Here is a 103123-nt window from a genome sequence, read left to right as displayed (position 1 = left end):
CACCGGCGTAACGGTTGCAGTACAACATAGGGGGGGGCGTTCTTGAAGCTGTCTCGTCGTGTTCTCTCAAAAGATCGCAGTGTAAACGTGGTTTTCTTGCGTCTGCAACTACATTCCTTCCTGTCGCTTCGCTCTGTTGGCAAAACTCGTCTGCTTTTTTTGTTACGGGAAACGGGAATCCTCAACGATCTGCTCCGACCCAGGACGTCCACTTTTCTCGCAGTCTTCCCAGAGACAACGCCGCCAGAATCCCCCAAGATGTTGAACAGGAGCTGAGAAAAAGAACCTCGACGTGCAGATGGAGAACGGATCGCGCTGCCGCCGTCTGCTTCTGTAGACTGAGACAGGAAAAAAGAGACAGAGTGCTTGGTTTTTCGTGGTGGCTCGGAAGGAGCCGCCTCGTTTTAAACACTAGCCCGTCGTCCGGTGCCTCTCGTGTGTATTGACGCGTTTCAGCATGTCCACAAAAGAAAAGCAGGCATCGTGTGTCCTGTCTTAATCCAGAAGCAGGCTGAAGAGGCTTTGGAGCTCGTTCGCCTCAGTTTCTTCTCTTTTGCGGAAAGCCTTTAGGACGGTCTATACTGTAAAGGTCGTATAGGGATCGTCATCTTTTCTAGTCGAAAGGCTTGCCCCCTGTGATCTGGCAGTTTGCTTCTCTTGCCCTTCACCCCTCGATCGAGGCTATTAGACGATCTGCAACCTTGGAATCCACATGGGACTTCTGGACAACCTGTACAGCTCACTTTTGTTTCCTCTTCTTCAGTTTTCAGTAAGACCCGCCCCTCACACCTGATTCCTCATCTGTCAATCGTTTGAAGGTCAGAGTCTGCTTCTCTCCGTCATGTTTGAGTTCCGGTCCATCTCGATTTCTTGACCTCGCCGTTTTTCCCTGTCTCCCCCCCCCCCCGTCGCGAAGGCTCCCGCTGCCAGACTGTCTAGCACTTTCCCCTGCGACTTTGCCCAAGCCTGCCTTTCGTGGCCAAGCGAACGAGAGAGCTGAGTTGCCAGAAGAGACGAGTCTTCTCTGGCTCATGTACAGTTCACTTTTTTCTCCTTTCTTCTGTGGTTTCCACCTCGTTTTTTCCGTCCTTGTCCGCTTTCTCTCTGCTGCGAAGATCTCACCGTAGGTTGATCGTTTCCTTTGTTAGCAAAGTCATTGTTATTTCACGTAGATGGACCTAAGTCGTCTGTACAGACGAGACAACCAGTTCATGAAGAATCCATATAGTGGCCTCCCGCTTTCGTACGAGTTTTTCGTCCGCATGCAATCTGCCTTCATTCTTCTCATCCTCAAAGATGCACGGGAAGGGTACAGCGTGACGTTTTCTCTCCGCTGAGAGGCTCCTCAGGGAGCCGCGTTTTAAGGCGGACTCGCGTTTCGAAAGTGAGACACGAGCAGTGCATCCTATTGGGTCTGGTTCTCGACAGCGGCGTGGTGAACATCCGTTCTGCCGTTTTCTCTTCTTTGACTTATTTTTTTGACAAACTGTGTGTTCCGCCGTCAGAGGTCACCTCGTTCTTCTCTCTTTTGTCCTGTTCGCCCCCGGTTTTCTTGTCTCTGGACTGTCTGGGGACCTTCTTCCCTCCCCGCCACGTGTCAGAACATTTCTGGCGCGAGCTTCCAGTTCTTCATCGTCTCTTGGCCTGCGGGTTTCTCTTTGCCTCTGCTTCTTCCTGTTGTCGCAACTTTTCTCTCTCATCGGAGCTCAACATCTCTTCCGCTCTCAACTTTTTCCTCGCTTTTTGTTGTCGCAACTTTTCTCTCTCATCGGAGCTCAACATCTCTTCCGCTCTCAACTTTTTCCTCGCTTTCTACGTTTCGTTGCGTTTTCGTCTTCAACGGTCAAGGATCCCTCGACCGTCACTGGTCTTTATCCCGGCCGTTCTACCCCATTCCGTCTCGTCTGGAAAGGGAGGGCAAATGGAAGGCAACAAAGACGAGGCTCTGCGTTGCCTCCAGCTGGCCAGACGCGCCCTCGAGTCCCAGGACTTCGCAAAGGTATGCAGGCAGAAGGCAGAAAAAGGAAGTTAGAACGCACGCGTCGTAAAAAGATCTATTCTCCTCAAAGAAATAAAGATGTCGCGGAGAGACTTGTGCCCTCGAGCTCGGACTCCAGTTTCGTCTTTTTTAAGTCTCTGAGGAGAAAAGATCTCCATATCCCCCGGCTTCGTGATGTTCTATTCTCTGCCTCTCCTCTACAGAGAAGTAATGCCTTCGCCGTTGTCTACTCTGTGCTGCATCCAGCGGCATCTTGTCGCGCGTGTCTGCCGCGGTTTCTCTCATATTTCGATCCACCGAGCACTATATATATATATATATATATAAATTATATGTATCTTGTATACATATACATGTATTCGCACGCGTTTAAGTTTGTAAGACTGTATTTGGCGGTTGAGGTCTTTGTTTTCCATCTCCATTTGTCTGTGTCACCGTCTGTATGTACAGGAGACCTTGATCCGCGTTTCCACATTTTCAGGCGTTTGTGTGCTGCATCTTCCTCCTTTTTCCAGGCCCTGCGAATGGCAGAGCGTGCGCAGCGGATGTTTCCGACGTCAGAGGGGGGGACGTATGTATCGATTTGCTCCTCGAAATTGAAGGAGTCTTCCCAGTCGTCGGAGCCTCGCTTTCGCTCGGGCTCATCAAGCCAAGGCGCGCGGGAGGCTGCGCGTGCTGCGCCACCGGAAGTTCCCTCCACGTCTGCTGGGAAGGCCAACGAGAACGGCAGCGAAGGGGCGAGCAGCCGCCTCCACAGAGAAGGCACTTCTCCTGCGCGAAGACGAACCAGTTACAGCAGCGCCTACTCCAGCAGCCACGTTAAGCCGGAGTCTGCGGACCCCGACAACTCCAGCTCTCCTGGCGCACGCATGCATGCAACGCATGCGACGCACGCACAGCCCAAAGTCGCCGCGAGTTTCAGCTCTAGGTCGCAGTCCTCGTCTTCGTTCTCGTCTTCAGAGAGAGCGGAGTCGACCCTTCCGAGAAGCAGCAGCACTCCTGCTGCTGCTTCCAGTCGGGGCAACTACACCGCAGAACAAGTCGCTCTTTGCACGCGAGTCCTGACCACGAAGTGCTACTACCAGACTCTGGGGGTCGACAGAGGCGCCACAGACGAGGTGATCAAAAAGGCCTACAAAAAGGTAAGGTCCTTCAAAAGTCATACACACATCTACACATTCATATACACATTCATGTACACATTCATGTACACATTCATATATATATATATATATATATATGTTTATGCATAGCGATGTAGACACACAACACACATATATCCATATACATACACGTGTGGATGCAGAAGATCGTACGGGATGTACACATCTGTCTCGCAAAATTCAAGTAGATGGAAGAGTAGGCTATGGTGACGGAGTGGAACAAGGGGAGTGACGGGTATTCTGTGTCTCTGGCTGCCGTTAATTGTTTTACGTGAAGATATGGCGTAGAATCAGGTGCACGACCATGTGACCAGCGACTCTATCGTGCCGACAATCTTACATTCGCCGTTATGGATCAGCGAGGCCACCGGAGGTGTTGAGTTTCATCAGGCGCCGGTGGATTGCGGGCATTTGTATCAGCTGTGTAAATCTGGGTTTCCTGTGTGATTCGAGCTGTGAAGCCCCGAAGGTCGCAGGAGGTGACTCTCGCGGTCAAGCGATCGAGACAACATTTTTTCGAGCTGCACTGCCAACAAAGAATTTGAAGATTTAAACATACTGCTCGCGCTCCACTTTTGTTCGTCGGAGCTTTTGGTTGAAGTCGCGAAATCGTGGCGAAAACGTTTTCTCTGTTTTATCCTCAGCTGGCACTTCAACTTCACCCCGACAAAAACCGTGCTCCTCACGCGGAAGAGGCGTTCAAGAAGGTAGGAAAAAACCTCAGAAAGGAGACCGAAACCCTGCATATCGGGGGAGAAAACGAACTGCAGGCTTTGCCCTTCCCCTCGTCGAACTCGCTGCTTCTTCGGAACACCACATTCTGCTGCATGCAAGCACTGAGCCGTCTTCATCTCTGCAGCCGCGCTGCACGGTGTGCGTTTTCTTTGTTATAATGACAAGCTAGTCAGTGCCTGGAGCGTCGTGGTTCGCTAAAACCTGAATCCCTCTTTGTCCTGGGTCGGGCAATCGCGTCGTCTCTAAAACGTAATTCGTGAGGTGAAATCAGAGACACCGAGTGAAGTCAGTTTCTGCTTCTTGTTCCCGATCACAAGGAGTCAACGAACGACCCGAGGATTTTCATTCTTCAGTGAAGCTCGAACTGCTTCTGCGGCGTGGAGACGGATTGCTTTGAAGGCGTCTCCGTCACTGTAACACTGCATGCGACGAAATGTCTTTTCTCAGGTCTCAAAGGTCTCCCAGTGCCTCCTCGACCCCGAGAAGAGAAGCCGCTACGACCAACACGGGGAGGAAGAGGCGGCGAATGGAGGAACGCGGGTGCGCTATCGTCAGGAGGAAGGAATCACTCCTGAGGTGAGAGAATGTTTCGAGAGTCCAGAGTCGACCATTCGTTTCGCTTTGTGTCAAAGCTGGCGATCCCAGCCCCAGCTGACGTTCATCATTTGAATTCGCAACGTTTACTGTCAAGCAGCGAGCAGTGAGGCGACACCCAGGTGACGATTGACCTCCAGGAGACAGGAAGAACTCTTTCTCGTGCTGCTTCAACTGCGTTTCGTGCATGCGACCGTGAGGATGACGTCCACGCTTTCGCGAGCTTGTTTTCGCTTTGGCCTTCGTTGCTTGTTCAGCTGCGTGGAAAGCTTTGGTCCGTAGAGTTGGCACGGTGCTCACGACAGGGGGGAAGTCGAACTGTCAAGAATTGCAGCCGGAACAGAGAGCTTCAAGATCTAAACCAGTGGTCCACCTCGTAGTAAAGACTCCCGCTGTACGGGCCTTGCGTCTCTGTACAAAAACGCTGGAGCCCCCCGTATTCGTTGTGCTGTTAAAGAGAAGAGAAAAGCGTTCACAGATAAGTCCGCCTTTGGGGCAGACGTTCGAAGCGAAAGAGAGCCGCGGAAAAACGTGGAAAGTTCCATTGTGTCTGGCACATCCGCGGCAATGATACACGTGATAAGACTGGAGTGAATGCCCATGCCTTGTAGGATGGGATGCCTTGATTTTCTTGCTGTAACAACCGAGTTAGTGGAGCTGCGTCTTTGCGTTCGTGAAGTCGGCGTCTTTACACTGATTTACGCGCTTTTCCCGCAGAGGTATCTGCAGGAGTCGTGAGATACTTCGTCCTCAGACTTCCCGCTGAGAGCACATGAGGTGTCAAGAGCCTCTTTTCAAACTGGTTCATGTGTATTGGGGCCAGAGACGCTTTGTTCTTCGTTCCTGTTTGACAACAGCGTCTCCGGTAGTAAAGGAGCCTTCAGGTCTGCAGGGAGTGCGGTTCGCAGAATAAAGAGTACTGTCTCTCAGACAGACACACTTCGAAGCGAAGCGCCAGCTTTTCCGTCTCGCGTTCGTTTCTTCGTTTCCGCCTCTTCACCCTGCGTTTTGATGCATGCACCGACAACTTGTTCTGCGTTGCACTCTACTACCTCGAGGGCTGCAGCGGTGACACGTGAGGAACGTTTCTGGGCATCCAGTCCAGAGTGCTGCTGGGTGCATTGAAAGTCATTTCTCTTCTTTTTCTGTTTCGGCTGAACGCTGCATGCAGGAGTTATTTCAAGCCTTCTTTGGCTTTACCATGGGCGACCCAGGTCGAGGACGCGGGCAGACGCGCTACTACTACCAGAGGCGGCCTCAAAGAGGGAACGGAGAGTAGGTCGTTGTCTCCACATTCTTTTACTTTTCTCATGTTCACGTCTTAGATATTCTACAGAGTAGTGCGACCTCTTTCTTCGCTCTCTGCCCTCCTTGTCGTCGTTCATTAAATTGCAGTTTCTGTTCTTTGTATCCCTGTGGCACTACAGCACTCCGCAGTTCAATTTTTCTTCACAGTTGCTCTCTCTCTGTTGCGTCTCGTTCCTCCTCTACTCTTACATTTGCTGGAGATGCACACAAACAGCAACCATGCCTTTAAACAAGCCGCAGTGTTGACGTGCAGATACAGATGTTCGCTTACATACATGTACATATATATATATATATATATATATGGATATGTTTGTGTCGCTATCGAAATAACAGAACCTTCCTTGTTAACACAGACATGTTCGATGGAGCGGTGCGCACGACTTTGCCTTTTCGTGCATCTGGTGGTGGCGTAAAAAGGGTTGTCTGGGAGTAGACAAGGAATTTGAGGAACTTGCAGGCGCGTTGCATGCGATTGGTAACAGCCGAATCAGATGACGCCACTGAAAAGTTCTGTGTCTCAGATGTCTGCGTTCTCTCTCTCTGTTCCTTTCCGCTTTTCGCATGGCTTTGCACTTGGTGCCTATTTCTTTGTCTTTTTTACAGGGAACATGGTGGAGGCCTTTATTACCTTCTACAAGTGAGGCGCGTCGTGTTGCTCGTGATGCACGAGTCTCTTTTATAGTTGCTTAACTTGTCCTCGTTTCTTTTTCTACTGTGTTCTCTCGCGGTCCTGGCTGTCGCTTCCGATTGGGTTTGTGCCGTCTGTGGGTGCGTCCACGTTTTCTGTTTCGAATTCGTTTTTTCGTCACTGTTTTGCGTCCGTCTGCGAGATGTCCGTGAATGGTGTTGGCCTCTTCGGTGACTCAAGTTTAACTCGCGTTGCTGTACTTCTCTAGTATCTCGGAGATTCGAAACTGCTGGACTGTTAATATGCAGCAGTTCGTGGCTCAAACGATAATCCGCTTTTCATGCTTTTCCTCACTGGAAACGTGTCTCTCTGGTATCTTATCCCTTGGTTTCTCTTGTTTCTTCCTCTCTGCATGCGGTAGACTTCCGGATTTTTTGCGAAATCCACACTGATGATTCCTGTCCACTGTACTCCAGTTCGGGTAGAGTTGTTGCGCAAATTATTTCAAAAATTTAACTTCATTTTTTTCGATTTTAATTCGGTTCGCTGACAGTTTTTTGAGTGAGCAAAGCATCGTTCTTTCACGAATTTCTGCAGTGCGAACGGCTCGTGTTTACGTTGCTTTGAAGGGCCTGGCGCCTGCCCCCGTGGCTCCTCGATCGAGAATGAACTTGCCTCCACGTTTCAGTGAAACATGCGAACACCGAGTAGTCTGCGATCCTTCTTCACATATAGCACTATGCATCTGAACGAGGACCTTGCTGCAGATCTGGAGGCCGTCAGTCCATGCTTTTCGGGTGCCGTGTTGGCCTTGTGTTCGCGGTGTATAGAGTGGCGTTTATGTGTGTGTATGTGGGTTTCCTTCAATTCCAGATTCTCCCGATGGCCATCATGTTCCTCATCATGTTCGTCGGCAACTTTTTCCCGCATTCTGGCACGCAGGTAATTTGTTTCGCTTCTTCGTGTCTTCCTAAGTCGCGCACCAGTGGATCTTTGCGTCTTCTTTTTCTCTCGTCTCCACATCGCGGAATTTGCAGCTCACCTTTTCTCTTGTGGTTGCGTCTTTTTCTTGTATTGTATGCCTGAGTGAGTAGCGGTCTTTCTCTCCCAGTACAAGACGCATATATTTACATGTATACATGTGAAGCATTTCAATGCGTGAATGTGCGGCAGGGCGTCTAAACGTTCGTGATCTTCTGCCAGCAGTGCTTGTCTCCTTTGCTGTGCTGTGTGCAGCCGACAGCGCCGTACTCGTTTCTGCAAACGTCCGACTATCCCGTGCATCGTCTGACACGCTACCACAGCGTGCGGTTCTACGTCTCTCCGTATTTTCGGCGAGATTACCCCGACGAATCCGAAAAGCTGAGAGATGTGAGACACCGATCGCGCGCGACAGAGCGAGATGCTTTCCCGAGCTCCACCGGACTTGTCTCTTCTCAGGGCCATGAAATCTGAAGTGTCTGTTGTGCTTCCTCATGTACATCGACATGTATCTGTCGGTCAACAGATATGGTTATGTCCAGATACAAATATGTATTCAGGTGCCGATTCATCGTGTTTCTCTCTGTTACACGTACTGGCTCACCTGTTTCTCTATCAGTATGTAAAAAGATATATATATATATATATATATATATTTAGGACTTTGGATTGAGAAAGGACCGATTGAAAGACGGACACAGAGCACGGGCAAACAGTTGGAACACAGAAATAGCTTGAATCCGTGTATATATATATATATATGATTATAGTTAAATATTTATCTGTATACATCTATTTATTTGTGTAAGCTTCTCTTCAGGTATGGTTTTATGTTTCGTATATGAAGGGAGATATGTATTCGCGAGGACCAGCGCTTGTATGTATGTGCGTTCGAGTGTCGGGTTGCATGCATGTGTGGATAATGAGGGCTCGTTCTCTTTTTGGGTGACCTTTTGTACGTGTATGTTTCTTTTTCTGTTGCCTTTACGCAGCTGGAGATGGCAATCGAGCTGAAGTTTTACCACAGCAAATGCCAAAAAGAGAAAGAAGATCTGTCCAGACAGTTGAACGTCGCACACTACTATCGCGCCTCCGGTCGGTGTCTGTTTTCAGTGTGTCTCAGTTGCTCAAGCGTTCTTTACATTTCTCGATCGCTCTGCGATTCTGCACACACATATTCATATGTCCGTATATAAGCAAAAGTAGCATATTTAGCTTCTAATGTGGTTTCGAGTGATTCCCGCCGTGTTCCGGGTGTTCAACGTAAACGTTTGCACTGGTTCCTCAGAGTTCGCCCTGTTCCTGAAGAGACCTGGAGACATCGTCTCCATTTTCTCTCCCTTTTCCTCGGTTTCTTTACTTTCCTGGTGCGTCTGGTTCCGCTCGCTGGGGGGTGTCCTCGGTTCCCTTTCTACGAAGGTGGAAGCACTCGAGCCAGTTTCTGTGTATTGCTTTTCCCCGTGTTCACCGTTTCTCGGCAGTCCACTTTGTTGGTGTAGTTTCTCGTTGCCCCCAATTACAAAAAACAGCTTCTTGCACGACTGTGTCTGAAGTTTTTATCGGAACTCTGTTCACTACATTCAATTTCACACATTCAGTGGCTGACTGTCGCTTCCGCGGATTTCCACTCAGGTCTGAGTATACCGATCCAAGTTATGTTGCGTCTTTCACGATCTTGCCCCTGTTCCGTGGAGCTTCATGCGTCTCGTATCCTTCCAATGCTTTTTCCAGAGATCTTGTGGGGTGCCTGATTTTTCTCAGAAGCGAAAGTTCGGGAAATCCTTGACAGGCCTCGTCCGCACTGTCAAATCTACGACTCCTTGTGGGTAGGTTGAAACTCTTGTTTTCAAACATTAAGAAACAGGAAAGCTCGACGGACACAACGTTAGACATGAACGACAGAGGTGGAAAGGTGAAGTCAGAATTCTGGTTGCGTTTCGGCTGTCCTGGAGGTGAATCTTTGCTGCGGGTGTTATGTATTCTTTGGACGATCTAGATCATTGAGAGGAGCTGAGATATAAACGTCTTACAAATGAGTCGTAAAATCGGTTGATACGAAAAACTGGAGAAAAGACTCACAATTTGCAGAAGAAGAACCTGAAATTTTTTCTGAGATTGCCTTTGCTCCCTCCACCTCGGGCGCTGCAAGAAAGAAAACGTCATGGAGACTGGGAAAAATGTTAGTGTGTTCTGCCTGCCTCAAAACGCATGCAGTATTGTTTTATTTCTAGATGCGTAAAAGAACGAGATCGTTTTTTCTGATCTTTATGTTTCGTCTGCTTTGAGTGGTGGCTTAAGCGCGCGTCCGGCCGTGTGCCTTCTCTTCGCCGAGATATTTTTTTTCTTCTGGGGTTCTGTGTTTTTCTCGCTGTTTTGGAACGTACAACGAATCACTTTTTTATCAAATGGATTCGACTTGTTTGTGGCTTTGCTTTACAGAGTCAACGGACGCGGCGGAGCTAGGTGCTCTTTTCAGAACACACTGCGTGTCCGCGTATTCCCGAGGTTTCCTTCGAGCGCAGCTGAGTGCAGACGGCGCTGGGGAAACATGGGCGAACATGGGAGGAAAGGAGGAGAAGAAAGCCTGGGGGAAAGAGGAGAAATGTAATGGAAACTGGGAGGAATTTGACGGGAAAACAGAAGAAAGTCGGGGTGGAAAATAGAAATTTGGGGAGGAAGGGCTGGTGGAGGTGAAGAGCGGGACGCCGTTACAGCCGGGGGCCGCTGGGGTTCGTTTTTTTTTCTTTCATTTCGTCGCGCACGGCCCCGAATAGCAAAGAAAACAAACCGCAAGGATGCTAACGTTTGTGGCAGTGAGCACGGCTTGCAGTTTAGTGCGTCTCTGTGTTTTTTAGAAGCAGAGCGTCGCACAGAGAGCGCGAAACAGAGGCTCGAAGTGACGCTACAATTTGGGGTTGACCTCGCGAGTCTACGAACGGTTTATCTTCTTGATTCCTAGCGTTCCTTGAGCGAAAGGAAGAGTAGAGTGGTCGACGTCGTCTCCGCATCTTTTTTGCGACACAACCAGGGGCTGCGCTGCACAATTGCGCTTTCCCCGCAATTGCACGCGACTGGATCAATGGTTTCTGTGCCTGAACTGAAAGAAGGACCCACGTTGGTTCTGTATAACCTTCTGTAACCGGAAAGAGTTTCTCAGTCGCGGTATCGGAGACGCGCTGCGTTTTCTAGGCAGCTCTGTGTACCTCACTTCGACACGCATTTCACTTGAAGAGTCGTTTCTAACGCATCTCCGCGCGGGCGTTGCCTGTTCGGCTAGTGTTTGGGAAGGCGACGATCCTCCGACAGTGAAGCGTTCCCGGTGTTTTCTCCGCGGACTAGCGGCAGCGGACCAGAGTGAAAGCTCGCAGGCAAAGAAAAAGCGGAGAGCACCGACCACAGGCGTCAGAAGCAAATCAAAGAGTTGAAACGCAGAGCGACACATGAGATCAAGGCGCGCTCGCGAGGGATGCCGTGTAAGTCCCGAGTGCTGGAAAATACGAACGAATCTCAAACCCCCGCTTCGATTTCTTGCCGATAGCTTCTGTCCTCTTCTCAGTGCACATGAAGCAAAGTGGTGCAGCTCCAGAAACCGAGGAACATCGGCAAAAAGTGGAGCCGCCGCTTTCCATGTCCCCAGGTCGAATAGCAGAAGCCGGTTCCAGTTTTTTCAAAAGTTCGCGGTCCTTTCCGCCGGACTTCCCATGCGTTTTCTCTGCTGGGAACTGGAGTCAGGCTTCCACACCAGAGGGACAGCGGCCAAATGGTTTTCACTTTACCGCAGGTGTCTCGGCGAACTTCCGCGAGATCTCTGAAGTCCACCTGGGGGTGTATATACTGCGCGTTGGACTCACTCTAGTCTCGGAAATCTGTTTACCCGGTGCACGCTCGTCGATGAGCACTCTAAAGTGGAAACAGAAAGGCCTCGAGAGACGAGTTGGAGGAATGGCGTGGAGGAGAGGGGATGATGCACTCTAAGGAGGACCTGGGGATGAAGAGCCTCAGAGTAGGTAGCAGCCACGAAGAAACGCTACGCTCAGGTGTTGATGACCGTCACCGCTAGTATGAACAGCAAGAGCAAACGACTGCTCGGACGCGACTACGTTCAGGCCAATCTTCCTGGGAGCAGGCGTCTCTGAAGCCTGAGTATTTATACGTTCCTGCTGAGGAGTCTGTACCACGAGGTGGAGGACTCCTGGAGTGACCAAGTGGAAGCACTGCTTCTGAAGGTGGACTGTGAATCGCACGTATCTGAGCAGTGCACTCTCTGCAGCGCTTGAATACAAAAATGCTGAGCAATGAACGTTTAGGATGTTTCGCGAATCCTCACGACCCCTCTCACGAAAAGAGACAAAGGTCGCCTTAGCAACGCGATACATCCAAATGTGGATGAGTTCCCCCCTTTCCTCTGCTGCTGTGCTCTCTGCGAGTTCCTCCCAGTCTGACAAAGAGATAGTAAGACCACAGACTGAAGGAACAAACTAGGCGGCATTTACTTTTGTGCTCCGCCATCACGCGTTCTTTTGTGTCTGAGAGGGCTGTGAAGTCGTAAAAGTCCTGCCCATACGAGGTGTTTCTCTAGCCTCGTCTTGGCCGAGGTTGAAGATGGGAGAGGCAACCGTTCTCATTCCTCGACTCTTGAGCGTGTGGGGCAAAACGCTGTTGAAAAGCCTCATCCCATCGCCTTGACTTTCTTCGACAAAAGAGAGGATTTCTCGAAATTCAGCAGACTCCGTTTGCTGTCGACCTTCCCGTCTGGGTTGAAGACTGCCCCCTCGCGAGTGAGGAAATCCATCGTTTCCTGCAGATCGCAGAAGTTCAGTTCCGCTTGCAGCTGCTTCGGCTGCAGCACGAGAGACGCTCTGAAAAAAAAAGAAAACCACAGTCCAACAGAAACACGCCTTTAAAACGCTGCGAAGGAAAAAGCATCGGACATCGACCCTACAGAAATCACCCAGAACGCAGAAAACAACCCAGTTCAGACCTGGGTGCGATGAGGAGGAAAGGAACAGCATACGTCAGGCGTCGTCTTCCCCTTACACTGATCCCGCAGCCTCTCTCCCTGTATGAGGACACAGCGTGAGATGGAAAACTGAAATAGCAACACGACTTCACCCGATGATCTCGGTTACATTAAAACGCAGATCCTGTTTCAGTAGAAATTTCAGCGAGTTCGGAAACCTTCAATTAATTCAGTTTCCGCTCCCGATTGAGTCCCGTTCGGTTGAGCCCATCGGGGACAGTCTCAACTGTGTCGCTTTTTCCTCTCTTGATGATTTCCAGATGCTCGGTTGAAAGCAAGGATGTGTTTAGAAATCCACCATCAGCAGAAACACAAACACGATCGTTGATCTCACAGCTGTTTTACCATATCCCCGCAGTCAACAAGCGTTTCTTGAAACAGCGAATCTTCTAATTTCTAATTTTCGAACGAAAGCATGCATTCCTAAAAACTGTGCAGTTCCTAGAGAGATGCGAGTCTGCCTCTCCAAGTTCATCGAAAAAGGAAACTCCAACAGGTACTCTCAGGATTCAAGTAGGCACATGCCGGCCAAGCACCATGTCTATCCTCACGGTGCTCTGCGAACACAGTGAAGGAATGCCGGAAACAACGACGGCCAAGATCTACACACCACGGGTCTAACGCGTTGTCTGTAAAACTCCCCGCAGAAGAGCTTATTCACAAACACACGGTTCGCTTCAATCCAGAGTTGGTCCTCGGAAGCCTCCGCATATCCTGGGAGGTACATACTCCCCGGGGAAAGCTGACTCATAAACAATTCGTTTCTATCAAGCGTTAATCCTCAGCTTTTTCCCCACTCACTTGGCTAGCGTAACGAGGGCAAGCATGCGCACGCGAGGCTCAAAGATTTCACAGAGATGCTTGGTCTGGTGAGGGCCGATTGAAGCGAGGTAAAAATACCGACGGAAATTCCCGTCTGCAAGTGCTCGACGAACTTTCATCGCATACACCACGCTCGAGTTTCCTCGTTCCGCAGCTGTCATTTCCGCTGAACGAAATAAAAAAAACGATGAAAAAGAAAAAATAGACAAAGAAAAGAGAAGCAAAGTGTGCTTCCGAAAAAACGGATGCTTGGCCACGGATGCCCTTTGCTTTCGCCCCGTCTTTTTTTCACTTCAAAAGGTGCGATACGTTCGTCGGCAACACCGGCGGAGACCGGCCGCTGCATAATATAAGGCGCATGCAGGGCATCAATGAAGACCCGAGTTCGGCTTCGGTGAGAGGAAATCTACGAGAAAAGAAAGCTCCATACTTCCCTGCTGCCACGGATGCATGCTCGACTCTGGAGATGTTCCACGAACACAAAGTGCAGAATGTGGTACCTAATCGTCGCCTTCTTGCCAGCCCGCAGTTACTGTTATATTCACATGGATACACAAAGATTTACAGATATACGATGTAAATTCATATCTCCCCTTACTTATACTTCTGTGGGTTTGTACCTCACTCTATATATCCATACATATATATATATATATATATGTATATGTATATACATGCATCTGTACATAAATCTGTACACACTGACGGTTTTAGCAGCACGCACACAGACGTCTGTGAATGCAGACCGCTTCTATCCATCGCGTTCTCAGGCTGTACGTGGTGTCCATCTACCAAGCCAAGAGCCAACAAAGTTAATCCTTGAGTGCGGCGAAAAATATGCATTCTCACGCCATAGATTGAGAATGACTTACACATCACGCGCAAAACGTCCAGACGCATTCCCTGGAGCGCCATGTAGACCAAGCGGTAGCAGAGGTATTCGAGCTGCGGATCAAGGGCAGAAACTTTCAAAGGAAGAAGTGGAAAACAACGCGTCGCACACAGCGGAGAAACACCAAAGACTGATACGAAAAAGCCAAAAGGCGACCCGGTCATGCGTTGGTTACGCTCCTGATGAAGTGTCTGTCCGTCCCACGACTCCGTGCTCTCCCGTCTTCTGGGCGTTCTTTTACAGAAATAAAAAGACAGCCTCTTCTTTGGATAACGATGCATCCGACCCCTTCTTTTCTGAAAAAGAGTCTGAACCGAAGATTTGCATCATGGGTCCGACAAATGCCAAGCTCAACTGTTATTTGCCGAGAACGGTTTCTGAATGCGGTTGCTACATTTTGGCGACGGATCCAAGGTCGAGGAGACTATCAACGTGGAAATCAGCATCTCGGCTCGTCTTGTGAACACAGGTTGGGGTTTGAGAACTATTCACCCGAGTCTCTTTTTCCCTCCGAACAATTCCCGGTGGGTGTCTCTTGACTCTCTGTTTCTCCTGACCGCTATCACGTTTCGTTCTTTCTCCCTCTTAAATATAAAATGAGCCGTTCTTTTACTGAACCACACAAGCATGTCAACGCATCTGACCAGTTCTCGACTGTATATATACACGCAAGAGGGAACAGCAAGCCTGCTAAGCCAATAAAAAGGAACCGCAACGCCCTGGGCGACACTGAGGAGTTTTCATTCGAGCGTTTCCCTCTTCGTCTCTGCGTGGAAGTTCGTTCTTTACCGAAGAAATTCGTCTAACGCACAGCGTCCACTCATCCTCAACTGAAAAACGGAGATTTACGCGTGTTAAGCCTGCTGGAGGGTCAGCCCCGAATCTGGTCCGGCAATTTAAGGAAACAAACGTCGCAATTCCCACCACTCCGACTCGGCCCCCGTTGGCCTTTGTTTGCCTCCCCTTGCGTGGAAAGGATTGCTTGTATCTTTAACCATACACACAGACCTGCGTTTGACACCAAAATAATGGAAAACGTTCCAGCTTCCTCTCACTCGCTCTGGGTCGTCCTCTGGAACTTGGAGGCGCTTGTACAGGTCCCGAAGTTGCGTCTGGCACTGGTTGAACTGGCCTAAGTCGTGGTAGCTGAGCGCAAGTCTCCCGTTAGTCTCGTACACTTTTCTCGAGAACTCGTCCTTCACTCCCTGCACTGTCAGGTCTTGTCGCATGCTGCGAAACTGCTCCTCCACATATCGCCACGACGCGCCTTCGCGGTGCTTCCGCAAAATCAACTCGAAGGATCGCCGAAGAACCTCCGGAGGCCGAACCTGAAGAAAAACAGAGAACGTCAAAGTCGCCCCGCCCAGAGCTCACTTGACCCTTTATTTTCTCCTTTAAGCCGTGACGCGCATATCGAACACAAAAATGAGTCTCTGCACCTTTGCACAACGGTGTGAACACAAAACTGATACACATGTTTATTCATATATATATATATATATATATGGATAGAAAAGACGTACTTCTTTAGATATAAGACAAATTGAATAGCGATATATGTACATTTATATAGCTAGATGGATGAATATGGAGGCTGATATATATATATATATATATATATGTCCATGTATGGGTGTAGGACCTGCGAACACTGTGAACATAGATACAGGTTTGTATGTGGTTTACAAGACAAGCGTGTTTTGTGTACGGCTGCATGTGTGCCGTGTGGCGTTTTCTTTGGATACCGTGGCAGGATCCGGGGCGTTGGTGAGGCGCAGGTAATTCTTTTCGAGAGCCGTGCTGGTTCCAACGATCTTTTCTGTGCTCTTGGCGATTGCGAGTTTTTCTTGCCACGACAAGCCGCCGGCGGACGCAGAGGGCGAGGCCCCGCCCTCGGGAGTCCACGAGACTTTCCAGAGAGGGTTCTCCTGCGGCAGGAACAGAAGCAAACCGAGCTCACTTTCCGGAACGCGCGGGAACCTCTTTTTTTCCACCGGTAATAACACGGCGACGGCAGGGATCCGAATGATGGCGAAGAGAAGCAAAGACGCAAGCGTCTTGAGTCCGAAGACCAGTTTTTTTTCTGAAAAAAGGAAGACGAAAGACTTGAACGACACGCACGGGACACCTACACACCTACTTACCTTCAAACGTATCTCTCAAGATCCAATTTATGCACTTCCCCTCTGTCTACCAGTCTCTACCTACCCACCGATTTACATCTACCTCTCGTGTCTATGTCGCTCTGTCTGCCTGTCCGTCAACCTACCTGTTCATCCACTCGCATCGACCTATCTCTCGATCAGCTGATCCATCCCCCTATACATAGCTGTCTCGGTCTCTCCACATGCACAGATATGTTCATGCCAACGTCTACTTGCGCGTGTGTGTCCGTTCCAATGATTCCTGTTTGCATCCGTCTGCTTGTCTTACCTTCGCCGACGGGGCAGTGGAGCCCGACGATGAACCTGCACCGAATCTGTTCATTCGCTGAAGACGCTTCTGTTCCTCTTGAGGGGTGCATTTAATCAGCATCATGGGGACATCTTTTCGGACTGCTTCGGCACCTCCCAATCTCTCTCCCTTTCCTTCGCGCCGCAGATGCACTTGTCGCGCCCTCGATTTGGACCTCCTGCGCACAGAGACATCAGCGACAGAAAGGCCCGTTTCAAAGTTGCTCGAGTCTTTGCCAAAGAAACGCAGGTAGTGGCGCAGGCACCTTCGAGAGTCTGTCTTCCCTGACAGGTTGCTGAAAGCGAAAACGACGACACGCGAGAACAGAGGCACAGGAATTAGACCTGCGGCTTCACACACGGACACCCGGATGCGACAAGTGAGCAGAAACCGACGCTTTCGTCCCTGCACAGAACTTCGAGGAAAGCAGTCCGAAAGACCACGGATGACCACAGGGACGAGGAAGAGAAGATCGCGCCAAAAGAAATTCTCCACTCCGTCATCACAGCCGGGATGTGTGCCAAAATCTCCGCCAATCGCTATTCCGACACACAAAAAAGAGCCTTGCTTTCGTCGCTCCGTTCTCGTAGACTCTCTCTTCCCTGTGAACCCGTCCCTGTCTTCGAGACGGATCCCTTCGCTTACGCTAATCCTCTCTCCCTCTTGTCTGTGAGAGAAATGAAGTCGTCCTCGCCTGTTCTCCCTCGGCTGTCTGCTGAGACACTGCGTGCGTCGTCTGGCGTGTCTTCTCGATCTCTCCAGCTGTCTGCAGGACTTTGCTGGCAGTGGCGTCGGCTGCGATACGAGGCACTTCGCTCGTTTCTTCCGCGTCGAAAACCGGAGTGTCCGTACACCGGGCTTCGGCTGCGACTTCGGCTCTCACGGCTTCGCTCCGAATCTCGTCTGTTCTGCCTCCCTGAACTAGGGCCGCGAAGAGAGGCATACGGATCTGCAGGCGACAACGTGTGGCAAGAAAAAAACGAAGAAACTCACAAAGGAGACGAACGCGTGGACAGAGAGAAAGAGACGCCAGGAGCAGAAGGAATACAGGAAAGCTTGCTCCAGCGCGCGCGCGTTGCCAACGGAGAAAACGGATACTGAAGATGTAAAGCAGACAAATTCGGAAACACATGATCCCAGAGACGCATGCAACCTCCGGTTCCGCACAACTAGCGATACAGTCGACGACGTCACTCTGGGTCGATCCGCCACCAGACACTCGAAGAAAGTGCAGTGACCTGAGATAAAACAAATCTGATCATGAACTGCTCTCCGAAAAACCACAGTGTTATGTCAGTGCCTGGACACACGCACTGTTTTCCCTCTGCAGATTCGCCGTCGCGTGCTGTCTACAGGTTGAAGGAAACAATAAACAATTCAACAGTCTGAGAAAACGCTTGCCTTCACTACAAAGTAGTACTCTCGGGGTATCAACAGAATAATGAAACCGCTATGCTCCAAACAAGCAATGCGTGCATTCGAGAAAAAACCTTCAGTACGACTTTCAGGGACACTCTAGAAGTCAAAAAGAGAAAGGAGGGACGCCTACCAGCACTCGCCGTGTTTCGGTTGGTGGCCTTTCCGGAGGTCGCCATGTTGTCCACCTGGAAACTCATTTTCGTCACTTCGCTCTGAATTTGCTCCTCCGACGGAACCGGGTAAGTCGCCCAGTCTCGATCTCCATGAAACCCGAGTCTGTTCAAAAAACAAAAACACGAACTTCTCTGTGGAGGCGCCTAGAGGAGAAGTGAGCAGCCGCGGAACCTGCGACTCGCGGAACCTCCGTCTTCTCAGGTGTACAGACAGCTCGACCCGAAACTGCAGGAGCTCTCACCTGTATTCGTTTGTCACTTTTTGGCTGAAGAGATTGACTGTTCGTCGCCACTGGAGCGCCTTGTCTCCCTGCGAACAGTGTGGCACGGCGCAAACAGAACTTTCTCTGAGTCTGCTCGAAGCCCCCGTGGAAGGCCTCCTCATGAGAATCAAGGAATCGAGATAAAAAACATGGTGGGGGGCGACACATTCTGTGAAATGCATGGGATTTCGAATTAGGAACAATTGTGGCGATGCCATGAATGCCGACCTGAGACCTGTGGCTCTTTGACCCCTCAATTTGAGTCGGGGCCTTTCTTGTTGACAGTGTGTTGTCCGGTGATCTTCAGGACCAGTCCGTTAACATCGGTGGTCTTGCGAGTTCACGTCATTGTAAAAAGACTCAAAAACAACAGACAATCCAGTACCTAAAGGTCTGAACGGGACTCTAGTTATGAGATACAGACAGCCAACGGCGACAGCTGTGAAGGAGTCTCCAGACGCCCAGATTCACCCTCTAGTTCGTCCACGAAAGAAAGACCTTTCGAACTGCAGAGACATACACGGTCTAGCCTTGAAACATACACTCATATACATAAAAATATATAAAAATATATATACGTACGTGCACGCCTTGGAACCCACTCACCGCACACAGGAAACGCTGACTATATATCGTATTCCTCTCCAAACGGAGGAAAGCCACTATGGTAATACTCTCCTCCGAAGACGCGTTCACTCTACATTTTCGTGCCCTCGAACGTTCTTTAGGCGAAGTGCGGCGTTCGAAATGGAAAGTCCAATCTCTCTCGATCCAGCCGGTTCCTAAGCTGTCTTCTAGACACCTGCCTTTGTTTACCGCCATCCGACCGGCACCACCTCGATCCGTCGGAAGAAGTCGTGATCCTTCGTCCGGTTCAGGATCGACGCTAAATGGCCGTTTCTTTCGCTCCTTTCCCACCTACCGTTTGACTCCCGCTACTTACCGTCAAATGCGTGGAGTGGACTTTTTGCAGCCAGAGGGCGAAAGCTTGGGTGGAAGCGAGTTGCTGTTTCCGTCGTTGCTCGATGTCTTTCGTGACTTCCGCAGCGCGTTTCAGGGCCTGGTCTCGCGCGCTCGCGATGTCGAAGCCTGTCCCTGCGCCGCTTCCCTGAGTCATCTGGCCACTGCGGTGTTTCGCCTCAACCGCAGCCGCTGCCGCCTTCGCAGCAGCTTCGACTGCGCTTTCGATCCTCGCTGCATGCGCTCCCCCGGGGCTCGGACCGGTTCCCTTCGCAGACATCGCGGGGCCAGAGCTCCCCGGCAACGGCGGGGGCGGGGGCGGCGGGGTCCCGGCCGCGGACCCCGAAAACATCGGCGGCGCGTACACATTCGGAGTCGCAGGGTACGGCGAGGAGTTGGAAAACTGGGGACCCGCCGGCGCTGAGACCATCGGCTGGGGCTGGGCTTGCTGATACAGCATCTGCTGGGCATACACCTGCTGCTGCGTCTGCATCATCTGCTGGTAATACGCCGCATAACTCGGCAGCGAAGAACTCGGAATCGCTCCGGATCCACCTCCCCAACTTGGCGCCCCACAAACAGTGGCTGCTGTCGCACCAGCGGAGGCGTCCGTGGGGGCTGCGAGTCCCGGCGGGCCTGGAGGAGCAGGGGTAGCGGGGCTGGCGGGACCAGGAGGCCCAGCGGGGAAACTTGGAGCTGCAGAGACACTCGAAGTCGCGGGGGCCGCGGCCGGCTGAGACGCGGAAGACGCTTCCTGCTGGCCACTTCGAGGCGCCTTCAACTTGAAGGAAAAAGAGACGCGCCCCTGCTGCGAAGCCCGCTGCGCCTCCTGCGTGGACGGACTCACGGCCTGAAGAGGCACGGGCGTGTTGGGCGCGGCCGTCGAGCCGGGCGTCGGCGCCTGGACCTCGGGTGTACTTACACTGGACCCAGCGGCCGCGAGAGTCGCTTGGTACCGCGTTTTGACCATTTCGAAGAAGCCACTCGCCTTCAACTTCTCCACGCACTCTCGCGCCTGCTGCATGGCGACTTCATGAGGAGCTGTCTGCCTCGCGATCCCGTAGTAGTGATTTGTGTACTGCTGGTAGGCATACGCGAGGTAAGCTTCCATGGTCATGTACGCGCCTGCTGCAGGGTTGAACAGCGCGCCGGCTGCGCCCCCAGCCTGGAGGTCGGTCCCCACTGCGCCTCCCAAAGTGTGTGGGGGACTTCCCGGGGCGGCCACCCCCTCATGCGGGGTCCAGAGGCCCGGCAGTCCCAGCGTCACTCCAGGCCCTGCACCCGCCATCGAGACGCCTGCAGACACAACCTGGAGAGAGACGCGGAAGCGGTTAGACGCACCTCAACAGGCGGAAACCGCAAAAGGCACTCTTTTACTCTGGAAGAAAGCAGAAGAAGCTCCTTTCCTTGCAAGGAAAAGGCTTTCCTGAACTTCGGAAGAACAAGTGTCTCTGAACTTGTCGAGCTGAGGCGGCTGCCAGACCCTTCAGCTGTAGGGTGGTTACGTGACGATCTTGGCAGTGCGCCCTTGCCTGGCTACAGCCAAGGAACAAGATCCAGAACGCTGGGCCTCGGTGTGAACTACAATCTCGCCCACCACCACAAAGCTGAGATGCAAAGTTGAGAAACGGCAAGAAAAACAGCAGTCGGAAGGGGCGATTTGAAAGCCCCAGGGTAGTCCAGCACGGCGATTCACGTTTGGGAGGGTGAGGTGAGGAAGACGCTTGAGGCGCGCCTCGCCGCCCCCCAAGAGCGAGTAAGGCGCTGCAGGCCAGCGGGTGCAGGAAGGCGGTGCCAAGAAGAGGATGAAACGCCACCGCGATCTGACGAACTTTCATACGCCCAAGAGGCCGAGAGTGCCTAGAAGTTTCTGCAGTCGCCGTTTATTCGACGACATGCACGCTGTATCATCTGCAGTTTCAATGCCAATGTGTTCGTGTGGATGCAGCTGAAGATATTCTAAAGCAGACGGAGAATCGCCCTCTTCCTGTTGCTTCCTTCTCCTCTGTCTCTTCGCTCGAACTCAGTCGCCTCAAACTCTGTTTCCTCACCCTTTGTTCCCTCGATCCCTGCTGTCTCAAGCTTCGTTTTGTGAACAAATTGAGCGCTTCCGCCTACCGCAGAAGCGAACGCGAGGCTGGTACGAATGCAAGTCAGGAGGCACAACAGAGAGTGCACACCGCCTGGACGCGCGAGGTCCCCCGCACACGAAGGACTCGACGGAAACGCGAAAACGGTTTCTGCGTCTCCTGTCGGGTCTCTTTTCTGCGCGCTCTCGTCCCTCGCACTCCAGACACTGCGGGGAAGACAGCGGGGTGAGAGGGCGTGAGACAGGGCTCTGAGACGGTGCGGATGTGCAGCGCAGTAGAAGTCGTTCGACTCGGTGACCCAAGACCTTCACGTGGTGAAGCAGGAGTCGAATTCGCAGTGTAGATACTCCCCAGAGAGAACTTACGAATGCGCCTGTCTCAGAGGTGACGCCTCCTAGTGACAGAGCGACAGAGTCACTGCTGCTGGAGGTGAGTGACTGTGAACTCGAGGCGAGAACACGTGCGAAACAGTGAGAAAAAATATTGTTTGGAGAGATAACTGCCCTGTCGTCGCTCTCGGCGTTTGGCGCGGCCTCGGTCTCCCGCGAGCCGCGTCGTTTGCGCTCTAACACTTCCGACGTTCCTTGTGAGAGCTCCAAGTCGGCTCTCGAAGGAGAAACCGCTCGATCAACACGAGAATCTCACCCCGTCACCTGCGTCGCTCTCCCGCCAGAGCGTTCTCTCCAGATCTTCTTGACGGAACCACTTACCTCTCATGCGTGGGGAGTTTCACAGCTCCTCGTGTCTTCGCTTCTCTGCTAGCACAACCCTTCCATCGACTCTGCGCAGCGAGGAACAGACCCAAGAAACTTCCCCGACAGAGAGCCTGAGCACGTAAATCGCGAGGGCAGTCAGGACTCTGAAGCCGGAGCCCTGAGCTCGGGCTCCAGAGACTCTCTGCAGCGGAGGACAGCGCCCTCGGTGAAGAGAAGAAGCGAGATGAAGAGAGGAAGAAAGAGAAAGAGAGAGATGGAAAGCGCACGCAACGGGAACGAGGAGCGAGAGACAGAACAACGAGTGAAGAGCAGAGCGTGAACCTCCCTCGGCACGGATAACGAACCAAGACCAGTTTGCAACGGAACGCCTTCTTAAGAAAACGTCACCGCACACGACGCGAGGAGAGACCGTGCACGAGGCAACACGGCTTAGCGACAAACAAAGTCAAGAACATGAATCGAGAGCAGGCGAAGGTGCTGTCTTTCGAAGCGCCACCCGTCTTCGGCGGAAGCAGCGCGATCGACCGACAGACGCAGGTTCCTCGAGTTTTCAGCCGAGTGCATTCAGGAGTCATACACTTCAGGATAGACCACCGAATCCACGAAAAGAGAGAACAGTCACGCACACTTTCCCACGCTTGCTAGAGTCGGGATGCAGCCACGGAAGACGGACCCCTGGCCGGCAGACCAGAGCGAGAAGTTCTGGCGAGACACTCATCACAAGCGAAACGGCGTCCCGGGGAAAGGCAGACACACGACGCTCTTTCCTGACGGTGTTGTCTGTGCAGCACAGCTTTTTCGCGTGGACGAGGAAACTGTTTGGAAACGAAAACAGGCAATTCACGGTTTCGTTTGTCGACGAGGACGGCCAAACTGCACCCTCGCTTGGTTCTGTGAACTGCACGATCCTCACGATGGAATTCGGAACGGCGCCGTTCTAGCGTCCGGTGTGGACACGAGGGACAACAGGAACCCACACAGTTTAGGGAAGGATAACGAAGACAGCCAGCAGAAAGACGTCTGTGTAACTACAAAGTACGAAGCAGGGAACGCAGCAGACAACGATCACACAGAAGACGAACGTGCATGCGTCAGCATGCACGCCTCAAGTGTGCATACACCCGAACGTGGCGCACGGAAACGACGCGTAACGCGAACAATCCGCGCGTAACACCGCACGACACTGATCCCTCACAAATGGAGAACGGATTCGCGTCCACAGACGGCGACTTGCGGAGCAGTCTCATACCCGAGCTGGCACAGAAACCCCTTCCTCGAGTGAAACGGTCACCAAAAAATCCAGTGTTTGTAGTTCACGCAAGTGGACATACGATGCGAAGACACCCCAGCTCTTAGTCTACACCCTAGTCTTCTAGCGCTGCGACGACGCAACGTCCAACGAAATCAGCACTGTTCCTCAAGAGTCAAACAGCGTCGTCAAACAGATTGAACACAGACTGGACGGTACTGATCGACGGTATTTAGGTCCTCTTCAGAACGCAGACTTTCTAGATCCGAGCGACAAACGCGGGTGCAAGGGAAGGGATTTCTCGCAACTTTCGCCGACATCCAAAACGAGTCTCGTCTCTGCGTCCTGAATCTGCGCGACCTGACAGCTCGACGATTTAACAAAAGTGGAAGGCGTAAAGCACCCTCCTCGAGAACATGCGACAATTCGCCCTCGTTACAGACACCAGTCAGCAGGGGGAAACACTGTCATGCTTCCCGAACGCGAAGACCTGGCTTCCTTGGAGATACGTGAAATTCACCTTCAGGAAATCCCTACTGGATGTGGCGGAAGTGGAAGCAAGTCGGCCCTCCTGAAGTTGTATTTCTTCCCTTGCGTACAAGTAGAACGTCTTCTTGTGATCTTCGTACGATGCTGCATTGAAAACGACAAGACGGGCTGCTACGGGGCACCGGTTGTGACGAGAATCTTCTCAGTTTGAGGGAAGTCCAGTCTCAGCAGATACGCCAGTCACTCTGTTTTACCCCGTCGACTCCATTTGTCGAGGCGCGCTCGTGCAGCGACCTTTGAAGATTTCTGCTGGAATGCTCCGCGGAAGCCAAGAGTTTCACGCGCAGAGCCTTCTCACGTGTTGCAGGAGGGGAAGTTTGTCGAGTTGTCAGCACCGTCGTTTCGCCGGTAAGCTCTTGGACGAAGACGTGCGTGGATCTCTCTGTCAAAAAATGAAATGCCCGCTGCGGGAAGCTCCCGTGCCGTAGGCCAAAGAAGAAATATGTCGGCAACACCCAGCACAGCGGACTGAGAATTCGGAAGCCGGTGCTTACAGCCCCGACGTCTTCCAAAACTGAAGCAGTGTAGCGAAACGACCAGTCGAAACGGATGAAGGAAGAGAAGTGCTTTTTCAAATGAAAGAGGGTGCGTAGCGTGCCGCAGAAATCAGGAAGGGAACAAAGCCACCGTAGAAAAGTGACGGTTCTACCCCTTGCATGCAGAACAGCGCAGCAAGACGTTGTCGCGGCGAATTGTAGAAAACAGAGAGAACCAACTCCCGGTCACGGGGAACTTGGCATTCCTTCAACGCCGGAAAAATCACCATTCGGAAAAGATCCCTAGACAAAACATAGACACACAGGTGGGGAATACTCTGGAAGCGGTACTGCGACGCAGATGGTGTCCTCTTCCGGTTCAGCGCTGTGTTGGCGGCCGTCGGTTTGGTCAAGATTGCAATCGGACAGCACAGGAACGCGAAGCAGTGGTGAGGCTTTTTGTTAAGAGACGTTATTTCCCTTCTCAGATCATGCTGAGAACACAGACACAGCAGCAGCCTTGTATTTCTGTGGTTTTGTGTGCACAGAGGCACACTAATACTGCCAGTTGGCGGGGTACGGGGACGCACTCAACCATCCTCGGGTTGTTGACAATGCCGAGTAGCTGGAGACAAGAAAAAACGACTCCAAACCCGCGTAACTTCACGATGGTGTCCACCGTGAGGCGTTGTTTATCCCGCCATTCTACCCGGGCAGACCCGGGGAGCACTCGACACGCACAAGCACGCAACGGGATGGTTGTAGGATTGATTATCAGCTGTTTTGGGGTAGGATCGTATGAGTTAAACTACTCGTTTAGATCTTGAAGGTCCGTACACTGTCGTCTTTGCTTAGTGGCTGCCGGTCACCCTCCGTGGTTGCTGCGCGGAACGAAGCACGTGGATGTGGGCGTGTTTCATGCGGGGTAGTGTTTTGGGCGCTACCAGGGTGCAAGTAGGAAAAAGTCAAGAGGAGCTCTGTCTGCAGGGAAACGCTGTGGTGTGTTGAGCATTCCCGGAGAGCAAAGAAGGAGGAAACGAATGAGTAACAGTCTTTTCGGGGACATGCTCAACACTTAGTCTCTGACTAGATCGTCCGAGGCAGCAGAGCGTATGACTGGAAGATTGTGCTGAAAGGCACTGTGCCCCGCTCTTCTCCGTCCTTACGCGACAGGTTTTTGCAGTAGCTGTCCTACTTCTCCGTCGGTTCAGAAGAGAGGGCAAAAGGGAGCATGCAGACAATGGTCGCTTCCCTTGACTTCATTTATCGTTCGCAAGAATAAACGGGGTGAATGTACATAAATGAACAAATGGAATGTTTACGTTTGCTGTGTATTGTGGAGAGGGATACAGATGAGCAGAGTGAAACAACTGTTTTTTTCACGGCCACAGGGAAGACACGCGCGCACCCAGAATGTCACATCGTAGAAACAGCAGACTAAGAAGTGCAGTAGACTAATGTCCAGCCGGTTCTTTCCATAAACGAAAGACAGCTGCGTTGCTTCTTTGCTGGCGCCTCGATTCTTCCCTTATTGTTGTCAAGACGCAGAAGAGAATCAGTCCCATACGTCCCGAAGATTTTTCTGAATGGTGGTCTGTTTAGATGTGTCTGTGGATTAAAGGAAACCACCAATTGTACAAGGCATGTACGGTAGTCACAGCCGCGGTTTCAACCACACTGAGTATCTCCTGTAAATCACAAATGCAAGACAGGCACAGTCGACTCTTTCTGCTCTAGAGTAGGCTTCAGCTGTGTGCTAGGAGTTTATGCCTCTACGGATGTCGGAATTATTTATATTGACGATGAAAACATTGAAAGCATATGCGTTATTGACAGCTTTTTGGCACATGAATCAAAGACCCAGGCGAGAAGATTGGAATTGAAGTCCGACGTTTTAAATTGCTGGAGAAAGTCTAGGTTTCGCGTTCGTAAGAAGACACAGCCATCCTGACAATAGCAAATTCCCAAATACCAATTGAAAACGTCTTCTGTGGTCAATTAGATGAGCCGAGGGAGGCAACATGGAACAGATTGTCTCCAGCGCTTATGTGGTGGTGTTAATCAGTATTCTATCGGAGACAATGTTGTTACCGGTGGTATGACTATATAAACATGGTCACAGTCTCCTCAAACGCGCTTATCGGTGGAAGCTCGCAAAGGGGTCTTTAGTTGTAAAAGAAAACGTTGACACTGGCATTTTCTCGCAATGCAAAAGATTTCGCTGAATGACGGATGGCTCTGGCGCTGCATTGGGACTGTCTGATCGACGTGAATCTTGCGTAGTCACTTTCCTCATAGCTCATTCTTCCCATGGTCAATCAGATCGTCCCTTCTGCGAGAACTTTTGCGGAAGAGTGGTGAACACATTTGTATGCAAATGTTCTAAGGTTTAATGACTAGTGCGGCTTTAGATTTCAAAGACGACCGCAAAAGCCGGTGGATTTCAGCGTAAAGTGACCTAAGGGTGCGTTCTGTATACGCGCCGTCTACAGCAGTCGTTCTGAATGTGCGCCGGGTCACACAAACCGGTGTACTGTCGGTCACGATCGCTTTCCCATACTGTCGAGAAAGCGCTCTAAAAAAGGCGTGGTCGCTGTGCACGAACTGTGGGGCTGAACGGTGGACGGGGCTCTTGTCTGGGGTAACGATTGTTCAATATCCCACCGTGAAAAGGTGCCCTATTTGGTTCTGTCTTCGTTGTCGATTGCTCGTTTGCAGGCGAAGCCGACAATCTAGAAATCCTCTTGACAACTATGGCACACCGTTTCACTGATCGCAGAGTAGTCGACAGATCCATCCAACACATTTTCCGTTCCGACACAGTGTGGCAAACTGAAACGCCACGAGCCTACCGTTCGTCCGGTGTGGCGTCTGAAGAGAAGCAGCACTCCTACCGCTTTTTTTAAAGACTGGATGGTGACCGTTATTTTTGAGAAGGGGAACCACCCTTATAGGAGAGCGAGCAATGCAGTAGCGACACGTTGTCAGCGTTAATTCACACGAACCAGTTATTTTCTGAGGACGCCGCTGCCAACCCTGGCAGCTGCTGACGATGAGAGGAACAGGAGACATTTTTCTCTGCTTGTCATTCCACCTTTTCACTCACACCATTGCATCCGCTCGCCAAACTGGTAGCCTCCCTCTGTAATGGAGGTTTCTGAACTGCCTGTTAAATCAATGCCTGGGATGGTTCGTGCATCGGAAACAAACGCGAGGAAAGATGGCTTCACACCGCAGGCTCTCCTTCCTGCATTTGAAGCTGTGAAACGTCAAGCGATAGAAAAGATACTGAGAGAGAGTGGAGATGACCTTCGCTTCCAGCTGCGTTCCTATATTGTTGAGCGGTTGTATGGAGGGGCCTGGCGTGGACGCTCTACGCAGCATGGCGGTGCTTCGCACTGTGATGGCGCGGCGACAGCAGTCCCCCCAAGTTTGCCAGATGCCGATGAACTTGTGCGGAAAGACCGAACGCAACATACATCCTCTCTTGTTTCTCCTGGTTGCCAGACCAGTCGTCCACAAAGCAGCTTGACTGCGAGACAAGGCCTACCCACTTCCTCGCCAGGGACGGGGCCCCAACATCAGCAATGCAAAGAAGGCTGGCTGCGACAAGCACGAACAGTCTTTCCACTGGAGCGACAAAGACGCTATCCCGCAGCGCCTCTTAGACAAAAAACACTCGGTTGCCTTCTCCTCGAGTTTCTGCACAAAAATGGCTTCCCGTATTCTGCGTCAGTTTTGAGGCAGGAAGCAGGCATCCCTGCGTGGGACACTCTTTCGCCACAGCATATCTGCACTGCACTGGATTTACCCTCTCAACCGCTGGTGCCTCCGCCTCGAAGGCCTGGCGAGTCTTGCGAACCACGTCCAGAGAGAAGAACCAGTTTGCTCGATCACATTCTCGAACTCGTGAGGCAGCGGAAAATAGTGGGGTCGTCCCCCCGCAGAATCGTGGCGCGTGCCACTCTGTCACCGTTGCGGCCATCGTCGACCACAGCGTGTCGACCTCAACGAAGGAAAGCGAGTTCTCCAGGCTCATCGCGAAATGCGTTCCCTCCATCCGCCGCCTCAACAGGAAGTAAATACTCGACGTCGAAACGGAGAGTTCCGAGCAACTCTGTGTCGCGCTGCAGCCGTTCCAGCTGCACTTCCCGGTGCAGCAGTTTCACGTGTTCGTGCAGAAGCACTCTACGTTTAGTCAGCGGATGTAGTCGGTCGTTCTCAGAGCCTCCACGCATATCGTTGCCTCTCGAATCGTCAAAGAGCTGCTGCTCCGTTTACTGCGATGCTTGCGACGGGGTCGCGGACCTCGCTGAGTGCGCGGCGTGCGACGCCGGAGAGCGAGAGCTGCAACGGTCTGCGTCCCTAGGGTTTCCAAATGTCTGCTCATGTGAGACTTGGGTGACTTCCCCTCGGCAAATGCGAGGAAAAACCGTGAAACGGGGTCGCGCAGACCGAAAACAATCTCATTCCGGAGATCCGATCCTAAGAAGGGCTTCCACGGGGGGTCTCGCCCGTTCGGACTCTTTTTGGGGACCAGGGAACGAGTCGCGACACCGAGGCGGCTCAGCGCACTCTGCCAGGTTCTCTTCTGGACGCAGGCATCTGCAGAACAGTGGCGATGAAATGCATGGGGGCAGGCAGAAGGAGCTCCAAAAGCAAGCGAGTGTGGCCGACAGACTTCGGGAAATCGACCGTGAATACCGAAAAAAGCTCGAGGCCATAGACGCCCGAGGGCAACTGAGTGACGATGTGAGCTGCAGCTGTTCCAGTCCATGCAGTGGCGACTGGATCAGTTGCAGCCGTGAACTCGGGCGAGACAAGTCTGGTTTGGCGGGTCCATCGAGAGACTCCTCAGCACTAAACGTGGATGCAGGCGTCCGCCTGTTGCGTTACGAGCGAGAATGTGAGGCGCGCCACCGTCGCCAGATGGAGCAGGAAGTGTGTCGCATGCGAACGGTGGAGCTGAGCGCTTTGCGGCTGGAAGAAAGCCGGAAGGCCAGACAGCACCTGCTGACCTACAAGCAGGAGCTGGACCGCCTGCACGCAGATCGCGCGACGCGGCTGAAGCACCAGGAAGAGGCTGCCGCGGAGCGTCTGCGGCGGAAAGAGAGCGAAATCGAGAAGAAGGGCTTTGCCTTGAGACAAGAAATCAGTGTTCAACTCCGAGCCACTCAGCAGCAGCAGCGGGACCAGAAACGCCAGTGGGAACTCGAGCAGCAGGCTCTGGACCTGCGCGCGAAGGCTCTGGACGCACGAGAGGCGCGACTCTCAGAAAAAGAAAACCGCAAAAGCCAAGAGGACGCACTCAGCGAGAAGCAGCTACAACTGAAGATGGAGGAACACAAACGCGCGGTCGAATTAGAACTGGGAGAAAGCCTGTCCCAGCTTCGGAATGACCGTCTGGCCCTCGAGCGCGAGAAGCAGCAAGTGCGACTCGCCCAGGAGCGCCACAGGAGCCTGGAGTCCCAGGCGAAAGCGCATGCCGCGGCGAACGAGCACATGCAGACGACGATCAGGCAACTAGAAGCGGCTGCGGCTTTGATGCAGCAAGAGAAAGTCCAGCTCCACGAGCAGCTGCGCCTCGCACACGAAGTCGCGAAGCAAATGAAGGGTCACCTGGACACTCGAGAGTCTGAGGTGCGTTGTCTAAAGCAAGAGAACGCGGCTCTGCTGGAGCAGCTGTCAACGAAAAAAGATGTTGAGCAGGGTGTCCACCGTGCCCACTCACGCACAGTCGAGGAGCTTCACGGATGCATTCGAGAAAGTCGACTCGTCTCCCAAGAACTTGAACGAAAAGCCTCCCTGCTTCAGGATGAACTCGCCCGTGTCCGGTACGAGCGAGAGCAGGCAGTGGCGAAGGCGAGAGAAGAAGTACAGAAAGAGGCGGAGAAACAGACGCAAAAGCTGCAAAACGACCTCACCCAGGAGCGACATCTTCGGGCTCAGAAGGAGCAAGAAGCGCACAGAGCGCAGGTCGAGCTGGAGAGGCTCAGCATCCGAAGACTCCAGTGGCAACAGAAGGCGCAGCGGCGACAAGGCGACGTCTCTGCAGCGTACTCGGAACAACAGAGACAGCTGATTTCGTCGCTGTCTGCCGCTCTTCACGCCACGGCTGACACTGAAGAAGAAGCCGAGGAAGAGAAGGAAAACGTGAGGCTGCCGACGCTCCTTCACCGAAATCGCGTCAGGGAGCAAAGCAATGACGAAGATCAGAAACATGCTGAGCCTATGCTTCAACCTGTGCCAGATCGAGGATCCTGGACAACCCCTCGGCCATATCCTAGCAGAGGAGGCTGTCTCCGTACCACTCCTGCTCGTCGCAGATCCAATGAAAAGCCTTGCAGGGGAATTGACCAAGAGACAAGAAGTCCTAGGAGTCGAGAGACCTTTAAACAAGGAAGAACAGCTGATCAGCCCTTCGGGTTCTGTCTAGGCGATGTGCCGCTCGGCTCTCTCGAGAAAATCTGTAGAGAAAACTGTACGTCGGGGGTGAGCTGCTTGGAGAAGAGTTACGGAAAGCTGTCTCCGAGTGACAGGGTGCAATGTCTACACACCGACGCGGACTTGGGGCAAGGAACGTTCCCCAAGAGTAGAAAAACAGGCTTTCAACGCGAGCTGACAGAGATGAAAATTGAGGATCTTGAGCGGCGCGTCAAACACTTCATTGAGTCTCTACAGTCTTCTGGCAACCAGGCTATGCGTGGAAATCCCTCAGAAACCAGGCGGCCTTCGCCTAGTTCGCGGCCCGGGCCTTTCCAGCTTATGCGAGCTGCCGACAACCCGCCTCAACTCGGTAGAGGACGCGTGTTCCCTTCTCGAGTCCTCTCTGCGTCTGCACAGTGTGCCAGGCCTCTAGAGCTCGCCGCGAGTGCTAGCGTATCTGCGCAGGCAGGCCGAAAGCATTTTCGTTTTTGCCGCAGTACCTCTGTACCTCGATTCTCCCCTGAAGAAGAGAAGCTAAGCGATACGCCTGACCTAGAAGGAAACAGGGAGAAGAAGCGCTCCGGACAGAAGCCTCTCGTTCCTGCCTCGAGGACTTCAGAGCCCCGAGGTACCCCGATGTGTGCAGAGCCCCACAAAGTTCGTGGCGAGCAGAAGGGAACCAGGAGTGACCGCGGGGTTCCGGCTGGATGCGCGGCCGACATTTCGAGTTTCCGTGATCCAGTTTCAGGGCCAGACTCGCATAAGATTCCAGTGACGAAAAGCACCCGTCAACCCTCCCCTCAGCTAGCCACGTCTTTCCGGGATCCGGGCCTTCTGCAGTCTGGAGTTCACAAACGCCACCACGAGTCGAAAGCTCTGCTCCCGCTCTCCCAGAAGTCTTCCGGGGAACTCACCGACACAGGCATCCGCGTCATGCTAGCCACGAGTTCGAACGAGACTCAAAAGGCAGTCTTCGTGCAGCTGTCTCCTCGACCTGGAGCGGTGTCTGCACCTCCTGTCCTGTCTCTGGAAGCGCGCGAGCGTTCGCCGGCGGCATGCTGTTTCTCGCCAGAAGAGACTGGTGTCTCGCCTTCTGCTTGGGTCCAGAACAGACCCTGGAGTGCGGTGGGCGTTTCAGGAACACGAGAGCGAGGTCCGGAAGTACCTACGGGAATACGGGGTGATGCCGCAACCGCGCCCGCTGGGAAGCGAGACGGAGAAGCTTTACGTGATTTGAACGAAGGGACAAGGCACGACGTTAGGTCGTGCTCTGGCTCAGATCTTCTCTGTGCGTCACCAAGAACGCTTGGAGCAGAACGAAGTGGAGCACTCGAGTTTGAGCAGGGGAATGAGGAGAACTGCGGGAAAGCACGGGGTACGGAAGTGGAGAAAACACGGAGGTTCTGTGAAGGAAATATCTTCTGCGAGTCTAGGGCGACAATCGGACCCTTCGCTAGAGGCAGAGGGCTGCTCGCTGCAGCTGCAGCAGAGGACGATGACGAAGATTTGGAAGAAGGAGAAGTTCGTGAAGGAGGCACGGGAGGTGCCACAGGCCACTGCGTCGACATTGGAGGACGTAGCAGTCGTGAGGGGACAATGCTTCGGCGGGAAGAGCTGCTCCTCCCTCAGAGAGCTTTGGAGAGAGGAGCGACGTTCTGTGTGCTTCAAGAGGTTCTCGCGATATCCCCTGACAAATCCACAGCTCGTGAGCCTTCTGGACCATCTGAACAACACACAGCAGCGGTTTGGCTGGCCACCTCCGCGCCTCAACTGGTCGCAAATGCCCAGCTAGACACCCAGGCGTCTGTCAGGCAGCTCTGCAGCGTGTCGCCTTCCTCTGGCCATTTTGACGCTCTTGGCGTGACAGACGCTCCAGGACATCGTCCACTACTCGGGGGTCTGGGAACCTTGCCGTCCACAAGCCGCGTCGCTTCTCTCCCCGAGAAGGTTAGGAGCCCGACCGCAGGCGTTGCTGGCAAGTCAACGGATCGCGAGACATCTCGAGATGCAGCACCGCACCTCGGAGGGCTACCGGCTCCAAAACGAGGCCTTGCTCACCGGGAACGTTCCCTTGCACAAGAGACACAAACCGATGAGATACGTCGTCTCAGATCATCGCCGGGTAGCTTGAATCTTGGAGACAGAGTGGCCACGCAGCCTCGACTCAGGCCTTTGCACGACGCCTACGAACTGTCTCCAGTCTCTCCGCTAGCTCCAGGGGCGTCGATGCAAGAGCCGGAAGCAGGCGACGGAGCCCTACAGACGCTAGCTGTGTCAGCGGAAGCTCTCTCTCGACCAACTTCGGAGCGCAGAGAGCACTCTCCACAGTTGTGTCGCAGCGATGCACTAGACCCGATGAACGAAAGCGCATTTGCGGGGCCTGCGTCGCCTTATTATGGAGGTAGCAACGCGCAGGAGCAGAGGCGCGAAGCAACACTCGAACCGGAAGATGCAGGCACTGATAGAGTCGCTTTCGTGAGTCAGAGAGAAGGCAAGCCCACTTGTACGGTGTCGTACGCCTGCGGCAGGGTCGACGATCTGTCCCAAGGCCGGGCAGTGAGGTCACATTTGCCTGTCGTCGACGCTCGATCGCCCTGTCACATGCCTCGGAGCCTTTCGCGTCAGCCAGACACGTTCCACGTCAAGCCCCATGTGTCTGCTTTCGTACCCATCGCTTCAAGTCCTGGTCTTCTCGCCTGTCTCCCCGTTAGACAGGATGACATGTCAAGTCACTCTGAGTTTATAGGGTACAGCCATGCAGGTTCTACCTTCAGTGTTGCTTCTCCAGAAGCAAACTGCGGCCCACGTGTGTATGCGGGTCTTCACCCCAGCGTGGAACGGAACAGTGGAAACTGTGCATCCGTGGAAGATCTTTCGTCGTCTCCATGTCACGAGTTTCTGGAGACCTCTCTCTGCGTCTCCCGAAGTCGGCAGCTGTCGTCCCTCGATCGGCGTGGCATACAGCCGGGGTCCAGTCAGAACCTGCTTCCGGATCCTCCGGAGAAAGCGCGCTCCTTGAAAAGGAGTGTTTCGCGGAGCCCAGTGCAGACGCAACATCATTTTTCTGCTGTCAGACGCAGTCTGTCGAACCTTCCAAGCAACAGTCAAACTTCACCTGGCCGCGATACTGTCAGGCGACGGCAGCGCGGGGCGCACGCAACGTCTGCAGAGGCTGAGACGACGTCAGGGCCCACCGTCGGAAATAAAGAAGGAACTTTCGCGGGAGGACAGCAGTGTCAGAGCCGCTGCGAGGCCGTGGCAATGGGAGGAGAAGTGGAGAGTTCGCAACATTTGTCTTGTTCTCGTGCAAGAGCGCCAAGTTCTTCCTTCTCGCCTCTTCCTCAGTCTCCCCGAACACGGACCCTTGCACATGTCTCTGCTGAACCTAGCCGTCTGCGCTCACCCCGTCCTCGCTCGGGTGTCACTACACCCCGCACCCGCAGGATCAGTCGCTCTGCCTCTCGACATGGCCCTCGTTCGCTCTTGCCTCGTCCGTCTTCGCGTACAGAGTCTCGTTCTGTGTCTCCCGTTCCTGCTTCTCGGTTGCTTTCTCTCCGAACCGTCTCCAGGTCCTTGTCTCCTCGTCCTCCACGTCACCCGTCAAACCTGCTCCCCCAGTCGCGGTCGCCGTCTTCTCGTCCTCTCTCTCGGAGAAGTTCCCCTACCGCTGTCGGTTTACGTGGGCAGTCGGATTTGTCGTCAGGTCCGCCCGCTGTCTCTTTGACTCCGTTGTCGGCTGCTTCTCCCTCGTTGCGTATACCCTCGCCTTCTGCGAGGAATACTGTTGGAAAGAGAAGTCGAAGCAGAAGCACGCAAAAGAGTCCAGTCCCTCCTCGGAGCCCAAGCCCGCCGGCGCATGCGCACTGGACTGAACTGAATTCGCCGCAGTGGCGACTCCCTGAACTTGCACCGGACCCCCTGCCTGCCCACTATCCAGCAGGGACAGCTGCGAGAGCCTTCGCTGCCTATAACCGGCCTGGAGCGACGTGCAGCGTATGTACACCTCTGGCGCGGTCTGCCCAGGGATCTCCGTCGAGTCGGATGTCGGCGCGGAGGAGTTCCGATCCAGGTTCTGCTTGCGATCAGAGCTTTGGTCCTTCGAAACAGAGTTTCCACAACGCTAGACACGACAGACCACCTTCTGCCGGAGGACTGTCGTCCCAACTGGACAGCGAATCGCTGGGGTCGCCAGCCGCTGGCGAGACTCGCGGGCTGGGAGACGGCGGCAGGCCAGAGCGATTGAGCACCTTTTCTACGAACTCTCCTGTGACCGCGAACGCTGGCTGGGCTCCTGGAGTGCTCGGTCCCGTCAGCGACGATCACTCCATCGACCAGCCTCTCGTGTTGGATGACACTGTGGCAGAATTAAGTGTTCCTCTCGCAGTCAGTTACACTGTAGCCGCCGAGATGGCAGATCTACACGACCGGTGATACGAGAACAGTTTGAGGAACGCAGGGTGGTGGGGGCAACACTTACCCTGTTGAGTACGACGCATTGCGCCGTTGGCGCAGAAAACAAGAGTACAGGAGCGGACGCCACCGGGTGTCTTGATGCTCGAGTTTTTTCTTGACATCTGAAAGGCATCTTCCGGCTTTCCACTGAGTTTCGCTTATCGACTTGGTATGTGAAAAGAGGCTCCAGACGAGTTGGCCCTTTTTGATGTCCAAGGTGCGATATCCGGAGTATTCGCGTCAGGGACACGGTTGTCTTCGTTTTCCTTTCAAGGAAGCTTCTGGGTTTGGGGGAGCGCATGCTCGGCTTCGCTCTCCGCTGTTCAGAAAGATTTTGAATAGAGGAACAGGGTCGCTTCCGTGTACGCGTGCTTGAGACTTGGCCAGCACACAGGTGGACTCCCAACTTCTCCGTGCGGTGCATGGGATTCGAACCTCACAGAAATGAAGTTCAGATGACATCGCGACTAGATACTGGTTTTTTCACCGAGACTTTGGAACACTGGGGATCGATAAGGGCACACCCTCGTTGAAAATTTATGTTTTTACCGGGCCTCTGTTTCATCGCCAGTCTACCTATCTGGCTGGCGAACTGGAGGCGGCCGCTTCCAAGGACAAAGCACTCTCATGTACGTGACTGCTCACGAGTCACCATGATTCGACTTGTCACCCAGAATCGGAAAAAGCGATGCAATTTAGAACAGCACAGTATCTGCAGACGCCCCGCGCAGAAACAGTCCGGCTAGTTCTTCACACAAAGTGGCGTGCTTATCGCGACACGTCCTGGCGTGGCAAACAGTTTTCAGGCAACCGTGAATAATCCATAAGTGCCGATGCACGCCACTGAAGTTCGTCCAGCTAGCATGATTCTCGATGTTCGGCGCAGAGCGTATCAGAGCGACGAAGGAAGGAACAAAGGAAGAATCAGATAAAAAGAGCCGCAGAGAAAGAACGAACGACACAGAGAGTCGCACCTGCTTCTTCCGCATCTTCACGCAGTACAAAGAAACATTAGCGTTTCTGGTCCGTTTCTACAATAAGCTGAATATGACAGTGCACGACTGTCCTAAGCTACGCAGGATTGTTGCGACGTCGGGGCATCGACAGATTACAGAGATAAGATTGTAAAGTTTCCCGACAAAATGTAGATATAAGCTTGTAAATGACCGCCCAGAAAATGTTCACATATAATTGCTAATGGCTCCGATAACATCTCACTTAAGGAACCTTGCATTAACTGGTACACTGTCTGCAAACGAGCGACGCGGCGGATGAGGAAATGCAGTGTGGTGTATTTGCAGTTGGAACCGATCCTTCCGGATAGGCTAACGACGGCCGCAAAATGTCTCACACGTGATTAAATCGGTCTCTGTCGTAAGGTACACCGGCAATAACCGGTCAGATCATCTTAGGCGTTCTGATCCTCGGACTGCCTCAGCACGTCCACCGCACCTCATTATTCGTTACCGCACAGGATTCAGCTGACAACCATAGGGGGCACCGTAGATGGGGTGCGACTTGATGAGAAAAAGGCGTCCTTGAGCAGATACGGAAACGATTACGCTGCGTATTGTTCCTCGTGAAACTCTGTATCGCGTCTATACAACACGGAGGCACTTCCGGGCATTGCTGAACTGTTCTTCTGTTCCACACACAGGATGCTTTGTCGCCGCCTGGGTTTCTTAGAAATGGGGCGATAAATGAGACGTTTCCATCTACTCCAGATCTCTTGACGAGAACGGGAGAACAAGATGCTAGAAAATTATGGACGATCCGTTCCCGAGGAGACCCCAAAGGATATCTTTACCAGCTCTATCGGCTCTTCTCAGACGCAAACGGCTATCTGTAAACCGTTTTTGAAAGCAGCTTCCTCACTCTGTGGCCACAACAGCGTGAGCATCTCCAGGGTGCAGACTCAGACTGTTTTGAGTCACTCTGTTCTGTAGTCCTCTGTTCACACTTTAGTACAGCAAGTGCTACACGCGCATCACAGCGGCCCCCTCGCTTGGTACCTACCGCGTTCTCCTGCCTTGTGTTTTCTACCAATTGTTCTCCGATCCTTTCACATCCGCACCTCTTCCGTCTCTTGTCACTGCCATCGCCCCTAAAACAGAGGAGTACCCACGTTCTGTAAATGCCCCGCTTTCCCCAAATGACGATCTCCTGTGCTAGCGAAGATCCCTTTTCCTGATTTCTCTTCGACTCGCTACTTGCTGCCAGGTGGCGAGACCGCGGCGACAAGGTTGTGCTGCGTGACGTCGTAGTCGTCGGCGTCTCTTGATGCAAGTTTAGGGTCTGCATAGACCCAAGGCAGCGGCGCTCGCAGAATGTAGGCAGACGTTGGAGTGACATCTGTGTAGTAGTTTTCCTGGATTCCTTCATTGACGAAGCCACGCTTCTCGTAGAAGGCAAGAGCATACTTGTTCTCAGTCCAGACATGCAGGTAACAGTCCTCCAACTCGACGCCTGTCTGTGGCTGAGACGCTCGCGAGAGCACGTAGGACAAAAGACCAGAGGCTGAAGGCCAAAACAGAGAGAAACAAAGCGGTTTAATTTAGATATTGATAATCCATCCATTTCCTATATTTCGGCCTCCTAAGTTAGAGAGAGCCTGAAAAAACTCAAAGTGTTCAACTGCTACCATTTTCATTCAGAAAATACTGATGCAAATGTTTACCGAATGCCAGTTGTGGCACACACACCGCGAAGCACGGACGAGGACAGAGGTGGAGGGGGCGGGGGGGAAGCCGAGAAGAACAGAGTAGTAGCAAGACCAGGTTAAACACAAAAAAGAGAAACTGTTATGCAAAAAAGTTGGGGAAGGCGAACGAGGAGATTAGCAAATGCTGAAGCCACTGGAGGGCAGCCTCAGATGTACAGACAGACAGCTGCAGCGAGACCCCTCTTTTGGTAGCCCGTTGGAGTTCGCCTTCTCTCTGTGGAAACAGGAGGTTCAGCTGTTCTTCTCTCAACGAAAAGAAACCAGAGCGAAACAAAAGGGAGCAAGATGCATGAGCTCGGCAATCGCGGAAAACTCCTGTCCCTCAAGGCCTTGCATGTAGTGCGACGAAGACCCGCTCAAGTATCGGATGCAGGCATGCTCCTTGGAAGTCACCCTGTCAAACCTTCCAACTCTACTGGAAGAAACAGAGATACGGGAGTTCTAAAGTTGCTGGTAACAGTCTCTTGCAACAGTGCCGCACATGGCGATGTCTCTGTCGCACACGAGAACAACAGAGACGACTGGAGAAAGTCTCCGGTGTCTAGACACCCGAGAGGGAACGCCAGAGAACAGAAGAACGTACCAACGCCGTATCTGCGGTAAGGCTTTAGGACTGATAGCGTCATGATGTACAGACGGTGTTTCTTCTTGGCGGCGCCTGGAGCTGGAGCTGCAGGGGCTTCTACTCGGCAGCAGATGGCACCGACCATCACTTCTCCCAAGTAGCCTGGAAGCGGAAACGAGACAAATCCTCGAAACGGACGCGAGTCCGATGAGCAGAGACGCAAGTGGGTCACCATGCTAAAACAGAGAAAAAGAGAGACTGGAACGAATGACACGGGAAGGGGACACCACTTGAAAAATCTAGTCAGGGATGGATGCTTATTTGGAAAAAGAATGTGAGCGTGATTGTCATACGCAGTACCGCTTCACACCTCTACCATGTCATTGACAGGATCTAGTGATGATGGGCAGTCGTCGTTCTCCTTGTCCGACTACCTAAGCCACGACTCTGCACCAGACATTGAGGAATCGACGCAGCACGCATCATCCAATTTGCACCATAGACTGATATTTCCACCTCACTACTCGATTGGATCTATGCTTGCTTTCGTACACCGACACTGGTAACGGCGAGGAGGGCGACTCTAGACGGTTGAAGCGTTTCTCGACCGCTGCCACAGAGCAGAGCCCATGGAATGAAAACATACGCATCCCATCAAAAGGCAGTCAGAGAAAACGAACGAGACGCCTGCTGAAGAGCGAAAGACGAAACGTGGAAAGACGCAAGCAGATTCGCCACCATACAGAACGCGAGAACCTCAAAAGGAGAGGCGACAAAGACTCATGCATCCAACTCCCCCCCCCTCCCCCCTGTGACTGTTGATCCTTAGGCTTCCATACAGGAGGGAAGAGGAGAGGAGACGATCGTGTGAATCCACGTTTCTGTGGCCTACCAAGCCGCGAGAACTCGCTATGTCGCTGGAGCTGTTCATACAGCGTGTCTCCGTAAGTGACGGGGAGAGTTGCGAGGTTGAGCTGCTTCAGCTGCATCGCATTATGTCGAGTGAGCTGCCCTAATCCGAAGCATGGTGGGGGATCTGGAAAAGGAGCCTTCGAAGCACTGTTTGCACTGGATGAATTCGCAGAGTTTTCACGAGAGGCGCTCGCTGGCGTCGCCGCCGCGTTCTGGACGTCTGGCAGCCTCCCCATAATCGATAGCGGGAAGACAAGCAGAAGGAGGGGGAGGAGAAACAGACAGCTCCGGAGACCAAGGGTCCACTTGAAGGGCAGAGAAGGGAAGGACCAAAACTAGAAGACAGAGAGACGGAGAAAGCACGGGAAGCGAAATGCAGGCGACCTTGAGGTGGCAAGATAAACGGGGAGAACTCGACGTTCCGCGGGAGAAAGAAACTGGAGAGGCGGAGAAAGGTCAAAGGACGAAATAAGTGGCAGGTCGGCAAAACAGTGTGAAACCGACAAGTTCCAAAGAGTAGATTTTGACGACGGCTAGGCGAGGAAAAGAAAGAGAACGGACGCTGTGAACTCGAGAGGTTGGAGAGTTCGAGACAGCCGGAGCAACGCTGAGACTAGAGCGGTACCCAAAAAGAACTCTGTATGCTGACAACGATCTCTCGCAATCGCGGATGGTCGAGGAGTTGGAACGAAAACGGGCTACGAAGAACAGAAAAGAACGGAACGCAAAGGAAATTCGAAACAGAGGAAATAGTGCCGGGAAAAACCCGCGCATGCACATGCAGAATTAACTGAACGAAACCATGAGAAAAGACCACACAAAAACGGCGTGGCGGCACCTCAATCCCGTGTCTAGTCAACCGTCCCCAGGCAACAATCAATCTTTCTTGTTTCTGGGAAAAGTTTTTCATGATTGCTATACTCCACCAATCTACTAGACTTCTTGAAAATGCTCAAGGCGGTGGATTTCTGTATCCTACCGGCATTCGGGTGTGCTGGGGAGCTGTCCGTCAGCAGCGTTCGTTTAGCATATGCACAGAACCAATCCAGGAGCAGAGTAAAATATTGTAGCTAAGAAACTATTCTAAAAGAGAATGCTGCCGCTGATTATTTGTTGCTGAGCAGGGCAGGGATCAAATGCTACGAGTCGGACTCCCGGTTTAGATCTTGAAGGTCTTTGTTTTACCGGATCCAAGTTCTATTATGGTTTCTACGGCCACCATGTTAAGTGCAAGACTTCCTTTATAGTGATCTACACACTGCAATTAGTGTGTTTCTTTGAGCTCTCTACAGACGCGCCAAAACCTGCCTAAGAGTGACAACAGCCATATACATCTTACGCCTAGAATACGACCAGTGTGAAGAAGGTTCTCTGTCGTAGGATATAAAATCCACGACCTTCGCTGTTTTACAGTTTCTGCGATGAACGAATCCTGGAGGCCTTAGTCTGGGATATGCAGTCTGCTCAAACGAGGGTCGAAAAACACGGCTTTCCCCGCTGTAGGAGGTGATAGGCTTTTAACTGTTGGAGACAATGCATACGGAAGATTTCGACACAGAGGAGTTTTCTCGTATATAGCCGAAACTGCTACCTTTCTACTTGTCCGGGTTCTGTAAAATGCACTATTGAAGTTCTTACTGCTGGGAGAGTCAAGGTACTGACTACGTCTGATGAAGCCTGTATGATGCCGCCAAAATGCGGCACTGGCTCAGATGTGACAATGAAACGCGAGAGGATTTGGAAAAGCAGGGAAATTATGATTCAGTCGAAGTTCCCCTCAAGCGCCGCTAGACACTTTGAGTGCGTTTGTCTGATTCGAATAGAACTCAACGTGTTAATGGTAAGCGGGTCCAGGACGGAGGAAAGTCCAAATCAGATTGCAGCTCTGGCTTCCCTAAGAAACACGATCGTCATGCGAGTTCTGCCACATTCTCATTGAGACCGAACAATTCCGACGAGAATTTAAATCTCAGGAAGCAGCTATCCATCGATTTGGCGTCACTTCCTTCCACTTCATCTCAAACACCACAATTATTACGGCTGCTTGGACTGGCCGTGACATTACCTCAAAAAAATAGCGCTCTGACACAGGGTCGACAATCGATCTTTGCTAGGATCTTACAGCAACCGATTGTGGTCTGTTCTGCAGAAAATTCTCATGCAAGACAGGCATTTTTAGTCCAAAACACCTCCTTTATAAGGTTAACTTTCGCCTCGGGATCGTTGCTGCTCTCTGGAGGTTGCGTCCTCCCGTTACGGCACTTTGTTTCCTAAACAGTTTTGACGCCGGGAATTCTACGGGGGTCTCGCTTTTTTGGTTGCATGTTTCACCATTTTCCCTACCTTATTTCCATCAATCGGAGAAATACATGTGGCGAAAAAGTTTTCCAACGGCTTTCCTTGTTGCTCTATTTCTGCCAGTGCCTGAGCTGTCGTGTACTTTGGAATACTACCCAAGTACGGATTTGCCTGAGCAGACCGAGCAAAAGAGTCAGCAGACTTTTCAAGCTCGCGGGGTTCCGCTTCTGTCGCAAGCCTCTTCTTCCCCCGTTATTACAGTCAGAAATGCTCATTTCTGTGCGAGCAAGCGAACTGTCGCTGAAAGGTTTTTGTTTCTTTTGATTTCCGTACACTAAGTTACATGTTAGATTATCGTGGCTCCCAAGGTCTACAGTAAGGTAGCACTAAAACCTATGCAGCATCCCGAGAGGGGTTAGAGAGCCGGCGCGCATGGGTACGGAGACGCGTTTAGCTCACTCAGAAAAGCTAAACTCAACTCAGATAAAAGCCACCGCGTGCACTGTCCCGTGACTTCTGCCATGCTTTCCTCCGCATTCTCAGGCAACTCTGGGGACAAAGATTTCCAGGCGCCCCTAGGCCTTCTAATCACAGTCATAATTCCAGTATATATATATATATATATATATATACATTTGTAATAAGCAGCCTTATTTTTAATCAGATGAAACGTACTGAACCCCGTTTCGCTCCCGTTCAGCACTTCAAGGCAGGTGCCGCCCTAGACTACTCCCGGCGTTTTCCGGTTGTTGAGTTTACAAAAAAAACACAGGGCTTGGCCAGTGGAAGTCGTTTCTTTAAGCATCGCGGGAATACATATCTGTATATCTGCATTTTAAAATAACTGCAGAGAGCCCAACTTCTCCACTTTTTCATAACATAGCCGTTTCTGTTTCCTCTCGCCGAACAGGCGACAGAGCATGCATCGTTTGCGGGAGGGATGCTTGGGGATAAAGTGAACCGAGCTCACCCAAAATGTAAAACAGATTTGCTCGAATGCCACCGGGCATGATGACTCAACCTCAGCGCTATAATTTATGTCGACAGTTCAAGAATGAACTCGTACCAGAATTCTGACACTACAAGCTCACTGGACTCTATAAACTCGCGCTTTCTGGGCCTCGAAGAAGTGGGGAACTGTAGACCCCTGCTTTTACCTTTCTTCGTCGTGCAAATCCTCAAACTGTAGGCTCGCTTGCTGTTGGCAAAAACACCTCTAACAAAATTCTTGTATCCCTGTAGTCCTGCGCACACCTTCTCCCTGAAAAAGGCCTTTTGTCCCTTATGCGTCCGGAATGTTTCGACGAAGAGAGCTTTCTTTGCTCTTGATCTTTTCCCGTGTCCGCGCCGCAAAACGTAAACACAAAGTCGCTCCTTCAGTTTCCTCCCTTGTCTGGATCTCCATCTTTCTTCTGTTGCATGAGTCTCTGGATGCGTGCCTCTCTCTCCTCCTCCCCCAGCACCCGCCTGTCGCGGTGCGTCGACGAAGGGCCGGGAGAACTCTGGATGCCCGGACTCGTGGCGCCTTCACCTCCGCGGCCCACAGAGGAAGACCTGTTGCCCGCCTCGTGCGCCCAAGGAGTGTAGAAAAGGTAGACGACTGCGACGAAGACGGCGCCTTGCGCTCCCAGGAGAGCGACCAGCAAGGCTGCAACTACAAGAACATACACTGGAACCTCAACTGCTGGTTTGCCAATGAACGCGAGTGCCGGCAGAGTCACCTTGTGGCCTCTTTCGCGATCGCGACTCGCCTGTCCCGCTCCAGTAACTCTGGAAAGGAAAGACGAAAGCGAACGGGCATTCAGACCTGCCCCAGAACCTGAGATGCTTGAAGGATCTGAAGAAGTTGCTGCAGGTGAGTGGCCGCGCTGTTGCCGAGAACGGACAGCTCGCGGGTCACTGTCGGGCAAAAGTTCCCCATCCACCACAACCACCATTGAGTCCAACCTGGAACGTGGAGTGGAATGAAAGAAAAGACTTGAAGAAAAAGCTACAGGGGACGACCGAGATGAAACAAAAGCAAGTGGGAATACTTGGAGAAGGGGAGATTCAGGGAACACCCGTACGAGGTCGGCTCACAAGGGGATCTCGCATGCGTGGAAGGGTCAGAGGCAGCGACAGAGTTAGAGTGAATCGATGTTTACGACATTCATGACGAAACTACACGGTATTTGAAAGACGCAAGCAAGAAAAACACGGAACACCAAAGTTGCCAGCAAGACGATCAAGAGCGTTCTGGAAGGCCGCCCGGGAGAACAGTCCGAAGACACGCGACGCAAAACGACAGTTCTTCCGAGTTCTTGTTGCACCTTCGTCCGGGCCGTACCTCTTCAAATGGTGTCAAACACAAAAAGCCGTAGCGAGCACGTGCTAGGCAAGTGTTCAACTGGTTCAGACAAAGAAGTTTATGAAGAGTTTGAGCACAGCAAATCGCGACAGCCCGAGAGTGAGGCGGCACGCGAGTGAGAAACTCCACGAGCGAGAGTGTCGTGCAACTAACTTTCTTGGAGCAACTGAGTCGCTACAGGACGAGAAGCTGTAGAGAGGACGGTTCAGCTGTATTCTCTGTAGGAAGAAACCACAAGACTTTCGGCTGTGTGCAGCGAGCTCTATCTCAGCACGAGAAAGCGTTTTTCTTCCGAGCTGCATGCAGTTGCATGCGCAGGGTGAAATGAGGATCCAGCGAGCCCCAATCAAGACGGTCGAGTTCCTAAGCGAGCATTTCATCTCTGAAAAATTCGTCTCACCGACTTCAAACCCCTCAACGCGGCTCGCACCCCCTGCTTTCGCTCACGGGCCCAAGCACGCAGACTGAGGCTGACACACAAACGCTTTGGTCCCGTCGTTTTTCACCGCATCCAATCTGCAGACCCAGTCGGTGTGTGTATCTGTCGACTCCTCACGTTTGATGGACCGCAGCCTCTTTCTAGTTCAAGTTCGACGGTGATGTATTCAGGTGAACTGTCTACTACAGGCTTCTGCGGGCTACACGCATTGCATCCACGTCAACACACACTCGGCTAGCCGACGGTGATTCTTGTCGACAGCCCGACGGAATACACACCCGATGGCGCGTGCATTACCACACTCGAGTATCCACGCTTACAATGCACAACTCTTTTGACGTGTGCACTGAAGTACTTGTTGTATATACACCTGAAAACAAGGTGTGCCACTGCATCTGGGTCTCGATTCTGTGGATACTGCCTACATTTTCTACAAAATTTTGCCCACAACTCACCGGGAGTTTTGCGGATTGATGCGCTTTCAGTGAACGAAAACCTTTTTCTGCAGGCAGACTGACGACTGTAGCGCCACTGAACCACGGAATCGGACCGGCGTCGTCCGTTCTGCATCGTTCCTACTGACCGGCTCATCCGTCACCGCTGGCGGATCCGTGCTTTTTGCTGCATGCGTGGCCTTTCACTCATTGTTTGCCATTGGATGGAACTTCTAGTGGAGATGCACCAACCAAAAGACTCTTCCAGTAAAGCCCCTGCAGGAAGGCGGTTGTGCGCGCCCATCTCAGTGGCACTAAGGTACCGATGTCTTGACGAGTTTTTGAACTAGGAGGCTGACACCCCGTGAGGATCTTACCGCTGACTTAGCTGTTGCACTGCTTACCAAAACAGGACGTCCGATTCGTTCAGCTCCTTTTTTTCTCCGACAGGAACACATTCTTCAGGTAGCGGGCTGTTGATTCATATAAACGATAAAGCCATCCCAATGTGAGAACGGCTGAATTTGCCGGAGTACGTTGAAGAGTGATCAGGCCTCGCATTGGAGACCTATCATCTCTGGAAACTCAGTGCGTTTCCATTTCAAACAAACTTGCCTCTGAAAGGAGAGAGTCGCCCTGAAATCGCGGGACGCAGACAGGCGGATAAGGAGCGAAACGGGTGTCAGGAACCCCCCAGGGGATGTGGGTGCCTTTGCCAGGATGGGAGCCGCTGCCAGGAGCCGGAGCGGCCGCCCGGCAAGCCGCTGCATGCGCTGCAACTTCAACTTTTCAAACGCGTAAGTGCTGCCGACTTGAAAATTGGGTCTCGTTTTCGAGCTAAACCCCAGTTGGCAGGTAGACGAGGTCCTGGACCCTGCTCCTCACGTATGATGCCATCTAACGTTTGCTATTTGTTTCTGAGGGACTTGACATTCAATTCGTTTTGCGCACTGCATGAGATGTTTTGTTGCCGCTGTGGCGTGTCGTCCCTTTGCAGGTGGGGCAACCACCTTGCTGCACGTGAGCCCAGCAGGAACGCGCGTCGAGCGATGGCAACTGTGTCTTCCATCCGAGTCTGGTGGAGAGCAAAAGGCTAGGCGACACGATGCATGCAGCAAATGGTTTGCCGATGAAAGAGGCCGCGACGATGAATTTGGGGAGGAACCACCGAGGGAAAGAACTGGAAAGCAGGACTCACGTGCCGCCACGCGTCGAGTGTCCCAAGAAACGGAAAGGCAGTCTCTGCGTTGTAGCAGAAGCAGAGAAAAGATGGAGCCAGAGCGCGTCAAGAGAGCCAAAACAAAGGGAGATTTCCAGACGCAGACCGCTTCTCCAGCGGCTTCGGGAGAGAACGAATCAGTCGACGGAGGACGCGACACATGCACAGACGCACCCGAAGATGACAGACAGAGAATGGGACCCGCGGACGACCTCGTAGCACGAGACTGCTCCTCTCCCCCGCCACGTAAAGGCACAGAAGAATACATAGCAAATTGTGGAGTGCCAGCCTGTCAAGAGGGTCAAGGAGCCCCGCGTTGGCCAGGCTTGTCCTCTTGCGTTGTGAAGGTACGCAGGATTCTTCTTCTTGCACCGCCAGGAACTCGAACGGTGTGGACACCTTCCTGTGAGACGTCTCGGGACATCTGCATCCGTTTTCTTTCACACAATGCCGCATCTTTAGTTCAGGGTGGCGCTCCGGATTTCCGCCTCTCACTCTGTTCCTACGGCGCGAGACTCTCCTGGGCGTGCGCATGGATCTCTGACTCGTGTTGTGTATCTCCTGGCGAGCTAGATGCGCTTTGGTCTCGATGCGAAATGGAGCATTCGACCCAGAGGCCTTTTGCATTCTGATCGAATTTCCTCACACTTGCTCCTCCCCGTGGTAACGGTGTACATCCGCTCTACATGGATTGTGAGTCGGTGTTGGTCCATTTTGACAGAGCATTCCGTCCTCTCCAATCTCGTTCGCCAGTCAACGAGAGGGATCGATGCTGCCTCTGCGCGAAGTATCGACCAAGGTTCCATCGACGATGCGCCACGTTGCTTCTTGTGTCTCTTTTTCCATGTTCTTTCTCCTGTTAGACGTACCACAAACTGGACGAGGAGATCTTCGTGCCCTTCTCCAGCTGGCCGATAAAGCGGCGGGACGTCGTGAGTATGCATCGAGGAATCTTCAAAAGCCCCGCAGGGGGCGCCCCAAAACGAGGGGGGTCTAGGGAGCCCGGTAGCGACTGTCTGGTTGTTCTCTGCTTGATAATTTCTAAACAGTACTGTCGTCTCAGCGCTTATTCGCAGTCATTATCTGTGAAGTGGTTCTTTGCTGCTATCCACTTCCAGTTTTATGAGGACTCACATGAAAAGAAGGTTCCTGAATGTACAGCGCGTTTCGCGACTGCTTTTCGCTGTTCCCGTTTGGCACTACTTTCCCTTCTCCCGTTTCTGCATTTCCTGCCAGATTCAGAGACTCCTGGAAATACACAGATGCGCTCGCCATCCGCACGTCGCCCAACTGCTCGCGGTGGTGAGAATCACAAGCAAACAATTCTTTAAGGTGCTTGTGTGGATGTGGGCAGTGCCACAGGAGTCGGATACTCTTCTCCTTCATCACGCAGACATCGCATTTCGAGTGCATTGATTTGCATGCATGTGACTGTGAGTAACGCATTATTTATCGCCACGTGACATATAACACCGTGCATGCATGCACCCAAGACGGAAAACGACAAACAGTTCACAATCGAGGGGACAGGAAGCACCCTTGGAAGTTCGGCCTTCCACACTCACCCTGGCGTCTGACATCTGCTTTCGCTTCTTGATCGGATGATCTTTAAAAGAGGAGTTCGATTTTTCTACGTACATTTGATCCCTCTCAGAGTTGGCCTTTGACTTCCCGGTTATCTTGAGTCCGGCTCTGCTTCTCTCAGGGGCTATGGCGGTCGCGTGACTCTGCTTCTTCGTCGAAGGTTGACTCAAATTTTCTGCCGCCTTCTGAGCGTTTACACGCGCCTCTAACACGCACCATCTCCTCGGACGCTTCGCCCGTTTCCTCATCATCGCTCTCGGATTGGCCTCTCGCTTCCATCGCTCTGGCGTTCGAAGACGGTGGCGTGCCTCTAGCGCAGAAAGTTCGCGATCTTCCCTCGACTTCTCCCAGAGGGTTGAAGGGACCCGACGACTCCGTTGGCATTTCCTCCGATGAAAATGGAGAGAAAGGGAGAATGCAAATGTGCGCGTCTTCCGCTTCTTTCTCTCCCCCTGCTGGTGACGATGTTTCCATGGTGTACTGCGTACCCGTCCGTGGTGTACGGACAGCGGGCGACTCGGGTATGTCCTGCGTGTGATCGAGACGACTGAGGGGTAGGGCTCGTCCTCTCTTGTGTGAAGCGTCAATGTTTTAGCGGTTTCTGGCTCCTCATCCTGACAACTCTTTCTCTGTCGCAGCGTGCTGCCCACTTCACTTCTTAGTGCTTGAAAAGATAAGGAAGTAGACCTCTCGCGTTCCTCTCCTGAGTGCATGCGTTGAATGCCAAAAATAGTGTTGTGCCTAGGCCAAGACACGGCGTGGCCATTTGAAAGATCGACTGGTACAGCATAGCAACCTACTGTGTATGCTATCGATTGCGAATTGTTAGACAGCTAGGAGACGTAGATCGGTTGGTGGGTAGATGGATATACATACCGCTGGATAGTTCAGCAGATAAATCTATGGATGCATGTGTAGAACGACAGAGTCGGCAAGCACTGCAGATAGCGTGGGATCCACTTTGTTTTTAAACATTTGCATGAAAGGGTGTTGGCGTAACGAGCGCGTTGATCCAGTTGTGAAAGCTCATTCCGCTTGCAGTGATGCCACAACTGCGTATGAGGGGCAAGACGTTTTCCGTCGCACGTCCGGGATCTTCTTTGCCAGGGAAATGTGACGCTTCCTCTTCGTAGCCTGCCTCTGTTCGCGCGATATACAAAGGCCCATCTCGTCTGTTCTTGCTTGTGGACACTCAGAAGCGGCTTCTCTCAACGCCGGATGTGAGACGCCTCCGGAGGGGACCACCTACGTTCTCTTGGAGGAGACAGGTCGCGAGGTTCTTAAGCAAGTAGGAAGCTCTTCGTGTTTTTCGTCTGTTAGTCTATAGGGCGGCGTTTGGTTCCGGAGGCTGTATCTTGATCCGTTGAAGCTCGTTTTAGAGAAGTATACACTGTGAGGCTGTCTTCAGCAGTACTGCGGCATGATGATTGACATCAGAGAAAACCGATCGTTAGATGCAGCTTTGAGGGCGGTATCTGCTCCATTAGGGGCGCTCAAAACGTCCAATCAAGTACGATAGAAAGCGATAGCTAGCGGAGTTAGATTCGATCGAACTGTCATACCCAGGTCCGTCACAATTGATCTAAATATGCAACCTCCTATCTCCTAGTACCTTGTTTGGACGGCGCCTAAGTGCACTGTGAGCGAATGTGATACCACAGACTTGAAAAGCATTTTCAGAGTTTCATAACTGACACACAAACGTCACGCGTTTCGGTCGGGTAGCCCTGCCGTTTAGATGCTCCTGCATGCCGAATTTGTGAGCACGTCTTCCGCCGGAGCAATCAGTTGTCAAATTGGAGTCCTGCCCTGAAGAAAACGTCTACGCAATTAGGTCCCCTTCCAAGAACATATGAGAATTCATTGTTTTCCGTGTATTCGAAAGACGGGCTGGTGAGAGTGTTTAAAGCAACATGTACCCTCGGCGCTCATGGGGGACAGGAAACTCGAGAGAGAAGAAACAAAGCGTGTGTGTCAGAGCACTCCAAACCTTCAGTGAGCTCTACACATTCCTCTAGATCTTTTTTTTGGGTCAGTGTCGCTCACGATAATTGTTTTGAAAATCCACCACAAAGAGACGATGCGATGCGGTGACCGCTTAGTGCTTCGGTCCTTCTCATTTCATTCCAGACCCTCTTGTTTCACTTTTTCTGTGTCTCTGTCGATTCGGCACAGTTGGTCTCCGCTCTGATGAGCTTGCATGCAAGAAACATTTTTCACTTGGACGTCAAGCCGAGCAACGTGGTCGTTGCGCCGCCGTTCTCTGCCTCGCTGGTTCGCCGGGTGTATCTCCACTCGACGGCTGACTCAGCTCCGAAGAAACGTCAGATGCGTGGGCAGCCACGGCGGCACCCGAAAAAGTCAAAGGGGGGGGAGCTGCACGCGTATGCGGAATTAATGTTGGACGACTTAGACGGGGAAGGAGAGGACGGGGCGGACATCGGGGGCCGAGGTACAGCAGAAGCAGAGAGGAGCCCGGAGGAGACAGAGAGGGCATCAGAACTGGAGGAACAAGGGAGCGACATAAAGAGGAGAGCCGGTCATTTCCGATGTCTCCTCGTTGACTTTGATAGCGCCCAAAGAGGCGTCAACGGAACGACGTGCGTCTATCCAGGAGGTACGTTCTTTGGCGCTCGACTCTTCCAATTTTCGAACAGGAATCTGAGTGCTCTGCTTGTGAAATTGCGGAATGCAGAGTCGCGTTGATGGAGAGGATTCAGATATTACGCCTGGAACATATCTAATGTGGAGTAGCCGTAATGCGTTAGAGTACTGAAGTCCAACAGTCTGGTGACTTCGGCAGCCCATTGAGATGGTGGCGGGAGTGCGCACAGTGGCTTTACTAACGGACAAAGAAGGGAAGTGGAGAAATGAGACTTGTGATTCCTGCAGCATCCCATAAATGCATCGGACCCGTCGGCCGTCGTGGGCAGACACTTCGAATATCAAATGTTCCTGGAAAAATTCGTTTCCTCGCAGAACTGTCCAGGTCGCTTGTTTCCGACTACCTCCAAGGGGTGATCCACACTTCCACTGGTGGTCGCTTTCATTTTTTGTGTCGGCGTCCGTCTGATGGTCTTTGCCAGTGCTAACTGTTCTGCTCGTTTCCGCTGCCTGCACGTCTGCGGTGCGCCCCGCCGACGTTTGCATGCGCCCGTTTTGATACGTCGGTTGTGTGGTTGCTGGAAGTGGAGGAAGAAAGGTTAACCAGCATTCACGTACAACGGTGTCAGGAGCTGTAGACGCGTGCTGACTTTACAGAATCGTGGTTGAGCGCCAGGCAGGCCCTGACACGTTCTGTATGAGGAACCACCGGCGTTCTTTTGAGATTGTTTATATGCTCATATACAACTTCAAATGGTAGCTGGGGGGAAATCAGTCTGCGGATCTTCTTACCGCAGCCCACACTTTAGATCGAACGTAAAAGAGCCATCTTCCCCGGTTAATCTTGTTCACGAACAGAGGGTTGGATCCAACAGGAAGGCGCTGGTAGAAATTGAGGAAAGCAGGTCGGTGCGACGAACCAACGAGACGATTCTGAGAAGCTGAAACGACAGGAGGCACCCCGTTAGAAGCTCAGATTTCAGTCTAGTCACGGTGTCTAGAGCGCTGAAGCTAAAAAGAGATAAACAAATACAACACGCCCAGTCATTCTGGAAAGGGCGTATATTCCCCCTCACATGGACGGTCAAGTAGCAAGCACGTTGTTTTGGTCTCGTGAAAAGGGTGCCGGAAAAAGACTCGAGCGCACATGCGGTTTTGCGTGTGAAACCGAGAACATTTTCAGCCTTTCCTGGAGCTTAAAACAGCGATGGGAACCTAGGAGGCAGGACGCGTATTGAAAAGAATCCTCTTGACGTGCTGACGTAGTGTCTGTGTTGCATCGAAGTTTTATACTTTCGCCAAAACCTCATGTTGTTGCCTTTTCGCGTCGTTTCCTGTTTGTCGTGCCTCGATGCACTGCAGGCACCTCCCGGGCGTTCATTCCCCCAGAGGAATTTTCCGCCGTTCCCAATGTGTTACCGGCAGACCCTGCCCCCATGCCGTGGCTACCGACCAAAGATTTCGACCAGACAGAAATGGAGAGAAAAAGAGTTTGTTCACAGAAGGACTCTTCCGGGATTAGTGCCCTGGACGGCCCTCTGTCGCTCTTAGATGGGGAAAAGAAAGACGTTTGGGCTCTCGGGTGTCTGCTCGCGATTCTCTTGACAGGCAGACACCCGTTTCTTCGTCCTGCCGGACGGCATGGAATCTGGAATCCGGCATCAGAACAGTTTCTGGCTTTCTGCAGCGCCCACGAAAGGTCTGAGGCAGAGGTGCAGACCGGGAACGCTTGCGAGGAGAAGCTGAACCCTGGAGAAGAGCTACAAACAAATGCGGAAACAAGCCCCGACGAACCGTCCGGACTCTCCCGACCCGCTGGCCGGGAGGACAAGGAACAAGGAGACCCGAATGTCCCGGTTTGCCAAAGTCGGAGTTCGGGAGAAGTCGAAGGAAATGTCTATTTCAGCGATATGGAGTATTGCCTCGCACTGGTCAGCGGGGCGCAACCGCAAATGGATTTTCGCGGTCTCCCACAGTTGTCACCGGAAGCGAAAGACCTGCTTCGGTAGGTCGATGGTGCCTGCAAAACTCAGGTTGTCAGGTGTGATAGAAACGAGAACCTAGAGACGTTTGCCGTATCGAACGGATCTAGTTGACAGGTAGAATGTTGCAGAATATCGCTCCCAGTGATCCGAGGGTGGCAACTGACACGTATGACGTTTACCTCGGCGAAAGAGCGTACCAAGTGTCGCATCCCGAATGCGACTTGCAACAGGTTTAATCGTTTTTAGGGTTCTGTGTGCCTTGTTGTTGGGGCTACGGAAAGGGAAGTAGACTGTTCCGTGATGACGTGTCGCTGTCGTGTGGCGTTCGAATATACACTCGTTTGCCAACTGCTTCGGCTAGCAGACCTACGCAAAGGTTTCTCGGATCCCGGCACACGTCGCACAAAACCGGGACTTGAACCTGTCATTCAGGTATTTCATAGACGGTGTTTCGAATTTTGATGCTGTTTCTGTGGTGAATTTCGGTGCGGCTTCTCCTGTTATTGTGTTGTTTGCCACAGCGGAATGCTCGCGTCCAATCCGGCGCAGCGACTTTCTCTAGAGGCTGTTCGCGGGCATCCATGGCTTACGGGGAACTCTTTGCGTTTTCGCCGGTGTTTTGACACCTCGGAAGCCTCGTGACATCCAAGGGCGGCTCGCGCTTTGAATCGTCAAATGACATTTTTGCTGTAGTGCGGACGCGGTGACGAACGCTGACACGAGCCTTCATTTGGGTGCTCCTCTGTCACAAATCGAGGCCGGAAAATAACTTTGTTCCAGGTGTAAAAGCGAGCTGAGATTCGATGCAGTCGTTTTAGACACAAAACGTACACTCTCTAGGGAAAAGGCGCATTGTTTCATGCCCTGCGGCATAGCGCTGTCTCGGACCAAATACTTGATTAACTAATAACATAGCTTGGTCAGTTTTCTCTGTTTGAAGGGGGCAAACTCTCCATTCGGGCAATCTCCAGCAATTTCCGAAACTTGGAGCTTACGAAAAAGAGTGGAGTTTCTGCAGATGCCCCTCCACTGTATTTTGCGATACGGACACAGAAGCGATTGGATTGTGAGCACCTGCCTTTGGTGTTCCTGTGAGGATATGGCTTTGTTCATGGGCGAAATACGATTTGTGTGACAAACCAACATACTGCGTTATTGATGGAATGCTGACACGATTCTTTTGACTTTACCTTGTTTTCTATAGGCTGTACGAAGTAGTTCCATACGCAGAGTCCCGATATTCTCATCGACAAGGTATTCCGCATTTGGGTGCTGCTATATTGCAAACAGTGGCGAAGATGAAAGATTTACACCGGAAATGTCGCCGAAAAAGGAAAAAGAACTTTTTCTGTCTCTGTGCACTACGCACTGGCTTCGTACCGTCCACGTTTTAGGCATTTGTGCCTGTTCGGCAAAAAGTGTGTCTTGTTCTGCGTGGAAAAAAACATAGACTGAGTAACACATTGACGTCTCGGTCTGTCTCTCGTTTTGTGCTCGGAATATAGACAAACTGGGATGGAAATTAGCTTTGCTGTCTACACCTCGTCCTACAGAGACGGACGTCGGAAAAAGTGTCGCGTTCGTTTTCCCGTGTCGCTTTAAACTCGGGTGAGGTAATCATAGCAGTTTTTGAACAGACACAGGCATCTCAGTTGTCACTAACGACGCGAAAGGCATTGTGTTTCAAGGAATAGGGGTGTTTTGACAGGAGCTAGCATCTAAAGACGTGTAACCGAGTACCACCTTTGATGTACAAATGACATCATTAGTCCGTGTGCGGTTTGCACCCACTGGACTCCTCAGTTGAAACGGAACCGGAGTCTGTCGGGACGTCAGTCAGTGCAATTAATCAAAAGGTTTGTTCAGCCCTTCTATCAAACTGTAGACCAAGTGAATCTGGAAAGAACGCGGATGCCGGAATTAGCTGGGGAAGAAGAAACTGAACTGAAGTTTGTTTTTTGGTTTTCTTGGCAGCGAAAACGGCACTCCGTTTGTCAGAGTCCGTATCGATTTGCTGCAACTCGCCAGCGTTCGGATAAGTCGAAGCTTTCGCTTTTCTCCAAAGCAGACGAACTGTCTGTTTCACATCGGGGTGATCTTTCTGAATCTACTCTCAACTGTTCTACGTCACATGCGTGACATCGCTGTTCCGCCGGATGTGCTTGGCTAGCTGCCCTCACCCGCCTCTGTTCCGACAGAGCGTGCATGCGCGTTTGCCTGCGTCAACTGGACAGACAATTTACCTGAGCCAATACAACCACTGTTTTTATATTACTCGGAAAGTGCCTGTACATAGTGGGTTCTCATGGTAGTTCGGATTTGTGCATTTCCGAAAAGGCTGGAGGAGGGATCTTCCCAGAAATGTGCAGCACGCGTCGGCGCCAGCGGAGCTGAATTTGCAGTCGTCCCCCGTCCGCTTTTTTTCCCGTGTTGCATCATCCAAAAGTGTAATTCGGACACACACGTTCCTCATACAAGCGGTCTGCAATTTCGTGTTCCGTTGGAAGTGACCTTTGGCCTCACCTCGTCGACCGCTCGGTCGCCACCTTTTCACGGATTCTGGGGAAGTGAAACTTCCCCGTAGTCACAGACAGTCAAAAACTCGGCGTTTACTGGAAAAGTTCGCATCGGACCCAGGTAGAACCGATCCCTTCCTTCGATACAAAGATCCCTTTTGGTTTTTGCGGCGCGGCTCTAAAGTTTTTGGGTCGCCGAATCCCACTTTTTCTTCCGACCACTTGAACCCTTTCTGTCGATGGTGCGGTTGTCTCTTCCACCGTGGCCGTCCGTGTTTTCCTTCGCTTCGGCAGCGTTCCTTGGGCTGGGTACTCGCGTTTTCCGGAGCTCTTCCTTTCCCCCGAATCCTGCGTTTGCCTTTTCCGCACAGCGCACCGGATCGTTCCACGCCTTCATGGTCTCTCAAGCGGCGGCGAAGATGCAGAATTCCTCCGAGTCGCGTTCCTCAAATTCCACGCGCGACTCTCCGCAGACCAGCGAGCTGCTTCGCGCGTGCTGCTACACCGCACCGATGGCAGTCCAGGTTTCCCCGTTCGTTCAGCACTACGAATGGGGCATGCCTGCTTCGGTTTCTCTAGTTGCCAAATTCGCTGCGGTTGCGCGGAGACAGGAGAAAGCTGCGGCCGCTGGCGACGCTTGGGATGCAATTTTGATGGAGAAAAACGTCCCAGAGGGTCTCCGACGTCGAGCGTCGACTCTGGAGTTTTCAGCGATTCAGAGCGACACTCGGCCTTTCGCAGAACTCTGGATGGGGGTGCACAGCAGCGGTCCGAACCGCGTAATCGCCTGCTTCAACGACCCGGTCCTGGCGCAGAAAAGCGCAGAACTGGCTGCGTGGTCCTCCTCTCTGTCACACCCCACTTCCCCTCGACAAGCGCGAGACGAAGAGGGTGGAAACATCGCAGAAGTGCCGTCGCGTCGCCCTCTGAAGAGACGCGACAGCAGCGAGTTCCGGTTATCGTGTCTAAGTAGGTGGTTGGGAAAGAGTCAAGCACGAGAGTCAGAAGCGACGAACAACAGCAGCGCCCCAGAGCCCCCCCTCAGTCGCCGCCGGAGCTTGGCCGAGGCGTTTATCGGCTGTCCGCTGCCGATCTTCATCGCGGCGAACCCCGACTTCATGGGTGGGCAAAACAAACTCCCTTTCCTCTTCAAGGTTCTCTCCGTGAAAAAGCCGCTGAGCATCCAGTCTCACCCTGACCGGCAGCTCGCTGAGATTCTCCACCGGCAACACCCGCAACACTTTCCAGACACAAACCACAAGCCAGAGCTCGCGATCGCCGTCGGACCCTTTGAGGCACTGTGTGGCTTCCGCGCCGTCGAGGAGATCGTTCTATTCATCCTGCACACTCCGGAGCTAAAGCGGGTGTTGGGCGGAGACGATTTCTTGCGCGAAGCCGGTGCGCTGGAGCTCCTCGAGAAACAAAAATTCAGTCGCCATTCTACTCTAAGGAGTGACAGCAGCGCACGCAAAGAATTGTGCGATGGGGACGTGCTAGCAGATCCCCGTGGCACGCAAACCTCCGGAGACACCGCGGCGGGTGTACCTACACCTGGAGCGCGGCAGGAGGACCGCACCGCGCTTCTTAAAACGCTGTTTTCAAAAGTGATGCATTTGCCGCGAGAAACTGCCTCGGCTGCGCTCGAAGCGCTGGTCACGCGACTGCAGACCTCGGGAGATCTTCCGTCTGGGACGTCGCTCTCAGACAGCGAACAGGAGGCTCTTCAGACAGCCAACAACGTGGCAGTTCGTCTACATGCAGCCCATGGACTTGACCCTGGAGTTTTTGCGGCGTTCTTTCTTAACTATGCGAAACTCAAGAGCGGCGATGCAATTTTCATCGGCCCAAACATTCCGCACTGCTACTTGTCCGGTAATGCTTGCAATTCGGACTTGCAGTAGAGAACTCGTCACTCCGCGTTCCATTTTGGGGGGAGAGAGAGTCACCGAGCATTCGACGCTCAGATTGCTAGATGAGAGTTTCTGGCTGGAGCAGCGGAGTTTAAATGAGGCAAATCGTGATGTCTTTTTGGCTCTGAGTTAAATGTCAATCGATCCTGCGGACTCTAGGTTTCTAAAGACTTCTAGTTCGACGATCTCCAGATTCTTAAACGCAGAGAGTCAGGAGAGAGGTATCGCACGTCTGGTCGACCCATGGGGCACTTCACTCTCTAGCCAGCGCCCTCGGTGGTTGGCGGCTTTATCACTTCGATGAACAGAACAGCGGAAGACGGCGAGTGCATAAGCGATTGAGCGTCGCTTCGTTTTTCGTTCACACCACAAGCCATTTCCTGCGCGTGCTTCGGTTTGCGTTTCAAATCGAAAAAACCTCTGCCTTCTTTTTGCGTTTCTTCTCCGCTTTTTTCAGGCCACGCGCTGGAGTGCATGGCGAACTCTGACAACGTGATTCGCGGAGGTCTCACGCCGAAACACACGGACATCGATCTGCTGTGTTCTTCCCTCCGCTTCGACCATCAAGGAAGTTACCTCCGCGTCCGTCCAGAGATTCTTCCTGCCAGCGAACCGGCGTCGGAGTCCACAGATGCTTCCAATTCGGGTGGCCAGGGAGACATCGCGGTGTACGACCCGCATGTGGACGGACTTTCCGACTTCAAGGTGTACAAACTCCGCATCAAGGCGGGTCAAAAAGTACGCGCGTTTGCTTAGTGCAGTTCCAGTCAGCTAGCGGTCGGGGGGGACAGGAGGTCATCGCCACGCATGCACTGCCAGACACCAAGTGGCAACTAAACTGGACTCCCTGTTGCGCCCCGTGCAGTGGGGGTTTCTCGGTTTCTACTCACTGGAGTCGAACGCAGTGTTTTCGGTGCTCATGTCCCCTTTCAAGGCCCTCTACATGTCGGGGCTGAGCTGGACGGATGACGTGGAGATGCGTTTTCGGCCACTGCGATGCAGAGTGGTAACTGCACGCATGCAACGGTTTTTGCTCCTGCGTCGGCGCGAAAGGTGGAGGGACGCATAAGCGTGTACAAAGGAGGTCGAAGTTTGTGGAATGCTTTTTTGGGTTCTGGAACGCTCCGGAGGCACAGTGGTTCTCGTCCCTCATGGGCAGCTTCACACTTGCGTTCCTCGTTTCTCTCCGTATGTTTGGTGCAGCAAGAACTCTACGAAGGCATTTCCCTGTCGCTCCTTCCACACACGCTCGATCGCTTGCGTCGTGTTCATCTTTCTTCGCGCGCCGCGGTCGGTTGTTCATGTGATCTTTTACATGTGCCTCCGCTCGCGAATCTCGCGGCCAAGCTCCGCCTCAGTGCTGCTTTTCGCTCGAGGTATTCTTCTTCCTTTGTGCAGCTCGACGACTGCGGCCGCCTCTTGGGCGGTGCTCCAGGCCTCGGACTCGTGCTGCACTGCCCCTTCAAGACTCTCCTAACCATTCGCAGAGGACGGGAAAGAGTGTCTGTCCCTCTCCACTTTGGAGAAGTCGTCTTCATCTCTGCCGGCTCTTCTCTCGTTCTCGAGACGGTGAGGCCTTTCTTGTCGATGGAAATCTCGATCCCCGTTGCAGTCGTACCATTTTTCGAAGCAACCCGTTCGGCAAAATTCCAACCAGCAACAAACGGGTTCGCTCTCTAAACACAAAGGCACTCTAGTCCTTAGCTCAACACGCTTGAAGAACTTATGCTGACACCGTCGCATATATATATATATATATATATATATATATATGTATTACATGAATATACGTGCATATATATATATATATATATATATATAAGTGCATGTGCGTGTTTGAGCGTGTGCTTTTTTTCTCTGCAGGCACCATCTGAGCAGTGTCTTGACAAGAACATGGAGAGTGAGTTTCCCTCTCCGGCAGCTGAATTTTCGGAGGTAGTCGATTCCCAGATTGACCAGTTATTGCTTGAAGAGGATCGAGACAGTTGTATTTTGTACCTCGTCTCCTTCTCCAATCGCACAGCAGCCGAAGCTAGGAACGATCTGTAGGGAAACAGGCAGCAGCTGTACATCAAAAAAGTGGATCGTTCACGAAGGAGATCGGCAAGTGCGGTCGTTGCTACACACAGAGAAGGTGACGGGCTTGCCGCTGGGGTGTACAGACAGGGAGTCGAGTCGACGGAAGCAGAGAGCAGGGAATGGCGATGACTTCTTAATTCTAAGGGCCTTTGTTTTTTCCGTGATGGAGTAGGTACGCCACACCAGGCGGTGGTGGGAACGCGAAGGGAAGCCTCGGCGGCGAGAAGGAGGGAAATGCCTCTTCGCTCGTCCGCAAAGCGTAATCGTAGACGCCTTTTTTTGCTTGCAAAGCTACGTGTGGGCAAGTTCTCGTGCGTTTGTTAAGATGGGAACATACCAAAAGAACCGGGAAACCGAAACGGGAGAGAGGAAGTTTCAGGGAAAAGATCTGTCAAAACGAACACAGGGAGCACTTCCCGAAGAGCCTCCTGTATACAGCGGTGAAATCCAAGGGAATGCAGGGATGAGTCTTTTGCACACAGTGGCGGGATAGCCAAATTCTGTTTTTGCGCGGGACGGGGAGTTTCGGGATATGTCAGGAGCTCTGTCTCGGAGTCTCTCTTTCGAAAAGGTTCATCCAATCCGTTTGGTCAAAGTGCCCCCTTCGTTTCCGTGTGTTGCGGTCCAGGTGGGTCTATAATTGTTAATGATTTCCAGAGATGTGGTAATTGATTTTCAAGTTAAAGAGAAGCAAAGTGGCGCATATATTACTATGGACGTGTCCTGTGAATATGCATCTTTTTTTGGCTTTCGTATAGTGCGTGTGGGACGTTTACATTTCGCTCCTCACCTCGGGAACCGTACGCTCGGGGTTTGCGAAGGAGTGCTGCGCAGAAGCGAAAAAAGAAGCCGAGAGGCTTTTTCCCGCTTTGCCGTGTGTCTGTCTTCTGTGCTTGAGGCTGGAAGTGATGCTCCAGCTACTGTCCATCTGGATGTCTCGTGCAGAGCAGGGGTGGAGGGGGGGTGCGGGGGCGAAACAGAGTGCGCCTGCGTTAGGCTGAACTGCAGCAAGGAATGGAATACCGATCGTGTCCGTTTTAGATCGTACCGAACCTAACGGGTGTTTTAATTATTCTCTGCGCAAGGAGCTGGGGAGATGCGAAGAAATCGACCAGCACTGCTAGATGCATAAAGCAGTGGCACATGTCGTAGGTCCGCCGGGACAGCCTATCAACTGACAACGCGCCGAGTCAGCCGATAAGCCGGGAAATTCAGAAGGCCTTTTCCTGGACGACCCAAAAAGCACCCCTTCGGCACCTCACCAGGCGCACACTGTTGGATACTGAAATCCAACACGTTTACTTGTCTTACCTTTTGGATGTCTCGTTTAGTTTTCTGTACCTACTTACCGTACCCACTGCCTTCCCCTCGGATATGTACCACCACGGGGACCCGCTCGCGGAGCACGAATGAAGCTTGTGGACTACTTGTTTAAAAAGAAACCAGTCCGCAATATGAGGCAAAAGTGCAGTCTTGTTGGTGTGTTTCCTCCCGACTAACTATAGTATAAAGACGAATTCACATCTTGATCACACCGACAAAATACAACGTCTGCCCAGAGTACTCTTGGCTATATTCAGTGCGGTCAGGATTGCGGTACGATGCGGCATCGTGACCACAGGAGTATCCTATCTAAATTCACCGTAATGGGTTTCGTATTTTCTGTCTGAACAGACTGTTAGCTGTGGTACGTTATGAATCGGCAGTGCTGCGTCTTTACGACAAGTGTATGTTTTTTACCATTTAATCAAAGCGTGCATAGTTCCGTTTCGTGAACCTTGAAACGGTTTCCACCAAGGAAACCTGTAAAACGCAAAAATGAAGCAGTTCTCAGGCGCTACATCCTGCTTCTAGGTGCCTGCTTTCCCCCGTTTTCCCTACACTGTCTGTCCGATGCCTAGCCCCCACGATCCGGTTATCTGGGAACAACGTCCTTATGCAAGGGTGGTACGAAGTCGAACTAAGGTAGTTGATGGGGAACTGGTTGCTCAACATACCTTCTCACTGATAATGCTGACATTAGTCCCGATGAATTACAGTTCTGTCTAAACGAAAGAGTCAAGTAGGCACAAACCGTAGAGGAATTCCTAAATATTTCAAGACCTACACACTCTAAGGAGTCGCTGTGGGTTTTTATGTACATGTAAAAATATTCATAAACGTTTGTCTTTGCACAGATGTTTATGTGTGAGTAGGCGATTCAGGGAGTGCAGCAGTCATCTGGTGGCTCTCCACCTTCCTTCCATTTTGTGTACTTTCCACGTCAAGAGTATTTTTCAACCTCCCCTTTTTGCCACTGCGGAACGCTTGGGTGAACCAGGTGTATGTACACTACGGACCGTGGGAACATATGAGTCCTTGAGTCGAGCATCATACATGAATTCCCCTTGCTGGCTTTCTTCCTTCTGAGATGGGAACCATATGACCACAACAAAACGTCAGAATGCACAGATCTGGTTTTTGTCGTGCGTGTTGTAGGGCCCTGATTAGGGTTGCAGAGAACGTGAACGTTCTGGTGTCTAGAACCAGTGTCTTGACCATTCTAGAACGATGGGCGCTGACGAGGGTTTTCAGGTGCCCCATACGTGTTGTTTTTGATTCGGATTGAGAGACTAAAGGAAATTCTCTCTTTATGTTGAAGAATTTGACAGAGATTAGAATTGTCGAGGAGCCCGCCCGAAAAACTAGCCCTTCCACAAGCTACGCCGGACTTGCACGTTCAAGATTCTGCGCGTGCAGTCAGAAAGGACTGGAACATTTTACGTATCCGGTGAGGTGAATTCATTAAAAAAAGGTCGTTTCGTTTTCCGGCGCTGGTCTTCTATAGAATACACTCTTCTATTTAACTAGTTTCGCGCGAACTTGTTGCCTCGGACGTCGATCCGCGGTTGGTGGAACCATGGCGAGCTTAATTGCATGCACACCAGCTGTTTCGTCAACGCCTCGAGCCTTTTCTGCAACATTTCTCTCGCGTGTTTCTTCTTTTCAGCTCTGCCGTGTGACGAAGAGAAACACTGCCGATCACATACCACCCGAGAAACACAGCTTTCTCTCCAGTGTCTGTCCCTCCGCGACACCCTCTCCCTGGAGTCGGAGACTTCGACACACAGAAGACACATGCACACCGGTCCCGTCAGCTCCGCCAGGTGACTCAGTTTTCTCTTCAGACCTTGTCCTCTCTGTCTTGTATTTATATCGTTTAGTTCCCCGTTTTCTCCTTTTTTTACGTCTCCATGATTTGCCGCGCGAGTCAAGACGATGGACTCCCTTGGCGCATCTGCCGAGGCCGACGGGGAGCTCCGCGACGCTAGCCACAGACCGCAGTGTGCCTTTTCTCCACACCTCGCCGCTTCTTCTGCTTCGTTTCGCATCGCTTCCACACGAAACGCCGCGAGCTCAGCAGATACCCTCCAACCCTCGCTACCTAGAACTTCCGCGTCTGACCATCCCCAGTCTGGAAACTCAGAGTATGCAACTCCCAAAGGGTCCAAGCGTGGCAAAAAGACACCCGAGACCTTCGCGCGATCTCCAAGCCAGGGAGGTAGTCGCCTTGACTCCGACGGAGGTCGGCGGACCATCCAGGGTCGACCTACCCCGTGGCGCGAGGCATCTGGTCAGGACTTTGAGCCGGAACCTTCTCGATTCCATGTGCCGAGGCCGTCGCATAGGCGCGACGACCTTCTGACGCTGCCAGGGGTCGCCGGCGCCGTCTGCGCTTGTCTGCTTGAGCTCCAAGCTGCGCATGCAGAGGGCGGATGGGAGGAGATCTACAGTCTCTCTGGAGAGCTGCGAAAGGCGCTCCTCGTGCCGACGCCGCCCGAGCAGTCCAGGAAGCCTGCCGACACCGGAGCAGGTGTCCCAGTCCGCGCAGAAGATGGAAGAAGCAACGGCAGCCAGGGCCTCGAGGATCGCAGCGGATCCCTGGAGAGAAGACGCCTGAGACCCGCAGGGGGCGCGCATCCGTCTGCGTCGTCACCGTCTCCACGGCCCTCCTCAGGCGTCACCATCGACCCCGAGACAGAGGAACCCACGGGCGGGAGCCATGAAGCAACGGGTGGACCTCACCCGGAAGAAAATTCCCCGCGCGTGTTGGTTCGCTCGAGACGCGCTGGAGACAACTGTCAGATATCGGGTGGGGGGGTGCTTTCGAGTCCGCCTATCTCTGGCGCCGGGGTCACTTCGAAAGGAAGCGCCAGCGAGAGGCTCCCGAATGGGCCGCTACCCCTCTCGCGAGGGTCCCCAGGCTTGGCGGAAGCGTCGTCGGGGGTCTCGCGGGGGTCGCGCGACTTCTTCGTGGGCTCCACTGCCTCCTTCCGGCAAAGCTCCTCTGCCGTGTTTCAACAGATTCGCTCCTCTCTGCGCAGCGCGCATGCAAGAAGAGAAAGAAGTCCCAAAGCAGACGGAGACGACGAGTCCGGCGACGACTTCGTTTGGCTCGTCACGAAGCAGAAGGACGATAACGAAAAAAAGACTCGCCGCTTCGCTCGACTTCGACACGACGCGATTCTGTGTTTTTTTCAAGCCGAGGTCGACGCCTGTCTCCACCTCGGGAAGTTCGACGAAGCCGAGGCGCTGCTGAAGGAATTCCTCGAACGAGGGGTCCAAGAAGGCATTCAGAGTTTCGCCGCAACCCGTCAGGCCCTCGCAGGCCTCGCGCCGCCGCTCAGGGCCCTCTGGACCCGCAGAAAAAAGGCCCCCGAGACAGGCGTGGAAGGTGGTGACTGTGTGGGGCGGAGGCAGACAGCGTGCGGCGGGGATGGGGCGGGGGTGGAGCCAGCAAATGCGCAACATGGAAGTGCATGCAGCAGAGATTTGACAACGCATTCTAGGTGCTTGGAAGCCGAGGCGCGAATACGCAAGGCTTCCAGGGAGACAGCCTGCGACATGCCCGCATTCTCTCTCATCCCTTTCTTTCAAACGGCGAATTCGTTGGTGGGACAACCGCGTCATCTGCGCAGTGCACCTTCCACACTGCCTGCATTGTTCTCTTCTTCGTTGTGTCCTCCCGTCCCTCATTTTCCTCCACTCGATGTCTGGCTCTTATGGGTGAAGACGCTCCTTCGGGTCGCCTCCTTCGGGGCTCTACACGAGGCTCTGCTCGCGGCGCCTTTGCCGGCGATCTGGGCCTTGCTTGGGACGTGTCTCCCTCCTTTCGGAGGCGCCGGGACACCGCGCGCGGCTCTGCTTAATCCGCTTCAGCCCGTTTTGTCTCTATTTCTCTCCGCGAGTCCTCCACCTGTGGAGATGCCAGGCGACCGTTGCGACAGCCCCCTTGCCTCTGCATGCTGTCTCCGCGGCTCGAACCCTGACGGCCCCGGACTGCAGGTGGCCGACCTCTCGGAACTTGGGCGTCGCCCGGACTGCCTTTCTGGATGCGCGACACGCGACGCGACTCCCTTCGTCTTCTTTTCCCCCTTCTTCTTCTTCAGAAACTTTGCGCGACTCTCTGCGCCTCGTCAGGTTCTGGTCCTCGAGGCCCTGGGAACGGTCGGGCTCCTCTGCAGCCTTACGCGTCTCCACGCAATAGCTAGGGGCTTCTACGAGCTTCTGCTTCTTCTCGCATGTCCCCTCCGTGTCCTGCTGGCAAAGCGGCGCTTCCCGGAACTTCCAGTCGCGGCTGGGGGCCTCCTGTTGCGGCTCCAGGCGCAGCAGTCCCGCGCGCATGCAGTTGGGCTCCAGACTCTTTGGCTCGCCGGGCTGCGGTCTCCGTCCCCGGGGGCCACAGACGGGCCGGATGTTGCTTTCGACCTTCTCGTCCGGGGTTGCTGGGACGTCCCCAGAGTTCCGCGCTCTTCCCCTCACCCCTCGTTTGAAAGTCTCTTTTTAGCCTTTCTTCCCGAGTTCTTGGAGTCTTTCTGGGACCGTCGGAGACACAGGCGCCTCTCGTCACCCTCGGGCCGCCTGGACGCTGTGCTTGATTTTGCGGATATCCAGAGCCTTGCGTGCAGTCACTCCCGGCTGTCTCGCCCCCTGGCCTCAGAGGCCTGCTGCGCCCGCGCACCCCAATGCCGCTCCAGACTGTGGCTGTCGCGCGTGGAGCCCCGCGAGTCCCAGGAGCCCGCTGTCCGCCGAGCCGGGTCTGCGGCTCTACGCAGGGGCTTCTCGTTTCGTCACGTTTTTCTTGGAGGTGAGCAAACGCAGCACGAGACTAGGAGGCACCGGCTCTCTCCTGTTCGCGTCTCCGGCACAAACGACACGCTGCACCCCGAGGGTCACCCGGGGTCGGAGGCCCGCGAGTCTGTCTGCACCGGGCCGAACCGACCCTCGGTCCCCACTTCGCAGGCTCTCTCAGTCGCGTCGTCGCTGACCCCCCGCGGGGACGGGAAGGTGCATGCCTGCGCCCCTGAGATTCGTCAGGCCCCGACGGCAGTGGCCTCGAGCCTTTGGACCGTAGCCGCGGTCGAGCGGAGTCTCCACCAGTGGCGAACAGATGCTGCAGACGGCGGCTTCCTCCGGGGCCTGCTGGCCGACCCCGTCGTCCCCTTCGACAGGGGAACCCTCAGAGGTCTCGGAGCCATCCGCCGTCGCGTGTGGCTCGCTGCCCAGGACCTGGTACTGGGCCCAGAGGCCTCGCTCAGTTCCCAAAGCCCTCTGAGTCGCCGGCTGGCCCTCTGGAGGATCCATCAAGAGGCCCAGACGGCGCGCGAGTTGCAGGGACTCGCCGCCGAGGTCCGCGGTGAAGGGTCCAGGCTCTCAAGTGCCTCGTTTTGCGGCCCAAGTGCAGGGCGCTCCCCGGAGGCCGGGGGGCCAACTGACGCGCTCGACGGTAGGTGGGTCGGGAAAGCCGTGCGCCGCGCGGCCTCGACTGCAGGCTCTGGAGGCCGTGAGTCTGTCTACGCGTCGATCCGAAGGGCCCTCACAAAGACCATCAAGACCTCATTGCTGGGATTGCCGGAAGAGACGAAAGAAGCAGACGAGAACGGAGATACCCGAAAAGCCCGCTGTGACCTGAGTCAGCACATGGGCAGACTCGCGTCGCCACCCCACGAGGGCCCTTCGCCGCGCGCGTCGCCGCAGGCCTCCTGGGAGGCGCAGGATGGGGGCACCGAGAGAGGAGGCCCCGGGACTGAGCCAGGGGGCGATGAGAGCCCAAACGTTTTGTGGGGCGCCTTGAGCCTTGCAGACGCCGGCGAAGAAATCCCGGCCCTATCCTGCATGCTTGCGGATCCCACGGCCCTGGCGGGGGATATAGGCCCTGTCGGCCGAGAGGGGACAGGCACCCACAGGGCCCAGTCTGCGGGCAAGCGGACTCTGTTTGCGGTAGGTGGAGTGTGTGAGGAGGCTGCGCGGAGGCTGCATTTCGGCGGATCTCTTCTCGCCTTTTTGCCCTCATGCGCGCTCGACGCGCGGTTCGTGTTCTCTCTCCATCTGCAGCAACTAAAGGAATTTGAAAGCTACCGCCCATGCCCCTTCAAGCGCAGCCGCCTCGCCAGTCTCCTCGCCCTCTGCTGCTGTCGCCCTGGGGACGGACTCGAAGACCCGCTGAAACTTTACGCCTCAACGGTGGTTCGCGACCTCCGCTGGCTAGAGGGAAAGGCCCCTGGGCCATACCGCGGAGCGAAGCTTCAAGCGGCGGGTCTGCGAGCTCTTGCAGACGCCTCACCAGTCCCTGAGGACCGAGGCCCCGAAACGACCGCCCCGGAGACATGCCGAGGTGGGGCGAGGGAGCGGGGCGCGGCCTGCCGTCTCCTGTCTCCGAAGCCGTCGAGCCCTCTTGCGGAGGCTTCCAGGCGGGCTGCCCGGGCACTCGAAGCCACTGCGGAATCCGCGAGAAGAGAAGGATGGGGAGGGACAGGGCGTCGCACGCCGGGCCAGCGAAGGGAAGGCGAGAACCACGGTGACAAAGAGACAGAGATCCTAGACGGAACGGAACGAACGGCTGCGCTAGCCGGGAGAGCAGTCGCCCCGGCGGACGGACAATGGGGGAACACGGGGGTCGATGGAGACGGGGACGAGGCCGACGATGAGAACGGCGAACGAGCAGAAGAGGAAAAGGCCCTCGTGTGGGGCGGAGGGACTCGTGTGGGGTCGGCAGTTATCAACAGTCTCCTGGCCTTCCTCCTGGAAACAAGTGAGCTGACTGCACTGCACCTTCTCCCCTACGCTGCTTATTCTTTCCAGAGCGGCGAGCGCGTCCTTGCGCTGCGCTGGACAGGCCCGAAGGAGGCAGTCTCCTCGAGGGGCACGCCTTCGGAGGCGACCGGCGAGCCCTGGAGCCGCGCATGCATCGTGAAATGTGGGGTGCCTGGCGGCGGCAGGGGCGCCAGGGGTGGCGACTCAGCCGGGGCCCCTGGAATCGGCGTGGCACTCCCGCAGCTAGCTTCCCTGTTAGAGCAGACAGCCTTGTTGTCGCTGTCGTCGAAATTCAACGAGAATCTGATGCAGCGGCTTCTCGAGCGTCTTGCCCTCACGCAGTTTCTCCAGGGGAACTTCCAGCTGTCTCTGGCGGCCTTCGAACAGCTACAGGAGCGAAGCAAGTCGACGTTGCGATCCTTCGAGGACGCGGACGGTGTTCGGCTTATAGACGGAGAGGCCTGTGAGGAGCTATTCGGAGCAGGCAACTCGGGATGTTTCTCCTTAGGCTTCGTTGCCTCGGTAAAAGCGACCCTGTTGCTCGCCTATCTTCAGCGACCGGTCACGGCAGGGCTTGTCTTGGCCGAGGCACTTTCAGAAGTCGCGTCGAGGCAGAGAGCTCGAGTCAAAGAGAAAGAAGCCGAAAGTCGAGGAGACGCTCTAGTTATGCCGGTTGAACAGGCGCCTCGGGCGGAGGCGAAGGAGACCCCTGGAGAGCGGTTGCTGCCTGATTTGGTGCCCGGGGCCAGCGAGCAAGTGGAAAAAGAAGAGAAAAGAAACGAATCTGAGAGAAACTCAGGGGGAGATAGACGGAATGGAGGAAGAGAGCGCACGAACTCGAAGGCTTCCGATCTTTGCGTAAGTCGACCCCAGAGAAGCCCCATTGTGAGATGTCGTCCCTTTCGATCGCTTCGTCCCCCTTCTTCGTTTGAAAGAGACGAGGCAGCAACTGTTAATCTTCTTCTTCTTTTGGGGCAAGCCGCTCTTCTGCAGGCTCGCCAGACTCGTCTCTTCGACGTGCCGCCGAGTCTGCTGCCTGCCGAGCCGCTGCCGTGCTCCTCTTCGGCGAACAGTGTCTCGCAGCTGGTGGTTGAAAAGGAGACCTCTGGGGCTCCAGAGCGCGCGCGGGGAACCGAGGCGGGCCTGACGGCCGCCCATGCGGGCCGCGCGGGCGGCGGAGACAAGGCGACCGCCACATCCCCGGCCTCTGCCGCTAACAAGAAGGAAAGCAGCGGCTTTCTTGAGTTTCGCTTCGGAGACGAGAGAAAAGCGGAGATTGCCACGTACCCCAATCTCGTCAGTCGGGCCTTCCGGTGTGGGGCCTCTGCCCTGCGGCTCTGGGGCGGAGCCGTCGACTCCCGGGTCTGGGCGCTGCTCGCCTCTACTGCAATGCATGCATTTGACCTGCCAGCATGCGCCGAATTTTCTAGAAAGGCCCTCCTTCTCGACCGCAGAGACACCCGCGCCTGGCTCATGCTCGCCTGGTGCCACTCGGGGCGCCTCCCCGTCCTGCCGCCTTCCCATGAAACTCAGAGCACAGTGAGCGCCGCGGAGACACCCTCGGAGCCCGGTTATGGGCTCGAAGGCCAGAGACAGCAAGAGACGCGCGGGAGGTCTGGGACTGTGCCGCACAGGGCGGGTGCCGCAGCCGACAGAGTTGGAGACATCAACCGCGCCTCAGGCGACAGTGTGTGCGGTATCGGGGTGGCGAGTCCTTGGTCTCGCTTTCCAGCCGCACCAGTGCTCGACGCCTGTCTCCTCAAAAACTCAGGGGCCTCAGCTGTCTCTGCCGTCACGCAGGGTCTCTCCGTCGATTCCGGAATCGTCCCGTTTCTCTCCGTCTTGAGCAGCGCCCTCGAGGAGCACCCCACAAGTCTCTCTTTAGTCATCGCCAAGACGTGGACTCAGGCACGACACTCGCCTTCGTTTCGTCTCTTCAGCTTCGGCGAGTGTCTCGGAAGCGCCCTTTGGGATGCCGATCCTCCGCCGTCTGACCCTTTCAACAGCCTCCGTCCTCCTCTCTCTCCGGGAAGAAGGCGAGCACGGGAGACAGTCAATCCATGCGTTCATAACGCCTGCGACGAGGCCGCGGGTGGAACCTCAGGTGTCTCGAGCGTCTCCGGGGGGCCCACACGACGGACTTGGGCGGTAGGATCTGAGGAGCCTCACGGGGCTTTTGATGCTGACTGCGGGTCTTGGAACAACTCCTCGTCCGTCGTGAACGGAGACAGACGAGTCGCGAGGAGTGAGGGGAAGAACGAACCTTTTGAAGGGCAGACGGTCCCAGGCGGCCGCCACACCTATGGGGCTGCTTCCCTCGCTGGCGTCTCCGATGGTGCCTACACCAGTTACGAGTTGTTCTGGCTAGCTGAGGAGCGGCGACATGCGGCCCTCAGTCTGGACACCGACGACGGGTGTGCGCGGCCTTTTCTTCCTTCTTATTCGAACAGCCTCGGTGGGCTTTTTTCGCATGCATGCGCCCCGGCCAGCACCCCCGAAAGTGGAAGCAGCGCGCTTGGAGACAGCTCTGGATTGGCGCATTCTCCGCCGTTGGCGCATGCGCGTGTGCTTCCCACCGCCGGCGCCCAGCAACGCGACAGAGGCTCTGGATTTGAGAGACTGTCAGAGCCCGGCAGGTGGAGTCACTCGCGTCTCTCATCTTCTTCTCTGTCGGCGTTCCCTGTTTCGTCGTCGCTTTTGGAAATGCAGCGTTCACATGAGAGAACGCGTCGTTCGCCGTCCTTTCAGGCCTTCTGGGGTTCGCGGCTCTTCTCTGTTGAAGCGACTGTATGCGACATGGCGGCCTTTTTCTCCGCTGTACGACGAGACATCCACAGGAGCAGCCTCACCTCCGCAGCGGGGACACCCTGCTGCTTCAGCTGCCATGCCTCTCGCCATGTCCACTTGCTTCCCTGCGCCATGCATGCACTGCAGCGCCTGAGCGCCGAACTCGCCACTGAGCACCAGCGCGCTTCCTCCTCTCCATGCCTCTCTGTCGGGCCTCGCTGCGGCGCCGGTGCCCGACCTCCAGAGATGTCGCAGATGCGCTCTGCCCTCCGTTGTTCTTCTCCTTGCTCTGGATGCGACGCGAGGCATCGGCGATTCGTTGGCCGCGACAACTCGCTTTCTTCCGTGGCTTGTGCGGCCGCTTCTGGCGACGGAGCCGCAGCAGGTCAGGGTCTGAGGGAGGTGGAGACACTGTGGGAGGCCGTCCCTCCTGCCGACTCAGGAGACATCCGAGTCGCCATCTCATCTACCTTCGGAACCGCATGTTTGCTCCACGACTGCACAGGCGAGTTCGCGTTCTACGAAGCGGCGAGGAAGCTCGAGGGGGGGACGCCAGCAACGGTGCGTCGGAAGACAGAGGCCCACCCTGGCGCCACTGCCTCACTGACTGATCAGGGCAGTCCGCTCTACTCGGGGCTCACACCGCCCGTGTCTGGCGGCCAGGGAGCTGCAACGTGGAGACACCCGGGAGGAAGGAAGAGTTCCCTTGGCCTCGGAGGCGTGATGGACGCGAAACACATCGAAAGAGAGACTGCAGGATGGATGGCCCTGGTCGAACTGCTTTGTCACCTCGGGGCAGCGTCCGCCTGCGTTCGAGCGGCTCTCCAAATTGCGGAGCTCTTTCTCCACTGTCTCCGCGGGGTCGCTGCGACGCCGGTCGTGCAGCCCAACACTGGGAGTCCCCGAGCGCGCTCCCCTGGAGGGCCGCGCCGGAGAGGAGGCGCAGAACGCAAGAGCAGCAAGAGAAGAGACGAACACTCGAGTCCGCGACGCAGACGCCACTCAAGTGTGGCGTTCTCCACGAAGCGCGCGGGGCGCCGCCGAACCGGGAGCGCCTCGAGCTGGCGAGGAGACGCTTCGCCTTATCGCCATGAAGCCGACGGCCTCGGGCAGGGACACAGTGACGTCGTGTGCCAGCGGTGTGGGGTCTTAGGCCCAGCAGCCGCAGAGGAACTCCTGGATCGCGCGTCACAGTTGCATGCCTGGTCGGCCTCGTCGGAACACTTGGCTGGGCGCGGAGACACTCCGGAGACAGGCTCGTTGGGGTCCATGGGCCCTCGCGGGACTTCGAGAGACAGTTGTCTGTCAGCAGCCCCGAAGCACGGCCTCCATGCCGCAGTGGTTTCGAACGCGAGCCCAGTGTCACGGGCCGCAGCCGAAGGATGGTCGGCAGGAGAGTTTCTTGGAGTGAAGCTCGAGTTTCTCCGGCTGTATGCGGACTATTTCTGCGCCGAAGAAGAAGAGAGTATGAGGGCGGAGGCGGAGGCTCAAGCCTGTCCTCCGCTCCAGGGTGCCTTCGCGCCTCCGGCCGCGACACGGAGTTCGCCACCTACCTCCACTCTCTCCCATCTACAAGCCGACGTCGTGGACGCCAGCGAGCGTCGGCATCACTCTGACCCTCACTCTTGCAGCTCCTCGTTCGATGGCATTTTGAGAAAAGCGTCAAAGGTTTTCACAGGTCACGAGAAACTTCCTTCGCTTCGTCTGTCGGGATTTCGCTGGACTCTCCACAAGACTCACGAGGCCGAGGGGGGCATCGTCCGGGCCACCTCGTGCTGGGACGAGGGGCTCTGGGGCTCAGGAATGCCAAGGCCCTGCACCCCACAGAGCCCAGGTGACAAAGGAGACACCTGTTGGGCGGAGCACCCCGGCGCCCCTGGCGAAAGTGTCTCCTTCGCGGGTCTCACCGCTGCAGCCGCCGCGGCGCTGGCGACCGGCGCGGGCCTGTCTCCTGCCGGGCCTTGGAGACACCCCTGTGAGGTGGGCCCCACAGGACTGCCCCCCGCCGCGAGCCCCAGGTGTTTAAACAACCTGTTGGAGAGAGTTCGCGGCTTCCGGTGCATGCACCCGCACTCGCGCCCGGCGCAGCTCCTCGAGGCTCGGCTCCTGTACAGACAGCGGGCCCTGGGGAGCTGCCTGCCCCTGTTGGAAGGCCTCGTCGACCTCGACACTCAAACCATGTATCTGGACGGAGACACGGACTTTCTCCAGGAGGCCCTCGCAGCGTATCTTTACGGGAAATGTCTGCAGGCGCTGGGCCAGTTTGACAAAGCCTCCAGAGCTTTTGAACGAGCTATGCGCCTCTACTTCAACGCCCCGATGATGAACGCCGGTTTGGTGGAAACGAGCGTCCTGACAGGGCCTTCGCTCTTGGGGTGAAGAGCGGGTCGTGGCGCCGGAACGACTCGATACAGGATGGCGAAGGAGACGCTCGAGAGGGGAAGCGAGGAGACGAAGCAGTCAGGAAACGAAGGAACAAAATCCACGGAGAACAACGGAGAGCGAACGCAACGTTAGCGGCTGTTCAGTGGATCAGGGATTATTTTAGCACTGCGAGCAAATCCGAAAGGAGGGGGATGTGGGCCCTCGAAGGGCGATTCAGACATGCGACTGTGCCGCAGCTTTTAACGGACACTGGGGTGGAAATGCGTTTGTGATGCGTTCACTGGATTGGAGTTTTTCTTCTCTCGCGCTTCTCCGTTTCTTTTCTCCTGCTGCTTTGTCGTTATCTTCTCTCTCTTCTCTTCTCTGTTTTCGCGGTATGCTTCTCTCCTGTCTTCTCATGTCTGTCTGTCCTTCTCTTTGCTTCGTCTTCTCTCTACTCTTCTCTGCGTTGGGTCTCCAGTTAAATACTGCTCCAGCGCCCACGGCCGCCGCCAACGCACTGACGGCTTGACTCATCTTTCGGTGTATAGACACCCTGCCGCTCCATAGAACCCTGGGGGTCGGTCCAGCGAAGGCCGGAGCGACTTCGCGACTTGGCGGACTTCTTCGGCATACTTAACGCAGTGCTGTGTCATCAACTGAGACATGTGAACAGTTGAAATATAAAAAACGAATTGAGATTCAGATAAAACTGGTGCATCTCTTCGCTCTTTGTGGGTCGTCCTCACATTCCGCAGAGGCACCCTCACTTGTGGAAAGCACTCGAAGTGAATTTATGACAGCTCCTGTCCGCCTCGCCTTCACTCAAGAAAACAAGAAAACCGATGCTTCAGATTCGGTTGAATTCTCCCCCGTTTTCGAACACAAGCATATATATATATAGAGAGAGAAAGAAAGAAAGCGAGAGAGAGAGAGGTAAACATCATGTTAGTGAACTGAGACAGCGAGCTGTGCTAATCTCGTATCTGGTAGCTGTGCCTTCGTACCTACAGAACAGTGGTCCAGACTACATATATATATATATATATAAATGTGAGTATTTAAAATATATATGTATATGTATCTGTGGTAGCAGTGAAACGCTGTAGGTGTACAGTGCTCTGGGTTGCGACGAGGCGAGGATTGTTTCCATGTTGCGATCTCTTAACAGCTTGGCGGGAGAGTCTTGCATTTTCTTAAAGGAACGCGTCTGTCGATCCCGTGCGTCCAACACGGTTCCTGGAGATGAGAGAGGAGACACACACCAACGAAATGGCCTTTCTCGGTCGTTTCTATCGACCTTTTTTCAATCTTGTATCTCATTCTCGTTTGCCGCGGTTCGGTTTCGCTGTCTGCCGAAGCCGAGGTTCGTTGATCTCGCTCCCCAGCCTTCCCGCGAGTCCTGGGCAATGCTTGCAGAACCAGCTGCGTTTCAAGAAGCGGTCACAGTGTGGATGTGGTTTCTGTCAGTTACCCACAGTGTCAAATTCAGGTCCTACACCTGGAACGGTACTCATTACATGCCCACGATAACTCCCTTCTTGAGTCTCTGTTTCTGAAAAGCGGCATGTGAACCTGAGGCCTTCTTCTTCCCCTTCTTCTTCTGCGTCTCCACCGCACCGGAGACAAGTGTCTCATCTGTCTCTCGCCTCTTGTATTCGGGGCTGCTGAGTCCTGTTCCGCTCCCTTCAACATTTTTCGTTCCTGCTTGTCGAAATCCGTTCGCTGCTCTTTTCTGGCTGCCTTGAATGGCTTGCCTTGGAAGCGGGTCGCCTGTCACTTTGCGTTCGAGTCTAGCAAGGAAAAATCCCCGACAGAAATGAGTCGCTGGACTCGAGCGAATGCATGCAGAGCCGAGGGACGCGAGGGCGCGTCGCCAAGCTGCGACCTCGCTTTCCCCACAGCCTTCGCCTCCACGAAGCTCAGCGTTGTCTCCGTTCCTCGACGTCTTTCCTCCCCTTTTCTTCGGAGATTGAGACGTCAAGCGGTGACCCTGCTGAACGTTCGCTTCTCCGCCTGCTTCCCGTCCTTTCACTGGCTTCTGGCCTCCGTCACCTTCTCCCTGTTCGTCAGCCAGTTTGAGGGTCATCTGCCTCAGAAGGTCCAGCGACGGATACCACCTCAGATCGACTTCTCCTCCTCGCCGCAATCTCCAGTGTCCAGAGTTCGTCTCTTCTTCTGCTGCTTCTGTTGCTTCTTCCTTTGTTCCTCGGTCGTCTGTCCCCGCTGACTCTGTCTCTTTTCCTGCTGGCTTCGTCTCGCTGTCGGAGGAAACGGCATGCGTATTTGCTCCGTCGGAAGCCCCCGCGGGGCCTCCGAGCCGCGCCAAGACGCGGGCGACGACGGCCTCGTTCTCCTCGACATAGGACGAACATGTCGAGTAGCAGCAGACAGACAGCTTGGGGAAAGTCGTGAGTGCATGCGCGAGCAACGTTCCCTGAAAACGCGAGAGCTGCCGCACGCGCGCCAGACTCCCTGGCGGCGGCGACAGTCGAGACAAACGCGACATCTCGGGCACCGGAGAAAAGCTGGCAAACGAACAGGAAGGAGAAGGCGAAGAAACAGATGAAGACAAAGGAGAAGACAAAGGAGAAGACAAAGGAGAAGCCGGAGAAGAAGGCGGAGAAGAAGGCGGAGAAGAAGGCGGAGAAGAAGGAGACGAAAACGAAGAGGGCGGAGGAAGAGGAGGCACGTCCTCCTGTGGTCTTGGCGGAGACGCGGCGGTGCGGGTGCCAGTGGAGAAATGAAGGGGGAGTCCACTGCCGGAGCAGGAGGGGTCGAGAATCATTTTTTCGACGAAGCAAAAGGGAGGCTCCGAACCTGAGACGCTCAGGAAGTCCGTCACTCGAACCTCCACCAACAGGGCGGGAAGCCCCGTCGAATCTCTCCCCCCAGTCGAGTCCAAGGAACAAGGAGAAGAACAAGAAGACGAAGCGGAAGACGCTGACATGTCGACATTTGTGAAAAAAAGAGGTCGCCGCGAAGCGTACCGAGCGTAGGCGTCGTAGATGGTCGGTTGTGGTTCTTCCTTCTTTGTTGTTTTGGAGTCTCTCCAGTTACTAGAATCGGCGTCGCGAGGCGCGCGTGAGGCAGCCGAAACGGGGACAGTCGACCCCCGCAACGGTGCGCGACAGCGAGGGTCTGTGTACGGACCTTGGAGACTTCCGTGGAGAAGGAGACGCCGAATCAGCGTCGCGGCTCTCTTCGAGTCTCGCTCAAGCGCGATCAGGCGCCCCCGGCCTTGCAGGCGATCTGTGAAAACGCGTGGACATAATCAAAGATTCGAAACAAATGCCATGCGAAACACAATGTCATACCGAGCGCACGACTGCCCGCTTCAGATATCCGCCTGTTCACAGCTGCCGACATCCATTTCCGGAGCCGCTCAGCTAGCCGACAAGCGACCAGACGGACGAAGCTCAAACGACGGTACGCAAAAAAAAACGTCTTTTCACAAACCAAGATACACGTAGACGCACACGCATGCATGCAGACAGACACACTCAGCGACAGACAGATCGATAGACATAGACAGAGAGGTAGGTGGGCAGATCGACAGATAAAGATAGGTTGATACGTAGATCGATAGATAGGTATCGATCCATAGAGATACGGCCCCTGGCGATGACTGAGGACTGGATTTCTGACAGCCTCCTTCGCGAGGTTGTGTCTCGACGCCCCCCAACATATCCTTTCCAGCCGCACTTGCCCGCATCGTGCGACCCTTCTCCTTAGACCGTTTTTTCGCTTGCATGCGCTGTTTGTCGTTCCCTCCTGAATCGCCTTGTTTCTTTCTTCCTCTCCCTTCTTCGTTTCGTTTTTTTCCTCCGCAGTCTGGGGCTCCATGCACGGACCTAGCGCGTGGAGCGTTTTGCTGCCGGGCGCGGCACAGGCATCGAGCACAAAGTCTCCAGGACCGATTCCTGCGGCCAGGGCGGCCAGGCAGCTCGCGCGGTCCTGCAGAGCGACGAGACCTTCGCGGACAAACCGGTGGTGGAGGAGGAAGCGAGCGGCAGACGCAGAAACTCTCAGCCCACACGAAGGCAGAAGGGGGTCCACCGAGACCGCAAAAGAAGCGCGCGAAGAAGACGACGAAGGGGGAGAAGAAGCCGAGGAAGCCAAGGACGCTTCAAGTGCTCTCCGAGCTTCCTGGAGGGTGATTCGACTCACAGCCACTCGCAGATACCTCGGGAAGAGGTCCCCTGCCTCCGGCGACATGGTTTGCAAACCGCCGGTCTCTCGTCCTTCCTTCGGTTCTTGACATGCGGCTTCGGTACCTTCTTCGGTCTCCGTTTTTGAGGTTCTGCTCCTCTGTTTTTTGCGGCGGTCGGCGTGAGCCGTCTCTGAGTTTCGCTGTCGCTTCTGAGGCGTCGAACGGGCGCAGGGTGTCTCCGCAGACGCCCCGTTGCCTCCGGTGTCTCCGGAGCTCGTCAAAGCGCCGTTCGCGCGTTTCGCGGCGTGCAGACGCGAAACGACCAGGCGCTTGCACTGGCCTCCTCCGAGGACGGTTCCTCGCCCAAAGAGAAAATCGAAAGCCATCGCAAACAGCACTCCGCGATTCATCTCCAGGAAGCGACGGTCCACCTCAGAGGGGGGAGACGAAAATGGCGAAGAAGCAGAGGACGAAGATGAAGAGGAAGAGGAGGAAGAAGAAGACGAAGAGGACGAAGAAGAGGAAGAAGAAGAGGAAGAAGAAGAGGAAGAAGAAGAGGACGACGAAGAGGAAGAAGAAGAGGAAGAAGAAGAGGAAGAAGAAGAGGAAGAAGAAGAGGGCGACGAAGAAGGCAGGAGGCCGACAGAGAGGAGAAGGCGTTCGAGTTCGTCTTTTCGTTCCATCGTGCGGCAGACGAGGGCGCAAATCTGAGCAAACGCATCAGCGAAGGAAGCAGATCAAGGGAAAAAAAACTGGAGAAGAACCACTCTGAGAGAGACACGGTGGAGTCGCAGCGCGCGGTCTCCAGAGGAGGGCGCGACGAAGCAGACTGCCGAGTTACTGATACGACTGCGAGAGTGAAAGAAGAGAAAGCCGGAAGAGGAGGACTCTCAACAAGAGTAAAGAGTTAAACACAAGAAAGGGGAAGCTGGAGATGAGGAGAGGAACTGAAACGCAGCTTACTTTGGGAATGAGATGGTTGTGTTTCTCTCCTCTTCCATTTTCGTAAAGAGCTGCCCTGAGCCCACATCTGCGAGTTTCGATCGCAGTGAAAATGCGTCCAGCTTCCACGTAGATCGCCGCCATTTTCCTCGAGCGCGCGCTTCCTCTTTGCTTTTATAATGAACAAGAACGAAGGGATCTGCAGCGGCTTCTTACTCCGAGAGATATGGCTTCGAAGCCATTTCTGAGTCGGTCTCTACGGGAGAAAAACGCTTCAAAGATAACCATTTGTTTCGCTTTTTTTTGAACGCTTAGTAAAGTGGAGGTGTCGAATTTCCAGCCAGCGGGCTCTCCCCGATCTGTTTTATTTGACAAGAAAAAAATAGTCGATTCTCTCCTGCGCGACGACTTTGGAAATCCTCTGAGTTTCGGACTGCCTTCACCGCCGCTGTCTGATTTCTAGAAGATGTCTCGTCCGAGCCTCGCTCTCGAGTGTCGCTCTTGCCCCTTGCCCTGGTTGCGTCCTTCAGCGAGACTCCACAAGTTTTATCTCTAACATCTCTCGTCTCATCCAGAGGCGGAAGAAGAATCGGCGAGCAGGTCTCTTGTCTCCTGCTGTCTTTCGTTTCTTTCGCGTGCCTCCTGCCCTCTTTCCATCGAAGGGAAGTCGTTGACGAAAAGGACGCAAGGAGAGAGCACTAAGAGCAAAAAATCGGGAAGAAAAAACGGTTTGAGTGAGGAGGAAACACAGTCTTGTGTCGGAGATTTTCAGAAGAAATTTGCGGCTGAAGCGCGACCAAGTGAGTCAAATTCCATTTGAGGCGAAAAAGGGGCGTATAAGGAGAAGGCGGCGTCAAGGCGAGAGAAACGCGACGCGAAAAAAATAAAGGGAGAGCGGAACTCACTCGAAGAAAAAGAAGATTCAATTGGGGAGACGTCACAAGTTGGAAAAACACCTGAAAAAAATGTGGTAAAAAGAGTCGCAAAGAAATACGCGTTTTTGCATGCAGCTGTGCCGTGCAGCCTCAGGGAACGACAGTAATCTCCGTTTTTCTGCTACCCCACAGAATCTCGCAAGTTTGGAGTTCTTTTCTCTCCAACACTGTTGACACACGCTTCTCCTGGCCTCTTTTTGAGACCTCATCTGACCTTCGTTGCGCCTCTCCTTTTTCCACCTTCTGCCTCGCCGCCAGCCACCGTCCTTCTTCGTAGTCACCTGTTCCCTGCTCTCGGTCGAAGTCTCCTTCTTTTTCGTTTCGACGCTGCTGCGTCTCTAGGCCCTCTTCTCCCCATCAGCCTCGTTGGTTTTCCCCACCGACGTTTGTCCGGTTTTTTTCAGTTCACCTCTCCTCTCTTCTTCGCCTTCTCACGTCGCGCTCTGTCTCCTTGCATGCAGAGCAACAAGAAAATGGCGACTACTGCGAAAGCGTTCCATGCCTTTCGGAGGCCGCGATGTCAGGCACTCTTCGGCGTAAGAGCGCCGGCCTCTCGATCGCCCTCCTTTCTCTCTTCCTTCTCGTCTCCTTCCTCCCCCACTCCTCTCTCTTCTCTCTCTTCTCTCTCTTCTCTCTCTTCTCTCTCTTCGTCTCGTTCGCCTCTTTCTGCGTCGTCTTCGATAGCTGAACTGGCCGAGTGTCCAGACACCCTGCTGTCGCATCTCTGCCTCGCCCTGCGCGGCGCTTCTGCGTGTTCGGCTCGCCAATTTTCCTCTTCTCTCGCTTCGCTCTCTCCTTCGTCAGCCTCCTCCCTCGCCTCGCTCCGCGCCCATTCGCCTGCGCGCTTTTCGACGCAGACAGGGCGTCTCGCCGCCTCTCTCTCTCACCGGAGATCGTTCTCTTCCGGACATCCCGAGCACATGCGCTTCCTCAGAAACATTGGAATAAGTGCACACATCGACAGTGGAAAGACAACTCTGACAGAGCGCATCCTATTCTATACAGGTGAGACTGCTTCCTTCGGTCCCCGCCTCCCTCGCTGCGGCGCGTCGACGGTGTATGTACACCTCAGGTCGTCTCCTCCAGTGTACACATGCACCCCTGCGGAGTTTTCGGCGGCCGTCGTCTAGAGACCTCTCCTTTCGTGGGGTCGAAGGGACTCACGGACAAAAGTCTACTTTCTGCGTTTTCTTCTTTCAGGCCGCATTGCGGCAATCCACGAAGTCCGCGGAAGCGACGGCGTCGGCGCCAAGATGGACAGCATGGAGCTCGAGCGCGAGAAAGGTGGGCAGCGAGAAAGATCGAAAAGAAAGACGAAGTCATGAGGAAGTGGAACAGAATAGAGCCTAGACGGAGCGAAGGCCAGCAAAGATGGGGGAACAGGACTCGAGAAAAGAAGGAAGTCGACGAAGAAGACGGGAGACTCGCGACGCACAGAAAAGAGTGGAGAGAGAACGCAACTCAGTGGCGGTCTAAGCAGTGCGACGCCAGTTTGATAGGGAAGGCCTATCGCGGAATCTGAAGGTGCCTCTCCGGTTGTTGGTTTCTGCATTCTTTGCGGATGTCGGATTTTCTCATGGCGCCATGCTCGGTCATGGCGAGTCTCTCACGCATGCTGGCTGTGAACAGGTTGTCTCTCGCGGTCTCCACTGGCTCTTCTTTCCTTCTCTCTCCTTTCCTACGTTCGTCTGTGCGTATCCGCCACTCCGTCTGTGCACCTGCTTTTCTGCGGGTCACTGCCCTTCTCGTTTGGCCTCTTCTCCGTTCTCTCCAGGAATCACCATCCAGTCGGCGGCGACGTACTGTTCGTGGACCTTGCGCGAGGGTGCAGCGCCTGCGCCTGCGTCGGGGAAAGCGGCGGCCGCGCCGAAACTGGACGGGCAGATGTACAACATCAACATCATCGATACTCCTGGTCATGTGGACTTCACCATCGAGGTCGAGCGAGCGCTGCGAGTTCTAGACGGAGCTGTGCTGGTCTGCTGCGGCGTCGCGGGCGTCCAGAGCCAGACGCTCACGGTCGATCGCCAGATGAAACGGTGCGTAGGATGGCGGAAGCAGAACGAGTCGAAACGACGAAGAGCGAAAGGTTCTGTGGAAGAAAGAGAAATCGTGTTCTCATGCATATACGTGGATTCGCTTAAAGACATGGTGGGATTTCAGAGGCTGCAACGGCCAGGGTCGCCTTCCCCTTCCGGATCTGCTCCAACTGTTATTACAGCGCGCCTCGGTGCTGCATGCGCGAGCATCGGGACTCGCGTCGCGCCGTATGGAGGAGGCCTCGAAGCGTGTAGGTTTCTGGCCGCCACAGTGCAAGTTGAGGTCTGTGTGTCGACGAGTGACAGCCGGAGCTTGTGGCCGTCGAGTCGCGAGGAGGTCTCGGCCTCGAAGGGTCACCGACGAGAAACAAAAATCGATTCCCAGATCGATGGAATCGACTGGACGCTCGCGCTCTGCCTTCGGCTGTCTCTCCGCTGTGCTGCTGCTTTTCAGCTACTCTGTGCCTCGCCTGATTTTCGTCAACAAACTCGACCGCGATGGAGCCGATCCGCAACGAGCTCTCACGGCGCTCCGCAGAAAACTGGCAATTACGACATGTCCTCTCCAAGTCCGGAACTGTCGACGCAGCATCTTCGTCCTCTTTTTGCATCGCGTTCTTTCTTCCGCTTCTCTCTTGTCTTCGTCACTCTCGTGGCTTCTCCGCTCTCGTGTCGTCGTTTTTTCCTCTTCTCTCCCTCAGCTTCTTTCCATGTCTTCTGTCTTTTCTTTTTCTTTCTCCGTTGCTTACCTGTGTTCCTCCTCTGCTCGTCGATGCTCTCCCTCTGCTGCTCTCCTTCTCTCATTCGCCCTCGCTTCCACTCGCTTCTCTACTTGCTTCTTTTTCTCCTTCCCTCTCTCCTCTTTCCTCTCTCTCCTCTCTCTCCTCTCTCTCCTCTCCTCTCTCTTCTGTCTCGTTCTGTCTCTGTCCTCACTCTCTTGATCTCTCTGTCTCTGTTGGGGTGGCTGTTTCCCGATGTTCTCAGATTCCGATTGGTCTCGAGGGTCGCCACAAGGGCGTGGTGGACATTGTGCGTCGCCAGGCAGTTTACTTCGACGGCGCGTATGGCGAGAAAGTCCGCGTTGACTCGGAGATCCCCGCGGCTCTCCGCTCTCCCCTCGAGGACGCGCGAGCGGAGCTCCTCGAGACCCTCGCCGACTTGGACGACAGCTTCGCGGAGATCTACCTCGAGTGCGAAGACCAGTGTACAGAAACGCAAATCGACGAGGCCATTCGCAGAGCGACTCTCCAGCGGAAGTTCGTCCCCCTCCTTATGGGCTCGGCCAAGGGCAACAAGGGCGTCCAGCCTCTCCTGGACGCAGTCTGCAGATACTTGCCTGCGCCCTGTAAGCCGAACGTCGTGAAACGAAAAGAAGAAACCACGGCGGCCTTTGCAGTTCCCCGCGTCGGCGACCGGCGAGGCGGAAAGGTTCAGTGGTGGGGTCCGGGCGGCCGCAGAGTGGCGTTCGAGTGTCTTTCCCTCGTCGCCGCTGTTTAGGGTTTAGGGTTTAGCCGCCCAACGCGTGCTATGACGAGACGAAATCCCGTAGACTCGTCGCTCGTTCCTGGTGGCGTTTCTCCGCTCTTTCCTAGCTTTCTTCTCTCGTCGCTTCCTGCTACACTTTTCGTCTCGCGTTCCGAGGAGTCTGCGTCCTTCTTCCTTTCCCTCGCTCTCCTCTCTCCCTTGCTGACCTCCCCGTGGTGTCTCTGCCCTCGCTGTCTTCTCCTGTCGGCATCCTCTCAGATGAAATTCCTCAGGTAGCCTACGACCAAGACAAACAGGAGGAAGAAGTCCCGCTGCATGCAGATCCGAAGAAAAGCCTGGTGGCGCTGGCTTTCAAAATTCAGGTAACAACACGAGCCCGGACTCTCAGAGACACTCGAGGCTCTGCAAGCGAATCCACCCTGCTTCGAGTTCAACGCATGCCACTGCTCTGTCGGCTTTCTTTTCCAGTCACATAAACGTATTTAACAGATTTCAGCAACGAAGTCATCGAGCCACAATACGCAGGCGAGCGACGCGCCATGCCTCGGGAAGAACCTTGAACGCTGAAACGCGAAGCAGTCGCCTCCAAACCAGAACGCTGCATGCATGGAAATAAAGTTGTCCTCACACATATCTCTGGCAACAGCCGGTTCATCTCTCTGTGTCTCCAGAAAACCTCGAAACACCATCCGGAAGAGGACGTGCTACACGAGCAGATATCTGCTCCGTCCTCTCTGTTCTCTCTTTGTTCTCTTCTCTCTTGCCTCTTCTCTCTGTCCTCTTTTCTCTGTCCTCTTCTCTCGGTTCTCTTTTCTGTGTCCTCTTCTCTCATCGTGCGTCTTTCCCCCGCCCCTCTCTGTTTTCTCGGCTGACGTTTGTCGAGCAGAACGCTGGAAGTGCGACGGCTCCTTGTTGTTTCGCAACTCGCAAAAACGTCGCATTCGCTCACGTAGACTCTGCTTCACCTCTGTGTCTGCTTTTGTCTCGGGCTCTCTGCATTTCCGTCTCTCTCCCTGCATGTGTCTCCGTGCATTTTTTGGTTTGTGCGTCTGTCTCTATTGTGCATCTGTCTCCCGCCCCGCCGCATCAGTCTCGCGCCTGTCCGAGGTGTGTGCTGTGTGCGTCGCAGGAGTTGCCTGTTGGTCAGCTCACGTATCTCCGTCTGTATCAGGGGAAGCTCAAGAAAGGCGACTCTGTGGTGAACGTATCGACCCAGAAGAGGTCTTCTCCGATCAAGCGCATTCTGCAGATGCATGCAGACGAAGCGCGAGAAGTACCACACGCGGTCGCGGGAGACATCGTCGCTGTGAGTGGGTTGGAGTGCAACAGTGGAACAACGTTCACATCCGACGCAGCTTCGCGTCTCTCTCTCAGCTCCATGTTCGTCCCCGAGCCGGTCGTGTCTCTCTCCGTAAACGTAAAAAAGAAAGATGACCAGCAACGCTTTGCCAAGGCCCTCAATCGCTTCCAACGCGAAGACCCGACCTTCCGGTAGGCCGCACCTCTCTTGGTTCCCGCTTGCCGTTCGTCTCTCGTCGTCCTTGGGGCGAAGCCGCGATTTCAGACGAAACAGCCATCGTAGTTCACGATGTGTTTGAGCGCGGCGGCTTTACGGCGTAGCCTTCGAGTTCGACATATATATATATATATATATATACATATATATATATATATATATGTATATATGTATATATGTATATATACCACGCCGGGGAGCTCGTGTGTCTCTCCCCTTTCGTGTTGAGGGCTCAGCAGCTCTTTGACTCTCCTTTCTTCTGCGTTTGTCTCTTTCGATGGAGGTTTCCAGCTGCTCTGTTCTCTTGTCTCTTTGCCTCTGTGTCTGTCTGTGTCCTGCGTTTTCGCGGTCCAGCCTCCGCTGGTCACTGTTTCGGCTTTGGGAGCTCCGCCAGCGCTCACACGAGCGCATGCAGTCCGTGTTTGGTGTCGGTCTCTGCTCGGTGCGCAGAATGACGGTCGACGAGGAGTCGAAGGAGACGCTGATTTCCGGGATGGGGGAACTGCACTTGCAGATTTACTTGGAGCGCATGAGCAGAGAATATCGACTGACTGTGGAGACGGGAGAACCCAAAGTGAACTTCCGTGAAACGGTGACTCAGAGAACACCCTTCGAATATACGCACAAGAAACAATCTGGCGGTGCGGGGCAGTACGGGAAGGTTGAAGGCTACTTCGAGCCCATCGCCACAAATAGCGAGGAGATCGACACCAACTCCCCCATTGAGTTCAGGAGTGAACTGGTGAGACGACCCCCCGGCTTATATCTGTGGCTACTCGCCTTCGCCGAGGAGGGAATCAACAGAGAAATCTGGTTCACCGAGTCGGTGTTGATACGGTTGTCTAAGGTCAGAAGAAGGCCTTGCACGTAGGCACTTGAGCAAGTGTCGTTTGGCGTTTCTCCCAGACGCAGAAGTCTGGAGATTCTCACCTTTCGAAACTGAAAGAGATTTGTTTGCAGGATGCCGCCGGAGTCCCGCATCCATTTGTCAAGTCCGTGTCTCCGGCACAGATTCAGAGTTTCTCTTCAGCGTCTCGTTTCTGCAAGCAGAGAGGCAGACGCCTTTGACTCTTTCGAGAACCCTCTGGGCCTTTGAACCTGTGGCGCGTCGTTCAGCTCAACACCATTCTCCCTGTATTTGTGTTTTCATCTGCATGCGAACGACAGTCACTGTCGGGTTCAAGATCCGCTTTCCAAGTGCACAGGCACGTCTCGCTGGTGTCTCTGTCTCTCGTTCGGTTTGTCTGTGGTGACAGCACCCTCCTGACGCTCCGTCCTCTGGACGCGGCGACCTGTTTCGTTCCAGGACAACTTGTCAGTTCACTGGGTTTGATCCCAAGTGTGCACGGCGAGATCGATAGATGCAAGGCAGTTGGCAAGCTTTCGTAGAGTTATACAGCCGACGGTGAGCTTCTTTCGGTTTCTGCTCGTTGCCCCTTTTTTCTTTCTCAGGTGGGCAACGACATTCCACCGAACTTCATTCCAAGCATCGAGAAAGGTTTCAGAGAAACCGCAAAGAAAGGCTTTCTTTGCGGCCATCCCATCATCAACATGCGCGTCGTGCTTAAGGGTGGCAAAGCCCACGATGTCGACTCTTCAGATATCGCCTTCCGTCTCGCCGCCGCCGGCGCCCTACGGTGAGTTGTCGTCTGCAGAAACATCGAAGAAGGGAAACAGGTTCTTCTCGGCCGCGAGCCGGAGAGATGCGCTGACACGACCGTCGAGGAAAACATGTTTCTGGGTTTAGCACGGCACATGCTGGCAGCAGCCTTTCATGGTTGTTTTATCATAGTTTTACATGTCTTCTACTTATCTTAAAAGGACTCTAGCAACCACAACAGGATACACGCGATCTGTAGGGGAGCGATCGGTTTTCACTGGGCAGTTTGTGTGCCTCCAAAAAGTCTCCTTTGTTGCTTTGTCTGTTGTTCTCTTTCCCACATCCTTCCTCCTTCCCTGTCCCTCTGGCTGCGTTCCTTTCCTCCCTTTGTAACTTGCTCAGCCTCGTCCGTTCCTCTTTTTCTGCCTTGCTATGTCTGCCTGCTTACCTTGATTTCCGTCTTCTCCTTCGCTTTCGCTGCGGTTGCGCTCTCGACATTCCATCCTCCTCTTTGACAAGGTCTGACGCCGCGCGGGATGCAGTTCTGCAGAACTCTCAGTGCAGTTGGGGAGACCGAGCGAGCTGCCCCGTCGACAAGCGAGCCACAGCTCACGTCGTTTCCACTTGTCGTTTTCTGTTTCCGCGCGAACGTTTCATCATGTGACTCGTGCTTCACTTTGAACAGGAACGTGTCTCTTCGGTCTCCGTCTCCTGGTGACACAGGAAGCAGCCTCCAAGGCAGGCGGATTTCCCTTCTCGAAAGTCTCTCCTCAGCGCTCGAGCAAGGCTGGGGTGCTGCAGTCGAGACCTTCTGTGGCCGGAGCGTCGCACCTGGAAGTCGACGTTCGTCTGCGAGCTCCAGTCGCGTCCGCGTTCGCTTGAGAAAAAAAGTCCATGCTTGTCTGCGGCGCGTTCTGTCGCTGTCGGTCACTCTCCAGGTCCCGACTTCTCTGTGCTTTCGACTGCTGCCTTCGGATTTGCGAGTTTTGACTTCCCCGTTGTCTGTGTGTGTCCAGAGAGTTCTACGAGTCGGCATGCCCGATTGTCTTGGAGCCCATCATGTCGGTGCAAGTGACGGTTCCTGCTGAGTTCTTGGCGGCAGGTTTGGGGACGGTCAGTCGCCGAAAGGGAACGGTGACGAACACGACTCGCCAGGGAGACACAGTGCTTCTCGAGGCTGAAGTCCCGCTGAAAAACATGTTTGGATACATCACGGATCTCCGCTCCTGCACCCAGGGCCAGGGCGAATTCACCATGGACTTCGACCGGTACCAGCCGATGTTGTCGACTGAGCAGGATGACCTCCGGGCCGCCTACCAGGCGCAGCTGCAGAAGAAGGGAGGAAAGTAGACGAGGAACGCAGAGCGCGCGAGTCCACGTCAGTCATGGGTACGATAGGAAATGGTATTACGAATCCGTTGACCGGTCTTGAGTTAGGTAGGTGTGGAGGTGCCGGCGGCAAGGCACTCGGAAATATGGACTCCAGTCGCTGCGTCTCCGCAAGCTGTCTGTCAGCTGTCTCCCCGGCGAAACGCGAATCGCATCCGACATCTTGGTCACTCGCCCTCGAGTCGCTGGAATTCGCGGAGCCGCAAAAGGCGGATCCATCAGTGAAAATGCGCAGTCAGTCTGGGGAAACGACAGCGAACGCTCCGCGACGATCGGGCCGCAAAAGAGCTCTGTGGCTCTTGAGAGGCTTGGCACGCGAAGAAAAGATGCGGATGCGGTTCCGATGTGCGACACACCGCCTGCCCAAGTCAGCGTGGGAAACTCGAAACGAACTTTCAACGGGAAGTGCAGAACGAAAGAAGTTCGCGCAGCCGAAAACGACAGTCGACTGACGACACAGGAGGAAGCTGAAGACAGTCGGGACGGGAAGGGAGGACGACAAACAATTCGAGGGCAACATGAAAAATGCCAGTCTTTTGGGAGTCTCGCAGCGGGCTGTCGATGTTTCGTGGATTTTTGTCACGCGGTGTACAGACACAGGAGAAATGCGTGCAGGTTTGTCTTGTTTTTTCCGCGCGTGCCCGATGTGCCGGTGCGTTCCACGCAGATGCATTTGGTCTTCTACAGGCATTCAATTGGGCGTCCATCTAGCGCATGCAGGTGTTGTTTGCGTACTTGTTTCCTTGTCACAAACATCTTCTTGTGTGTCGACGTACGCATGTGCGTGTCTGACGCACTGCGATGTTTCGCGAGTCCGCGTAACGCTCCGTTTTTCGTCTTTCCGGCGCACGCGGTCCTGTGCCGTCGGAAGGTGAAGTCAGGCGGCGCATGAAACGCATATGGGATGAGTGGTACGGAGCGCGAAAGTCGATTTTCTAGTGCAGTTTAGAAGACGAGTCTTAATACGTTTTCGACCGTGTTCTGCGGTCCTAGAAGTCATGCCATCCGAAACCAGTGGTTTGTCAGGCTTCAGTTCACAGACGTTTCCATCAAATGTCAATAACGATGAAACCTATTTGACTAGCATAAGAGCATAGAAGATTCCGGTGCACGCCGTTTGAGCCAGTTTCGTATGTACTTAATACACACTCCCAACTCAACACGGGTGCCACCGACTGAACGGCATGTCCTAATGTAGCACAGAAACTCAGAGTCCCCCAAAACGCTTATACGTAATCCTGTCTGAGAGGTTTCACTCGCCTAGGAAGAGTGCTCATACTGGCATCTGAAGCGGAAAATTTATCACTTTTGTTGGACTGAAGCGCAAGTGATGTGCTCACACGAGGCAACACTTGGTAGACGCCGCGGCAGATGTAAGCCATCATTTTCCCGCGCCCTTTTGTCCACTGCTTCACCTGGCGGATCCAGGAAATCCTAAACACCAGCTGAGGGCTGCCTTGGGGAGAAGAGAATGATAGGTTTGTCTGTGCTGCTCACAGGCACGGAGACGCTGTCTTTGTTATGCACGGGAAGTCGCACGTAGCCCAGAGTGTCGGAAAGCGTGGAAAGGGAACGGTGAAAGCAGCAGGCACAGAATACACCTGGAAAGGTGACTTACTCTTCCAGGATTTCAGGCGCGGTTCGAGGGCGCATGTCCTCACATTCGGGGAAATACCGTTTTCTGTGACGACCTGTCGCATCCCGATACAAGATCTCTAGATTCCTTGTCATTCTGGCGACGGCGCTCTGCTGTCAGCAGTCTCGGCAACGCTCTTTCTTTCTCTCTCACGAATATTCCTTCTTCTATTTGTCTCTCGATGTCACGAGCAAACGCGTTTGTGTCGAGCAGAGACCGCGAGTGCTTTTGTCTCATGGAAGAAGAAGAACGTAACGGGCAGCGTGCAAACGTCGCTACCAAGAAGGCAAACACCGAAAGTTCAACTTTACGTTACTTTGTCCACATCTCGCTCGCCTCTTTGTCTTCCGACAGCGTATTCGGCCGTTTCTTCTTATTTCACTCAGAATGTAAACGGAGCTGAGAACTTTTGTCTGGCACCAAATTCACCGCTTCTGAATTTCGAATAAACCTGCCGCTGTGCCTCGCAGCAGACTAACGGCAAGATGCGCTAGAAGAGGTGACGAGAACGTGTGTGATAAACGCACAAGGACGATCTTGGAAGGACTTCAGCCAGGCTAATCGCGTCTCTCTCTCGGAGCGAGTCTGTCTCTAAAGTCCCGTTCTGCCGCCAAGTGTTTCTAACAAAAATGCTGAAGGCTAGCGAATGCGCGAGAGCTGGATTCCCTAACGAAGACAACAGCACGATTGAGTTTGCCGTTTTAAACGCTGAAGGTCTTTGTTCACCCGATTCACATTCGAATGTTTTCCCGGGTATGGTTGAGACGGTGATGACTGGGGAAATAGGGTAAAATTATTTTGAACGCCGTGTATCAAGATTAACGAAGGCAGAACGTCCTCTGTGGAGTGTCGGAGAAGCACACTCAAACGCCAGGAAGCAACGGGGGGCTTCACTCACAGCAAACACAAGCATGCAAATCTTGTTGCGTTTCAGTCTCCCCTGCGAGCACTCACGTTTATGATAAGTTATGTCCATCTGTGCATCTCACTTGATAATAGAACGTATAAGTCAGGCGTTAACTTCTGGGGTAAAAGTCTTACTCCTTGAATAACAGCCTTCTCCAAGCTCGTACGACCTCAAAGTACTAGAAGCCACGCGCAAGCATTTGTAAAAGCATCTGTCTACTATATGAAGTTCCTGTTGCGGAGAGAAACCTGTATGGCCAGGTCGTTTCTATAAAACGAGAGAGGAACGCGCAACAGAGCGTGCACTTTCCGAAGTAGGGATCGCCAGCGAATCCGAGACGTCTGCGAATTCCTCGGTCATCCATGTGCATCTTTTACTCTGGGCCATTTCCCTTCTCTGTTTCTTCCGTGTCTCCACTTGATAATATGCTTTGACGCGCCCCGCTCGCTGCGCATGCAGTGTGGCGTTTTTTTCGCACCCGCGTGGATTTCTCCGTGGCACACACCATCTGCGTTTTCTATGCTCGTTCGACAGCTCTCGACTGCGTGAGCCATTCTCGCACTTTTCTCCTCAATTTTAAAGCTTCCTAACCAGCGGAACAACCCTCGCGACGTTTGTGTGCGCCAAAAGTGACGCGGCGCCTCGGCTTCCCATCCCTCCGTCCCGCGTGTTTTCTCCAGCGTGCGCCGGTGAAAAGTCCACCGCCTTTCGTCGCCAGCTTTCTCTCCTTTTCCCTCTCCCCATCTTCAGTGGAGTCGAACTTTCCTCTTCTTTGTAAATGTCTCGGTTGCACGTCCCCGTTTCCGGTGGACGTTAAACCCTGTCTGGGGACCTCGGTTTTTCTGCGGCAGTACGCTCCGTGAACGTCCGTGTCTTTTTTGCTGTCGCCCTTCGCGCCGCCTCCGTCACGCTGCTTTTCGTTTCTGCTGTCTCCGTGCTTCTCGTTCGCGTCTTGTTGTGTCTCCCGTCGTCTCCGCTTCTTCTCCACGATGGCGTTCGCCGGAGCTGCCGCGCCCCTTGGCGTCAAGGGGAGATCCGTTTTCGCGGGCATGCGGTCCTTCATCGGTCAGAGACTCGGGAGACTGTACGACAGTTTCTACTACTCGCAGAGCAGCACCAAGTACGTCATGGTCTTCCTCTTTCCTGCTGGAATCTTCTACACTCGCTTCCGCGCTGACACGAAACTCGGGTACGTTAAAAAAAAGGCGATCCGTCGTGGTTAAGTTGTCCATGTCACTTTCACAAGGACTTTCTTCTAAACCGTAGGAAGTGTGCGGCCAAGTGAGAGACGGAGGCCGTTCAATGTTTGCCTTGCTCATTCTTTGTCAGCCGACTTTTTGGAGAAAACATGCGTGTTCTCTCTAACGATAATGGATTTGACAATGGTATCTGTATGTTTGCTGGTATACAGTTTTGAGTCATGTTGTTGTCGACGCTATACCTTGGGCTTTTTTAATCAGGGTATGTGTAGCTCTCGAGTTACATGCATACCAGTAAATTATATAACACTTTGAGTCAGGGCAAAGGTACTTCTTGTAAGATCTCGGAACCATTTACAATCTTTGGTCTACATTTCGTCGAAGCAGCCTGGATCGTTATCCACGGTACATTCTATTTCTAGATTGTACAACGGTCACAATGTCGCCGGGGTAACAGGTCAGATACGAGTGGTAGTTCTAATGCTCGGAGTGTATCAACACCTCCATGTCGGCTCAAGACTCCCTTGTTATTGAACAAGATTCAGTTAGGAGCGATCGTTCACCGTCAGATGGAATGCGTGAGCTGGGTTAACAACGTCTGGATACAGTCTGTCTGGGGAAGTGAAACCACCTCAGGATGCTGTTTTTGCGGCTTTCTTCGCGTTGCCGATGAGACCTCAGCTCTGTCAACTTTCCGGACTCTTCATGTCATAGGCAGGTGACCGGAAGCGCTTTTTATCGCCTCTTGTTCCTCAGTTTTTCGAGTACCGCTTCTCTCAATGGCGATCTAAAGGCAGACCGAGAGAGACATCGAAGGCAGCGCGCCTGTGTTGAACTCCATCTTTGAGGGGATTTTTATGCGTGCAAAGCATGTTGCTTCTCCCTATTATGAGCGCGTGACTTTTCGAGGTTTCCGTCGAGAAGCGTTAGGGGGATCCTGGGCGGCAGATGCCTCTCGTTCGAAGAAAGTTTCGTTTCTTCTCGAAGGTCTTTACCTCGCTGGAAACGCCTACGCGCCGGGCGTGTATGAGCATAGTTAGCGCTTCTGTGTACTTTGGCTTTTCTCGATCGAGATGACCCCAGTTCTGCCTGGCTTCCGCGCTGCCGACTATCTCAGGCGTGAGAAAGGGGAACATGTTCTTCTTGTAGTTTCCCTTGCTGTCTTCTTCATGCGTATGTCTGTATCCGCTACCGAAAGCGTTTTGAGAGACTCGGCGTGTATTCGCTGCGCATTCGAATCTTCCTTCAGCTTTTTTATAGCCCTCTGTCTCCCTCACCGTTTGTCCCCGATGTTTTGGGGACGCATCCCGTCCTTCTTCCCCTTTAGTTCGCTTGGTGTGTCTTCGCATCCGTGCGTTGTCTCTCCGCCTAACTCAGCTACCATGTATTCATCAACGAGGAGAAACTTTACCCAGACTACTCGCAGAACTACTTTGACACAAAGTGGACGAACGGTAGGAAGGTCTACTTGGACGACGAGACGACTGTCGAGCAACTCAAGGCGCAGATCTACGGTGGAAAGGCGGCTCCTGAAAATGTCAAGGTTGCATGCAGAGGACGCGTTTTCGAGGACGCAGACAACGTCGCCATGGCAGTTCGCGCCTTCTGCAAACGGGACCCGCGTCTCCTGCTCTTCCAAGACAACTTGTAAACGGAAAGCAGAAAAGATCGGATGCCGCGACTTCGCGTAGCGCTACACGAGACGTATCAGAAGAAACCGCGTACCTTTACGTATATATAAATATATGTACATTTATGCATATATCAACTACGATCAAGTAGCTGGCCGTGTGTGTCTTTGCATGTGGAAAGGAAAGTACGTCCACGCGCGTGCAATGTGCACACACCGCCCGGAGAGTTTTCGCCTCGGGAGGCGTCGATGTTCCCTGCAAGCGCGGTATCTGTGACGAGAACGAGGAGAATCAAAGGAAACCGGGGAAGACGTAGAAATGACGTTAACGCATGTAGGACTTTGTCGACTTCTGTGTGCCAGAGGCAGGCGCTGCCAAGATATCTGGGTTTGCCACAAGAAGGGCCGCTGGAATTTCGAGAGGCAGTCTGATGAGCACAAGGAAGAAGAAACTGCTCGCATGCGGACTTCTGCATGGTGTGCGAATGCATGCATGTGGACGAATCATGAACGTGCCCCGAGACTTGCGATTTGCATATGTACGTACTGCTAGGAGTATTGTAGAGATGCAGGTGTACTAGTGCATGAAACGGACAATTGACTTTAAAACGCTTCAGCCTCCAACAGACTTCGGGGAAGCGAATTTGTTTCTGTCAGTCTCTTGCCGGTTTGATCAGCATATTTCTTAGGTGTGGTCACGCGTCCCGTTCGTTGCCAGCCTGGATTTTCCCGGTTCGCTTGTTTTGAGTGGAGCGCCAGGCTCACACAGAGGCCGACCATCGGTAGAATGAGAGACGGCAAACGCCCGTGGGTGACCAGCACTGAAACCGCTTGACACAGAAACAACAGAATCAAGGATCACGCTACGGACCCTGCAACAAATCGCGCGCCTGGTCACGGAGTGGCAAAGCAATGCTCTTATGGCTCCTAAATAAGTGAGAGCAACTTTCCCTAATTCTTCCCGTACAACGGTTTAGTTCCTCGGTCGGTCTGCTCGCTGCGTTTGCGCGGCTTTCCGTCTCGCCGTCAAAATGAGCTCACGTCAGAACGATATCAAAGTTCCAGAAGCCATGTGATCCATACAGTATAATGGGACTTTAGACTGAACCTATTGTACAGTGGGGTTCCTACGTTTATTCTTGGATCCGGTAAACAAAGACCATCAAGATATAACCAGCGAAACGACGTGCGAAAACATCCTTTGCAGCGGAGGCAATTTCAGAACAACGGCTCTGGGCTCACCACGCGTTCGCAGATGCACGAGGATTTTCTGGGACTTGTAGAGAGCATTGTTATCACCAAACTTACGCGTCAAGCATCCAGGCAAGTAGAAACGGTTTTAGCATGGTGTCACAAATTGAGACACGAGGAATCACACGACCTACATATATATCCGCTTGTGTACATTTGTCGAAGCATAGAACATCACACTACGCACAGTATCGAGAAACCCTCTGGAAAGCCTGGAAGAGAAGTAAGAATACGCACACCCCCTTTTTCGATATCCTTGACTAGGGAAGCCGATTAGCCGTTATGCAAGTGGCGTCGCACTGTCACATTTTCTAGGAGGTGACAATGCAAAGTCTCAAACCATGCCGGAACAGCGGGAATCATGCCAGTACACAAGCGTCTCAGCTTTTAATTGGGGGATACCAGCGATAACCTGATTCATCGCTTGGTCCTTTGATATAAAAATCGTGTGCTGCAAACATAGCTGGGAGCAGGCAACATATACTCTTTCTGTTCACTCTGAAAGCATGCCTGGACTGATCAGTATACGATTCTCCACGCTGTGCCACCAACGCATCGCGTATGCGTGTATGGGAGGGCTGGATAGATCGTCAGCCTGTTTCCCGGTGAGGAAGAAACTCAGCATGCATGCGGATCCCTGAAGCACTGTTGAATTGACAGTCGGATTCAAAAAAAGACAAAACACCGCGATATGTGACCGCGGGTCCGCAGCTTCCCTCTTTCAAATTTCTGTTCGAGTACAAATGCAGCAACAAATTCTGTGGGACAGGGAAGGGTGGTGGAAGGCACAGCCGACCGGGTAATCCGGCGGCCGCTTTGAGGAAAACAGGGAACATGGAAAAGGTATCGGAAAATGAATGACTCGACTATTATAGGGAAATAACCGCTTGACCGGGCGCCTTCCCTTTGTTTTAGGCTCTGCGTTTTACTCTCCTCGCTGTCGAAAACATAGCTGAAGTGCTCCACTAACACTTGTGTACCATCGCTGCATTAAAGCCCAACTCGCACGTGCCGCCGGACTGTCAAGTAGTTGAGGGTCCGTAGCGAAAGAACAAATGCCGCGGGCGTCGACGCATGCGCTGTGAGGAACGGTGGCCCCTACATGACTTCTAGCACTCTGTCGAGGCGCTTTTCATAGCCTCTGAAATACCCTCGTGAGCATTCAAAACGTCATCAACTGAGAGAGGGCCATCAAGTCCTGTACAACAACAGCATCAGACAGGAGACTGCAGCACATCAGCCTTTACGTTCCGGGACCTCCTCCTGCCGGTTCAAGCGTAAACATACACACATATACACATGTGTATATGTTTGTAGAATATCGAAACGACTTACTGCTTCGACCGCCTCCGCACGTTTCCGTTCCTTTGCAGGAATCGGCACATTGCCCTTCGGCATCTGCACGCATTGCCGCCTGAAAAGACAAAACAGAAAACTCGCACAATGATAAGCGTATCGAACGCTGATATGGGACTTCCATCTGTTCGACAGATGGTTCTGCCTCTCTTGCTCACCTTTTTAATACACCGAAATTGACTGGTTTGGTCCCCCGCGCCGGGTCCATATCGCGCCAGACTGTCTGCGAACTCTGACGCGCAATAGTCATTCGCAGCTCTTTGTCGTTCAGTGCAGAACTTTTGCGTAGCTTCGTCAATTTTAGACGGCAACTTGGTCCACGTTATGTGGTGAGTAGACTCTTCTGGTACTGCGCCTTGGCACGGCAGTTCATTTCCGCACTCATCAATGCACGACGGGTTTGTTTTTTGAAAGTCCAACTCTTCTAAAGAATAGCAGCGCCACTCAGCATCATTTTGACTGCCTGCGCGACCTCGATCCTTGCGGGCGACTACAGTCGTGCAGAATTTCTTGTCTTTTTTGCAGTGGCAGTTGAACAGTTTCTGGCACGCGTCATCGATGAATCTCTGTGCTCTGCTGCGTTTGGTACTTTGCAGGAGACTCTCAGTGTCGGCGCAAATTGGTGGGTTGATGGGTGTCGCAACGCATGCGTCATGGCAGGGGGCACTTTGTGACTCGATCACTTTCTGCAGCTCTTTTTCCCTAGTATAATGCTGACTGAGTAGTTCTCCAGAGGTTTCTGGGGAAAAACAGAAACGCACAAGGGAGCGCCCCACCATTGCGCAGGGCGTTTTACGCGTGTTGTCAACTCGGAAACACGATATTCGGATACCCCGCGAGGCAAATGACAGGGCAACTCACTTGCGAACCCCTTCGTGAGTCTTCTCTTCGAATGAAACTCTAGCTACGCCTTTTTGGGACAGTATATACTCTACGAGATGGACTACTAGCTTAGATCTTGAAGATCTTTGCTTGTCGGATGCAAGTTATATTGTCCTTTTCGAGACCCACTGGTGAAGTTCACTGCGCAAGCGCCTATTGCTTTGTCAGCATGTGCTCATACCTGAACGTCCGCCAGGGCATTCTATTTCACCGCCGCAGTTGTCCACGCAAATGGATCTAGCCTCGTACGTGAGACTGTCCTGTTGGGGCAAAGATAGGAAGCATTTTCGCCAGGGAATACGCTGTTTGTGTTGATATGCAGGTGTCTGTCAGGTGCGGGAACAATTCCGAGGCGTTGCCGCGTTACACAGTGCCACGGGGCATCCAAGCATGCATTAGTGATCCAGGAACACCTGAGCTAGACTTCCTGCTCCTCACCATGTAACTGGATTCGTAGGAATGCACGTACACACTCACTTTCTTATAGCAGCGCCACGCTTTCGCCTTTTGAGATGCGGTGCCCGTGTCTTTGCGGGCGACTGTGTCCGCAAGAACGCCCTGGCAATAATTGTTGCCAGCCATTTGGAATGGACTGCAGTGCTTTTCAACTCCATCCTTGATGAAATTCAAAATCTGATTATGTGCAGTCGCGTGGAAAGTGTCGTTCGGATCCACAACTCCCAAACAGGGGAAATAATTCCCGCAGTCATCGACACACTGCACCTTGCGGCCTGAGGGTTTCAAAACCTCCGCAAAGTAGCATCTCCATTCGGCAGTCTGCTGGCTCTGGATCCCCGTGCCGTAGCGAGCGACACCAGTTTTGTCACAGAATTTTTTGTTGCCGCCGTCGCAGAGTTGCTTGTACCGATTGTGGCAGTAGGAGTCCAACTCGGCTTGCAGGGAAGAAATGCGTCCTCCGACGATATCAGTTTCTTCAGATACAAAGCTCTGCTCGACACCCAATCCTGTTCACAACAGCGACAAGGAAAAAAACCAGCAGCAATTCCGTTGCAGCGTGGCCCCGATAAATTTTTTCAGCTAGCCAAAGTTGTGCTTTCATGACCATGTTAACTGCACAGACTGTGGCGGTATCCAGCATAGAGGCGAGAAACCAGCATTTGCACACAAGCTTCATTCGCTGTTCTTAGTCATGTAAGAGAACTGTACTGCGATATCGTGAGCTCTTCCACGTGGATGAGACAGCCAGTTCCCAGACGGCGCTTGCAACGCCGTCAGAGCGCGTTCTTGGAAGCTGCAGAAGCACTACCTTTACCGAGGCGTCCTTACCATTTCGATGCTGGCGAAGCTGGATGGCGTCACTGCCCTTCAACAAGCAAAGCAGGCACGTTAGGAGGCACAGCTGGAAAACACCCACCATTTTTTGCGAGTCTGAGCTTCAAGGAGTACACACACTGTGGAAAAAAGAACTGTCGAGAGAGGCAGTTGACGCAGAGTCGCTGTTGACAAAGAGGCACCTGGGAAATAAGAAAGGAAGTAACGTGAAAATGTGGTGAAGAGAACTAGCCAGTGAAACCGCTTGGCCAGTGGCCTGCTGTCATGCCTATCGAGCCGTCCGTTCGTGGACGCTCATCGAACCTTCGGGCAGCGACCCGGAGCGTAGATCATTCTTCGATGACCTGCCAGGGTGCAGTTATTTGCAGCTAGCTACTGCGTTTTCTGACACACGAGACGTAGTCTCAAGCATGAACAGCCGCTCGGCTGGCTTTTCAGTGGCAAGATGCGCGGGAGGCCACCCAACGGAGGAGTCGATTCAGGCAACCGAACTTGAGACCCGCCACCGTAACCATCGTGGGACAGCGAGACAGGAACTCCAGTGCGCAACTGACGGTCTGCGCGTCTCTCCGAAGGAGTGCATGCAGACAGACGCAAGATAAACTGTACATTCTTTCCTGAAACTCTTCGTCACTCTGAGACTCCCGCATTTTCCGTGTCTCGCCTTTTTGTTTCCTCCAGTTCGGGCCGCTTTCCAACGCATTTTTCGCCTCGTCTACCCATCGTGCCGGGCATTCCGTACTTTCTGTGTCGTGGCTGCCCCGACATTTCGCGTGATTTCCACGAGCGAACTGCTCCAAGTCGTTTTCGTCTGCGCAGTACGGAGCAAAATGAGGAAACCTGCCCTCAGTTTCATCGATGACGAAGAGGAGGAGCTAGAGGAAAGGTCGTTTTTCCGTTCTTGTGGCGACAATAGCCACAGTGCAGCGACCTCTGCGCCGTCGGGATCCGCTGCTTCTGCCACAGAACCTTCTTCCTCCGCCGCTTCCCCGGTTGTCTACGGCCCAGAAACTCCTTTCCAATGTCCAGATCCCCTTCCCTCGTTCTCCTCAAAATCCGGAAAGAAATTCCGCCTGCTGTTCAATGTAGAGGCCGCTGCTGCGACGGCTGAGAGCCAGGAGTCGCGAGGTGGCGATCCCTCGGGAGGACGTCCACCTGGCTCAGGGGTGTCGTTTCGCGCGCCGGTCTTCAGCCGTCCGCGACAGTTAACGAGTAAACAGTCTTCGCTGGAGTCGGCTGCTGGTAATTTATCTTTCTCCGCATCTGCCCCGCGGACCGGCAGTTGTCTGGTCGACCTCGGCCGCAAAGGCAAGAAAACCACGGCCGCGAACGACGACGGGTCCTCGACCCGGTCGACAGCGGCGGGAAGCAGCGCGCCGTCGGTGGTATCAGCCTGCTCCTCGTCGAAGCTGACAAACGACGAAGCTCGGTCTTCGTCTCCGTCTTACGCGCCGCCGCGCGCTCGCCGCATGCGTTCCGGGTGGGACGATGAGGCCGCAGACGAAAAACACAATGAGGAGGCGTACATCGATGAAGAAACTGACAAGATGCTCTCGCGCATTTGGTATGACCGAGACGAGGGCTCCGGCCTCGCGCTGGGGGAGTACATGGATCAAGACGAAGACCAGCGCGACCGGCTGCGCGACCGTGAAGAAAAGCTGAAGAAGCTGCAGGTCCAGTCCAGGAAGCAGTGGCGCGAGCAACAGAGAAATGCCGACAACGAGGCTTGGGAGAGAGACCGCATGCGTCGCAGTGGAGTCGGAGAAAGAACGGAGGTGGACTTCGCTGCCCGCATTGCAGAGGACGAAGATGAACACAAGGAACATGTCATCTGCCGCAACATTCGACCGCCTTTCCTAGACGGATTCGATGTAGAACATTCCCTCCCAATCATGGTTCAGGATGTCACCAGCGACATGAACGTCATGGCCAGGTCCGAATCCACGAAAAGAAGTCAAGCCAGCACTTGCCTCCGCTAAATTTTGTCTCGCACAATGCCCCGTGCTACCGTCTCCTCTGTTTCGCGTAACAACGTTCTAGCGTCTGGTCGCGATGCCGCGTATCTTCCAGAGTTCTCTTTCTGCCCCTCTTGTCCTCCAAGGTTCAACTGTGTCTTCCTTCTTCACCCTCCGCGCCGTAGGAGTGGTCGGCTTCCGCTCTGCGTCTGGATCTTCCGCGTTCCACCCGGGATCTCCTGAGTCCGCCTGTTTCCTCCTTTCTCAGCTTGCCCCCTGAATCGTGAGTTCTTCGCGCAGAGACACTAGCTACCTACAATATGTGATCCTTACAGGACCTGGATGCGCTGTGAGCCTTCCGTCCTAAGCGCCGGCAGTCTTCGTCCCTGCACTCCTCCCCTCTCCCCCCCCCGGACTCACCTCTCGCCTCGCACTTTTGTGCCGCTTGTTCGCAGAAAAGGCAGTGCCATCTTGCGATTCACGAAGGACCAAGAAGACCGGTCGGCAGTGCGGCAGCGGTTCTGGGAGCTCGCAGGCTCGACCTTAGGAAGTCTGCTGCAGACGAGTGACGAACAAGCGAAGGCGCAGCTCGCGCAGATGCAGGCGAACAATCCATGGCGAGTCGCGGGCGAGGACGAGAGCGAAGAAGATCGACAGAGCTTCCGACAGCAAAACCAGTACGCCGCGATTCTGAGGAGTTCAGAGACCGAAGCCACCAGCGAATTCGCTCGGACACAAAGCCTCGCTGAGCAACGCAGGTCTCTCCCCGTCTATGCCGTACGAGACGAATTTCTTCACATTGTCAGGGAACACCAGGTGAGAGAGAAAACGCAGAACGCGAGAGGAAGAAAGAAATGAAGACTCACGATGCAAATGCGTGACTTTTCCGTCTTGGCGCATTCCGCCTTAGTCTTCAGTCTTCTGCCCAGTTTCTCCTTCGCACATTTGCACAAGAAAGCAAACGTCTCACGATGTCGCTCTCGACAGTCCCATTTTTCTCTTTCCCTGACACTGCGCCTCACCACCCACACTTCTATCTGCCTATCCATATCTATTTTTATCCATATCTACCTATCTATCTCTGTGTATCTATCTATCTCTGTGTATCTATCTATCTATCTTTATCCATCTATCTATGCCTATGTATCTATCTATCTATATCTATATCTATATATATATATATATGCAAGATGAGTGTGAGGCTCATACGCGCTCTTGTTTGTCTCTTTGGGCGTTTGTGTGAGTGTTGCTTTCCTTCGTCTTTCCTCTCTTGTTCTTCGTTATGTCCCTCGTCGTCTAGATCAGGTTTTCTCCGTTTTTCTCTCTGTTTCTAACGTCTCTCCCGCTGCCTCAGATCGTCGTCGTGGTCGGCGAGACCGGTAGTGGGAAGACGACGCAGTTAACGCAGTACCTGTTTGAGGCAGGATACGCTTCTCCAGGACCCTCCCGCGAGCCTCAGGCGAGTTCTCTTCAGCGCCTCGTGCGTTCCTCGCCAGAGATGCTGCTGCCGCAGAAGAGACAGAAAGTCGCCGAGGAAGATCCTCAGGATTCCGCACAGAATGGGCTGCCTGCTTTCGCAGTCGCGCCGTCGGTTAGTTTGATTGGCTGCACGCAGCCAAGAAGAGTTGCGGCAGTCTCTGTGGCGAAGCGGGTGGCAGACGAAATGGGCACTGCGCTCGGAGAAGACGTTGGATACGCGATTCGATTTGAGGACTGCACGAGTGAGCGAACGCGAATCAAGTACATGACAGACGGTGTCCTTCTCAGAGAGTCCCTGAGCGATGCAGACCTCGACAAGTACGCCGCCGTCATCATGGACGAAGCTCACGAAAGGTGAGGCGGCGAGTAAAGCTTCCCTCTTTCCAAGCCGGCACAGCGAGGCAATGGTGGGCGAGGTGACGAAACCTCAGCCTGTGTGTGCCGGAGGAGTCTCTATGGAGATGCATCACCTCGAGTCGCAGTGAGGGAGGAGAGCGCATGCAGTGGAACTGTTCTGAGGTCTCCAGACAGATCATGTGAGAGCAGGGACTGGGGGCAAAGGCGGCGAGAGTGCGGTTGTAGAACCTTGGACGCGCGTTGATGAGTACATCTTCGAGAGCCGTCTTTCGTGAGGAGGAACACAGACCAGGCGATGGGGATCGGCGTTCGAAATGGTTGAGGGCGGGGAAACTGTTGTGGGCAGTTTTTGCGCAGAGACGTCGTCCTCACAATTACACGACGTTCGAACAAGGAGGAACCTGACGCCAAGGCGTAGATTTTTAGGACACAAAGTTGGAAACGTAAACCCACCGCGGCGTTCGGGTGTCTATCCGCTTCAGAGCTCCGGGGTGACCAGGACGCCTGTTTTTTCGACGTTTCTTCTATGTTTGTCGAGTCTGTAGATACCGTTTCTTCTGCCCTTTGTGGTCGGTCGTCGGCAGCTGCAGTGTTGCGCCTTCATCTTTGTGGGTCGTCTCATTCGCCTCGGTGTCGCCTCACTGCGTCGCAGGTCGCTGAATACGGATGTGCTCTTTGGAATTTTGAAGGGAGTGGCGGCGCGGCGGCGTGACTTCAAGTTGATTGTGACTTCTGCGACGATGGACTCGGAGCGCTTTTCTGCGTTTTTCGGAGGCGCCGTCATCTTTCACATTCCTGGCCGGACGTTTCCGGTCGACGTGGAGTTCGCGCGGTCTCTCCCCGACGACTACGTCGACGCAGCGGTGCAGAAATGTCTGGCGGTTCACTGCAGCACACCGTGGAAGAAGAAGACGAAGAAGACGAAGAAGACGAAGGCTTCGCTCGGGGAGGCCGCGTCGAGCGCAGCTGCGAATTGCTCCCGAGAGTCGGCGCAGCGAGGCTCAAGGGATGACCCGCGCGTCAAGTCCGAAGAAGACCAAGAAGAGGGAGACGAGGGAGACGAGGGAGAAGAAAAGGAGGAAGAAGGAGAAGAGAATGGCGGGGACATTTTGATTTTTATGACGGGTCAAGATGACATCGAAGTCACATGTTTGCTTCTCGCCGAGCGACTGGGTCTGTTGGGGGAGAAGGCGCCGCCGCTGACGATTCTGCCGATTTACTCGCAACTGCCCGCGGATCTGCAGGCGCGGATTTTCCAGCCTTCGCCGTTCAGAAAGGTGATTGTGGCGACGAACATCGCAGAGACTTCTTTGACGGTGGACGGAATCAAGTACGTGATCGATCCAGGATTCTGCAAGATGAAGGTCTACAATCCGAAGGTGGGTATGGACGCTCTGCAGCTCACGCCGATCTCGCAGGCCAACGCGAACCAGCGAAAAGGACGCGCGGGTCGCACAGGCCCCGGCGTCTGCTACCGTCTGTACACCGAGCGCGTCTTCGTCAAGGAGTTGTTGACGACGACTGTCCCTGAGATCCAACGCACGAACCTGGCGAACGTTGTGCTGCTTCTCAAGAGCATCGGGATTCGAAATATTCTCTCCTTCGACTTGATGGACCCACCGCCGGAGGAGACAATCGTGAACGCCCTCTATCAACTCTGGGTCCTGGGGGCGCTCGACAACTTGGGAGAACTCACGGCGCTCGGGAAGAAGATGGTTCTCTTCCCGCTCGACCCCCCGCTCTCGAAGATGGTCCTCGTCGCAGAGTCGCAGCGAGCCACCCGCGAAGTCGTGACCGTCGTCTCCATGTTGTCCATACCCTCGATCTTCTACTCCCCCAAAGAGCGACAGGACGAGGCGGAGGCAGTCAAGGAAAAGTTCTTCGTCCCCGAAAGCGACCATCTCACGCTTCTCAACGTCTACCAACAGTGGAAAAGGAGCCAGTACAACAGTGCCTGGTGCACCAGGCACTTCGTGCAGCCCAGGGTACTCACGCCTCCTCAAAAATCAAGAACGCGCTCAAGCAAAATACATCCAATAAACAAACATAAAAACGAATCAAAGACACAGAGCAAACACGAACGAAAGACACTATCACGGAAGACAGAGATATACACATATGTATATCTATACATAGTGATGCATGCGCTATTACACATACATATATATATATATGTATATGTATTTTACAGAAGTGCAAGTGGACGGATTCCACAGATATACTGGACGCATCTTGTGGGGATGTGTATCGTTCCTTTGTCTGTCGTGTCGGGGGAATTATTTTTTCGGTCAAAACTGGCGACAACCGGCTTCTGTTTTTCACCCTTGTCTATTCACGAGATTATGTACCATGTCGCCTAAAGAAATTCAAACATGTATGTTTTTGTCAATGTACACATTCAGCTCTCCGATGAACGGGTGTGGGCGTGGAACGCTGCTGCGTTCCTGGAGAAGGAGAGAGATGAAGAAGGTGGAAGGGTCCTGCAGGGTGGAATCAGCGTCCGTCCGCGTTTCTGTGCATGGATGTTTCGCATGTTTCGTTTGCAGGCGATGACGAAGGCGAGGGAGGTGCGAGCGCAACTCCTCGACATCATGGAGCAGCAGGGCATCCCTGACGTCTCTTGCGGCACCGACTGGGACGTCATTCGAAAGGTTCGTCTAAGGCACAGACACTTGAATCGATCTGACGCTTCTCCACATACAACATCTGTGGGTCGATACATCGTGCATCTCACTCTTCTGCGTCTTTTTTTTCTCTCTCGACGTCTGTCTTTCTACTCCTCCACCTTTCTGCGCGCCCGGTATCTCTCTCTGTATCTCTCCATATATTTTTATCCCTAAAAGCGCAAGTGGGTGGACACAGCCGTCGACACGATCCGCTACTCTCTTGCGTGTGATCCTTCGGGACTC

General features: G+C 53.7%; 13 protein-coding genes across 13 annotated transcripts in view; 8 read left to right on the top strand and 5 right to left on the bottom strand.

The window, feature by feature from the left end:
- Positions 1–1921: 1921 nt before the first annotated feature.
- On the top strand, positions 1922–9874 carry TGME49_259980 (DnaJ domain-containing protein; the record flags this gene model as incomplete). The annotated part of the gene is made up of 11 exons (XM_018781225.1): positions 1922–1999; positions 2515–3141; positions 3807–3869; positions 4345–4473; positions 5663–5766; positions 6406–6439; positions 7304–7372; positions 7667–7801; positions 8404–8506; positions 9173–9237; positions 9851–9874. 11 exons carry the CDS (start codon positions 1922–1924, stop codon positions 9872–9874), a joined length of 1431 nt encoding a protein of 476 aa, XP_018637060.1.
- A 2206-nt stretch (positions 9875–12080) lies between these two features.
- Positions 12081–20702, bottom strand: TGME49_259990 (SAC3/GANP family protein; the record flags this gene model as incomplete). The annotated part of the gene is made up of 10 exons (XM_002365141.1): positions 12081–12270; positions 13233–13419; positions 14126–14198; positions 15201–15473; positions 15891–16073; positions 16579–16777; positions 17245–17548; positions 18149–18294; positions 18434–18501; positions 19398–20702. The coding sequence occupies 10 exons, from the start codon at positions 20700–20702 to the stop codon at positions 12081–12083; spliced, it is 2928 nt and encodes a 975-aa protein (XP_002365182.1).
- Positions 20703–27641: 6939 nt separating this feature from the next.
- Positions 27642–35351, top strand: TGME49_260000 (hypothetical protein; the record flags this gene model as incomplete). The annotated part of the gene is made up of 1 exon (XM_002365142.2): positions 27642–35351. One exon carries the CDS (start codon positions 27642–27644, stop codon positions 35349–35351), a length of 7710 nt encoding a protein of 2569 aa, XP_002365183.2.
- A 2063-nt stretch (positions 35352–37414) lies between these two features.
- Positions 37415–39807, bottom strand: TGME49_260010 (acetyltransferase, GNAT family protein; the record flags this gene model as incomplete). The annotated part of the gene is made up of 3 exons (XM_002365143.1): positions 37415–37889; positions 38678–38821; positions 39552–39807. The coding sequence occupies 3 exons, from the start codon at positions 39805–39807 to the stop codon at positions 37579–37581; spliced, it is 711 nt and encodes a 236-aa protein (XP_002365184.1). The 3' UTR covers positions 37415–37578.
- A 3438-nt stretch (positions 39808–43245) lies between these two features.
- TGME49_260020 (hypothetical protein) lies at positions 43246–43806 on the bottom strand (the record flags this gene model as incomplete). The annotated part of the gene is made up of 1 exon (XM_002365144.1): positions 43246–43806. One exon carries the CDS (start codon positions 43804–43806, stop codon positions 43246–43248), a length of 561 nt encoding a protein of 186 aa, XP_002365185.1.
- A 2237-nt stretch (positions 43807–46043) lies between these two features.
- Positions 46044–53334, top strand: TGME49_260030 (atypical MEK-related kinase (incomplete catalytic triad); the record flags this gene model as incomplete). The annotated part of the gene is made up of 8 exons (XM_018781226.1): positions 46044–46655; positions 47172–47240; positions 47545–47610; positions 48014–48413; positions 49089–49180; positions 50068–50509; positions 51859–52501; positions 53003–53334. 8 exons carry the CDS (start codon positions 46044–46046, stop codon positions 53121–53123), a joined length of 2445 nt encoding a protein of 814 aa, XP_018637061.1. The 3' UTR covers positions 53124–53334.
- A 1902-nt stretch (positions 53335–55236) lies between these two features.
- TGME49_260140 (phosphomannose isomerase type I protein) lies at positions 55237–58956 on the top strand (the record flags this gene model as incomplete). The annotated part of the gene is made up of 4 exons (XM_002365146.2): positions 55237–56869; positions 57365–57645; positions 58306–58476; positions 58771–58956. 4 exons carry the CDS (start codon positions 55237–55239, stop codon positions 58954–58956), a joined length of 2271 nt encoding a protein of 756 aa, XP_002365187.2.
- Positions 58957–62244: 3288 nt separating this feature from the next.
- TGME49_260150 (tetratricopeptide repeat-containing protein) lies at positions 62245–72225 on the top strand (the record flags this gene model as incomplete). The annotated part of the gene is made up of 1 exon (XM_002365147.1): positions 62245–72225. The coding sequence occupies one exon, from the start codon at positions 62245–62247 to the stop codon at positions 72223–72225; it is 9981 nt and encodes a 3326-aa protein (XP_002365188.1).
- A 1166-nt stretch (positions 72226–73391) lies between these two features.
- Positions 73392–77449, bottom strand: TGME49_260160 (hypothetical protein; the record flags this gene model as incomplete). Its single annotated transcript, XM_002365148.1, has 3 exons — positions 73392–75462; positions 76065–77070; positions 77327–77449. 3 exons carry the CDS (start codon positions 77447–77449, stop codon positions 73727–73729), a joined length of 2865 nt encoding a protein of 954 aa, XP_002365189.1. The 3' UTR covers positions 73392–73726.
- Positions 77450–78695: 1246 nt separating this feature from the next.
- Positions 78696–86230, top strand: TGME49_260170 (elongation factor EF-G, putative; the record flags this gene model as incomplete). Its single annotated transcript, XM_002365149.2, has 10 exons — positions 78696–79245; positions 79441–79524; positions 80015–80279; positions 80734–80848; positions 81264–81624; positions 82023–82126; positions 82894–83255; positions 83731–84022; positions 84733–84917; positions 85897–86230. 10 exons carry the CDS (start codon positions 78696–78698, stop codon positions 86228–86230), a joined length of 2652 nt encoding a protein of 883 aa, XP_002365190.2.
- Positions 86231–89364: 3134 nt separating this feature from the next.
- TGME49_260180 (hypothetical protein) lies at positions 89365–92263 on the top strand. Its single transcript, XM_002365150.1, has 2 exons — positions 89365–90001; positions 91389–92263. Exons 1-2 carry the CDS (start codon positions 89802–89804, stop codon positions 91660–91662), a joined length of 474 nt encoding a protein of 157 aa, XP_002365191.1. The 5' UTR covers positions 89365–89801; the 3' UTR covers positions 91663–92263.
- A 1579-nt stretch (positions 92264–93842) lies between these two features.
- Positions 93843–96597, bottom strand: MIC13 (microneme protein MIC13). Its single transcript, XM_002365151.1, has 6 exons — positions 96418–96597; positions 95608–96095; positions 95312–95390; positions 94407–94987; positions 94228–94306; positions 93843–94090 (listed from the first exon to the last, which is right to left on the bottom strand). Exons 1-6 carry the CDS (start codon positions 96506–96508, stop codon positions 94002–94004), a joined length of 1407 nt encoding a protein of 468 aa, XP_002365192.1. The 5' UTR covers positions 96509–96597; the 3' UTR covers positions 93843–94001.
- A 656-nt stretch (positions 96598–97253) lies between these two features.
- Positions 97254–103123, top strand: part of TGME49_260200 (helicase associated domain (ha2) protein) — a gene marked incomplete at both ends in the record, with an annotated part of 8185 nt that continues 2315 nt past the window's right edge. Inside the window, 5 exons of the mRNA XM_002365152.1 lie at positions 97254–98356; positions 98834–99194; positions 99733–100211; positions 100867–102199; positions 102761–102865. Coding sequence (XP_002365193.1) covers positions 97254–98356; positions 98834–99194; positions 99733–100211; positions 100867–102199; positions 102761–102865 — 3381 coding nt within the window. The remainder of the gene's footprint in view (positions 98357–98833; positions 99195–99732; positions 100212–100866; positions 102200–102760; positions 102866–103123) is intronic.

The sequence above is a fragment of the Toxoplasma gondii genome, chromosome VIIb (assembly GCF_000006565.2).
Source record: "Toxoplasma gondii ME49 chromosome VIIb, whole genome shotgun sequence".
In the NCBI taxonomy this organism is placed as follows: Eukaryota; Apicomplexa; class Conoidasida; order Eucoccidiorida; family Sarcocystidae; genus Toxoplasma; species Toxoplasma gondii.
The sequence above is the reverse complement of the archived record's forward strand: the minus strand, read 5'-3'. Positions and strand labels throughout refer to the sequence as shown.

Bases quoted from the DNA above. Each gene is read 5' to 3' on its own strand.
- MIC13 (XM_002365151.1), bottom strand. From the start codon at position 96,508: ATGGTGGGTGTTTTCCAGCTGTGCCTCCTAACGTGCCTGCTTTGCTTG. The intron at 96,096-96,417 runs GTAAGGACGCCT...TGTTGTGAACAG, and splicing joins GCTTCGCCAGCATCGAAATG to GATTGGGTGTCGAGCAGAGC. The intron at 94,091-94,227 runs GTAAGTCGTTTC...GTTGTTGTACAG, and splicing joins GTGCGGAGGCGGTCGAAGCA to GACTTGATGGCCCTCTCTCA.
- TGME49_260180 (XM_002365150.1), top strand. From the start codon at position 89,802: ATGGCGTTCGCCGGAGCTGCCGCGCCCCTTGGCGTCAAGGGGAGATCC. The intron at 90,002-91,388 runs GTACGTTAAAAA...CGCCTAACTCAG, and splicing joins CGCGCTGACACGAAACTCGG to CTACCATGTATTCATCAACG.